Below are 130919 nucleotides of genomic sequence, written 5' to 3'. Positions count from 1 at the left end.
AGGTATTTATTGGTTAAAAGGCCTTGTTCAGAGTGCATTAACATAAATACAACAGTAAGCAGCGCCGTCGAAAAAAAAAGTTGACTTATAGAATAACAATTTTTTTACGCCGCATAATGGTTGTAAACTTATAAGCGTATCTGTTTAAATGTATTTGTTAATCAGACTCTCTTAGTCTAAGAGCAAGTCCAAAGCAGAGGGAGAAAGAGAGTATGTATAAGAATTTATTATAATATATAGGATAGAATAAAGAGAGAGTATGTATAAGAATTTATTATAATATATAGGATAAAATAAAGAGAGGGAGGTGCCTGATAAATAAGGTTTCAAGAGGTTGTCCTAATGATATAAGGCATCACTAGGACATTTTTGGATCAACATTTTTTTTATCAAATGTCCTAAATTATTACTTATGACATGTTATAAGGTATCTCTTGAACTCGCTCTAAGTACTCTAAATTATATTGACATGAATCATTCAGCGGGGGCTGGAACTCTAAATTATATTGACATGAATTATTCAGCGGGGGCTGGAAAAAAATATACACTGTTTTTTCGAGGTTAGGGGGGCTCTACCATCCCCTAGCCCCCTCTGGTTCCGCCACTGTTAGTTGTCCATCTCAAATGGTATGGCAACAAAATGACACTGATTGCAAGCGTAATTAGGATTTTTAAAAAAAATTCATTTGAAAATATTCAATTCAAAATTTTAAAAATGTATAAGAATTTTGAGTTTTTTAATTGAGATTTTAAATTATGCTACAAAATTTGGTAATATTCAATTAGAAATTTAAATTATGTTTAAAAATATGATGGTTGAGATTATTTAAAATCCATTAAAATTTGAAGGAATTCAATGCAGATGGATTTTTTCAGACTTCATGAAATGATGGACTTTATTGGTTTGTTCGATGTATTTTAAGTTTTTTGAAATCCAACCAAAATTCATTTGATTTTTGAAACATTGTTCCCACAAAATCTATATCAACTTTGCGACATTTATCAAAAATCCATATAAAATCAAAATCAGATAGAATCTATTAAAATTCATAGATTACAACAATTTATTAAAATCTCACCTGGATACACCTCCCAATTGAATAGTTTATAGAAATGTGAAATTTGAAAAAAAATATTGAGACAATTTTTTGAGTACTTAGCAATTTTTATTTTTTTTATGTAGAAACCGAACCAGATAAATCGCACTTTAGAAGTCGAACGTGTGATCAAGAAAATACAAGTTCCCTTTTTAACCCGCTGAACCACAACATTTTCAAATTTAAGATATATGAAAAAGATAAATGGTTCCATGTTTTAGTGGTATTTTAAAACGATGGACACCCAATGAATGCTTACACTATTATGCATGTCCTAATCCAGTTTTGTTTATAAAAGAATATTATATTTTCTCTATTTTAATATATCTCTCCTCTCACCTTTTTATTTCGTTTCGATAATAATTTAAATATATTATTATTTCACCAGTAATACACAATTAAAATATATTTTCATAATAAACACATCCAACAAGTTATTCTATATTATTAAAATCCGGTTACTTATTTCTTCCCAAATTTTATCTCCATCTCATTTTAAATAGTTATTAATGATAGTCCCAATCTTATTATATCGCCTTAGAGCAACTCTAATAAGAATGATAATGTTAAAAGGTGTCATGACATTACACTCTTGTTGGCTCTTTATTAACGTGGAAGGAATGCCAAGTAAAATCGTTAATTTTTGGTGTCCTAAAATTGAAAAAAATGAAGATAAATATCAAAGTGGTCATTGAAGTGTAGGTGATGTATCACTTCACTCACTGAGGATCATTTCATTCATTAAAATCGAAATAAATATCAATCAAGTACCTCCAAATTTTAGTTCAAAGAGTAAAAATATTATTTATAGAGTTTGACAAATTATTTTTGAATACTACCATAACCAAGTAAAAGCTTCTACTATTTATGATAATATATTTAGATTTTATAAAATTTATTTATTATTTATTATATAATTATTATTTTTGTTTTAATTAAAAATAAATAGTAAACAAAACTGATATTTTGCATCTTGTATTGGATTTGCTCTAATAATACCAAAACTAAAAATAATTAATTAGGATGAGATTCTCGTTTTATCCCAAATTTCAATTTTTCATTGATTGAATTTATATATCTCGACTGAAGCAAAATATTCTAAATGATTAATTAAAATACATATTTTAAATAAAAAAAATTATGAATGTTTTGGTATATAATCTCATATTTGTAATACCTCAATCACACTTAGTGATTTACTAAAGTTTATTAATATTTTCGAATATTAAATAAATTTATAAAATAATATTATCAATTTTCGAATATTAAATAAATTTATAAAATAATATCTGGGGCTCTGGGCCCTGGGGTCAGATGTGCTTATTTTCAGTCCGAGGAGATTTGACACAACTGTCACAATAATACACTTAGTTAATATTTAAATTACTGAATGATCATCTAGTCAAATTGAAAATGACATTCTTAATTAAATTATGGCTCATACAATATCGCTCCAGTTTGGTCCAATTATCGTTAATTATAAATAATATGGTATTATTTAAATATAGTCCAAATATAGTCGAGTAAGAATTTGAATTATTGGTTTCAGTCTTCAATTGTTGGTTTTAAATGACTTAAAAAAATCACTCACAGGTTTACTGAATTATAATTGTGAATTGTTGTTTTTAATATTTTTCTAAAATCGTACATTGTACGCCCACCAATGACCCAATATACCTCGGCGGAAGACTTCCGTATTATTTTTGACATTTTCAAAAGACCCAACGTCATCATTGACTTGCTGAGTCTGCAAATTCTTCAAACTTGCACATCTCCGCAATATATTTGACGTTTTTTAATATTAAATAGATAAGAGTAATGCTAGGTCCACAGAAACTGATACAGAAATATGCACAGAATGACGTGGATTCCACTATTATTTGTTCTCTGTCATTTTTTGTTTACAGACGTGGATTCCACTATCATCAGGTACTCTGCCATTTTCTTGTTTAGCTTTATAATCCTTGCTTTGTACTCTGATCTTTTTTTTTTTTACTTTATACTCTAGTTGTTTTTAATTTTGTACTCTGCTTGTTTTTTCAACTTTAGTTTTTAGTCTTAAAGTCCACAACTATATTTTTTATACACATAAGTTATATATTTAATCATCTCCCCAACAACCTTTTTATATAAAGAAATATATTTGTATCATATATTTAATATATTTCTTTTTTACTTTTATTATCCAATATATTAATTATATATATAATCTTATCTTTGTAATTTGACATTTTCTTCCTTTTATTACTATACTTTTGTACCCGACTTAGTTATTTTATATTTTAAAATTTTTATACACATACATAATAGTATAGACATATTTTATTCAACATATATTTTTCGTTAAGAATAATATATGAATAACAAAATAAATTTTTGAAATTTTATATATTATGAAATTTGTTTATTTTATATTAAGAATCTTTTTAAACATATGTCTTAGAATCCGAATAACAAATTTGTGGTAAATAAAATATATTTATACTATTAAAATATAAAAATACTAATATTATTTGCTCTGAGATTGTTAACTTATCAATATTTAGGGTAAAACTTGTTTTGGTAAAAAAAGTTAAAAAGTAAAAATATTTAATATCTTAATTTAAAAATAATAAATACTATTGAAAAAGATAATGATAGTATAAAAATATTTCATGTACGACAAATATGTTGTTAAAGTGAAATTATAAATAACAAAATATATACTTAAAATTTTTAAAATATAAAATAACTAAGTCTGGTAAAAGTACATTAAATAAATCATCAATATATATATATAAAGGAGGATGCGGGCGTCTCTAGAATTGTTCGATTCACTCTTCTAATTTTTCTTAAATTTCGGATAGAAAATACAATTATAATTCAAAAAATCAGGTTTAAGAATTCTAAAATTGATACAATTCTTTTCTTATTGAATTCTAAAGATGATACAATTCTTTTCTTATTTAGTAATCCTAAGGAAAATAGGATTATATTTATTCAAACTAAAAATAGTAGATAAAATATATAGTATATGTCGTTGAATTTTATATTATAAAATTTTATTTTCAATAAGATATATAGAAGAATAATCTAATACTAGGTCTGTAATCACAACTGTGTTTAACAGTCTAAATAGTAGACACAAACACAAATAATAAATTAGAGAACACGACATGTTCGAATCATAAAATTTATTAACTTGGCGTGTCTAGAATTATTAAATTTAGTCTTACAATTTTTTTAATTAAATTTAAAATTGAAAATAAAATTATAACCTAAAAATCAGGTTAAAAAAATACAATTCTTATTTTCAAAAGTTATAGAACTTATAGTCTTATTTTATCAAAAATTTCAAAGCATATATCTAACAAAGAATTTTCTTAAAATACCAATTATAGAACAAATATAATCAAAAAATATAATTCTTATTTTCAAAAGTTATAAAATTTATAATTTTATTTTCTTTGTTTTTCCTCAAATTATATATCTAAAAAATACAAACCAACATCTTCCGAAATATCAAATTATCTAAACAGGTTCATAGTGCTAAACTCGCATCGTTCCATAATGATCAAGAAGATAGCATCTCTATCATGAAAACATCTTTAAGATCTTCGCAACCTCATTCAAATAGTGTATGCATGAACTTACAACCAATCAAATAGTGTATGCATGAACTTACAACCAATTTCCATAATAGTTCGATTCAATCATATAATTTTTCTGAATTTCGAATAGGAAATAAAATCATAATTCAAAAAATCAAGTTCGAGGATCTTAAAGATAATACAATTCTTTTTCTATTGGATTCTAAAACTAATAAAATTCTTTTCTTATAATTTTTTTAAATTTCGGATGGAAAATATAATTATAATTTAAAAATCAAGTTCAAGAATTTCAAAAGTTAATACAATCCTTTTCTTTTTGGATTCTAAAGGTAATACATTTTTTTTCTTATTTAGGAATCCTAATAGGAATACGATTATATTTATTTAAACTAACAATCATAGATAAAATACAATTTATACTTAAGATTTGTAAGGTATTACGTACAATTTTTTTTCCGATTTAGTCTTATAATTTTATTAAATTTCGAATAGAAAATAAAGGATTGTATAGATAATCATGAAAAAAACTAATAGCAAAAAAAATTAGAACCATAAAAGAATAATAATTTTTAACTAATAAATAGGAATCATATAAAAATAATTAACAAATAAAATAGGATATTTAAAATAGGAATCATTTATTGATTTTATGATAATGTAAATGATTCTTGATTAATATTGTGTTTGACGGGCACGGGAGGCGGCCCAAAATAATTTTTATTTAAATAATAATAAATTTTCTATTAGTATTATGTTTGACGGAAAAGTGGCTAAAATAATTTTTTATCTTTGTTACAATATATTTTTTTTGTTAAAACGGGATCACGTTTCTAAATAATTTTTATCCAATTATAATCTTTAATTTTATCTCAACTAGAATAATTATTATTTGTATTGTGTTTGACAGTAAGGCGACTCAAACTAATATCTAAATTATAATGTTTTGTTATTGGTAATGTGTTTGACAAGAAAGCGGTTCAAACTAATTTTGATCTAAATTATAATATTTAATTTTATCATAAAAATAATAATTATGGATTAATATTGTCTTTGATGGGAGTGGGGTTCGAACTAATTTTATTATTAGCATTGTGTTTGACAGGTTGACCACTTAAACAAATTTTTATACTAAGTATAATATTTTTTTATTAGTGATATGTTTAACTGGAAGATAACTCAAAATAATTTTTATGTTACTATAATATTAATTCGTATCAAAATTTATAACACCGCCGCGAAGCGCGGCTTTATTCACTAGTTATCTACTAAAAGCAATAAACATGTCAAATTACAACGATAATATTATATATAATTAATATATTGGTTAATAAAAGTAGAAAGAAAAATATTAAAAATATGACATAAATATATTTTTTTATATAAAAAAGTTGTTGAGAAACTGATTAAATATATAACTTATATGTATAAAAAGATAGTTGTAGACTTTAAGACTAAAAACTTAAGAGGAATAAAAACTATCATAGAACAAAGCTACACAAGGAGATTATAAAACTAAATCAAGAAAATGGCATAGCACTGATGAGAGTGGAATCCACGTCTGTAAACAAAAAATGACAGAGCACAGATGATAGTGGAATCCACGTCATTCTGTGCATATTTCTGTATCAGTTTCTGTGTACCTAGCATTACTCAATAGATAATGAAGTTATTCCGAGTTCTCGTTTAGATGTGCATTGATAACAAGTACGCGTCATTTTGCAAGCATTTCGAACTAGGGGTGAACACGGGTTGGGTTGGCCGGGTTAGGGGCAAAAATTCAACCCAACCCAATTTAATCGGGTAATAAAAATTCGAACCCGTTAACCCTCAAAAATATTTCCAACCCAACCCTATTATTCATAAGTCGGGTTGGGTAGGGTCGGGTTTATCGGGTTTTATCCTTTTGTATGTAGCTTAGTAGTTTAAATAGACTACACATTGCAGAAACACATTGCAGCATTTCAAAATTCTTGACTCAATCCCAGTCCCAGAGACATAGATGCACTAGTAATAAATTGCAGCATTTGCTTTTCAACTCCATCACTCTCTGCTATGGTGATTAACAAGTATAAAATAGACAAACAGATTTAAACTACTAAGCTACATACAGATTGTGGTTAAATAGACAAACACCTTGCATTTGCATAATAATCTAAGGATGGTTACGAACAATTATTAATAAATTTATAAATATTTACAGAGAAATTAACATAATAACAAGCTATGAACTAGAAGTATAGAGAAATGATTTAGGTCAGATGCTAATGGGCTAGGCTGCAATACTTTGATGGACTGTTATAATTTTAATAGTGGACTACTGGACTATGTTATTTTAAACGGGTTGGGTTGGGTTGGGTGGGGGTTAAAAAATTAAAAACCCTGACCCAACCCAACCCAATTTATTCGGGTTAATAAAAAACGAACCCAATTACTTCTCGGTTTGGAACGGTTCGGTTTGGTCGGCCGAAATAAGGTGTGGGTTGGGTCGGTTTTGCGGGTTAAACAGTTTTTTGTTCACCCCTATTTCGAACCAATGTATTCATAAAATAATCGATTAGAATATTAATATTGGAGACTGAGGTTTGGTTTCAAAAAAGATTGGAGACTGAGGAGCTTCTTTTAGGCTAATACCTTCTTAATTTATGTTTTAAGTTTCAAAAGATAATCAATATACTTATATAAAGGAGAAGCGAGGGGCGTGTAGGTGGCGCCTCTAACATCGCTCCGTTCTATTTTTCTAATTTTCTGGAATTTTTGGATGAAAAATAGCAAAAATTAGAGGGGCGTGTAGGTGGCGCCTCTAACATCGCTCCGTTCTATTTTTCTAATTTTCTGGAATTTTTGGATGAAAAATAGCAAAAATTAGAACTATCTTTTTTAGTTTCGGATATATTAGAAGCAAGTTTCAGAATCTGATTTTGTTTCAGATTATTTATGGAATATAGTAACTTAAAAGTTTTAATCTAATTTTGTTTCAGATTATTTAATTATGGGAAGGAGTAGCACACAAGTCTCTCTGCACCTATAAATACCCCTATAGGTTGTAGGATTTTGGATCATCTAAACACACCTCCTCTCTCTCTCAACACCACAACCCTACCTCTTTCTGGTGATAGTTCTCTTGCTCAATTTCTAATTTGGTGGTGTCGTTCTTCTACAACGATAAGTGAAGGCTGTTTATACGGTATTTGAAAATAAAGGTTGTTACAAGCAAAGTTAGTTATAGACCGCTATGTAACACGGGAGAAGAATATAGTGTTTGACATGATATTGATGGATGATATCAATAAATTAACTATTAGTGATATATGTTTGTTGGTTATTTTTTTTATAATATTTGTTTTGCTAATCGGACATGTTTGTTGTTGTTAATTTTTATATCATTTACTTTGTATAGAGGAAAATATTATTCATGCATTATCTATTTGCTCTGTTCAAGCAACTTTTAAGTGAAAGCTGTTTATACAATATTAAAAAATAAAGGTTGTTACAAACAAGGGTAGTTATAGACCGCTATCTCACGGATTTAAGTTAGATGTTTTTGTGCACAATCAATCCAAAAAAATTGGAGGAAGGTTACAATGTAAGAACATGATTAAAAAAAACGCAAACAAAAATTAAGATTTGTCGTGTTTTAAATTGTTAATTACGTGTAAAAATTTATTTTCATTTTTTCCACCATGAATTATAGTCCAATTTTGCTAATTTATAATATCAAGATTTTTATAATATAAAATTTATTTTATCCTACAAATATTAATTTTGAATCATTAATATATTTTTAATAGACGGTTATAAAATTATTGCATTCTACAAATATTAATATTAAATTATTAATATAATTTTTATAGACCGCCGCAACACGCGGCTTCTCAACTAGTTTATTATTATAATAGTAATTTTATACCGGTAAAAATAAAAAAAACCTAACACATAAATCAAAAATTATTTTTTTTACTTTATAATTAATTTCTCATGTTTAAAAGATATATACCACTTCTTCTATTTTAAATTAAATGTCCACTTTAAAAAAACACACAGTTTAAGAAAAATGAATGTTTAAAAAAAACACCCACTTTTTTTTGTCAAAAAAAAAATGACCGTTATATGTGGAATGAGATTGATCTAGAAAACACAAATAAAAAATATGTAAAGTGAAATTGACTTTGGAAATATGATTTTGCGTTGAAAGTTGAAGTGAACAACTAATTTGAAATTAATTTTTTTCTTAAAAATGAACATATGTAACTTTTTTTTTTAATTTAATGCAGGCAGTCCATGTATAGTACAACTACCAATTCATATTCAGTTATTCACAAAATTTATGCAAACTAATAACAAAAGTGCATACTATCTAGGTGCAAAGAATGAGACACTATAGCTGTTGATGCTAGAGGATGTATGGTTTGTTGATGAAGAAGTTGTGTCATTAGGCTTTCTTCTCTCCGAGTAAAATCCAGGCTTTTTAGGAATCGACAACGGAATTTTACTACTCAGCATCAGAACTACTGATGACATGTTTGGCCTGTCTTCAGGATATTCTTGCACGCACAATAAACCGATTTCAATGACTCGAAACACTTCATGTTCGTTACTCGACTCCAAGATCACCTTATCAGCTATGTCCGCAAGATTGTTTTCATTGTAGCTTCTCCATGCCTATAAAATTTGTCTGTATTAGTTTCCAGAAATTGCCGAAAAACTTAACTATAGGCATATAAACTTACATGGCCAACGAGATTAAGGTTGTGATCTTGATGATGAAAGCCTCTGTTCTTCTTCCCGCTTATTATCTCTAGTAGTAATACACCGAAGCTGTAGACATCCGATTTAGTTGAGAACAATCCATCAATGGCGTACTCTGGAGGCATGTATCCGCTATATGAAGAGAAGTGGATGAAGAATGTCAATTACTGAACTTATATGATAATTGAAATGCTGAATAGAGACTTACTATGTCCCCACTACCCTTGTTGTGCTGGCTTGAGTTTCACTCCCTCCGAATATTCTTGCCAACCCGAAATCTGATATTTTCGGGTTCATATCATAGTCAAGTAAAATATTACTGGCTTTGAGATCTCTATGAATGATTCTTAGTCTTGAATCCTGGTGCAGATAGAGTAGCCCTCTTGCAATGCCGTTTATAATATTGTAGCGCTTTGGCCAATCAAATGATTTGCATTTTTCTTTGTCTGTCATTTGTCAGTCCAAGTTAAAAATCACGATGCAGAGTCAGTAACACAATAGTTTACACAACCAATAACTTAAAGGAAACGTTTAAATTTCAGTTAGGATCATACCAAAAATGAATGAATCAAGACCTTTGTTAGGCATATATTCATAGATCAACATCCTTTCCCCTTCATCAATGCAGCATGCGATGAGCCTCACAAGATTTCGGTGCTGAAGTTTAGCAATGCATGAAACTTCATTCATGAACTCATTGACTCCTTGTCTTGAGTCCTTTGAGAGCCTCTTTACAGCTACTTCTTGTCCCTCTTCCAACACTCCCTGCAATTCAATGTTTAAGATGACTCCTATATATTTCCTAATCTTATACTGATATTTGTTGGCATTAAATTGAATCAGCTAATAAGATGACTCCTCTTGTCTATAGAGTAGAGCAGACATGCTCTGGTAGCAGTAGCATGCATTCATTCGATTTTCAGACTTAAAGTCTGAGTACTAAAGCTCTAACAGATATGCTGCATCTATATAGCGAAACTAGAAAGAAGAGTTATTATGGTGCTTTGCTGCCTCAATGCAGGTTATCATATCCTACGGAAGTATACATAAGTTGTGTTTTCAGCATAGTCACCTTGTAAACAGCACCAAAACCTCCTTCGCCAAGCTTGTTATTGTAGGAGAAATTATCTGTTGCATTTGCAACTTGCATGAAATCAAGCAAAGGTAAATCGAGATCTGGGCTCTCATCTGTATCCGTAGCAGCAAGATTTATTGAGTTGAGTTGCACTATTCCTGCACAAAAAAGAAGAATATACGACCAGTGAACAATGCGCACACATGCTACGGAAAGTTACCTGCTAGATTCAACAAGAAGAGGCGTAAATGTTGTATGCTTAGAAAGTTACCTGCGCTGTTGATCCTTCTTTTCTTGATTCTATACAACATGAAGAGGCAAAATATTGCAGCTAGTACTAAAAAGACAGAAATTAATATGATCCACACTCGCGTCTTTTGTCCAGAATTTTTGCTCCTCTCTGCAAAGATAACTCATTGTTTATTGAAAGTATACTAGTTTGATAACAAGAGAATACTGGAAAAAACAACTCATCATGGCTTATATCGTCACTTACTAAATTCAGATGCGGGCATTCTTACGAATAGATCTTGTCCATCTTCAGAGTATCCTCGCATATCCTTCAAATCGCCAAACCATAACAAGCATCCACTTCCCCCATTTCGAATATCTGTATTTGAATAAGCCGTGCAATTGCAGTCCTTGAAGCACTTGTCCTCGCATTCCACGAGGCTCATGCTCCTGTTATACCAGGACCATCGCGTGTCTGGCAACTTTACACCAGTAATCTTCGAGAAACCATCTCCATTTCCACATTCCAGTGGAACATTGCGCGAACAACCCTCAGCCCAATCGGCTTCCTCCCAGTCCTCTGGATTTTTGGGACTAAACCCATCCATACATTCACACCTCGGAGACTTGTTGACATTGCAAACGCCATTGGATCCGCAAATTCCATAACGATCACAATCGCTCACTTGTAAAGTCAGATATTGTGACCACTCTTGTTTCTCTCTGTTCCATGTGTAACGAGTCGATACGCCGCCTGGTGTCAATGTCAACCTTGTAATAGGAGATTCGGAACGATTAACAAGATCGAAAACATAATACACTTCCTTGTCATTGATGACAAATTTGGGTGTGTAAATTCCATTAGGCTTGAGAACAGGAATGCCGCTAAATCCTGAGCCAACCCAAGGTCCAGTTCTGTACCAAGGAACTGAATCTTTCCACAAAAGTAGCTGCGGATAACCATTTTTATCCACCCGATGGATATAATTACCGGGAGCGGGATCATCCTCACTTTTCCATGGTAGAAAATACCTGTCTACGCCACTTTCCAGGTCATATCCAAATTTCATTCCTGGCAGAAAATTATCCACGGGATGATCAAAACTTTGCCATGCAAAATTTTGTGGCTCACTTTGATCCCGAAAAACAAGATTCCCTGTATCTAGTAGCTGAGCCACTGGATTCTTCACTGATCTCGAAGAATTGGACGTCCATAAGCTGTCAGTACTCTGATTAACACTTACAACAATTCCCCTGCTACTGACCCTCACAACGCCAGAAGTATTCGAGATTGGAGACTCTCTATTGGCCACCCATATCACTGTTCTATTCGATATCTTGTTGAACCATATGCCGAAATATCGGTTCCGGGGATTTCCTTTGGTGCTGAAAAATCCCATTGCAAACTCTCCGCGAGCCGAAACAATGGTCTGTGCATCAGTGATAAATTCACCTGCAGCTAAGGTGTCTGCTGCAGAGGAGAAAGCAACAACTGAGAGCAAACATAAGAACAAGAAAATGGTGCTACTTTCTTTCATTGATGGTTTGGTAATTCTGTTGTTGCTGTAAAGTTTAAAAAAGTAAATGGTAGCAGTTGAAAATCTTGACTATGTTTTATGCAGAGACACCAGTTTCCAGAGTCGACTTTGTTTGTACAAGTGATTTACATGAGCCGACCTCATGATAGATAGATGGTTTAAATTTGGCAAGTCGCAAGTTTGGTCCCAGAGGTGGGGCAGAGGTTCTGGAATATTAGAGATAAAGGGATCATTTTCTTTTGAATAGTCTGCACAGACGAAAATATTATTTTGATTGCTTCAAGTACAGGGTACTTGTTCGGTTGTTCCCACCCAAGTTGGTCTTAGAAAAGAAGGCTGAGCAGGTTAAATTATACTCCCCTCACCGTCAGGTATTTTTTATACTTTTATAAAATATAATTTTTTTAATTTTTAAAATTATATTTTAAATAAAAATTTAAAAAATCAAATATTTGTTCAGGAAAAAGTTTTAAAAAATAAACCACGTCAAAAAGTAATGTTCATAATTGAACGTGACAGATGGATTATTACATTGATTTGGTTTAGCATTTGATTTCTATGTTCAGTATAAGTTCTGTCAGTACTGTCATGAAATTTTTCCAAAAAATGATCATTTTATTAATAGTTTACCTTCTTAAGAAGAATATTCAGAAATTGACGTCATTTTAATAAGATAACTTTCTTTACAAAATATATTATTTTTTAAAATTAAACGAGGCTGAAAAATATTGCAGAGCTTCCTGATTTTGGGGAAGCTTGTATGCCACTGTAAAATATTTTTCAGAAAAAAATGCTGAAAACAGTTTTCTTAAAACAATTTTCTCAAAAAAAACAACCTTAATATTTGGTATCAAATTTATAAAAACGAATTTTCTATGGTGTGCCCATGGGCACACAATAATCACTAACTCCCATGAAAATACTAACTTTTGATTGGTGGATGGATAATAAATATTGATGGCCCCCTGCATTTAAACCAATTCCACCAATCAAAAAAGCCATTTTCATGAGAGTTCGTGCTTATTGTGTGCCCTTGGGCACACATTAGAAAAACCGTTATAAAAATACGTGAAGTTGAAGGTGGCTGAAACAATTTTGATCATTGGTTATGAAAATCAATGGCGTAAGTCGTCAACCTTGACTTTAACACCCCAATTTTCATGGTGGAGTGGTTCGATCTGTGCAAAATGTAATCTTGTAAAACTTGTAAAATCTTACTACAATTCATATCAATTATATTCATATCTCCCCCTTATGAACCAAGCTGAACTAGAATGAATTATCTTAAACTGAACATCAAATTGTTGGAAAATACTGTGGGTGTTTGGGATCAACTTTTAAGCCGGGCTTCTCGGTTTATAAGTTGGAAGCACTTATTCGTACCGTTTGTGTAAAAAGTCAAGAAACACTTATAAAAAGCTAGGAATGCTAGCTTTTGTTTCACGACTTCTACTTATTTCCCAAACACTTTAATCACTTATAAGTCTTATCTTGCTTCTAACTTCTACTCCACTTATTTATTTTAAGCAAGAAACACTTATTTTAAGCTCACCCAAACGGCCCCACTATCACCTCGTCTAATGCACTAACATATTCGATAGGAGCCCAAACTCAAACGTATGTTTGACTTTGCACCTCAAAGCCCTATTTTCTTTATTTTTTTATTTGATGTTGAGACTTTTATCATGCAATTTTAGATATTTTAATTATTAAAATTAATTATTTGTAATTAATGTTGTGTGACTAAAAATTTTAATTACATAAATGTATCTCGAATAATTCAATTTTTCGATTAAAACACCTAAAATGTGTAAAAATTCAACATCGACGAATTAAAATAACACAGAATAAATACCACAAACAAACAATCGTAATTCGTAGCCCCACGTTGCATTATGCAACTTGCATACAGTATAATAGAAGTATTGAAGCAGTCAAATGAGCAACGCGTGAGAGGTATCGACAAAAATTTCAATGGTCAATGTCAAAGTCAAGGTAAATTATTTGTTAAAGCAAATGCCGCATCAAATCTGATGCGATCGTGATGGAAGTGCAGAATGCAGATACGCACAGTAATTGCCAATATGGATATAGATATCGAATAAACTTGAATAGTTTACATGACTAGTTTGATGAGCGATTATTGTGAGATGGAGAATTATTGGAAAAATCTGCATACGGGTTTGATTAAGAAAATCATAGACCAGACAATTAGACATTGACAAGTCAGTCTCCGCACCCACTCCCGTCTTGGTCAAATATTTCACCCTCCAGAAATAAACCGCTAGAATGTAGATATCTCCAATGTGAATTGGCGACTAGCAATCGTGAAAATCAGGGAGTGTGACAACAGGAGATATTACTAACGGGGGTGTATTCGATTGGGATTTTAATGCATTGTTTTTAGTCTATGGATTTTAATGGATTGTATGAGATTTTGATTTTGTGCGGATTCTTGATGAAATGCCGCAGAGTTGATAAGATTTAGGTACAATGCTTCAAAATCCCATTGAATTTGGTGGGATTTCAAAAAACTTAAAATACACTGAAGAATGCCACAAAATCCATCATTTTATGAAATGAAAAAAAATCCATCAGCATTTGAATACCATCAGATTTTAATGGATTTTAAACAATCCCAATTGAATACCATCGGATTTTAAAGCATAATTTAAAATCCCAATTGAATACCACCAGATTTTGTAGCATAATTTAAAATCTCAATTGAATACCTCAAGATTTTAATGGATTTCAAACAATCCCAATCGAATACCCTCGGATTTCATGAATGCAAAAAAATGCTTTAAAATCCCAATCCAATACACCCCTCTAAGTCTTTTGTTTGTTGGTTACGTGTAGACCTGACATTCGTGTCGTGTACTTTCATGTAGTATAATTTTATGTTTTGTGTATTTGAATGTGAAATTCATATCCGACCTGTATTGGATTCGTGTATTTAATCTCAAACTCACGCTCTCTCGAAACGTGTGGTGTACTTTAAAGTATAAATTTTTATATGATTATAATATAGTTATAATTTATAAATAACGAAAAAGAAATAGAGATTTAATAAGACCGTGAATCTCACAAGGCAAGTAACTTCGAGATTATAAAATATTCTCGAATAGCTTGAGCTTAGCTTCCGAACTCGAGCATGTTACGAACAATTTGACTGGCTCACCAGTTGAAATTGGCTCAGTTTCGACGCTTTTAAAAGTTACAAGTGCCCGGACAGTTATGCAGGGAAAGCTCTCGGCAGGAGTTGATTATAGCTTTTGCTAGAGGAGTTGTGTCTACACTCTACAGAAGTAGCATGAAGATATATGTATTTGCAGTGTGCAGGCGCAGATCATCACAAGCCACTTCATCTATCATTCTATTTATTAAAAGTGATGACTAAAGCACCTAGACACAGAAAAGAATGTCAGTTGGTAGCCATGAACAAATTTATACATCTCTTAGACAACATAGTGCTAAAATCAACTCTTTCCTATCGGGGATCTAGCAGGGTGATGCTCATGTCATTGCATGACAGCGATATGTTTTGGTTTGATGAATTAGTTTCCGATACAAATTTATTTCTTTCTAGGAAAAAACCTGGTTGTTTGGGCTGTGGCAGTACAACCTCACTACCCAACGTCATAACAACATATGACATGCTCGGTCTGTCTTCCGGATCTTGCTGAACGCATAACAGACCTATGTGGATTGATCGTAGCACTTGGGATAGATGGCCTTGGTAGCTTATTGAAGCGTCTATCAGTTCCTCTGTCATGCCTTCTTTAAAGAGGTTCCATGCCTAATTATGGTACAAGTTTTCTGTAATTAGTTGCTTGACATTGATATAAAAGGGGGAGTGAATGAGTGATATTATAATAAGGAAAAAAAGGGGAGTGAAAGCAAGGGAACTTACATGTCCAAGAAGATTGTGATGGTGATCTGCATGAAAGAATCCTCGATTTCTTTTTCCGCTCACAATCTCCAGAACTAAAACACCGTAACTGAACACATCTGATTTTACTGAGAAAAGACCATCTAGTTGATACTCAGGTGACATGTACCCGCTGCAACAACATACAGATCAATATAATGAGGCTGAATTTGTATTTATGATCATATGCGTTTAAGCTGAGAAGCAGATTCTTACTATGTGCCGACCACTCTTCTTGTATTTGCTTGTGTCTCATCTCCTCCAAAAATTCTAGCCATGCCAAAGTCGGATATCTTTGGGTTCAAATCTTTGTCTAACAAAATATTGCTTACCTTAAGATCTCTATGAATAATTCTTAGTCTGGAGTCCTGATGGAGATACAGAAGTCCTCGAGCAATCCCATTGATGATATTGAATCTGGCAGGCCAGTCAAGTGATTTGCTTCGCTTTTCATCTGTCCAGAATTTATTGATATTAAAATAATTACTCATCATCAGGGAACTCCAAAATGTATACATGAAAGAAGCAGTTCCCATGGACTGCTCGCTTTGTGATCAATTAGCATCATGATCAACAAAACTCATACCGAAGATAAAGAAGTCCAACCCTTTGTTTGGAAGATACTCATAGATCAAAATCATCTCTTCTTCTTGAATGCAGCATCCTAAAAGCTTGACAAGATTCCGATGCTGAAGTTTTGCAATGCAGACAACTTCGTTCTTAAATTCATTGGTTCCTTGCCTAGAGGTCTTTGAGAGTCTCTTCACAGCTATCTCTCTTCCATCTTCCATTATTCCCTGGAATTTATCATAGTTCTTAGTTGTTATATTAGACTCATGTGGAAATCCTATAAAGTTGATATTTTTACCTTGTATACAGGACCAAATCCACCCTCTCCAAGAATATTATTCACAGAAAAGTAATTTGTAGCTTTCTCTATTGCAAATAAGTCGATTAGTGGTAGCTCTAGATCTTCCTGCTGGCTTTCCTTGGATTGGAATTGCTCGGTATCAAGGGTGAACCTCCCTGTGAGCAGGAAACACATCCATGAAGAGTAGTAAAATTTTACAGATAAGATACTCAAATAGTTTACGTCTGTTTGGAATAAAGAGATGCTCATATGGAAATACCTTCCTGCCTTTTGCTCTTCTTTTTCTTCAACATGTAAATTGTAATGCTAAGGCCTAGCACAATAGCCCCAATTGAGAATATCAAACTGACTATTATGACTGTCTCCTTCTTCTTTCCCTTAGAACCACCTAGATGGGCACCTATATATATATTTCATGTGTTATTGCCCGTCTAATATTGGTCTAAAGATATGTAATATGAATGATTTTCAAGAGAACACAGAGTTTTCTAACCAGTGCTGTTTTAAACAAGAAATCTGTCAAAACTCAATTCTAATATGTGTATAAAATTTAAGCATATGAACTATGCATTTCAGCAAATTTGAGCAAGTTGTGAATCTAATATTACAAGCAAAAGAATCATATCTGATTACAATATAATAACATACCTAACTCTGAAGCTGCCATTCTTATGTAGATATCTTGACCACCTCCTTGAGGGGCTTTCCTGATGTCGATCAGTTCATCAAACCAAATCAAACAGCCACTTCCCTTATTTATGTCTAAAGTTGTGTAGGCAGTACAAGAGCAGTTCTTTGAGCATAATATTTCACAGTCCTTCAGGTTCATGCTCTCATAACTCCTGCAACTCTCTGTGTCTGGCAATTTAATGTTCGAATACTTGAGAAATCCATCTCCATTTCGACAATCTAATGATTTCTCCCGAACACAACCATCAGAAAAGTCACCCGCGTTCCAATCTTTGGGAGACCTTGGCTTAAATTTATCCAAGCACTCACAAATTGTTGCATTTGCAATGTTACAGCTACCAAATTTACCACACTTTCCATAATTATCACAGATATCTGTTGGTCCGGATAAAAAAACAACCCAATTCTTACTTTTCTCAGCCCATGTCTGTCGCACAGCAACACCATTCTGATTAAGCACCAATCTTGTAAACATAGAACTGTTAACAATATTGTACATATAGTAGACCTCCTTGTAAGTATTTACAAAACTTAGACTAATGTTGCTTACCGGTCTTGGAAATCCACTAAATATGATCCCGTTCCAATTTCCAAGCCTGTAAATCTTTTTAGAACCATCTGTAATTAAAAACTGAGGGAAACCTTGAGGATCACATCGATAAGTATAATCACCTGTACCTGGATCATCATTACTTCTCCAAGACGTCAAATACCTGTCTAATCCGGTAACCTTATCAATTCCAAACCTCATTCCAGCTAATAAAGTATCAGTTGGATAATCAAAACTCTGCCATAAAACATTATTATCCTTCACATCTTTGACAACAAAATTTCCTGTATCAAGAAGTTGTGCAACTGCGTCGATCTTCTTATCTAATGTCGAGGAATTTGAAGACCAAATGACATCACTTGTGAGATTGACAATGATGTTCAGATTTCCTTGAGCAGTGAGTGTTAAAACTCCGGATTTGTTGTTGATAGGATTGTTTCTGCTGGCAACCCAAACCACAGTTCCAGTACTTATCTTCTTGTACCATATTCCAACGTATCGATTTACAGAACTTTCAGGACTAAAGAATCCCAGTTCAAAGTTTCCTCCAGCAGAAACTATAGTTTCACCATCTCTGAGTAGTTGACTTGTTTTTAATGCGTCTTGAGCTACCAGAACTTTGATGTTTCCTAATACAAAGGAACAACAAAATAAAACAAGTATAAATTCTTTCATTAGTGTTTGTTTTTGTGTTTACTGTAAAATATAGTGATGAAGAGAATGTTTAGATCTTTAACATGTTGCTCTTCCACACTGGAGAAGAATATTTCCTGAAAATATGAAAGAAAGTCCAGCGCAGTTTCGTAAAGGCGACTAAAAACAAAGGTCAGCAGTCAGCCTATCTGTAATCACTTTACTCTTTTAGTAAGCTTCCAGGTAACATGTGAACTGACACTGTGGCACAATGCCACTTGATATTCTTCACCTTTTTCTATTTTAATTTAACAAACATCATTCGTAAAGGATAAACATGCTGTACATCTTTTGAAATCTTCCTCAAGTCGGCATACTAATATTTCCGAGTTCACATCTTCTAGTTGATCTCATTCAAATATCGAAGATAAACAAATATTCAAATTCAAATTCCAAATTGATTTCATGCATACTTTGTAAAAAATAATTACCTAGAAAACGAAAAATAAAATATTGAGTGCTGTCCCTTCATGATAATATTTACTACAAATGTCTTTGTTTCACACATGGAGAATATTTTATTTTGAAAGGAAGGAGTTGATAATCTTTTCTATTACAACAACACAGGTTGGAAAGGTCTCAAATTTCATCAATACATCATAAGTTGGTGTCGGATTGAAGAATGCAGTTGACTGGGTGTGTTCATGACCTTAAAAAACCATAATTCTGAAATTTTGGCTTGTAATATTGCTAGATATTGTTCAGAACTTCTTCCTACAAGAAAACATGGATAACAGAACTAAAAGTTTTCACCGATTATTATGTTACACAATATTGTTATCGAGCATCTAGTAGTGTGACAGTGACTTCATTCACGGTATTTGATATGTTCTGGCTTGAAGAGTCGTCAGATACAAACTTGTTTCTTTCTGTGAAAAAACCAGGTTGTGTAGGCTCTGGTAGTATAACATCGCTTCCCAGCATCATAACAACATAGGACATGTTTGGTCTCGCTTCTGGATCTTGTTGTACACACAACAAACCTATGTGAATTGATCGCAAAATTTCAGACTGATAAGGCCTTGAGTAACCTAATTGTGCATCTACCAGCTCCTCCGCCTTGCCTTCTTTATACAGGTTCCAGACCTGAATATGAAAAAATATATATTAGTTTCTGTTTTTGTATTGTAAGAACAGGAGAAAACCAAAAACTTACATGTCCTAGAAGATTGTGATGGTGATCTGGATGAAAGAATCTTCTGTTTCTTTTCCCAGTTACAATTTCAAGCACTAAAACACCGAAGCTAAATACATCTGATTTTACTGAGAAAAGACCGTCCAGTTGATACTCAGGAGACATATAGCCACTGAAGGAGTAGAAACAAGAAATCAAATCTAGATCAAAAGATTATATTACTACACAGGTTATGCTAAATAGCTAGTTCTTACTATGTGCCGACCACTCTTCTGGTGCTTGCTTCTGTCTCATCTCCTCCAAAAATTCTAGCCATGCCAAAGTCAGATATCTTTGGGTTCCAATCTTTGTCTAACAAGATATTGCTTACTTTAAGATCTCTATGGATAATTCGTAGTCTAGAGTCCTGATGGAGATACAGAAGTCCTCGAGCAATCCCATTTATGATATTGAATCTGGCAGGCCAGTCAAGTGATTTGCTTCGCTTTTCATCTGTACATAATTTTGTAATATAATGTAGCAAAATATTAAAAGCATTACTAATCATCAGGTAAGTCCAAAATGTAAACATGAATCAACAAAACTTATGCATACCAAAGATAAAGAAGTCCAAGCCTTTATTTGGAAGATACTCATAGATCAACATCATCTCTTCTTCTTGAATGCAGCATCCTAAAAGCTTGACAAGATTTCGATGCTGAAGTTTTGCAATGCAGACAACTTCGTTCTTAAATTCATTTGTTCCTTGCCTAGAGGTCTTTGAGAGTCTCTTTACAGCTATCTCTCTTCCATCTTCCATTATTCCCTGGAATTCATCATAATTCTTAGTTGTTATATCCAACTCATGTGAAATCCTATGAAGTTGATGTTCTTACCTTGTATACAGGACCAAATCCACCTTCTCCAAGAATATTATTCACAGAAAAGTAATTTGTAGCTTTCTCTATTGCAAATAAGTCGATTAGTGGTAGCTCTAGATCTTCCTGCTGGCTTTCCTTGGATTGGAATTGCTCGGTATCAAGCGTGAACCTCCCTGTGAGCATGGAACACATCGATAAAGAGTAGTACGTTCATGTAGATTAAATCCTCAAAGAGTTTTCATCTCTCTGGAATAAAGAAAAGTTCACATGGAAAATACCTTCCTGCCTTTTGTTCTTCTTTTTCTTAAACATGTATATTATCAAGCTTAGGCCTAGCACAAGGGCGCCGATTGATATCAAACTGACTATTATGACCACCTTCTTTGTCTTTCCCTTTGAGCCACCTAGATGGGAAGATTAAGCAATGTTCCGCAATTCATATATATATATTTCATGTAATATGACTGATTTTCCAGAAAAGATAGAGTACTCTTACCAGTGCTGTTAAAAACTAGAAATTTGTCAAAACTCAACTCTAGTTAAAATTTGTAAGGGAATTTAAGCAGGTGAATTATTCTTTTCAGCATATTTGATCAAGTTGTGAATAAGACATTAAAAGCAAAAGGATCATATTAGATTCCACAATAAAAACATACCTAACTCTGAAGCTGCCATTCTAATATAGATGTCCTGACCACCTCCTCGAGGCGCTTGCCTGATGTCGATTAGCTCATCAAACCAAATCAAACAGCCACTTCCTTTACTTATGTCCAAAGTTGTGTAGGCAGTACAAGAGCAGTTCTTTGAGCATAACATTTCACAATCCTTCAGGTTCATGCTCTCATTACTCCTGCAACTCTCTGTGTCTGGCAATTTAATGTTTGAATACTTGAGAAATCCATCTCCATTTTCACAATCCAATGATGTCTCCCGAACACAACCATCAGAAAAGTCACCCGCATTCCAGTCCTTGGGGGACTTTGGCTTAAATTTATCTAAACACTCACAAATTACAGCATTTGCAATGTTACAGCTACCAAATTGACCACACTTGCCATAATTATCGCAGAGATCTGTTGGTCCGGATAGAAAATCAGCCCAATTCTTACTTTTCTCAGCCCATACCTGTCGCACTGCAACACCATTCTGAGTTAGCACCAATCTTGTAATTATAGAGCTGTGAACAATATTATACATGTAGTAAACCTCCTTGTCATTGTATACAAAACTTAGACTGATGTTGCTGATCTCTCTCGGAAATCCGCTAAATATGAACCCATTCCAGTTTCCAAGCCTGTAAATCTTCTTTTTGGAACCATCTGTAATTAAAAACTGAGGGAAACCTTGAGGATGACATCGATAAGTATAATCACCTGTACCTGGATCATCATTACTTCTCCAAGACGTCAAATACCTATCTAATCCGGTAACCTTATCAATTCCAAACTTCATCCCAGCTAACAAAGTATCCGTTGGATAATCAAAACTCTGCCACAAAACATTATTATCCTTCACATCTTTGACAACAAAATTCCCTGTATCCAGAAGTTGTGCAACTGTGTCAATCTTCTTACCTAATGCCGATGAATTTGAAGACCAAATAACATGACTTGTGAGATTGACAATGATGTTCAAATTTCCTTGAGGAGTGAGGGTTAGAACTCCGGATTTATTGCTTATAGGATTGTTTCTGCTGGCAATCCAAACCACAGTTCCGGTACCTACCTTCTTGTACCATATTCCAACATATCGATTTACAGCACTTTTGGGACTAAAGAATCCAAGTTCAAAGTTTCCTCCAGCAGAAACTATGGTTTCACCATCTTTGAGTTGTTGGCTTGTTTTTATGGTGTCTTGAGCTACCACAACTTTAACGTTTCCTAATACAAACGAGTAACAGAAGAAAACAAGTAATAATTCTTTCATGAGTATTTGGTTTTCGTGTTTATTTGTAAAATACACACAGTATTGATGAGCAGAATGTTAAATCTATAACATGTTGTTCTTGCAAACTGAGGATAATATTTTTGTTTTATAGTACAAGCAACCCCAAACACAAATGTCAGCCTCCCTGTAATTACTTTACTTATTTGTAAGCTTCCAGGCAACGTGCGAACTCACTGTTCTTCACTTTTTTTCATTAAAAAACACTATACCGCAACTTCTTAATTAGAGGATAAACATACTGTACATCATTTGAAATTTCATCAAGTTGACATAATAATACAAGGCATGTTAGACTTTTTCTGTGACACTTTAAAATTTTAAAATAGTTAATATCCTCGTACTCATATGTATAGATATCCAAAAAGTGTTTTTAATTTTCTTTTTTCAAACATAGTTGGCAGCAGCATACGATTGACCCACCCACACTAACATTTGACAAAAAAAACAGTTTGAGAATATAATTTAGGATATGTAACATTACATTACTCTTAAGAATCAAAGTGGAGCATTGGTCATTAGTCTTGATGTTTTCCGATAAGCCAGGTCGTAGAATCTGGAGTTCTGAACATGTCCAGTTCGAGTTGATCTCATTCAAAATTGGAATATAAACAAGTCTTCAAAGTTCAATTTTTCACTTAATTTTAAACCAATTCTACAGAATGCAGATTATTTCATAACAAATATTTCTTTAAGCCAATAAAATTTAAAAATAATTGAGTGCCGTCGCTTCGTGATAATATATATTCGCTACAAATGTTTTTGTTTGAAAAGATGGGAGTTTACAATTTCTTTTGACTGGGTTTGTTGATGACATTTGACTTAAAAGAACACTGCTTCGATTCGTTTTTGGTTTTCAAGATATTTGGTAAACACTACTACCTCCATCCCAAATTAGATGAGCTAGTTGACTTTGGGCACGTAACTTTAGGTGCATTGATTGTCTACTTCCGAAATTTATTTTTTATTTTTTCTTTTGTAAATAAAAATTTTATATTTTAATTTTTATTAGCAAAAATAAAATTTTAAAAATAAGTCATGTAGCTATACGGTCAATGAACCTTAAATTATATGCCCAAAGTCAATGGGGTCATCTAATTTAGGATGGAGGGAGTACTTCCACGTTTGTTAGTTAAAAAGGATTGTATAGACATATTCCTTCCTTCAATTCGGATATGTTGGTCTTCTCAAGTTGGTAGTTCCAACTTCCAAATGTTTGTTTGACTTGCAATAAAATTATGAGCCTTGATAGTGTGAACTGAACTTTAGGTACACAATGCGGGCCTGAGTCCTGACAATGCCTATCTGATTGTGTGTAACTTTGGATTTTAAAGTCGCTGGTCATCGTAACAATGGAAACGAGCGAGTTTTTTAAGTTTCTGGGGAATGACTTCTCAATACTGTAAAGAGATAAGTGCACACAGAGCTCATGTCTTTTTTAATGTGGGATATGAGTTCCAAACTATATTTTCCACTTGTAAGAAATTCATTTTGCAAATTTCTATCTCATTCATCTGTTAGTCATTTTGACTATTCAAAATGCCTCAAAAAAATCTCTGGGAGGAGGAGAACACATTCCAATACTCACTCAAACAATGTGACTTAAAATCGACAAAATGTGGGCAGGGGCGGCTAATGACCTGTGCAAGTGGAGCACTGCACTTGCACCAGGTCTCAAAATTTTTAAGACCCCAAAATTTTATTATATTAATGTAATTTATAGTATTTATTGAATAAAGTTCTATGAAGACCATTTTTATTGGAGACCATGAAAATCACTTATGTTCTGCAATCAAAACACTATAAAATATATTATTTTGTGAAGTATGTTCAACAAATATCATGTATTCATTAAAATTGTTGAAGATCATCTATGTTTCATAAGTATATAATGTATGTTCTGTAAGTTGAACAATGTCCTGCAAACTAAATATATTTCGTAAAATATAACATTTTGTAATGTTGTACATGCGAAACTTATATGATATTCAAGATTTTAAAGTGAAATAATGATTTCGTACAACAAGATGTGCAAAACTCTACGTTTTGCAATATTTCACTTGCAGAACATAAGTGGTCTCCACAGTTTCCAATAAAAGTGGTCTCCATAAACTTTACTCGTATTTATTTGGGTTATTAAATTTTTTATATACTTTTTGTTATTTCATTGTTAAATAAAAAATATTTATATCTAACTAAGATTTCTTATTAATGAAAATTAAAATTTTAAGTTAATTGATTTTCTTTTTAGCCTACAATTAACGTTTATGAAATTTTAAAATAATATAAATAACCACGTATCTAACATTATGTATTTTTAAATGTAGATTTATTTTCATATATATTATTTTTTTAATATTTATATCTGAAATAGATATATTTTTCTTATTTTTCTTATTTTATTATTTGTGAAAAAATATTTATAAATATAATTTAAATTATTACAGAGGCCTATTTTAAGTTTTGAACGGGGCATCACTAAATGATTAGCGGGCCCTGAATGTGAGGCATAAACCCACATTTTTCCAACCAGCAGAACTAGAAGTTTTCACCAAATCGAGCGTCTAGTAGGGTAACAGTGACTTCATTGGTTGTGGTATATATTTTCTGGCTTGATGAAATATCGTCCGATACAAAATTGTTTCTTTCCGTGAAAAAACCAGGTTGTTTAGGCTGAGGTAGTATAATATCACTGCCCAACATCATAACAACATATGACATGTTTGGCATCTCTTCTGGATCTTGTTGGACGCATAGTAAACCTATGTGAATTGATCGCAAATTTCAGACTCATACTGCCTTGATGAGTAACTTGTGCATTTACCAGCTCCTCGGCCTTGCCTAGTTGCTTCTTTATACAGGTTCCAGACCTGGATCCGCAAAAGTACGTATTAGTTTAGGGCCCAAAAAATTTAGGGCTAAAAAATTATATAATATTTGCATTTGTTATTAGTATACATCATTAACTTAAACATTTTATTGAACTTTTCTATTATTTTAACCTCCATGTGTGAGTTGTGTCTATCCTTCTTTACATGACTAGGTCCCTAACTAAACTAGAGGCTATGGTGTGGTTTGTGTGAGTTTAAAGATTGGTTGGGTTGTTCACGAACTGAGCCGAGCCGAGTTTTGATCAAGCCGAGCTGAGTTTTAATATATTTTTTTCTGACGAGCCGAGCTTTTCTGTCGAACGAAAATTGTGTTCGAGCTCATTAACTAACGAGCCAAACACGAGTTTGTTCGCGAACAAAATACGAGTCAAGCCGAGCAGAGCCAAAAAAATTAAGTTTAAACCAATAGTTGACTCTTAAAATAGCTAACCAAATAATTTATTTATTTTTTGAAACTTTGATTATTTCACTAAAATTTATATGTGTTAACATCCATATGGTCGGATCAATGAAAAATATTTTTTAAAATATCAAAACACTAAATTAGGATTAAACACTAACGATACTAGTCAAACCTCTACTTGACTGTTAAAATAGCAAACCAAATAAAAATATTATTTCTAAAAATTTCGGTTACATCACTAAAATCTATAGATATATTATATGTTGAATTCTGAGTTCAATAACATATATATTATAAAAATACCCTGGAAAATGTTGCATTTTCGAGTTTTAACGAGCCAAACTTGAGCCGAACGAGCTCGAGCCATACATACTAAAAGCTCGGCTCGAGCTCGTTTTCTAAACGAACAATTTTTGTGTTCGAACTCAAACTCTTAACGAGCCGAGTTCGAGCTTGTTCGCGAACAATTCGGTTCGTTAAACAGTCATATAAACTAGTAATACTAACTTAATCTCGAGACTTATGCACATGGGCACACATGTAAATATCATCAAGAATCTGTTTAATTTTTTATTTTTTACATCCAATACACACTAACTTACTATCACGTATGCATAAAACACACGTTAAATAAATATATACTCACACTAATATAATATATATTCTTAATATATTCCTAATTTTTTTAAAAAATAGGGCTTATTTTTTCGTTTTGCTATTGAGCCTTCAAAACATATGGAACGGCACCGGCAATATCTAGTTGATCACTTGTGATTTTATTCAGTCGAGTCACACTCATATAGAGAGATGACAGTCACAACATGTATAACATTCATCATTCAAATTAATTTTCTTCCGGAAACGAGCTAAGCTGGCTGAGGAGGCGGCACCACACCGAGCATGCAGCTCAAAATGACTTGGCCGTCTGCTTTACAAATCTTTTGCATTGTATGGGTTTTTCTTCTAGTGATCCACGTCAGTGTCTAGTCATCAGTTGTCCAGGCATTCGAAACTTATTGCTTGAAACAAATATAATATTCTAACCGTATATTACAGGACTAAAAGAAATAAAAATAGTACTACTGTACTGTAACTACATTATACATCATATATGCAGGTTTCTAGATTGAGCCTGCAGAGAAGGGCTGTCCAAATAACGTTTCTGTACTGCATGCCCGTAGTCAGTATATGCGGCCCAATCCAGATTCCAGTCGACATATTAAAACCCGTTTAGGCCGTAGAAAGAGGCGTTGATAAATACACTTCCTTGCCTCTCTCTCAACCTGAAAATTGTAGACAAGAAACTAGCACAATTTCGATCATATTCCATCTATCAGCAAGCAACTGGTGTTCGTTTCTACGTGTTTTACCATACGTACTGGACTCCTAGCGGTTATATATATATAGCTAGTTTCAATTTTCACCTCCTGCTTAATTGGGTGTTTCTCTTCAAATCTAAGCAAGCATCATGTGGCGGAAAGAATGCATGACATTGTCTGTCTGAGATTTTGTCGCTAGTCTACCTATTGCTCCATCCTCATGTTTAATTTTACAGTATAATTATATTCCACACAAAATCCGAGAGGCCATTGACATGTGAACAGGAAATATTGTCGATTTGTCTCGACAGTATGGACATTTCTCTCATCATGATCATCTCGAATCGTATTGCATGTCGGACCCTGTTTAGTAGAAGAAGATTCTTAGATATGTGTACATGGTGCGCACATACTTTCCAAAAAAGGGTGGAACTGTAGCTTGAGGATGAAATAGTGGTCAGATTGGGAATGTGTAGTCCCAACTCCCAAGTTATACAGATAACCCATGCATGCCTTGACCGGAGAATGAGGACAGGAAAACAAAACAAGAGTGATGATTACTTAAGGACACCTCCAGATTATTCTTCACACTGTCAAGCATCATCACAAATTGTCCAAACAAGGCAAATTCCAAGAGGAAGGGTGGCCACAAATATATGCTCATCATTATCTTTCGGGGTTCAGCTCTCTCATTTCTCCATAATAATGCAGCATATTCTCTTTACTATTATTCCCTTGCTCAATTGTTGGCAAGACATGACACACTTAGTTGCACTTGTTTCATTTTCTTCCTTGACAACCTGTTGCTGTTGATGTCTTTTAACACCATCACCATACAATCGTCTATGGCATCCGATTTAATAATTTATTTATTTATTAATGAGAAAACGATAGTTCCTGATTTTTCTAACCAGCATGATATTAGAATAATTTTATAGATTTCAATAATTTCAGCTTTAATTCAAATACCGCATGAGTGTGCTGCCCACTTCCCTTGGTCTCATGTCATCCCAGCCTTTACTTAATTTTGTGTGCACCATTATCATCATCCTCTTCTTCAATGTACATATATATATATAGGTAGCTGCAGGTATTAGAAGTCCACATCCCATATGCCTATGAAGAATAAATATTGGCACATATTTATTTTTCAATGATATATATATATATATATGTAGGTAGCTTGTATTAGAAGGCTACTGAGTGGGTTTTCGCGCGCTTTCAGCGATGGGATACACTCAAGTCTCGACATGAGACGATGGGCTCGAAGATCTCTAGCTAACTACGTCTCGTCCACCAATCATCCTCAAGGTGGAGTCCATCTGGACATAATCGAATTTTCTGTCATTCAAATGCAGGGTTTAGAACGCTCGATCTGAGCCTAATTAATGAATCTGGTTAATAGCGCGCAATAGAAATCTTAAATTCATATGTTGGTATTTATAATAAAAACTATGTTGTCCAGAATGAAATCTTCATTCCCTTCCGACGATAAATCGCTCTTTCCCCATTTCCCACAAATACTCGTAGTTAACCATACTCCTGCTTCCACGCGTTATTCATTGTTAACGACTTTCTTAATTAGTGTACACTTATCATGGTTATTAGCATCAGGAGCTATTCGTCGTTCACAAACTCTTGAATTTGGACTACCTCTCCTTACTTTAATCAGAACAAATACTAATCATGATCCCTAGGTGGCTAGGTTTAATAAAAAATAAAATGAAGCACCCGAGACTAATTAAAATAGTAAAATAGGTAAAATAAGTGATATGTTATTCGAAGATTTTTTATTATAAATACTTGACAGCTGATTGTCGATTATGAGTATAGTGAACACTAAGTTGATGTCTCGTCTCCTTGAAAACGAATATGTGGATTCAGATTAAGAGTTGATAATACATATCTGTGATCGACTTGTGTGAGTGCGTCGAGTTCCTCACATAAAGATAAAAGAAAACATATTGCATGTGGATAAACCTAAAAGATGTATTATTAAATGAAGTGTTTTAGTCTAGATACCGTGCATTACTTTGACAAGGTTGAGTATAATGACGACAATAGCATAATTAGTACTCTACTTGCCAAATAAATTTTGTATCACCACATCATCAGTTTGTATACTTTGTAGTGTCTTGTCTTCTGAATGACAATATTATATGTTTAGTCATTCATTAGGGCCATATGTTCGAAGACTCACGGACAGGGATCGATTTCAGTCACGGACATTATTGCATTATACTCCCTCCGTCCCTATTTATCTGTCCACTTTGGAAGTGAAAATTTGTCCCTATTTATCTGTCCATTTATACTTTCAAAACTAATTTAATGATAGTTTTTCAAATATATCTACATAATTTCAATTTTCAAGGCTTGACTTATTTAAAACTTGGTTGAATTCATGTTTTCAAGACATAAAGTAGGGGTATTCCACCATTTTCAAGATATTAATTAGAGGTATTTAATGAAAAAGTTTATACAATCAAGTATTTCTTGGTATGTGTTTTTTTTTCCAAAATGGACAGATAAAAAGGGACGGAGGGAGTATATGTTAAGGAGGAAAGATATCCACAAATTTGCTCAAACCCGAGTTCACAAACTCAGAAAAACAAAGATGTTCCTGATATCATCATGCGGGGCCTGAGGAAATTGATACAAATATATACATAGACTTTCAATATTCAAAGTCTATGTATATAACTTCGCAATGATCTTGCTTTTACTGATTTGTTTTTAAACATTTTCCAAAATATTTCATACAGATGTATTTTATTTAGGAAAAAATTAAAAAAAATCTAACGATGCAGTTGATACGCTTAAAAATATATATAAGAAAAATCAGACACCCGTTGAAAACAAAGGAAGCATTCCTATTAATTATCAAAGAGTGTATTAAATCAGAGTCTTTAAAGAAAATCACGAAATTTAAATATATTAAATTAAGATCATAAATATATTTTAAAATCTAGAGTATTTATTTTAAAATTTAAATTTTATTCTTAAAAACCTCTTAACATAGAACAGATATTTCACTTTTCCGGCCTTTTTTCGATAATTTTTATCAAAAATTTTGAAATTCATAAATTATTATTAATATATTCAAATCTAAAACACTCTTCTAATTTCTTCCGTATAATTTAAGATGGTATTTTAGTATGACATAATCTTTAGACTAAACATAGCAGTTTCCAGTTTTATTAAAATGCCGAACCAAATTAGTAAACTTTACCTAAACACATACGTACGTATTTTGATAACTTGAGTTTCCCATAATTATTAATTAATTAGGTACTGAATTTTATCAATTTCCACCACGCATCATTACAAATGTAATGTATAACAGACCGATTATCTCAACCATGTTGTAAGTAATTATACGTATCTAATTAATATACTAATATCTTGTTAATTTTACGTGTATACAAGTTACAACACATAACAAAATACGGGCAAAATCCTTAAAAATGAAACGGTGAAAATCTAATTATACGAAACATTATTTAACAAACAAACAAGAATTTATCCGAGGCAAAAAAAAAGTATTACACACATGAATTACGAGTTGAGCACACTACTCACGAGATATTCATCTTTGTACTGATACATATAGAGACGAAAGTACACGCACGTATTGTGAGTCGGAAGTGGCAATGCGGACACACACTGCCTAACATGCAAACTGCATTACCAAAACCTAACAAAAGAAAAATCCCTAAGTGTCAAATTAGGCCTGAATTGTTTATGTTGATTGGAAAGTCGCCATCCATATTGCATGGCAACTGGCAAGTAAATACAGTAAGCTGCAAATTTTCAATTTAACTTAACTTGTTTTCGATACACTACTCATTTAATAATTGTTTGCTTAAGAGTGTGGACCACATTTACTGCAAATTACAAAGCTTATTTCTTCTATTTAAAGCTCTCTCATTTCTTCCCACACTCTTCATTCTCTCCACAATTTCCTTGTGCATTTCTTCTTTCAATTTATATATCTTCTCTCATGTTTATTTTATAAAACATGCCCGAAGCTCCGAAGAAAATGAGAGTAGTGTCAGAGGTAACAAGTGATTCGAATAAAAAGGCACTTGAGTTGATTGAACAAGTGACTTCAAACCCGGATGAGGTTCAGCTGAGAGTCCTCTCAGAAATCCTGACACGCAGCGCCAACGTTGAGTACCTTGAGCGCCATGGTCTGGGCGGGAAGACTGATCGTTCCACATTCAAGAAGATGATCCCTGTCGTCAGATATCAAGACCTTGTGCATGATATCAACCGTATTGCCAATGGTGACAAGTCCCCGATCCTCTGCTCTCATCCCATCTCTGAATTCCTCACCAGGTCATTTCTTCTGTCTATAATATTGTAATCATAATAATAATATGTTTTTATTATTTGTTTGATTTGTGGTCGAAGAGTGTCTGAATTTTACGAATGTGACAGCTCCGGCACATCTGGGGGAGAGAGAAAACTGATGCCAACCATTGAAGAAGAACTCGAAAGGAGATCACTGCTATATAGTTTGTTGATGCCTGTGATGAACCAAGTGGTTCCTGGTCTGGACCAGGGCAAAGGAATGTATTTTTTGTTTGTTAAATCCGAGGCCAAGACCCCTGGTGGCTTGTTAGCTCGTCCGGTTTTGACAAGCTACTACAAAAGTTCGCATTTTCAAAATAGGCCTTATGATCCTTACACAAACTATACTAGCCCAAATGAAGCCATTCTTTGCCCTGATTCCTACCAAAGCATGTATTCTCAGATGCTTTGTGGCCTTTGTTTCAACGACCAAGTTCTCCGAGTGGGGGCTGTTTTTGCCTCCGGTTTTATCAGGGCCATCCGCTTTCTTGAAAACCACTGGTCTCTTCTTTGTCATGATATCCGAACGGGAACACTAAATTCTGAGATCACTGATGTTTCTGTCAGAGAATCAGTAATGAAAATCTTGAAGCCTGACTCTAAACTCGCCGATTTTATTCAAGGGGAATGCAACAAGAAATCATGGCAAGGGATTATAACAAGGATTTGGCCTAATACAAAGTATGTTGATGTTATTGTGACAGGGACAATGTCACAGTACATACCAACTCTTGATTATTATAGCAACGGACAGCCTCTTGTTTGCACCATGTATGCTTCTTCTGAGTGTTACTTCGGGCTCAATCTTAATCCTCTTTGCAAGCCTGAGGAAGTGTCTTATACTCTCATCCCAAGCATGGCCTATTTTGAGTTCATGCCTGTTCGGAGGAACAATGTGACTGGTGACACAAATTCTATTAGCATGTCTGAGTCTCTAAATGAGAATGAACAACAGGAATTGGTTGATCTTGTAGATGTTCAGCTGGGAAAAGAGTACGAACTTGTTGTCACTACCTATGCCGGTGAGTTTAGCTTTTATAGGATTACATTGTAATGGATCGATTTCATTGACTTGGCTTTTTCTAAGTAAAACATTTGGGTAAATCTTGATGTTTATGCTTTGAATGGTACTTTTGTGATTGCAGGCCTTTATAGATATCGAGTTGGGGATTTGCTACGAGTAGCTGGATTCAAGAACAAGGCCCCCCAATTCAACTTCATATGCAGGAAAAATGTGGTGTTGAGCATTGACTCAGACAAAACAGATGAAGTTGAGCTGCAAAATGCTGTCAAGAATGCGATGAACCATTTAATGCCATTCGATACAACTCTACTTGAGTACACAAGTTACGCGGACACGACCACAATTCCAGGTCACTATGTTCTATTCTGGGAGCTTAATACACATGGAACAATTCCAGTTCCTCCGTCTATTTTTGAGGACTGTTGTTTGGCTATTGAAGAATCTTTAAACAGTGTATATCGTCAAGGGCGAGCCTCAGACAAATCAATCGGTCCTTTGGAGATGAAGATTGTTGAATCAGGGACATTTGACAAGCTCATGGACTATGCCATCAGCTTGGGTGCTTCGATTAACCAGTACAAGACCCCACGGTGTGTCACATTTGCACCTCATGTTGAGCTTTTGAACTCAAGGGTCGTGTCCAGGTATTTCAGTCCCAAATGCCCCAAATGGGCTCCTGGACATAAGCAGTGGAACTTGAGCGACCTAGATTCCGCTCACTCCCATTAGATTATTATATATCCAAAATGAGCTAATGTTTTCTCATCATCCCCTTGAAAACTAGATCCGATAATTCATGTCGAGTTTATTATTTTATTGAGACTAAAAATATACTATTTATATTATGTTGGGACTAGAAAAAAATATTAATTTAATAAAGATATTATTTTATCGATTATTACTTAATCGAGGTTCAACTATAATTCTATTTTAATAATAAATTTCAAATATTAGTCATGTCGTGGGTCGTCGGTAACGATCAACATTTGGGCTACATGCATGCACACAAGAGGGTGTCACCTCACACGTGTGTGTTCCAAGCTCGAGATAATCACCTCCCTTTTTTTAAACCAGAAGTTTGACCATTGACTTCTAGTGGGCCTCATCCGCACGTGCATCATATCTTCTTTGTTTCCTTATGGGCCTCGCCTTCATAACAGGCCCGGCTGGCACCATTTCTTGTGCCCCGAATTTTGGCACCAACAGTGGAGGGATGCATGGCTTATTTTCAGCCACCATTTCTTTTGGACACTCAATCGTATTAGCAATATAAGAAAATGAAATTTCATGATATAATTGTATGTTCCTATCAGATAATTTTGTTCCTTTTTATGTCATCCTTCCTCTTCATAATTCCAGTACATTATCTCACTTCAATCTCTCGTTTCCTTCAACCCTCCAACTCACCTGCACAAGCGCATGAAATGTGTATGCATTAGGGGAGAGCATGGGTCGGTTCGGCTCGGTTTTGGGATAAAACCGGAACCGCAACCATATATCTTCGGTTTTTAAAATCGAGAACCGCAACCGCCGGTTCGGATTCGGATTCGGTTTCGGTTTAAAAAACCCCGGTTCGGTTATAATCGGTTCGGTTTCGGTTATAAAACCAACAAATATAAAAATGAAAAATAATATACGGACGAGACAAATTGATGCGCGGAATATAGTCATAATTTTTATATAAGCCAGGGAATATATATTTTTGAAAAAATACAAGGAAAAAAAAGAGACTCTTGGCCAGAGGGGTTATGTTGAAGAGGTTAATGGAACAGTGGGGTTGAAGATTATCTAGAAGAAAAGGGATTTGAGCAGGGAGCATGCAGCCAAGGAACTGGCAGATTAAGAAAATGTGCTACTCAATGACAGTGAGCATGAATATTTACACAAACTTATGTTTTCTTTAAATATTTAAATAGATTTATTGATTTTTAAACATGATATAGATTATAAAAATATTATATATTACATATATTATATATTATTTAATTATAATTTTAATAATCGGTTCGGTTCGGTTTTTATCGGTTCGGTTGGGAGGTATAACCGGAACCCAACCATTTAATTCGGTTCGGTTTTTAAATTTTCGGTTTCGATTTCGGATCGGTTACATTCGGATCGGTTTTTTCCGGTTTTTCCCGGTTTCGGTTTCAAATCGGTTTTTTCTCACCCCTAGTATGCGTCGTTGAGTCTTCATCTTCGTAGATGATTGGTTGCATTCACCTTCTTTGTAATGACTCGCCTTCCGATCGCTTTCTGAATGCCTTTTTAGTGACTTTCATTCCTATTTATGCATGTAGTTATAATTTAATTTTGATTCCAAAATTTTTGTTTCAAATAAGATGAAAATAAACACCTACTTTCAATTACATTCACTAAATACACCGACCTATCATATTTCGTGTCACAATTTTTCTTACAAATATCATGATACAATATCATAGACAATCAGCGGTCAGCTGGGGGTAACTAAGAATGGTAAAGTGAAAAAATCAATCCCTTTCCCTTTTTGTTGTTTGTTTTTTATTCCCTTTTCTTCTTTTTAATTTTTAATTACCCTTTCCACTTTTGTTGTTTGTTTTTTATTCCCTTTTCTTTTTTTTAATTTTTAATCACCGTACATCATCGTAATTCATCCCCGCTCCCTCTCGTCAGGTATTTCATTTGTCTTTTTCTGATTATTATTTTATTTTGGTTTATAATTTTTTTCAAAAATTATTAATATTAAAATTATTATGTAAAATTTTTTGAAAATTAAAAGTAAACTTTAATTTAGTTTTCACATATTAAAAGTAATTTTGATACAGTTTATAAGTCAAGGCATTTAAAAAATTAATGTCATTTTAAAATAATAAAATGTATTAAATATCTTTATTATTTATTGATCATCGTAAAGTGCAAACCTGATTTATCTCTCATTTTTTGTCAGGATTCTTTCTCGTTTATTTATTTATTTTCTCCGGTTCATTTTTCGGTTATAGCATTGTTTGGCAACTAGGTGTTTTTAAAGGAAAATATATAAATCGAGTCACGAATATAAAAAACTTTGGGAATAAAATCGTATATTAGGGAATAGGATTTGTACGCCCGTTGATATTGACTATATATATTTTGGAGAAAAGTGAAGAATAGGATTTGTCCAGTATAATTTATAGACGGAAAGGATAAATGCTGAAAGAAGGTAGGATTGTTGGTGATGTTTATCCGATCCAAATATTGTTGAAATAAAAAAAAAGGATTTGTTAAAATCAGAAAATGAAAGCAGTCATCTATTTGATCATATCGTGACGCACGTGATCCGTGTGAATAAAATCATAACGCTAGCTTTGTTTAATCATTTTACAGAAAACCCTAGCCATCCAGCAGCAACGCCTTTGACGTGATGGGTGGTGGAGCAGCGATGAGGGCCGCCGCTAAAGTGGCGGGGATGAACATGGGGTTGCGTGGGGCGGAGCATCCGTTGGCTCGCAAGGGGGTATCCCACGTCAAGGCTTTGTTTACCAGCAGCACCGATAACATTCAGAGTCGGCCTCACTGGGATGATGATGATGATAGTAATAACAATATTGACGACTGGGAACTTGCCGGCGGCGGCGAGGAGGAACTTATGATGGAAGAGTCTAGGCTTGTGTTTGGTGGTGCACCTACTCCTAAAGAAGCTCAGGATGCAACCTTTCAACTCAAACAAGCCGTCAATAAGTATGTTATTTGCCTTTCATACATCGATTATATGTATGTTTAGTGTGTTTTTCAACGTCTATGTACTATTGTTTTGAGCATAGATCCAAATTTGGATACCAAATGATCCAAATTTAGGACGGAATCCAAATCCTATTACAATCATTTAATCCAAATATAGATCCAAATTCATTCATCTTTACGATATTCATATACTTTGATTTTAAATATTTTAAAAAATGATTAACTAATTTCATCTTTAATTAAAATAATACATTTAACGACTAGACAAAGATAAAAAAATTATAAAATAATTCGAAAAAGATAAAACAGTAGATAAAAATAAATTAAAAGCATTAAAATATTTACATTAAAATACTAATTCTCAAAATTAGTATATTTTTCCCACAAATGCTCAATTAGTGTATTTGGAAGTTCAAAATGGGCATTTTTATCTTTGATTTTTCTGTAGCGATTGATAAATTGATGAAATTTTATGTACTCCCCAAATTTGGATTTTTAGATCACGGTTGGAGATTTCCTAAATTAAAGGTCATGACAATATAAAACGGAGAAAATATATATGTAGAACAATTGTCGTGCCCTATATTTATTTATTGTTATTGTCTTCATGTATCATTGCTAATTAGTACTACCTTTTATGATGTTTTGTTTTGTTTTATTATGAATAATGACGAGGACACTATATGAAGTTTAAAGATCATGACTCGTATCCCATGAGCCCTGCTTTTGGTTGATCGTCAGTGAGTCGTGGTTATGTATAGCTGTTTGATGATATTACTATTACAGGACAGGCATACAGTTTGTGGATGGTAGTCATTATTAAGGTTTACTGAATACTGAGCTTTTATCAACTTCAATGACTATCACAGGGCCTATCTCTTACCTGATGATGAGTCTGTCATTGGGGCACTTGTAAACTCCCAAGAAACCACCTCTCCAACTCTTCCAACACAAGCTATACAAGCATTTAAGTTACTTAACCAAAACACTGCAGCTCAGGTAGTCAGGTTCTTTATATATAATCTCTCTCTCTGTGTTCATCACATTAATTCCGAGTCAATTTACTTGTATTGATTATTTTCAGAACGTTAATTATATGCCAATAAGACAATTGTTAGAGTGGTTCCTCGCCTTCTAGAGGCCTATACATTATCACAATGACGCCTATATGACTTTTGAATTATTATTTTTTGTAGCAAGTTGTGGCTTCTATTGCTTGTGATCCAAAGGTGTGGAATGCTGTACTGCAAAATGAGGCCCTTGTAGTCTTCCTTCAGTCACAAAAGAGCAGTAAGCACACTAGCTGGCTGTGTTCTTTAGGTCTGTTGGGTTTTTGCTATAGATATTTCATTATTGTCTATCGCTTCTCTACAGGCTTAGATATGGATTCAAGTTCTGACAAGTCTGCTGGGCACGGTGAACTTGACTGTTGTAACACGGAGGACAGGAATGTTATTGAAGATATCGTTCTGAACATGAAGGATACTGTAGTGGAGATGATGAACACCTTGTCTGATTATTTTCAGAATCTATTTGGTAGTACAGGGGCTCCTGATGGATCATTCACTAATTCTATAGATAAGGATAAGGCTATGAGTGCATCCTTTATGGGATTAGCAGTTATGGTCATGATGGTGGTGGTTCTTGATCGACAATAAATTAGGTGTTCTCGTCAAGTGAGTAGCTGACTTCTTTTCAAAACTTGTACGACAACTTGTCGTTGGATCTACAGGTGGATTATTTTCTCTTTTAAGTGCTTGTTAGTGAGTGACTTGCTAAAATGTTAATATGTTTGAGGTACATGGAGTTTCTGCTCTCTTGTTTTGCTTCATATTACAAACTACAGGTATTTTTGTTTATGGTTTTCTATGCATTTTTTTTGCCAAGTTTCGGCCTGCTTCCTGTAGTGAATGCAGATAATTTGTTATTGACATAACGCCTTTGGTTCGAATGGATGGATGGGTTATCTTTTTCATAATCAATTTGATTAAAGGGAAACGGTTATAATGGATTGTATCTTGACTACAAATCAACGATCAAACTTTTACATGTTTAACTTTGACAAATATGAGAATCAATTTGATTTAAGGAATCCAACAATTATAATGTGCCGAACTACCTTGTTTTTGAAATACAACACGTTAGAGTTAAGAAGATATACGTTAGTCTATTGTTTATTATATATTTTTTTAAAAATTTCTAAAACAAAATAAAAGAAATGACTAAACATATCTAAGCAATTTTAGTGAATTGTATCTGATTTTGATTTTAACCAAACGATAGCAGCTTAAAGTTAGGGCTTGATCGGCGGGGAGAGTATCTCATCAAAATATGGGGCAAAGGATTGATTACATATTAAATGTCGCAATTGATGCAGAGTCTTTAGAATTTAAGCATAACGACTCAAAAATTCATGGATTTTAGTGAAATTTCAAATATCTTAAAATACATCGAACAATCTCACAAAATCAATTATTTTATGAAGCCTAATTTAAAATCCTAACCGAATACACCAAGATTATGATACATTTTTTTTAAATCTTGAGTTGAATACCTCTGAATTTCACAAATGAAAAAAAAAAAATCCTCATTTATTACACTCTTAGAGTATCTCCTTAGCTAAATGGGATGTGCAATACACTTTGTAAAATTTGTTGAACTTGCAAAATATTTTGTTTTGATGATATTGACTATATTGATTTATAAAATTTTAAAATTGGTATGCTATTATCATTTCAATTTGTTATAAATAGAATATATCGTTTTAATATAAGGTTCAGTTTCTAGCATATGTATGTTAGGACTTGTTAAATAACATACAAGATTTTGACCGTTGGCTTAAACGGCCAGAATTTAAACAAAATTTTAATACATACCGCGCTTTTTAATCGCTGCATGAGAAAAACTTTGTACAGCAGTTAAAAAGCGTTGTATGTAACAAAAATAGCTTTTTAATCATAGGTTGTACAGCCAGTCAGTCCATGATACATGATGCCATCTGAGGGACAGATGTGGATTGCTAGCTTTTGTGTCATTGTTCCTGGGCCATGATTTTTTGCTAGCTTTGCTCTCTGTTTTTTTTATCTGTGATGTGATATTATTTTTTTGGGAAAATAGATTTTTTTACCACCCAACTTATTATTTGTTTAGAAACCTACCACTGAACTATAACTTTTTTCTTTTTTGTCACTAATGTTAGGTTCGGACTTTTTTTTGTCACTAACGTTAGGTTCGGATTTGATTATTAACACTATGTAATTTTTTTAGCATTATTAAAATATAGTGTTAGTCTGCAATATAATGGCGATCTGATATGTGTCTATATTTTTATATGTAGTGTCCTAGGTAGTTTACCTTGGAGGATGAGAGTTGGACACGCATTTTGAGACTCCAAAAGATTTCAAAAATTATTTTATTTTATTTTTTCTGAATAAAATTTAATGTTGGTTTTTTCTCCTTAAAAACGTTATGTTTTGATTTGATTATTAACAATATGTTAGTTTTTTAGCATTATAAAAACATAGTGGTATTCTGCAATATTATGGTGATATGATATGTGTCTATAACATTATATAGAGTCATCTATATGGACCCTAGCTAGTTTACCTTGAAGTACGAGAGTTTAACAGGCATTTTAAGAACCTAAAAAATTTAGTTTTATAAATTATTTTAAAACTCCACAAAAATATAGTATCACTTGACTTTATAGTTCTTTACCACTACTTGTCACGTATTTTAAGGTTCCCACTTTTTATAAATATAGTTCCATAAGTTAATTTTGAGATTTCCTTTCTGAGTAAAAAAATCCGTACTCTCGTCCTACAAGATAAACTACCTAGGACAAGTAGTTAACGGTAAATTTAAATAAAGGTCTGATTTTAATTAAATAAATTTCCTTTCTGCCTATTTTCAGGAGTTTAGATGGTCGGAAAATTTAAATAAAGGTCTGATTTAATTAAATATAATAAATTTCCCAAAATGCCCTTGCAAAAGTTAACGGTAACGGCAGAAGATAACGGAAAAGGTGCAAAGTGTCTACGGGTTAAAAGTAAGGGGCTGCATAATGTTTATTCCAAAACTATTAAGTGCAATGCGCAACATGCTGAAATCAAATGGGTGCCAAATGCAATTAACTCTAAAAAGAATAACATAGTGTCAATAATCAAATCCGAACCTAACGTTAGTGACAAAAAAAAATCCGAACCTAACATTAGTGGCAAAAAAGAAAAAAATTATAGTTCAGTGGTAGGTTTCTAAACAAATAATAAGTTGAGTGGCAAAAAAATCTATTTTCCCTATTTTTTTAAGTTTGGCTAGAGATTGTTGTTCTTTTTATTCAAGGTTCGCTTTGTTTATCTTATCTTTAATTATTTTATGACTTCTTTAATATTTTTTTTGAAGTCAAAAATAATCTTAAAAAATCTACTACGCTTATTACACTTAATAAGATTTTTATAGTATATGAAAATGGTCCTATTAATGTTTATCTTGAAATAATTATTTGGACGATTATAATGATGAATCGAGAGTGTTAATGTTTTTGATGATTTAGATGATAATGATAATATTACTAAGAATCCCCGCACACACAAAATTAGAAAAATATAGGTGTTTGTTTGGATGATTTGAATATTATTTATGATATTTTATAATTATATTGCATTATAATTTTGAATGAATTTGAATTTGGAAGCTTTTAGCTAGTATTGATTTTGATAATTGGCCTTTGTTTTAGGTGATTTTGATTTTATATTCTTTATTGATATTGTTTTAAAATTGTGATTTTGGATTTTAGTATTGAATTTAATTATTGATCTTAATTTAGGTGATTTTGATTTTCATATTTTGTTGGATTGTGATTTTGAATTAGATTTTATTTTAGTATAATGCAACTGTGGTGTGATATTACACAATATCTTGATAGTAATATTAGAAAAAACTAAGTCAAAATGTCAGGGTTGTAACATTTTAAAGATCAAGTTAAACTCATAATTAAAAATAATATCAACAAAAAATGTAACTGAAAAATCACATCTTCATATCACCTATAACAAGATCAAATAGTAAAAATCATCCAAATATGCTTCAAATCAAGATGAATATGATTATTAAAGTCAGTACAAACAACATCCAAATGAGGATTAAAACAACATTGAAATTCAAACTCAAACAAATCAATACACGTATATATAAAATACATGACACACATTTATATCAAGAATGGTGTAAAATGGGTTGGGCAACTCTAAGCTCTAAGTGGTGTCTTAGTCAAATATAAATACTTTCGCTGTTTTATTTTATAGGTGGTTTGAAATTTTCAAACACTTGTAGGTGTAATTTTGAATATATAACAAAAAAATATTATTTTAAAATTTTTTATGAATAAGAATATACAATAATTATATTCATTAAAAAATAAAAAAATAATTATTTTACTATATAATCGTACTTAAGAATGTGTGTTAAAAAGTCTGAGTATATATTAAAATTATAACTTTGTGTTTGCCAAACCCGCGTACTAGCTTTCGGTTGAGATGTCTTTGTTTATATGCCATTTCTGTTAAGGTTTCTGTCCTTTTCTGAGAAGAGAATCTCGAAAAAACTTTTGTATGATATCACAATTGATTTCTATCACGGCCTAATTTCTGTTTGTGTTTGTAAACCAGCTTGCCTGAATCCTTTGGTAATATAGTAGTTGAAACTAGTTAACTTTTGATTTCCAAATAAAGCTTTGTAATTAGCAACACTCACTATTGTGTGCACTGTGCAGTGAAGCAATACATATATATATCGGAGATCTGTAGAGAAGCAAGCTGTCATGGAAGAAAGAGGAGTAAGAAAACAAGGGGAGAAAAGGTATTGTGTTACAGGATCGACAGGATACATAGCTTCATGGCTCGTCAACTCTCTTCTTCGCAGCAATTGCTATGTTCATGCCACTGTTCGAGATCCTGGTCTGTATGCTATTCTTCCCTTGCTTGATTCTTTTGTATTCAGACTCGTTTTCTTTTTTAGGAAATAGGAATATCCAGAGTCATCTAAAGATTGATTTATATCTATCACAAATTACAGATAATTACGCATACTCATAAAGTGATAACTCTATGATTACAAATATTTGTCTAGTCTAGTCATGAACACTTTAATGTTGACAAATTAAAACAGTTAAACAGTAGGAAAAAGAAAATGTAAACACGCCTCATGTTCGCTAAATGTCTCAACAAATACTTTGATCAAGTCGACAGTTATTTGGTGATTTGTGTTTCTGTGATGGAATAAGATCCTTGGAGGAGCAAGTTTAATCAATTGTGTGCTTCTGCAGCTTCTACTTGGCTCCCACAGAAACAGCCTGATTTTAGTTTTGGTGCATGTACGAGTATGAGCTATGGTTAAATGAACAAATATAAATGAACTTTTCGGTATTTTCTATTTGTTTCTTTTAAGGCAATATGTATGTTTTCCAATAACCCTATTATCTGCGCCATTACTTTTTGAATATCATATACGCATTATCAAGTTTCTATTATCAGATTTCAGTAGATAATTGTAAATTTGTGCTACTGAAACAGTACTATGATCAAAAAGGTAACATGTCTGTCTTGTGTTAACATCGAATATAATCCTCAGCAAAATATCTGCATTTATCAAAATTGTGGGGTTCCCACGATCGGTTAAGCATCTTCCAAGCTGATTTGCTGGAAGAAGGGAGCTTTGATGAGGCTGTCAAAGGCTGCATTGGTGTGTTCCATGTTGCAGCACCAATGCAATTCAGTGTTCTGGAAACAGAAAATACAGGTAATACATGTGTTTCTTATTTTTATTTGTAGCTAGTTCAAATCATCTACATAACAATAAGTATTTATTTCTTTTCATTTTGAAATCACTGAAATCCAGACAATTAAAAAAATTGTGTACTGATATCAATTTGACTTCAACTTGTTTGAACTTGAAGACAGTTATGTTCAATCGAAAATTATTGAGCCTGCAGTGAAAGGAACTTTAAATGTTCTTAAAGCTTGCGTGAAATCAAAATCAGTAAAGAAGGTTGTTTTCACATCTTCAATTAGTACCTTAACTGCCAAGGGCACTGATGGGAACTGGAAAGTTGTTGTTGATGAATCTTGCCAGACTCCCATTGATCATGTCTGGAATACTAAAGCAAGGGGCTGGGTAATACTTTTACATCTTCCTCACTTGCATTCTCGGTGATCAAGCTTCTCAGTTACCACTCTCTGTTCAATGCTGCAGGTTTATGCACTTTTAAAACTTTCAACAGAAAATGCAGCATTTCAATTTGCCTATGACAAAGGCATTGATCTTGTCTCAGTAATAACAACCACCGTAGCTGGTCCATTCCTAACTTCAAATATCCCTTCAAGCATTCAAGTTCTCCTATCACCGTTAACAGGTAGTTTGGCTTTATGCATCATCTAGTGCTAATTTATCAAGAACAATGCAGTATCATATTTAAATGAATTTAACTGAATAAAATCTGACTGATTTAGGGGATCCTGATTTCTTTCCAATACTATCTGCTGTAAATTCAAGAATGGGGTCAATTGCTGTAGTCCACATAGAAGATGTATGTAATGCCCATATATTCTTGATGGAGCATAGTAAATCAGAAGGTCGATACATATGCTGCACACAAAGTTGTGAACTGTCAGATTTGGTTCATCGTCTAGCTAAAGTTTATCCTTGCCCTAATATACAAAGGTAATGCATTAGGTCAAAACAGTTTGCTAGTTTTAAGGATATAATCTAATCTTCTTCTGCAATCCAGGCTGATGACGGACGATCAGCAGCCAGCCCCATGTGAGATATCCTCGAAGAAACTGAAAGACTTGGGCTTTAGTTACAAGTTTGATATGCAAGACATAATGCATCAAACTGTCGACCTTTGTGTAGATCATGGGTTTTTACAACCTATTTGCAAGTAAGAAAGGTTCAGTGCTTACTAATAAATGTCATTGTTTACAGAATTGTGTACTTGTTAATCTTTATAAAGTATTTTTCTCTGTGTGCCTGATGGTTAATTTTTCTCTCATCCTACCTTGATGAAATAATCTTTGAACATCGCTAAAACTAGAAACGAAGCAACATTAGTCTATATCCATTTGGAAGCAGGGTATGGGAAGTGTATACATACGCAGACCTTAACCCTGCTCGGCTGCTCTAAGTAGTGATGTTGTCCCCTTGGACTCACTTAAAAACAAAAAAGCAACTAGGTTGAATCTGCTGCTTAAAAAATTGAATATACATTTGGGTTTGGCTTAAAGTAAACAAAAACACAATCTAATACAAACAAGAACTGTCTTTTGCCGTAATTATTTATGATGACACATATTAAGCCTTCGAAAGTGCAATCTGAGCGAATGAGGAGTCCGAATCAAGAACTAATGCCAACTGAACCTAATGCTAGTATTTTCAAGTTCTCCCTCATATATGTAACTCCTAAAAGACAGACTTGGAAAGTGCAACAAGAGATAGCCAATATAAATGAGTTAGCTGTGAGGTTAATGATTCCATACCTTGATTGAACTGTGTGTGTTTTTGAGATCCTCAAACACCAAGTAAATTTACCAGAGATATATTATAGGGTCCCAGACACTATCTTTATTGTTACATGTCCTTGTAACAATGGGATCCATAAATATAATCAGGCGTGACACTTATAATCACATTTATGTTGTTGTTTTACTTGCATGAGTACTAGTCTATTATGCTAACTTAATTTAGTACTGTATAAACAATCAAATCACATAGCTGATTTACAACCAAAATACCTGTATGAGTAAGGTACTTGTTAGATTTGTCATGTTTTCATAAAAAAAATTCATGAGTTTTATTACTCCCTCTATTCCTTAATATTATGTGATGTTCTTGACCAGAACCAGATGATAAATTGAGTGCCTAATGCGTTAAAAAACAATCAGTATCAGTATAGCTACATAACCACAAAACTGGCAAATGACACAAACGAAAAATTTAAGAAAACCTCAGTTGATAAGAATGGAGAAAGGAATAGAAAGTTAAATGCTAATTACTTATATTATCATGAATTAATTAAAAGAAATTCAAGGGGCAGAAAAGAATATGACATGAGAATGATGAAGAGAAAGGATTTGAACGGAAGAAGATAAAGACAGGATGTAAGTTTGTCCTCTGCTTTGGACTAATCTCAGTAAATACTTGGCCATCCAACTAGGACCACCAGCCCTATTTCAATTAAATTGATGCCACTAGTCATACAGGACGTACTAATATACTCTTCATTTGATCCACCTAACATTTTCAAAACATTTAAGATAGATAATATGGGATGGTCCATTAAAATCACATGGCACCTTTAAGTACATAGTTAATACAAGGATTATGACATCAATTGAAGGCCAGTTGTGAGTAGGCTTTGATGTGGAAGTCGGACTAAGATCTTGAGGTGCATTTCTCGTGTTATTCTGTAGAATAAGTAACCCGTGTGCACTTTGCAGAGGACTTGCCAATTTTATGCCAAGCCGGACAAAATAATCTTGCTATGTGCCGCTTGGAAGTTGGGCACTTTTTTTGTGCTCCAGAGGGGACAGATTTTTACATCAAGACCCTTATTGGAATTTTTTTGAATTTTCAGGTTAGAAAGAACCTTCAGGACCTTTTCAAAATAAGGCTGTCGTAAAATTACAAAATGCTGATCAGAAACGATAATGCAGCTCATCAAACGTGTAAGGTCAAGTCTTTTATATTTTAAGCTCATCAGGTTTTACAAATTACCACAAAGCAAGGAAGAAGTGCTCTATGATTGAGCAAATACAGCTCTTCAATATTTGAATAAAGACCAACTTTCCCAGCCAACGAATCGAATCCCGACTGTCCAGCTATTTCTTGTATGTTCTCCAGGGGTCTATGTACCCTTCCTGCTACAACTCTGCAAACTATTAAAGCCTTCCTCAGGGTTAGATCATCTTCATAGACTTCTATAGACTCAAATGCTCTCCCACTAGTGGATGTTGTAAAAACTCCTACACCATCCTTGAGTTCCTTTTTTGTGGAGAAACCAATTCGTATAATTCGACAAACGCAGCATCTGTCAGATATACAAAGACTATTATTTCCATTCATGCCAATTGAGCATGCTATAGTGGTACCAAAAAATCTAAGGAGTTCGTTTCCGTCTGCAATGCAGCGCGGATGTTTCTTTGGGAGTTTGCTGGCCTTGATCTTTACAATCTCCCTGTATTCTTCGAATCGAGCCAAAGTCTTCTGCATATTGTGAACTTTCAAAACCTTCTCAATTCTCCCACAATGAGACTCGGATTTTAGCCAGCTGGAGCGGCAGATTATTTCAACAATCTTTCTAGACGAGTCTCCTTCTACAAGTTCAGTAACTGTGGAATGAAGCATAATATATATTAGCCTCTGGAAAGCTACCATTGTACTAAGGAGAAACAAATTATGTGATACAACTAACAGACAAAATGGACTAGCTTTGAAATTATCTCAACACAAAGGACAACAGAAACCTAAATCAAAAGGCTAGGACTTAAGAAGTAGAACTGTAAAAGGTGTTTCAAGGGGAATCAGGTCAGCACTAGAAAGTCACATTATGATGCCAGTTTTTCCAACCAAATCCTAGTTTTCTCTCCGCCCAGCCCTTCCCCTATATATATACACAAATCTTACCACATAAAACTTTTTGGTCCTTTAAATTCAAGGGTAAGATTGTAAGAAGAACCAAAGTATCTTCAATACAATTAGTCACGAAAAATGAAGTTGAAATAATAGTTGAGGATTGAAATGCAAAAGGACTAGTTTACCAGCATGCTTGGATAGATGATGTGCTTCAAGAACTTGCCACTTTCCAAACTGCTCTCCACACTTGTGGCATGTAACTGCATTAGTTTCTGCCTCAGAAGACACCCTGGGCTTATAATGTGTCATACTATTTTCCCCACCCAAAGTACTGGAACTTGGGATTTCGGACTTGCCCTTTCTTTCTGCTAAAGGAGCAGCCTTCCTTGGAGGAGTTGCTGAACTCCTGTAAGAAGGGTTGAAATATTGCATGGCAGGTTGCCCCCCAGGCCCAGGGGTACCAGGCCTCAGAGTACCCACATATGTGGACTTAATGCCACCAGTGCCGCCGCTGAGGCCTTCTTGAAATCCACCAAAACCAGTGATTTTGAGTTCACAGGTTGAATTGCTCAAAATCACTTCATGGGTGATGGGGTTGAGGAACTCACTGCTCCCAATAGATCTTGGACTACAACTTACAGGCTTTTCTAAATGTCTCTTGCTTCCATGTATCACATCTTTGAGATTTGCTATAGACCTCGAACATCCTGACCTGCCTGCTTTTTTTGTAAGGATTGTGCTCAAATGATTCTTGGTTTTTGGGTCATGAACATCTGATGCCTCTGATTTGCAATGCATAGATTTCTTTAAGGAGAACCATACTGTTGGCATCTTTTCCTCTTTCTTCAACTTTGCAGCAGCTAAGTATGGTCTATATCAGCTTTCATTTCTGCCTCTCATCACATGCGTTTTGAAATTCCTCAAAAGAAAAAACAGGTGGCCATGTGGTGAAGACAAGGCTAAAGATTAAGACAAAGCAAGGGAACACACAGAAAGTAAATGTATAGAGCAAGAGTTGTAGGAAGAATTCAAGAAAATGAGAATCTTGGGTGCTGGAGGATAATGACAAGCAAGCGGATTGTATTTTGGTTCAGTGGCTCTAATAAATGGCAGTAACTGCAGCTAAAATGTTCAGAAACAGACACCGCTAAATTGAATATGACAACACTACTCCATCCAGCAGTAAATTTTAAACAACTTTATTACACCACCTTATTTCAAATTTCCAAACTTTAAAAGCATCACAACTACATGTCCTTACTTGCACATTAAGATCAGGCTGAATTACATTTATATACGCACAACACATTCAGACGGGGTCCGCGTTCCTATCTCACTTTTATAATTTGATATTAAAACTCTCATTTTCAGTTATTTAAAGTAATAAAATTTTTCACACGTCCTAAATGATCTTAAACAATAACTGTAATTATTTTAGCCCGTACTTTTCAGAAATCCTATTTTAACAGTTTATTGTTATAATGTGACTAACTTTTTTACTGAAATCAGTTTATTATTATAATACAACTAGCAATAACACGACTAGCTCAACCTACTGCTTTATTGTTATAATACGATTAACTATAACACGACTAGCTCAACCTGCTGATGTCAGGTAGGGCTGCTCATGGGTTGTCCAACCCGTTAAAACCAACCCAACCCAACCTTGAACTAGGCCGACTAACCCGACCCATTCTAAACCGTGGGTTAATTGGGTTGATTTTTGGTTGAGCCGTTTATAATGGGTTGGGTCGAAATATAACTTTTAAAAAACCTTAAACCAACCCAACCCGGTCAAAATACATCTTTAACACTTTGATAGAATATTTTTGGTTCCTCAAGGAACTATATTTACTTATTTGGTGATGGAATGTGCAGTGAGTGTAGTGCAATGTGCAGAAACAATTAGAAATAAAGCTTTGTAGTTCAAATCAAACGACTCACATTGCTAGTTCTTATGATTATATATCATCGCAGAAACATTATTTTTAATAGTTATTACTTTATTAAGATTCAGCTGTCCACCTTAGTATGGAAAGAATATCTGCACTCTAAAAGCACATGATATTTTGTATCGGTGCAGTGTCCTATGTTATTGCTAATTGTACAAATGAAAATGGTGCAAAACATATTTTGGATTATGCTTATCTTGCAAATTTTTCAACCCGATTAACCCTACCCTAACCAACCCAACCCGTCATACAATTAGTAGGGTTGGGTTTCTAATTCTTTTTATGGTTAATGGGTTAAATTTTTGTAACCCGTACTAAATGGGTTGGGTCGCTTGAATGGTCGAAACCGACCCAACCCAGCCCATGTGCAGCCCTCCTAAATGATTTTAAACAATAACTGTAATTATTTTAGCCCGTACTTTTCAGAAATCCTATTTTTACAGTTTATTGTTATAATGTGACTAACTTTTTTACTGAAATCAGTTTATTATTATAATACAACTAGCAATAACACGACTAGCTCAACCTACTGCTTTATTGTTATAATACGATTAACTATAACACGACTAGCTCAACCTGCTGATGTCAACCTGCTGATGTCAGGACATGCATCACTTGTGCTCTATGCTCTTCAGAAATCCGAGTTTCACTATTTGTTTTTATAATGCAACTAACTCCTCCTGTTGACATCCGCACATGTATGATGCACACTGCATACACTAAGACATCATTTTATTGGTAATTCCGAATCCAGGAGAAGGTCTTTATTTGTTTACGAGATATATATCAAAATCATCTTTCATTTAGTTCAAATATATCCATTTCAAAATTAACACAATATAGACTATTTAGTTATTAATATTAGAATTTGTATTAACTTATTCATTAAAAATTAATATCAATTTAGTCACTGACAATATGATTTGCTTTATACAAAATTTTAATTAATTACTCAATTGAATCATTTTGAAATAAGCAATTAATTTGATATATTTGAATCATGGTATTAATATTTATACGATAGACGTGAAAAAATAGTATACAAAATTTTAGTCCAATAGCTTGGATGTAGCATGCTTTAAAGTAATCTTTTGAAGTAATATACTCACCAGGGAAAAAATTACAAACAATAAAAAAAATTAGTCATTCCCAGTTTCTAGCTACGTCTACCAGTAATTCTATCTTACCAAACACACTATCATGATGACAATTCTCATACTCAGAGATATAAACCTACCCCAACTATTTACGAACTATCTTCATCCGATGAACTAGAACTATTACTCATTCGCCTGTCTCTAATAGCAGGAAAAAGGCGCTCCCGAGGATCAGCAGATGAACCCTGATAGGCTTCTGCAGATGGCGCTACTACTAAGTCTTTCCTTGGTGTCTTGCTCATCTTTTCCCGATCCTTTACCTCTTTGCACGACTTATTCAAAATTAACAGAAAATCCCGGACTATAACAAACAAACGCAAGCCCTCATCTTTTCCTGCATTCCCGTGGAAGTAATCAGCTGTACTTTTCACCAGTGCTGTAATTCTCTTCTCTTCCTCCAGCAACCACATCACATCCACCTCAGCATTCTGCACAAAACTTTTGAGGACTTGATGGAACCTATTCTGTTCATCAATCTTCTTCATATCTGAATTCAGAAAATCCTTCGCTTTAATGAGTCCATGACCAAGCTTGGCGACTGTTCCTGTCAAGTTATCCGCATCTAAACCTGCAGCTTTCTTAACGTTTTCAAGCTCATCAGCCAAGCCTGAGACCACCTGAAGACCAAGACTTCGGTAGTGACTTTCAAGATCATTGGAGGAGGCCTCCAGATCACCAGATTTAATACCCCGACTTTCTCGAGCTACACGAGCAGCTCGAACCCCTTCTGACCGGATAATTTCCTGAACAACAAAATGTAGAAGTGTAGTCTTCCCATCAGTTCCTTTCACATCTGATAGTTTCAGAAGTGTGTCAAGTTTAAATGCTTGTGCACCGCCGCGAAATGTTCCATCGTTCATGCGATTGCCAGTTTTTAAAACAGCTTCCAAGAGCTTTAGAAACAGCCTACTCTTTTTCAACTCTGTGCAAGCAGCCTGCAGAAAGACCTAGTATATATTATCTCATGTATCTCAATTATTAAGCGTTATACCTAACTATGGCTAATAAATCATTCAGAAAGATGATGCTGTTTACGAGTTAATTTGCCTTCAGGTCACATATGTAAAATGCCCTCGAATATAATTTTCAATAAATATATAACATATCTGATTCGGAGGTATTGATAAGCTCATGATTCATGAATGTATCATTGTGGAGCTGCTAGGTTTAATAACTTAAGACTGACCTTGCTAATTGTAAAACTAGTAACTTTATGGAAGGGAGGATAATACGAAACAAAAAGCTACTATATCCTATACATAATTACATAAACCACTTAATGTGATATGGCATGGCGTGGTCAGTCACATGGATCCCATACATCTGAAAAAGAGAAGGATAAATAACTATAATTCAAGGTAAAAATATATTAATAAATAATATCACACACATATATATAGGGTTCTACTCCTCTACAAATATTTCTTAGAATAAAAACTACAAACAGAAATAAAAAAAAAATTGTTAAATCACATCGGAATATAGCATAAGTATGCAAATTGATCGCTGTGAGATGAATAAAATTACTGTAAAGTCGGATTTCAAAACAAAGTTCACCGATTGACGGGAAAATTCAAATTAAAAACGGAGGGAATTATGTGGGATCATGTGTGAAGGGTGTATGTTAATTGTGTGTGATGACTTCTAGGGGGCATTAGATTAAATTCAACCAATGACTCATCTTAATTTGTAGTTTGTATTTTAATCTTTGTTTGTATTTGAATACTTGACTATATATATATAGGCTAGTGCTCAAATACAAAATATCCTTAAAATGAAAACTACAAACTAAATATTTACCAATACACCCACCAGTTCTCTTTCTCTCGCATGTACGTATATATCATCCACATCCCTCTTCTTTCATTATCTCGGTCTCTTTCTCTTTCTCATCTCCACTGCTACTCATCATCACCCGCGACCTCTCATCATAACTTCCCTTCCTTGCCCTAGCCACTACCGTGCATCATCCACCATTGCCACTGCATCATCACCCACCCTTCCCCTCTCCTCCCCAGATATTTGTTTGATGACCTCGCGTCCAATCTTTACATTATCATAACTACCACGACCCTCTTATACTTAATTGCTTTCTTCATATGTCGTTATGTCATAAATTTTCGGGTCATTAGAGCTATGATTGTTATTTCATTTAGTGAATAACTAATCAGCAAAGTTGCTTATTTAATTACATAAATCGGTGGTTACTACTGTATAGATTAGTGATTTTCGCTTTGCAAATTAGTGGTTTGTGTTGCAAAAATTGGTGAAAATCTCCATAAATTAGTGAAACCTTCATAACCGTGTTTGTTATCCATTCTGCTGATAATAATGATGGTGAAGATAGTGGAGGTGGTGGATATGGAAGGGCGGGAGCATGGAGTGGGCGGGGCACGAAAGAGGAGGGGCGGCAGAGGAGGTCGCTTAGATGGCGGAGGAGGGAGACACGGGCGGCAAAGGAGGTGGCTGAGATGGCTGAGGAGGGAGAAAACAGGATGAGGCTGTGGTTTCAGGCGGCGTAGTTTCGCCGGAGTTGCTGAGAACAACTGGGGTTGCAAGTGAAAGGCAGCGGCAGAGGCAGAGTTGGAGGTGGCGGAGATGGAGATGGAGATGGAGATGGAGATGGAGGTGGATGTGGAGGTGTAGATATTAATGATATGTGCTTTGGAATTTAGTGATATTCTCGGGGCCAACAAACCTCCTCATACCTTTAAAAGCATTGGTTCGCTTTTAAGTTTATATTTAGTAGTTTGTATCCAATACAAACTACTAAATACAAACTTAAATGTGAACCAATGCTTTTAAAAGTATGGGGAGGTTTATATATATAGGGTGTGGTTCATTGAGGAACCAATTTTGTTTAGTAACTTAGGAACTTTAATACGAGCCTTGCACGTGTCTATAACACAACTGTAGGCATTTTTTAGCAAAAGAATAGAACTAAGATTATACAATACAGAACATGTTATCCATTACGTTAACAATAAATTTCTTTTAGTATATTTGGTATAATAGAATTTAATTTGTCGAATATATTTCTACTATAGATAACATTATTACTAATAATTTTACGTTAAATACTAAATACTCTAAAACATATAATATTTTCTAATTTTCTATATTATACAATTTCAATTTTTTTTTTTAACTTTTTGTATTCTATCTTTTTTATTCTACGTTCTTTAATTTTCTTTTTGTGTTCAGAATTTTTAATTAGGTTCTGTATTTTTTTAGTGTTTGTTCTTTAATTTTGTATGTTATGTATTTCCTAGTCTTATGTTACTTTTGGTACAGTTTTATTTTTTTTTCTTAGGATTTGCAATTTTCTTTTTGTATTCTTTAATTATTTTATTATCCTAATTTTTTGGTGTTATGTTTCTTCGCTCATTGATATATGTTCTTTAATATTAGATGTATAAAAGAATTTGTTCTTTTCTAATCTATTTCTATTACAAAATAATATTATTATAAATTATTTTGAATTTTATTTTTAGGTTTTTTTATCATACTATTTCATATATTCTTAATCTTTTAATAATCTATAATATTCTTTGCTTTCAATATTTTTCACTGTGTGTTCTATAATTTTTGTGTTCAAAAGATTTCGTGTTCTGTAGTTTTTATTATTTAAATTATTTTATTTATGTTCTGTATATATTTTTTTTGTGTTCTGTATATATTTTATTTTGTGTTCTGTACTTTTTTATTCTTTAAATTTTTTAAGTTACATATTTTATTTGTGTTCTGTATATATTTTATTTGTGTTCCGTATATATTTGGTGATATTTTATGTTGTTCTATAATTTTCTTTTTGTGTTTTTTTTATTTTTTTATGTTCTGTATTTCATATGTTCAGTATTTTGTTTTATAAATCTTTGGTGTACTGCTTTTAGAAAAAAAATATATATATTATAATAATAACATTATTTATAGAATATGAATCATATAAATTTGTTGCATAATCTACATCTAATATTATTTATGATTATGATAGGTATTAAATAAAAAACACAAGTAACTGTTGCTGTGACAGTTTTAAACTCACCGTAGCGTGTTCAGTTTTTTTAAATGGACACGTGCAAAGAATATGGTAAAGTTACTAGGTTCCTCATTTAACAGTTCCTCAAGGAGAATGACCCTATATATATATATATATATATATATATATATATATATATATATATATATATGTGTGTGTGTGTGTGTCTATATATATATAGGCAATTGCTCAAATACAAACCATTAAAATAAAAATTAAAATACAAACCAAGGGAAACTATACCTAAATGACATCACCCACCCGCTATATGTCATCACTCATCACCCACCCATATGTCATCACCCACCTGGGGCCTACCCTCGCCCCAACTCAATCCGCCCGGGGCCCGCTAGGGCCTTGCTAAGGCTCCTCACAGGCCCTGAACATGCTCCAGACAGCCTTAAGAGCCAAAATTTGGCCTCACCATGGTCCCACTAGGCCCTGCCCCGACCCTACTAGGCCCCACTTAGACCCCGTCTAGGCCCATCTCGGGGTCATCCGCGGTCCCAAAACCCTTACCGTTCTATTTAATCGCGTTGGTTTGTGTTTAGTTTGTATTTTGGTAATTTGCATTGGAGTAGGACCCTATATATATATGTGTGTGTATATATATATATGTATATATATATATATAGGTTCAAGTTCTATGATATATGCTAGAACTAATATTTGATTTTACATATACGAATAATGTAAAATATTATATTCAAATTCTAATATAAACTAACATTAAATATACTTTTTCTAGGAAAAACATAAAATTAGATCAAAATACATTTTTTAGAAAAATCTCAAAATTAGATTAAAATATATTTTAAAAACATTATATTTAAGAAAAATACAATTAACAACAATTAGGATCACTACACAGGTCCAAAGCTAGTAAATTAAGTATGTGAAATACAGATTCCAACATAAAGAACCACCAAACCGTGTTGTGGTAGTACCTTTTAGAAAGAATGGAGCAATTAGTAGGAAACAAATTCAAGCAACAAATGCGAGTCAAAGTTCTAACATTACCTCTAAAGTTGTAAATGTTTCTTTGACAATTGTTGCCTCCTCTTGGAGAGTGCACATGAAGAATAGTGACTCTAGCCTCTTGAATGCAAAGGGTATTTCAACTAAGACTTTCAAAAACCGCTCAGCAGTTCCAAGTCGAGAAGGATCCCCGCTGTAAAGCCGCAGCTTCAGTTCTTCTTCAGTTGTGGGTGCCATCTTCATTAAAGTTTCCAAGAGTTCAGAGGGTAGCTCAATTCCTGATTCAACTAACACGGATTAGTACCGCACTATGAAGCAATATATTTAGCATCAAGATATACTCCTCAAGCATTAAATGAAACTAAAATATAACACAAATAAAGGAAAATGGATTATCACAAAAATTTATTATTCTAAAGAAAATTATAATGATCACAACTCACAAATGACACGTCAAAGCATATCTACTCATACTTAATTATTATCATGGGCCTAAATGCCCTATAACATGCTTGATTCTGAAGCTCTTACTTCTTTAGAAAGATCAAGATAATATTTGGCAATAAATAGTAGACCATAATATGTATATACAAGCATGTATAGCGATCTTGTCGGACTGCAATTCAAGCCAAGTCGAGTCGAGTTCAAGCTTTTCACAATCGAGTTCGAGCTTCTTTTCTTTTACGAGTAAAAATAAAGTCTAAGAATAATCGAACCTGAAATGTGTGTTCGAGCTTGGCTGGAGTAGTATAGGAGCCGAGTTCGACCTATCCGCGAATTTTCGAGCTTCAAGTCTTTAACAAGATCTCAAGCTTATCGAGTTTTTAACGAGTTCTCGAGCTCGAACTTCATACTCATAAATTTATGAATTTTTTTTTCTCAACTTCAATCTTAAAAATAATTTCCTTCTATCAGAACTGACAAATAAAATTTTAAAATAACACACTTACGTTATTTGAAGTTACTTCAGTTAATCAAGTATAAGGTGGTTGTACTTGTCACCTAATGTTAATAATTATTAAAAAATTATCACTATTTCATTAGATTACTTTTCAGATCATCTAAATAAGATTTTGATCTTGTACATTTACACTGTTTTTGTGGTTGTACTTTATATTTTCATAAGTTATGTATATCAGATAGTATATCATAGGAACAACCAAATAAGAATCTTATTTTTATTAGCAGGTAATATGATTTTAATTTTTCTGAAATAACTATATACAATAAGCGCCTAACTATTAATAGTTACATAAATTATATTTTGAATTTAATAGCACACACATATTATAATTTATTGTGTTAGTGACATTTATTTGGTGATGTAGTTTATAACAGAGTTGCATAAATTACATAACTCTAAACTTGAGTTAGCTCAATTGATAAGAGCAAGTGACAACTATCATGCAAATCAAGGTTCGACTCTATCAGGAGACGCTTGGCACTTGCTCTTCGAAGTTGAATCCGAATTTACCCGGAGCAGTCCATTACCCGAGGTTAAAATCTCATAGTAACGTGGGAGAGTTTCTTTGATTAAAAAAATAAAAACAATTGGACTAAATTGATTAAGACATTGATTAGGGACTGATCAAAGATAATATTAACCGAAGAAATAAACAAAATATTTGATGTCTATTTTCAATATATTAGCTTTCTCAAAAAAATATATACTATATATGGTCAACCTAATTTTGGATTTTCACATGTAAAATCTATCTAGCCTCATTCTCGTACTTTGGTAATAGATAGTTTATTATATGAAAAAACTAGGCAAATTTATTTAAAAGAAAATAATTAATATTTATTTTAATTAAAAAAAGAGAATGTTTTTTAATTATATATCAAAATCTCATATAAGAATTTGTTTAATTTAATAATTATATAATATAATAACACACATAACACATTATCTCTTAATGAAGAATATATATTAATTAATAGTTAAAATATTTTACAATGATTAATCACTTGAATAAAAAAAATATAACATTACTATACATGATATTATATAACTCATTATTAATCATTCATTTTCTTTTAAAATAATAATGACACTTTTTAGTGAATTAAGAATGCATTATTAAATACTTGAATAAATTATACTGCATATTATCTTCTCATATTAGAAGTTGTTTAGTTTAATAATTTTGATAAATAAAACAGTACACGGAGTATATGAAAATAATATCAAGTTATTAGTTATTAATAAAGCATTAAAAGTATAAATAATATTAATAATATATATATATATATATATATGATAACATATAAAAGACACAAACATTGATTAATAAGTAATCGAGTTCAGGTTTGAGTCGAACTGAGTTCGGACTCCGGCTTATCGAGTTGAATTCGAGTTGAGACGGAAAAAACCCCGCTCGACTGGAGTTTTTAATCAAGCCCAAAAATCAGTTCCAGCTCGAGCTCGATAATGAGTATGAGCCGAGTTGAGCAGAGTTACTCGAGCTGAGTTGAGCGGAGTTGGTCGAGCCGATCTCGACTTGAGCTCAAAGAAGCTCGGCTTTAATTACCCTACGATCTTGAAAAGGAAGGCCCTCATATTAAAATAATTATAACAATTTCATACTAAAAAACTTATAATTATTTTGTATACAATATTTTAAAAAACTCATTTTTTTAATCAAAATATATTTTTAAACAAATTTTATTTAAACTTCATGATCAAACAAACTTTTTAGCCTTTTATCTACTCAGTTTTTATATATTATTTAGTATACAATTTTAAGCCCAATCTTTTAATTAGTATACAAGTACATAAATTTCTATCAAATATATTAACTTCCTCTTCTCATTTTTTTTTTGTCTGTTAATTAGAAGTTGCAAATATATGAACTATGTTTAACAATACACCCAAATTGTCTGTTTGTTTATTTATGTAATCCTTAGTTTTACCTGATCTAGGCCAAAGGAGCAACTTCGGACATGGCCTATAACTACAATGTGTTTAGACTTATACAGAATATGGTTTATCTAGCAATGTGAGAGAAGGGCAAAAATTTCACCTTCTTGAAGTGCATCACAGACTTCCTCGGTTGTCACGTTCAGTGCCTTTAAGAGTATTGATAAATTCTGTGCTTTCTTTGGATCAATGATCTGAACATACTGTGTTGGAGGACCTGAAGGTAAAGCACCTGTTTTCATCTCTTTCTTGTTCTTTCCAGCAGGGGCACCAAACAGCGACTCTATCATCTCTTCATCAAACCTGTTCAGACAAACATTGTTTCTTCTTAGCACCATAGTATATCTAAATTCAGGTTTTCAGAAGAGGAGAAAAAGAAAAAAAAGCAAAGCGGGTAAGCGCTGTTCATCCCGCCTTCATAGCAGGGTTTGTGGAGGTTATTGGAAAATCAGTAAAAAATGAATGCTAAAAAGGGAAACTTACTGGAAAGACCCTGACTTAATTTGATGCCAGACCATTGAATGATCAGGGTTTGCAAGAACCTTATCCCAGAAAAACGGCTTTAACTTAGCTTTAGGTGCACCAGTTTCATCCCCTTCAGACAAAGCAGAAGATGACGGATGATGGGGTCCATGAGTTGAAGGACGAGGCGGTCTCAACCCCAAGTTGGGTGGCCGAGGGGGAGGGATACCGCCAACTGGAGGTGGTGGTGGGCGAGGACCAGTCTTAATTGCAGAAGGTACAGGAGGTGGTGGTCCTCCAGGATAGGGATTATGTGGGATAGAATTAAGTCCCTGTGAGGGCGGCAATACAGGAGGCGGAGGAGGTCCTTTTCCAGGAGGAGGTGGAGGAGCAGGAGCACTTTTCATGGGAGGAGGGGGGGGAGGAGCTCTCTTGTTAGGAGGAAGTTCAGAGTCTGCACTTTCTGGGAGATGCTTTGGAGGCAGTTCTGTAGTTACAAACTTTCCAGGAGGGGGCTTCAATGAAGAGGGGTAATTCTGAGCAGATTCCTCATAATTGGGCTTGAGAATACTGGTAGCTGTTTTTACAGGAGTTCCCAGATTTGTAGTACCATGAACACCAGAGCCAATATAATGGCTCGAGTTATGCAATGAAAGATTACCAGGCCTGTGCTTGTTTATAGAGTTTTCTGAAGCAAAAGACTTGTCTGAAGAATCTGAAAGATCAAACATAATTAAATGTCAGCAATAATAAATCAACCAAAATTAACATTGATCGACTGAGACTATATCTGAGAACATGTACCAATGGAATAATTGCTTAAGCTTATGCGGAGAAGAGGCCCCTCATCATTTTGTCCAGCTCTATGCCGAGTCCCGCAAACTCTGTAATAGCAATAAAATAGCACTGCGACAATTATGAATGTTACTGTTGCAGTTACTGCAACAGCAATAACAACTGTTTTGTGGTTTCTTTTCTTCCTCGACTGATCGTTCATATAAGAATTTGGACTTGGTTCACTAGCTACGGGTTGTGAACTTGAACCATTCAAATCTTTAGGGAAAAAATTACCAGATGCTGAATGACCTTGAAAACTATCCCCTGAAACTGAAGGAGTTGGACTGAATGAAGGTGATTCAACTGCAGGTGATGGCGATAAGGCTGGCGACAAAGCCGGCAATGGAGATGGAGATGGTGCTGAATCCTGAATTAGTTTTCTTCGTCTATGACCACTGGACTTATAAAAGGAGTCAATATACTTCACAAGCCAATTTTTGGAAATTTTCTCTTCTCCCGACTCCAAGATCATAAGATTCATCTTCCTTAAACAATTCATAAGAGTTTGCTTAATCAAAGGATCAAGGACTTGGGGAGCTATATGTCTGTTTGCTTTCTCAGAAAGCATAATGATTGTAATACTGTCACTTGCTTTAGGATATGGTTTAAGATTTTCAATAGCTTCCTTGATATGATTCAACTCCAGCCCACAGTTGATCCATAAAAGCTGAGCCTGTGATTAAAAATTTTCATTGAATCTAATGTAAGGGAGCAGTAATTGCATATGCAAAATACAGGGCTGAGTGAACACAATTTTTTGCATTTTCTATTTTGTGATGTCTCTCTTAAATCTCTAAATTTTTTAAATTTAAAGGTAGTAAGTTTTAATAATTTGAAAAACTAGATGGGCCCACTAGTTCCCTCCATCTTTCTAATCAATTGTACTTTATGTGTTAAATAGTAATTGGTGCTCCGACTTCACGATTTTACCCACTTTTTCCCTTCCATTAATCCCCGCGACAGAAGAGTAATAATATACAGATAAAAGATAAGATTAAGAAGTACACCACTACACAAAATTTGCAACCGCATATTCATATCAGTCAGTTTGCAAACAGTACAAGATTTATAAGCATCAGAGGACTGTGGAGCTTAAGGGAAACAGAATGCGGATGCTGTTTGAAGCAAATGCAGAAAATATTTCAGATTATGGCTGTAATTTTAAGAAGCAAATGTACATATAACTTATCAAGACTTGAAGGAAAAATAAAAAAACGTACAAGCTTTTAAATTGCCCCGTAGATATAGCGACTGTGAATTCAGCAGGTTTTTAGTATGAATACAAGAAGTAAAACAATATTCTAAGAGATTTGAAGCAGGGCAAATTATTAAGAGAAAAATGCTTCAGGAATTAGCAAATAATAGCTTTCTGTTTTTAACCTGCTCCAAGTCTAAAATAAAATATCTGAGTCATAATTGCACATCGATGAAATGGAAAGGGTAAGAAATGTCAGCTGTAGCCTTGAAATGGAAGGGGTGAGAAATTTACTACTTACTAAAACCTTTTCCTGCATTGCTATGCCACTCCTCACCCTAACAACTATTATAATTGATTCCAAGAGACAATGAAAAAGTTAAACATGAGTAAAAAAAATTGACCTATGTTAAGTACAAAGAGGATATGTGGGATTGCTAAAGCTTAAGAACCTAGTGTCCATTATTTGGGAAAAATTGGGTGTGCAAGATAAGACTATGGATCACCCGCTTGATTCTATTGAAAATTGGGTGCGCAAGATGGCATTATGGATCATCTATACTGACAACCTAATACTTAATTCTTTGGTAAACTGACATTATGTATCATCTACTTTCTTCTTTAGTAAAACACATACTCGCATGGCATATTCACAATAGAACATGGGGCATTGTTGAAAAATGACTGTACCATTAGAACTGACTATACCTACGCTGATTTATGTAGCCGCTTATCCAACTTGTTAGAAGATGGAAAATGCTTATACGATCATAATTTGAAAAGAAAATGACTTGACAAAGAAATAGATTTCAAATGAAAAACAAAAATGTCCTAATTCCTAAGCAGAGTACATAAGAAATAATAGAGTTAGAAATACAATTAAAATTACCATATCCTCATCTAACACCGGAGACCTGATCAGATTGTGGAGCGATAGTCTGTGGAGGCCTTGATCACCTCCCGAAGCTAAAGGCAAAAGAGTCAACACAATAAAACAGACAACTCCTCTTACACCCATTTGTTCTTGAATCATCAAATCGAATGCATACTATGTGAATGTCACACAACAATAAGAAATCACTTGTAATTCTCAATTATCCCAGTGACAGAGACTTAGAAGCATCTAAATAGTTAAATAAAAAGATTAATCTTTATGAGTAATCCAACTCAAAGAACCTTAACATAATCCGCTGACCCGAATCAAGACTTGATGCAAGAATTAAACCCAAGTATCAAAACTGGCTTGCCAGTATGTAGAATCAAAACCCAACTAACTATGATAACTCCAAGAGAGAGAAATAAAATTATGTATCCGTATAACGTATGTGTGTGGATGTTTCAGGGAGGTTTGTCTCTTTGTAATAGCAATCAATCAAGTGTTATGGTGAATAAAGACCAGATCCAAGAAAGTGAAAAGAAAGGAAGCAACAGAGTAAACAAACAGGCGGGCGCGTTATGACCAAAAAAGCAAAATAAAAAATAAAACAATATGCGATGACGAGTTCAGTTGACCGAGGAAAAAGTGTCAACACGGATTTAAAGATTTTTGGTAGTTCTTTGTTTCGAGAAGACCCATAATTTTGTACTCCCTCCGTGTTTTTTTTCGAAAGCAACCAAATTTCAATAATGAGATAAATCGGGTTTTATATCAAATTGCCCACCGAACTCAACAAAATATATCAAATAGCTACCCGATCTCCACGACGACTCATTTATACCACTATAATACTCCTATATATCATTCCGTTAACTTTAAAAAAAACTTAACGGCAGAGTTGACAGAAATGCTGATATGGCATAGCAGTGTGTGCTATGACATTGTTCTATCACTGGAGGAAGATATTTGGTTGTATGACATTGTTGGTAACACATGTAGTCTGTAACTTTTTTTTGGTAAGCTGGTTAATATTATATCCTAGAACAAAAGCTAAGAACCAGCAGTAGTGCAAGATCGAGACTGCGCAAGCTTACAAACCAACCTTACCAACTGATGCCCAAAAGAGAACTACTACACAGAGAGATGCAGAAACTAGTCTACATGTTGTCCTTAATCCCCTGCACAGACCTACGTTTGACAGCTGCCCGGGACTGAAAAGCCAAGCCCATTGCTGCCATCACTTCCTCCACATCAAGCAGAATAAATTTCTTTGGAAGAAGCTCTTCCCCCAGTTTTGGTGCTATTCTTGAAAGTATTCAGACTGCCATTAACAGCCTGGTGCAGCACATCGCGAGCCAACAATCCTGTACCAACCTGAGCATCCAAATTGACGTCTTTCTGGTTGAACACAGCAGAGCAGTCCGACACTAGACCTTCATCCAGGTTTAATATTGAAAACAGAATACACAGCTGACTTTTGTATTTATATAGATAAAGCTACGGCTTATTTTATTTACACATACAAGGCTACAGCCTTTTTCTCACAATCCAGGACACAGAGCTTCTGCTCTTGTTCTGTTTCAACTATTTCCCTCAAATGTGTTCTCCCTTGCTTTAAGGATGTTTTAGGACACAGAACTTAACGTTTGCCGTTAGGTTTTTTTTTAAAGTTGACAGAATGATATATAGCAGTATTATAGTGGTATAAATGAGTCGTCGTGGAGATCGGGTAGCTATTTGATATATTTTGTTGAGTTCGGTGGGCAATTTGATATAAAACCCGAGATAAATCATTCAGAACAGTCTTCACCACCAAATGGGTCGGAGAAGATGAAAAAACAATAAAGCAATGAGCTTATTGCACTTTGTAACCTCACACTTTGGCTGATTAGCAAATCAGACATCACACTTTGAAATGTGACAGTTTGTAACCCTAAGTTTCATTTAGTTTTCGGTTTGTAACTCTGGCCCACACATCCGTTAAAAACAGCCGCTAACTTTAACTGTTTGAGAGGTAACTGTCTGTATATTAGTTTTTAACAGCTACTTTACCCCCTGTGATCTCTCAAAATTTATGTATTATATTTTAAAATTATTTCTGAACACACACAATAATATATATTAAATTACAAATAATTTTTAAAATATGTATTTATTTTAAAATTTTAAAATAAGTTACATCGTTTATGTAAAAATAAATAAATTTTCAGATTCTAAATCTAAATACGTATTTTAAAAATTATTTTAAATTGTTTTACATCGTTGTGTGCGTTCAAAAATAATTTCCAAATATGATACATAAATTTTGAGGGGTCACGTTAGAAACTCATATACACACTGTTATCTCTCAAACAGTTAAAGTTAATGGCTGTTTTTAATGGATGTGTGAGCCAGGGTTACAAACCGAAAGCTAAATGAAATTTAGGGTTACAAACCGTCACGTTTCAAAATGCGGGGTCTGATTTGCTAATCAGCTAAAGTGTGGGGTTACAAATTGCAATAAGCTCTAAAGCAATTTAACAAAATGCGGATTTTGTGCTCCCTCTGTATTTTGACAATCACTTCACTTTTTAACACATGCTTCTAAATCTTTGATCATATAGTTAAAATTATTAATTTTAAAAATAAATTTCTGAATTATGATATTAATCATATATTTTTATTCAAAAAAAAATTCCAACAATAATGATTTTAACTATGCGGTTAAAAGACTTAAAGTATTTGTCAAAAAATCAAACGACTTATATTTCAAAACAGAGTGAATAATCATTATGAAGCGTATAATTTTTAATAATTAATATAAATTTTTAAATTAGTAACTTATTTTGATATATCATTAAAATAAAGAGGGAACTCGTCCTTAAAATAGACCCTCAGAACCACTCAGTTCTGCTGCAAAATTCCAAATTTTAAATATATTTTCAAAATCTAAATCTAAATACGTGCATTGATGTGCGTGTGTTCAAAAATTTTTTTTTAATATAATACATAAACATGACAATTTTTGTTAATTTAATTCACATTTAATAAATACTTAACATCACAAAATTATTTTAATCAAAAAAATTTCAAAACATATTTAAATTTGATTGAAAAAATTATTACTTGACTTAACACATACGAGAAAAGACCTAATATAAAACACATTAATAAATATAATCTAATAAAAGTGGCATCACATATGAAACCCTACCATACAAATACATATTAACAAAACATAAAAACATAAAAATACTATAATAAAAAATGATATTACATATAGAACTTTCCATACAAAATACAAATCAAACAAAAATATTATACATGGCAGAATCTTCAACTCCGCTGTAAAACCCAATTTAAAAGCGGTCAAGATCTAGAACATAAATCACTGCACATGTGGCTCACCAACATTTCATCTCATCTCTGTAAAAATAATTATATAAAATTTTGTTAATATCAAAATATAAATATGTTGGAGGAATAAAAAGTAAGAATATGGTTTGATGAAAAATATGTGAAAGATACACAAGAAGATCAAACGACCAAATAACACTCACGAACAATACAACAATGCAACTAAACAAATACCAAGCCAAAAGTCAAAACTGGACAAGTAGTTCTGACTTGCAAAAGGAATCATAATTTATTTTTATCTAAAATTAAAAGTTATGATTTATTACTGATAAATATTTTTTTTCATCATTTTAAATATATGTAACTGAAAACTCAGGCCGAACACTTCCCAAAAAACTCGTTCAAACTTTTCTCTATATTAAGTAGCGTGTAGTTCAATTATATTGAACTTTTGTTAAGCTGAACTTCGAGCTTTAGCTCTTCAAGTCAAACTCGAATAGAATCCCCTTGTGCACAAATCATTATGTACGTAATTAACCTTACTACCATACTACCGGAGTCCAGAGAGGCAGAGAACCTGGTCGGTAACTTCCCCTCTTTTTTCTTCTCAGGCAAAGGAAAATATTTGTTCGAAACCCAAGCTTCCAAAGATAAAAACAAATTAAAAAATAAATTTTATCGACAACATACTTTAAGTTAACAAACATTTACTCTACTCAGATCTTCAATCTTCCACAGGATACTAGCCTGCACTAATAGAAACTAAAAAAACATGACAACATAAATGGTTTGACAACTATGATATATTGCTGGTTATCTTAAGTAATACCAGCAGAGCCTATGAAGTTGCCACTACATCCCAACGCCAAATTGTTCCGTCTTCACAGCAGCTGAGGATTGTGCTGAGTTAAACAAGTACAAACACTTAACATGAGAAAATATGTTAACATGTTAATTACATAGGACTCAGATCTCACTGAGATTTTAAACACAATTCACGTGTAGCTGCATATCACTTACCTTCCATCAAAGGACATTGCAGTCTGCCTAATAGGAGATTTTGACTGTCCATGAGACAACCTAACAAAAACATAAGAAGGGCAATCAGATGCCTAAATTAACTGCCTACTAAAAATGTTACTTAAAAGGATGATTCAATTGAAGAACCACTAAACAACTATAAATAAACCTTGCAATAAGAGCAGGGGGGCTAGACTGCAATTCCCAAACAAAGATCTTCCCCTCTCTATTTCCTGGCAATCAGGTTATTTGGTTAACAAGTCTGATATTCCCGAATTTTAAAGTTGAATTAGAAAACAGAACAGTTCGAAAGTTGTTTTAGTATTTACCTATAGCAGCAGCATTGTAATGGAAATCACATGAAAACTTAATAAACCATATGTCACATTCTGGAACAGGATATTTTTGGAGGATGTCAACAGAACCCTACACCGAAAGCATTTAGAACAGCAAGATTTAATTTAGGAATTATGACTATCAAATGGTTTCATTTATGCTAGAACCAAAAGATATGAAGATTATACACGTCTAACCTCCCCAGGCGACTGATCTTTCATAATTGGCTCCCATAATACAATTTCATTGTCCACACTCTGCAATGTAATAACATTTCAAAAAGCCGTAACCAACACTGCTTGATACTTTCGAACTCGGAGTCATGAAATCATCAATATAAAGTATATGAAGTAGAAATGCACCTTGGACATGATAAAATCACCAAGCCACCTATTGCAATCAACATAGTTTGTATGTATTGAGGCTATAAACACCTGGAACAATAGAATGACCTCAGATTTGTTTTAGTGAACATCTAGATGAGGAATGGGGAAGAAATGAGGAGGACGGAAGAGGAAGCATACCGGAAACTGCACATATTTAGTAGGGAACTTTGATGGAAGGTCAGTCCATGTAAAAGATTTCTCCACATAAGTCCAGAAGTCTACATGAAGACACATTCATTCTTGGTAAGGACTAAAGAACAAACTGGTAATAATATTATTGATCAAAGAACCATAATATGTTAAGATTGTGTTAACTTTTTTAGCATACATAGAATAGGTAAATTTTTCAGGTTTATCTTAATATAGTCCTATGGATGAAAACTCTACTATTTACACAAAATTATAAGAGATGACCACTTCGGATTCATTTGTAATTATATGAAGCATCTTTAAGTGTCATCATCTAGGTTCTGGGCATGCAAGTAAAGATTATGCATGTGCTTAACACCACCAACCTATGTAAGAATCAACCTATGTAAGAATGTAAATTTAGCTATGAATGTAAACATGACGTGGACTTTGAGAATTACCACTAAGATAAGAAACTCAAAATTATAACTGAAATCATTGTAAGGCTGATTTAACCTCCATACAAACAGACGGAAACCACTAAGATAAGAAACTCAAAATTATAACTGAAATCATTGTAAGGCTGATTTAACCTCCATACAAACAGACGGAAAAAATAGTCTGATTCCTAATTTTGTCTAGTTTTCTTATTCAATATACACCCTCATGGCCAAACATTTCTATTTAAAAAACAAAAGAAAAATAGTAAAATTATGAGTCTTATATAAACCAAATCTCTACAGAAATTTTATAAGAATCTTATTCCTAAACAAATCATGGGTTCTCCTCGCTCACTTTCCCATGTGTATATTTTTGCAAGCTTGTCTTGGATACGATTCACCCAAAAATATTTTATATTACCCCTCTGTTCCCTATTTGCCAATTCCGTCTATTTTTCCATAAATGTCCCTTTGGTCTCAAATATAATATTTAATTTCCTTGTTTATTTATGTATAATGTATAATTTCCACTTACACTGGTTCAAAATGACTATGACCATGGGACAATATAAAACAAATGGAACAAGATAATATACCCTTGCCAACGCACGATATTTTTAAAAATATATTTGATTATTATATTATGATATAAAATACATATAAAACAAAAAATGGGTAATATTAGGACTATTCCATTTATTATAATAATTTTATATCATCAAAATATTTATTATTTTTATGAAAACATAATTGAAATGACTAAACAAATTATAATAAGTAATTTTCATTATTGTTTGTGATTTTTGAACATAAAAACAAATAATAATTTAATTGATTATGTGTTAATGTTTTTGGGCTGGACAACTATTTCATTCTCATAGTCAATATATTATAATTCATGTTTTAGATTACATTTAGTTGTAATTTATATTTAGTTTAAAAGAACAAAATTTTCCTCCAATTATTTTATAAATATAGTAAAAGTATGAAAATAATATATAAAATAATTTTCTTTTGTCATTAAAAGGTTACAGATGTTTCATGCAAAAATAATTGTCCACACAAGTTAGTTTGAAACTTTTAACATTAAATTATGATGTTGTACTCTACCACATGCCAAAATATGATTATTATTCGATATTAAAATTTACTTGATATTAAAATTCCGTAAGTAAATAAAGAATATTTGTTAACTAATGACTTATTCGGTTGTAATGAAACTAGTGAAACTAATCACAGATAAGATTGTTAAAAAAAAATCTTTAATATGTTGTGTTTAAGAAAATAAAAGTAATGTAACAAAATTCATCTCAATGCCATTTATATTACGGATTATCTAAAGAAGAATTATTCGTAATTTGATTGTTAGATCATACTAAAGGGTTATTTCGTTGGATGACCTTAACCCTAAATTTTTTATGCCAATGCTAAAGGACTACTCAAAAAATGATACATTCTAGTGTATTTATCATCGAACACTTTTTTTACGCTGTATGCTATTAACATTTAACTGCTCTGGACCAGCCGGCTCGAAAGAAAGAACGATCGAAAATTAATGTCTATAAAAAGTGGAGAAAAAACAAGAATGGGGAAAGACTAATCTAGAATGTAATAGAATGAATAAATGATTTGATGAGAAAATGGGTGAAATGCTTGATAAGGAAAATTAAGAATATAAAGATACGGAAAAAATTGAATATTAAAGAGGAGACAGGGAAGAAAATGAGAGAGACATTGGGAGGGGGGACGGAGATAAAAAAGAATATATAATAGCTAAAACAAAGTCAGATGAGAGACGGAGAATAATAGTTTAATTAAGTGGGAGGAGAAAAAAGAGGGAAATATAGTAATTTTAGTTAAGTAGGAAGATATTATAAAGGGAAATTTAGGTGGGAAACATGAAGAACACTTTATCATAGGGTATATATATTTGACTACTCTTTTAGAGATTGTAACTTCCATTTTCTAATCTGAAGACATTTGCAAGACCTCTAAATTTTCAATTCAAACCTTGACGTAGCTTACAGGGGAGATATAATATTATAGAACCACTTAAATATACTAAAACGAGATAATAAATGAAAAAACCCATCAATCTGGGACAAGAATGCAAAACCATATAATTCTTTCCGGTGAAGGACAAGGAATAATTATATTAATTTATGTTTATTTTACATTATTCAGATCTAAAATTAGTTATAACTTATAATTAATTAAGTATTATAATTATATTAAATATATTTAGGAAGATTCTTAATTGTAGTATTAGTCTGATAGAAGGATTTGCTTCCTTTAATTCATTATGGTAGTAGCTATTCATAGAGTTTTAGTTCTCTTAGGATCTTACTAATCTCCGAGTAATCAATTATCTTTATAGACTCATCATCTTTAACTATTGAATAGAGTTGAGTTTTATAAATTAAAACTATTTACTGAGTGTTCTGCTAGATTCTCTGTGGGATAGGTCCTTATCTCCTCTTTTGCCCTTTTTCCCACCCGTCCGGCACCAAATGGTATCAAGAGTCACTGTTCATCCACCCATACACCAATAAACTCTTATCCAGCAGCCACCACACAGCAGTTCTAAAACAACTGAACGGCCTTGAATCTTCAGATATTTCTGTATTAGGCCAAATAGTCTGTCAAATTATGCAATTATGTCTTCCTAAAGTACTCAAGATCCAAGTTTCACAACTTGATGAATTACTTTGTGCTATAAAAAATGGCTATCAACAATCCTATCCTCGTCATTCTAACTACTGAACAACTAGAACGTGAGCATTTATGATGAAAATGAGAAAATTCTTAAAAATCAAGCAAAGCTCTTTAGAGAATTATGCATCAAATTGCAAAGCCCATAGAATCTTGTATTATGGAGATATCGAATGTGACAACTCCAGGTATTATAATAGATAAGAACACTTATGGAGATGATTTGAATGTACAAGTTGATGAAGAACTTTTCACCTCCTCAGTATAATACACCAATATACATGGCACCAGACCACAAGATGATGATTTTGATGAAGCGAAGATTATGCACGAGGACAATACTGAGTTGAAGCAGCCCTTAAAGATGAATGCTTTCAAACAACTCACATTGTCATTATTCCTCAATAGTTTTATAATAGATAACTCCGGGTATTATAATAGATAAGAACACTTATGGATATGATTTGAATTTACAAGTTGATGAAGAACTTTTCACCTCCTCAGTATAATACACAAATATACACGGAACCAGACCACAAGATGATGATTTTGATGAAGTGAAGATTATGCACGAGGACAATACTGAGTTCAAGCAGCCCTTAAAGATGTCAAAGAATGCTTTCAAACAACTCACATTGTCATTATTCCTCAATGGTTTTACAAAGTCAAAGATGTCAATGATATATCTCGCTTGCTTCCAGAAGTTCATGCTGAAAGTGAGTGGAATCCTATTCGAGGATTATGGTTTCTTCTTTACTATAAAACTTGTGGTCAAGTTTTTTTTCAAAGGAAAAGAGAATGACACGGAACGAGGAATAATCAAATTATTTTGTGCGCATATTACATTATAATTCAGATTCAAAATAAGTTATACTTGGTAGAGTACTAATAATTATTATACTAAGTATGTTTAGGAAACTTCTAGATTAGAGTATTAGTAGTAGCTGTTCATAGAGTTTTAGTTTTTTAAGAAAGTACTTGGCTCCCAAGTAATCAATCATCTATACAAACTCTTGCAATTTTAGTTAAATAGAGTTGAATTATATGAATTAAATATGAGGATTTATTGAGTGTTTTGCCGATTCTCAGCATAGAGGTATTTATCCCCTCTTTTACCCTTTTTCCCACCCCCTTCCAGTGCATTGAATTAATATTGGATCCGATCAATATGGGAACATTGTGCGCCCCAATCATATATCTATCTATACTATACTAAACAGGGGCGAGGCAAAAATATTGGGGGCCCTATGCGAAATGTCAAATTAGGGGCCCTAATTTTCACTTTAATATAATATTAAATAATTGTTTTTAATAATGAACTTTAGAAACACGTTATAAACAAGAAGTATATTCAAAAATTCAAAATTCACTTAAGTATGTTCTTCTTGCATATTTTGTAAAAAAATAATTAACGCTTCAATATGTAAAACTAACTCTTTTTTTCGGTTAAATTTCAATATGTATATATACATGGATTCATAAATTTAGGGGCCCTTTATTTTCGGGGGACCCTGTGCGGTCGCTCGCTCCTAGCTCCCCCCGCGCCACCCCTGCTATTAAAGCCAAAATGAAGATCTTCCATCGTCAGTCGATTTGTAGTCAGTACTTTGGGCTTATGGCCTGCTTAAGAAACGGCTAAGATAAGGGGCTCAAGATATTAATACGAAACTTTAAGAGGAGTCTAGATGCTAGATGATTATAGTTGAATTAAAAACCGATATATTACTATGAATATAATTCCAGAGAGCATATGTGAATTAAAATAAATATAAAATTTTGAATCAGGGTAAAATTTACAGTTGGTTATAAAAATAATTTTTTTATAAACAGCACTTCTGACAGTAAAAAAGAGAATATTTTTAATCATGATTTAGTTATCAATAATTTCAAGTAAAGTCTTGGATTTATTTATTTTTTAATATAAATGGCCGTACCTAGCATGGACTCTTTATGTGCTTGGATGTTATATAATAGAACCTACAGTAAATATGATAATGATAAAATGGGACATGATAAGTTACCTTTCATTGACCAGATTTTGACAGTGTTGTCCATACCACAACTTGCAATGCGATATATATCTGAAGGATGAAAGTCCTGAAATATTAGCACCGAACCATATGTAAATCAAAGCATCATCTCACAAGGCAATATATCAGTTCTATAAAGGATGGCAACGGAAATTTAAATTTATTGATAAATAGAAGTCATTGCAGTTCCCACAATACCACACTCAAGACTTCATTTCGATGTCCTCCAGCTCCAGCAAATATTAGAATGCATATTCCAGTATGGACATTCCACAGCCGAACAGATTCATCCTATTCCATAGTATCGGGCATGACATATTTATGAGCAATATAAAGAAGACGTTAATAAGGTCAGGGAAATAAAAATGATGACAAAAGTCATGATGCTTACTTTGCTAGCAGACAACACGAGTGATGGCTTCAAGATCTGGGTTCTGATTTCATTTATTGAGTCACCGTGACCAACAAAGGACTGCATTTGGGTGAGAATTCACATAATAAACAAGCATGTCAAACAAGGGCAAGTGTCCAGGAAAAGGCACCTTTTATTATCAGATTAAATGATGAGAAGATTACCCATCTCTTCACTCTTCAGGTGGATGTGAAGAAACTATACCAGTTTCACAATTCTACCACCTAATAGACTCCTCTTGACATATTTCCATGTGCCACGAAAATGAGAGTATAAAATACATTTACAGTGTCCAAACATGAGAGCGGAGACTCTCTTCTATGTTTAATACTAGTTCAGTCCCAAAATAAAGTCCCATTTATCTTTTATGATCATATTATGGTTTCATCGCAGGAATGAGGAAAAAGTTCGTCAGGCCTGGTAAGTTGGAACCTTGCCAGCTTATTTTCTTTAAAAATTTCAACTAGGGCTTAGCAATACTGTATCTAGTTTCAAACTTATATTGTTCAAGTCCTTCAGAGAAATTTGGGCAATAATTCCTCCAAATCACTAAAATATTAAACTATAGGTGATGCTGGTTTTCTACGTAAATTGTAACAGCTGTGGGTTTCTTCACACTTTGTAGAACAAAAAAATTAAGAGCGGAAGTCGTCATGTAGAGGTACATACCTTGTGTATCTTCTCATTTCCAACATCGATGACTCGAATTATACCATTTATTCCTCCTGCCACCAATAGTGGTGCCCCATCAAGGGTACATGCCCAGGTCACTGTGTAAAAAGACTCATCCTTCTACTCGACAAAACAAATTAGCTATTCAGTACTTTTGAATTATAATTTAGAACACAATTTATGCATGCACTAAGAACATATAGCTCACAATAACACATATGATACGAACTACAAATCTTTTTTAATTTACATCCATCCCCTTACATCATCGTCAACATACGACTGCAGTACAGCAATAACACCCCCTTCAAGGCACTGGTAAACAGTCACCTGTTAAGAAAAAAAGGTTCAAACAAAAAAGAAGCCAAGAATCTATACTATACTATAAAAAGCCAACATAGGTATAATTTGTAGTCGTACAAAATTTTGGTTCGGTACTCTCCTCTAAAACTAAAAGTCTACAACTAGATATCTATTAAACAGTTTCATATACTAAAAACACTCCTTATATATACTAATATCTTTTTAAATATAATTTATAATAATTAGTTAAAAAAAGGTGAAACTACTGTTAATAACATATATTAATATTAAAAATTACTTATGGATAAACGTATAACTAATTATAAATATACAATTTTGAATATCTTTTGTCTAAAATACATATAAACAATTAAAGACGCAACTTTTTAATTATAACGTATTCTACTCGAAATTTAACACTTACGTATTCTATTTCATTACAAACACGAGCCATTACGTAACATATGAAGATATATGAAATATGAAAAATTTGATTTAAATTGAATAATAAACTGTCACATATTAATATAGAAAAATATTTATAGATAGATAATAAATTGTGAAAGCTAAATTTCCGTTAGAAGATATAACGAGTTGGTTAATATAATTTAACTAAAATCCAATTTATTAATACTAAAATATTAATAAAATGGTGTTAAAAATTAAATTATAATTAATAAATTATGAATCATATATCCACCCGTGCTTTGCACGGGGTTAAAGGCTAGTAAAGTATTATAAAGAAACAAACCCAGAGATTAGATCATTACATTTTTAATCCCCAACCCGACCCTCCAAATAAAGGGAACAAAAAGAAGAGGTATATAACAGTAGAGCTGCAGTACTTAATGATTGGCCTATTGGGACATGCAGTTGACAATTCTTCTGATCTTTTGCAAAAAAGTTGACTTGCTAGATATTACAATTATTGTTTAAAAGGCAAAGCAGGATTTTTTTTGGGGATTAAACCTCAACTCCCCGTAACCAACACAAGATCGATACCCTATAGGCTACAACACTGGACATTAAAACTATGCATGTGAAGTGATACATAATTCGACATCATAATATATACATAAAGAAGTAATCAGGTGTAAGTATTCATGAGTAGAATATCTCTAATGTAAGCTTACAAATGTAACAAGTTTGTTTTGAGAGTTAACAACTTAACATGTCAGATGCATTACAATTTACAGGTCAAGTCAAGTAGTTGAGTCAGAACTCAGAAGTTAAGGTTTTGATTTTATTTGCAGCTAGTCTTTCGGTTGTAACGTTATTATATGTAGAGTAGAACTATGACTCCTATAATGTATTTTTGCAAATTCTCTCTTTTCTTCCCCTCCCCCCTCCCTTCCCTCTCACAATTTCTCTCCATTTTCTTCGCAATTCTCACGGGCTCCCAAATTATGAGCGAAGTCTTTTTATGAGCTTAGCTCTTCAGCAAGCAGAATTAACATAAGTATAATCATCATATAGTGGACATTTTCTAAACCAGTATTTTATGTGAAGACCAACAATAACAAATATATACATATTTGCCTATATATGTGTGTATATACATATATGTACATAGATAAACACACATATATATATGTATATATACACATATACACATATATGTGCATACTACACACACACACACACACATAGACAAATGATCAAATAAATATAACTTAGAAACTAAATAGAAACCAAGAGAAACCACCCTATATGAAATGACCCACCCCCTATAGGTCATCACTCACCTCTAGTATGACATCACCCACCCGGGACCTACCCGCGGCCCCACTAGATCCACCCCAGGCCAACTAAAGCCTCACCAAGCTCCCAACAGGCCACATACAGGCTCCAGACACGCCCAAGAGCAATTAGATATGCGGGACGATTTGAAGAGGCTGTTAATAGTTACTATTACACTTTTGAAACAGAATACGGCATCATGTTTGGGCCTTTGGCATCACCATGACAGCAATTGGTTTCTTCTTCTTTTTATTTATTTTGTTGCTGAAATTGGTGTCTTATTCTTCCTTCCACATTTTATAACATTTTCAGCGAGTTGTCACCGGTCTCAAGTTGTTGCTTCAAATCTCCTTCCTTTTTTTCTCTCTAGGACCACTACTGTTTAGTGTGCTTATCTCCTTTATTTTTTGTGGAGCGCCGGATTCAGGGATTTGAATCATGTGGTCCACAGTGAAGCAGGACTAATGGGATTGTGATCCAGGATGAGAAACCCGGTTTACGCTGGTTTGACTAGCAAATAGTATAACACTCAATGAGACATTTATAGCCGACTGATCTTGCCCAAGTAGGAAAAGGATATGGGGACTCGACGAAGATTTAAAATGTCATAGAGAGGTCTCTCACCATCGCAAAGCCTGTTAATCCCCCTTCTTACATAAAGCTTTCCCACACATCCTCATTTTCCTTTGCCATCTCCCAAAAAAATCATTAACCCTTTTGTTCCATTTCTTTCCTCCATAATGTATGTATTTATTTAAGCACTTAAAATACACATGTTCTCTTTTCTGTTTCTTTTCTTTCTTGAGAAAGAAACAGAGGCCCAAAATTGGCCTCAAACAAAATTCAGATCCCTCTCTTTAGGCAGAAGAAAACAAAAAAGACAAGCAGAACAAGATCAACAAAAACTCCCCATACAAAAAGCAATTCCTCCCTGGAAAGATCTAAAAGTGATAACTCTAGACACCTTTAGTACGACAAACCCAAGCAGCAACCCAAACTTAATTCTTAACCAGACATTATAATTCGAAGCTGACTCATTTTCAAAGATTCTGCTATTCCTCCCCACCTGAATTGCCAAAAAAAATGCTAAAGCAGTAGAAACCAGAGATGGTTTAGGCGCTTCTTCCCTACTAACTTGAATAAAGTTAACTGAACACAAGAATCTGGAATACACTAAATATGCCAAACTCTCCCTAAACTCCGGACCCCAAGACAAGCAAAATCAAATTATAGAATAACAAATGGACTCAGGCCCTCCCTTGCATCACAGGAACATCCAGAGGACAAGCACACAAGTTCTCTTATATGTACAGAAAATCTCCCCCGTCCCCCCCCCCCAACTCTCTCTCTCGCTCCCTCTCCCTCCCTCCCTCTCTCTATCTCTATCTCGCTCTCTCTCCCCGCTCCCGCTCCCTCTCCCTCCCTCCCTCTCTTTCTCTCTCACACATACATCCAATAATTTTGCTTAAACTAAATACATCTTGTTTAAATTTAATGACAAGGATTAGCTCTCCTATGACAAGTAACTTGAGAAAAATATCGAACAAGTCTGATAATTAAAATTTCTTAAAAACAGAAATTTCCAGGAAAGAAAAATAAATTCTCTAACCTGACCACTTCATACCATAATTTCCGATATATAGATACATATAAGCACACAAACACAAAAATGAAAATGCAGCCATACTCATCCCTTCTGTAGCAATGAGAGTCATAATGGGCGTCACCATTTAGTCGGTGTTCTAAAGATTGCAAGGCCGGTCTCAACAGTGAAGGTGCCCTCTAGCAATCAATTGGATGATCAGAACTCGAGGTGCATTATTTGGACTGAGAATTTTCTTATAAAAATTATTTTTTTAGAGTAAATCATATGTTTTAATTAGCCATGTTAGCCGTGATGTTCATTTACACTGAAAAGCACAATATCACACGATCAATATAAAAAATAAGATATAATTAGTGACCGGTGACTCTCATACAGTAATATATTGTAAGAGCATAAGATTTTAGAATAGCCGATTATAATTAACACGTTTTAATGTAACGAATCCGTAATGATCTTCTATTAATAATTAATGGCAAGTCCTGATACCAAAATAAAAAACTCAGAATAACTTTTATTTCATTTCAAAAAAAATTGTTTTTATTAAGAATATAATTAACACCAAATGTACACTTTGGTAATAAATTAACAGTAACTAAAATCAACCAAGTAGGGTCAATAAATAATAGTTGGACTAATCTATTTAAAAAGAAGTAATGGATGATAATGAAATACTCCAGAAGAATACTGTATGTGTAGTCGGCAACTTGAGCATTCATCAGAGCTCTAGGCAGTGGAAATGATGACCTTAACATCAATGGGTACTATATACGAGGAATTTTATGGATGAAGAACGGATTCAGCCCTAGTTGTATATATAATCCTTAAATAAAATCTGGAGTCTAAACTTTGGGTCATAAATCGTGAACAAATATTTAGCCCTATTTAGCCCAACCAGCCTGCAAACCCCTAGGCAGCATTAAATTACTGTTTCTAGTGGCAGCCTATATTAGATAACAAATTCAAATACAAGTACAGGATTGGTTATCGCATGCAGCGGCGAGTCTTACCCGATTGCCGCCGACGGTAGCGAAGAGATTGAAGTAGCGAGAATCAAGGAAGTTGAAAACGACGGCGTATAGAGGTCTCTTGCCCTCCTGGAGCCTGTTGGTAACTCTATAATCCTTCTTCTTTGAAGGCGTCAGGCTTCCTACCACCGCCTCGCATCCTACCGCCACCTTGCTCGACATCTTTCTCCCTCCCTCTTGCTATCAAACAAAACACTGCCGATTCCTCTCTCTTCTATTCACAACTCATATTTATTACCCAATTTTTTAAAAATTTAAATTTAGGTTTTATTTTATGAGATATATTTATTTACTATTTTCAAAATTGAGATTATTTTAGAATAATTTTATTTATTTTTTCAATAATTTAAATATACAGTATAAGTTTAATAATGATATTTCATATTTATTTATATCTTTAAAATTAATATTATAAAAAAATAGGTAATCAAATTATAAATCATATGTGTGTTCAGTTATTATATTTAAGTAAAAATATATTTTTTTATTTTATACATTATCAAAATAATAAATAATTTTAAATACACGATGAATAGTTATTTTTATATTTTCTATCATATACAATTTATTATCATGAAATAGTTTTTTTAAAACAAAGAAAATTATATTACTGCGATAACTCGTTCCTAACCGCCCACGTCGCCGCAATCCGAAGAAGGTGTGTTCAAAGGGCAGGATGTAGTCAACGCAGGTTAATGACTCGTGTTTACCAGAAATTCCTCATTTAAGATCAACAATTGCAATGATCTATCCCTATCACGATGAAATTTCAAAGATTTTCCGGACCTGTTGATCAACACTATAGACTCGTTAAATACATCAGTGTAATGCGCGTGCGGCCCAGAACATTTACGACTATCACAGACCTGTTATTACCTCAAACTTCTGTGGCCTAAAAGGTCATAAGCTGGCCGTGAAGATGTACCTCCACATAGCTAGTTAGCAGGTTGAGATCTTGTTTGTTAACGAAATTAACCAGACAAATCGCTCCACCAACTAAAAACAGCTATGCACCACCACCCATAGAATCAAGAAAGAGCTCGCAGTTTGTTAAGTTTCCCCGAGTTGAGTCAAATTAAACCACAGCCTTCACTCCTAGTGGTGCCCTTCCGTCAATTTCTTTAAGTTTCAGTTTTGCGACCATACTCCCGCCGAATTCAAAATTTTGATTTCTCATAAGGTGTCAGTCGAGTCCTAAAAGCAACATCCCCTGATTCCTGGTCGGCATCGTTTATGGTTGAGACTGGGACGGTATCTGATAGTCTTCGAGCCCCCAGCTTTCGTTCTTGATTAATGAAAACATCCTTGGCAAATGCTTTCGCAGTTGTTCGTCTTTCATAAATTCAATAATTTCACCTCTGACTATGAAATAGGAATGCCCCGACTGTCCCAGTTAATCATTACTCCGATCCCGAAGGCCAACGTAATATGACCGAAATCCTATGATGTTATCCCATGCTAGTGGATCAAAATACTCAACCTGAATCCGAACCAACTACTCATGGGTAATCTGAACACGAACCGACTCATAGTTATATATTAATATATTTTTTCTAATAATAAACAAATAAATATCATTTTCATTCAAATAAAATATTTTCTATTAAATTGAATTTTTTTTATTAAATTTAACTTATAAATAATACAATAAATATATGTATATAAATACGTAAGATATTTATATTATAAATTCGTAATTTCGAGTCAATTTCGGATAATCAGATAATGACACTTTTTTGTGTCGATTTCGGGTGACCCGAATTCAACCCGAACTTAAAAAACTCTAACCTAAATTCGTATTTTCCGGATTGAATTCGTGCAGGTTGTCGGGTTGAATTTAATATTGTCACTCTTATCTACATTTACTTATTTTTTTTAAACCTGTATGAGATAAATTTTTCTATTATTTATATCTTATGTTTTTAATAGTATAAAAGTCAGTTTACTGTTAATTAATTTAGATTAATGTTTAATTTAATACCGATTTAGTTTTTTATATTAGTTTGAATTTCGTAAAATTATATTAGTTTTTTATATTATTATGTATTTATTTTAAAATAAGTTACAGCGTTTATGTAAAAAAAAAAAAATCAGATTCCAAATCTAAATACATATTATAATTTTTTTTTTTACATCATTGTGTGCGTTAAGAATTTATTTAAAAATATAATACATAAAATTTGAGGGGTCACAAAGCGTAAAGCAGCTGTTAGGAACTAATATATACACTGTTACCTCTGAAACAGTTAAAGTTAACGGCTGTTTTTAACGGATGTGTGGGGCAGAGTTACAAACTGAAAGCTAATTGAAACTTAGAGTTGCAAACTATAACGTTTCAAAATGTGGGGTCTAATTTGCTAATGGGCCAAAGTCCGGGATTACAAAGTGCAATAAGCTAAAAAAGAGTAAATTACATATTGTGTACATGAAGTTTGGACAAAATGCAATATGTGTACTTGTAATTTCATTAATACAAAATGTGTACCTCAGGTTTTACATTCGTGTACAACATGTGTACTTTCGTTAAGTTAACGTTAAGTGGGTAATCCTAAAATTAATGAACCACACATTATTCACGTACACTCACATATATATCAGTAAAAAACATGTTAGCGCATTTATTTAATAATTAATATTTGATTATATTTAAGATAGATAACATATTTGATTTATTTATTTATAACTATGTGGCGAATGGATCTTAAATCGTATGTTCAAAGTCAACAAACTCATCTAATTTAGATGTAGGAATATTTTTATTCAAAAATACAATTTTTATACAAAGAATGAGAAAGTATAAAGTGGAAGTTTTTAATAGTAACAATTTTATGTTTAATTAGTTAGTGCTACTTTTTTCCTTTGCCCGTTGGCTCGGTTGGTTAAAAGAGGGATAACTATCCTCCTGGTCACACAGGTTCGAATCCTACGGAAGGAGAATTTATCCTAGACCAGAGCCTAACATGTCGCTTAAGTGTCTTGGTTCACGTGGTTGTTATTGCTTGAGCCCGTGGATTTTACCCGGTGCACACCCGAAATGTAACGGCTGCGGATTCTCTACGATAAAAAAATGTAACAATTTTCAAATTTATTATAATCAATAATCATATTATAGAATAATAAATGATTTTTAAATAATAATATATGAATTAACTGACCTTTAAATTTTTAGTCATATTTTTTTTAATATTTTGACAAAAGAATTAAAATTATTATCTCTAAATTTTTATACATAAATATATAAATTTAATATTTTAACTATCTAGTTAATATTATCGAATATTAATTATTAAAAATAAATGTGCCAGCATGTTGCTTATTGTGCTGCGTGAATAATGTGTGGTCGTGTGAGTTTAGTCTAACGTACTTGACGTCGACTTAACAGGAATACACATATTGTACACGATTGTAAAACCTGGGGTAAACAAATTGTATTAATGAAATTACAGGTACACATATTGCATTTTGTACAAACTTCACATACACAATATGTAATTTACTCGCTAAAAAAATATGATTATATGAGAATAAATCGGGGGAAAAACCGGGTAGCAGCCGGCATTCTCAGTTTTGTGCAAGTCTCTCTGCCGCAGACATCACAATATCAGTGGACATAATAAAAGATTGTTATGGATTCAGAAATCGGAAGCCTGGAGGAGGCGAGATTAGAGTCACTGATAAAAGAGCTGAGGGTTGAATATGGCATTCTTGATAAATTGGTTTACAAAAACAAGAATCAGCATCGCCGCTCCTCTTATTTCCAATATCTTCTCAAGGTTTGGTTGTTGAATTAGTAAACGATCTTGTTACATACCCATTGCTTCTAATTACCAAGTCATTTTAAATGCTTCCTGCAGGTAAGAAGGGATTTGAGGCTTTTGCTTCAATCAGACAACCTGGAAACTACACTGAACTCTTCTTTTCTAGTCGTCCATGGCAAAAGACCCAAGCAAAAAGTGCAACTTCTTGAAAGGTACTTAGTATTTTATCTTTCATTCTTTCCTTTACTTTTCAATTTCTTGTCCTTATATTAACAACTTCTATTATGGATACAACAGTTTAAAGAGAAGAAAATGTGATGGAAAACATACTTTTCTAGATCAACTTTTAGCAAGCGCTCGATTACTATCACAGGTTTGATCATCTTCTATCTCCTATATCGTTTATCCCAAAGCCTTCATAAAATTTACTTCTGTTTTTATTTCAAAATATTTCAGTGATTTAATTTTCTACTAGTAATTTAACGTCATTAATTCATTATCAAACTACTGCCTACTACTTCCATTTTTTTTTTTTTTTTTTTAAATATATGTTTAATATTATAAAGGACTCATCGCATGTACTGCCAATATGAACACTGGAGGTTAGATGTTCTTAGTCTTCTGTTATTTAGTTTAAATATGCTCGAGAGAGTTATGATCGTGCTAAATAATTCTGAGCTGATATAGGCACTTCAAGGACCTTCTAACACCAGTGATATTTGGCTTCTACTAGGTAGACACTAAAACTGGCCTTTTCTTATATTTTTTTTATCTTTGTGATTGCAGCAGACCAAGTATAGTCTCTTTTTGTATCTATAATGTTTAGGAAATTACTGGTTCAAAATAGGTTGCCCTATGGTAACTAGGGCCTATAGTTTATATTAGATCTTGACGAGATTATACAACGGAAAGTCATGCAAGTTTATAAAGCACTCTAGAAAAAAGTATATTTCTTCCCTTACTAAGATCAAATAGTTTAATTATTATATGATACTGTTTCTTTTAAAGAATTAAAGAAACGCGTTAGCAATACCTAACTTAAAAAAAATCATTAGCCAGAGGAGGTAACAAGTTTGTTCTGCATTGATTTTCAATCACTGTAACATGTCTATCTGCTCTGTGCAGATTATTGAGCCGATGGTGAAGGCAGCTATGTATCCTTTATTTAATTATTGATTTTTTTTGGCCTCTAGAATTTTAATAGAAGACAATTAGAATTCTATAGCTTTCTGGAAATCATAAGTGTGGGATGTTATGAATGGTTGAGCTTCTTTTTCTGTTGCTTACAAATTAGAAGTCTACAGCTCCAGTGTATTTCTGAAGGAAAAAGACATACATCTGTGGAGTGTTAGCATACATTCTCAGTCAGTTGTATTGTTTAGAATCTATTGCAACAATGTATGCACCATCATGTTGTTTCCTGATTAACCACTGACAGGGAGATATCTGCTTTGATTGCTCGATCATTTTTCATGGGATTTTCACTAACAGTCATGGCTTTGCTCGCTCGCCTTCGAGTTTTAGTTCAGCAAGTAAGCACGGTGTTGCCTTGAATATGATAAAATAAAAAGTAGTCTGCAAAGTGGTGGCTGAACTTTACATATTGTAGCATTTGGATGGCGGATTTTCAGGACGCAATATGGAGACCATATATTACTCTGGTCTTTCAAAAAGCTGGCTAATTGCCAAAAATAATGGCTGGACTTTGCTTTTACTTTTTGTTGAAGTGTCTGTCAGCCACTTTTTAAAAGATAAAAGCAAAGTTTGGCCACCAAATTAGAAGTTTGAAAATTTAGCCACCAAAATGATATACAAAATAAATTCAGCCACCACTTCGCAATTTACTCTAAAATAAATTCAACCAGGTTCATTGCTTCTTGGCTCTTGCATAGTTTGTCGAACCCTGATATTTTTTAAAACCATTATCAATTATATATAAACTTAATTTATTAAATAAGAAACAAAGAATTATGTAATTGTAAGTATAATAATGGGCATAGGCTTGACCTGTAAGATAAATATTTAGTGATATTAGTTGTTAGTGGACTTTTAGAAAATGTAAACTTTGCATATTATAATCTGACTCATTGGACAATAATAACCAGTTGGTTCACGCCGAGCTTATGGTGGTTAGTGGTATGTGTCTTTCAAGGTTTAGGTCATGATTAATAGGTACAGACACAATTTATGGAATTTATGTCGAGTAATTTGCATGGTTGAGGACCGGTTCCATGATGCAGGAGTTATGTTTTGGGTGCATGTACCTTCTATGGATTTGACTCGGCATACTAAAATTTTGAACAAAGATGAACGTGAGAGAAAGGAAGAAATCAAATTATGTCTTGCACCTAGAATTTAGGCTCATACACAGTAAAACTTGGGGTTTCATATCTAAAAGTATATAGGAAATTGATCTTCTTCAAGTCTACCTTGCGCTACAATGTATACCGCTGTTTGTAAAACTTGTTGCTAGCTTCCAAGCACATTAACCTAAATTTTCCTGTCACCCAGACTGAAATACTGAATCTAAAGAGGCTTCTAATATAATACAATTAATAAACCTTCGACTCTTGACCAGATACATTGAACTTGACTACGGTGAGGAAACTTGAAAAAAGATGTATTAATATGAACATAAAGTGGGATATTCAATACCCAAATTCTGCAAATGTAATAGTCTTGAAACTTCTACCAAATGTTATTTTTGAATGAGAGTCCTGTAATCCTATATTGCATCACTTCACCTTCATCATTCATTTGGAGAAAAAATATATCTAGTTTGTCTGTGAAAGCATTAGTCTTGTATTTACCATAATATGTCATTTCAGTAATCAGCATTTGAAAAAAAAAGTGAGAAATTTTAGTATATTCGCCTCTTCCTCATAGGGTTGCTTCGTCTTATATGTTATACAGAGGAGAAGGCCAATTTTATTTTTGGAAAGTGTGAATGTAAATGACTATGGAGTGTGGTCATTGTTAAGTTTTTTTTTGTGGGTGCTGTATATGTTGGATCAGAGGCCCCCTACATGTTACCTTTCAAAAAATGAACTAGGCACTCTATTTTAATTACATAAAGATGCAGATTGTACACCTTCATAACCGGCAAGTCAGCTGGATATAAGTTTTAGTATAGTTCAATCTCCTCTTTTTTTTTTTGGGTGTGGTGCAACAAGAATTTTGGTTGTCTTTGCTTATCGTTGCCTGTCAGAATAAGTATTGAGCCTGGGTTGCTTCTCCTAATTGAAACTGTTTATTTTCTTTCCAGATATTGCTCGATGTTGTTTCAGTATTTAACGCAGTTTCTTCTCTCTCGAGGAAGGAACAGTCGGTGAAACTAACTCAAGATGGACTTGAGGTATGTCTGCATTATTGCAAATAGATTAAATCTTATGGGTTCAAATTTCTGTTATCTGTTTTTCTTGGTGATCCAAGTGCTTAAACTTTGTACAGGTTTATAGGGATCTTTACCCTGCAATTGAGCAATCTGTTTACTTGGATTGTGTTTGGAAGACAGATAAGTTTGTGTTATTTGAGAGTATCAATGTACCTGTGAACAAAAATCAAGATGCGAACCTGTTAGATGTTTATCCAGGGGAATCTGCAGTTCAGTATCAACGTACTGAGACTTTGCTAGGAGATACAGGTAGCTAAGGTTTAACTTATGCTCTTACAGCTGTATTTCTGCGGTTATTTTAATATTTTCTGAGCCCCTCTTATATGCTCGACGTCCTCGTCGAGTCCACAAACAAACTTATGAGACCCGGGTAATTCCTTTGCACTTTCAGCGGGATAGAGCTCTGATACCATTTATAACATCCCACATCGGTTAGATAGAGAGTATTTGGGCCCTATATAAGCACAAGAAAATAACTAATGTGTACCAATTTGCTAGCACTTTTGGGCCGACCTGGGGTGGGTTGTTGGGTCCGGTATGCATCTAGTTGTGGGCTTGTGATGTTATAAATGGTATTCATAGCCAACTCTCGAAAGCTTGACTCGTCAAGTTGCCGGAGGTGGGACACGAAGGCTGGCTAGAGAGGTACAATATGGACCTATGGGCAATCTGTTTCGGCCTGACGAGGACGTCAGGAATTTAAGTGGGGGGTTTGTCACACACCAATCCCGCATCGAGGAGTGTGGAGACTTTAGTTCGTTTATAAGCATAAGTACTACTACCAATTGCACCAACAAATCATGATCTTTTGGGGGCTTGTGGTGGGCTTGTGTATTACTCAAGTTGTTGCGGTTGCGCTAGTGTGTTTCAGCTTATTTTCAGATTCGGAGTTCGGGACTTGACCCGATTTTTAAAAAGACTCGGGATTTGACCCGGGTTGTCACAATAACCAAACCGAGCATACGTATTATATCTCACTCGGCTGTTTACATGAAAACTCTTGGCTTATGTTAAAATCAAATTGGACAGTATTGAAAATTTTCGAACATAATGAAAAGGTATAAATAAAAAGATCATGAATGTTTTTGGTGAACTGCTAAAAGTTATAAAAAGAAGAATTATTGGCCAAGTAGTGCCTAGTATATATGGCCATAGTCATCTATCAAGCAGAATATTTAGAGATCATTTTGCATGTTTACGTAAATCACAGTGTGTGTAAACTGCCCGCAGCTAGTTTACAGTTTACCAAACTGAACAAAAGATATAAGGACGATAAAGGCACTCACTTGTTGTCTAATTTATGGCATTTTTTTTTTTGGATTGCTAATTATACTCTTTTATGTGGAAGATGAACCGGTAAAAGTTGATCTAAGCTTCACTTGTGAACATGAAACTTCTGACATCAAGGCAAATAGTCTATGTCTTCTGGAAGGTTATACTGATAGGACCTATGAAGGTAAGATAGCTGGGGATGCTACTGAAACACAATGTTCTGTAGGCGCCGCAGAGATGTGTAGCAAAAAACGATTGTCAGACAGTGCCTTTCTTAAAGATAAACCTGAATCAAGGAATAAAGTGGCTTTTGTATCTGTAAAGATGCCTATACCATTGGCACCAGGTGCAGTCGTCCCTGTCGAAGATGTTGAGAGATGTAGAGGTAGCAGAGAAAATTCAACTTTCTGTTTAATTGCTGATAGAAATTTGAAGGGAAGTCTGTTGTAAATTTTGGTTAAATTTACTGGTGAATTAAATGGTCATGTATACCAGATTTGTCACTCTATACCTTGTGTTTAGATTTCCAAGCTTGGAATCTAGATTCTAAGTGTCTTAAAATCATGTTTTTGATTTATTTTTTAAACACTATTGCAACTATGCTTATGCCTATTGCTTGTAGAATGAAAAATTGGTTTATACTCTTTCTGTCCCCCTTAGTTGTATATGCGGCACACACTTTAATACTTCTCTAAAATATAGTTTTATAATTTATTTTTAAGATTTTTTTTCTGAATGAAAATTTAATATATTTTTATTCAGAAAATGAAAATCTTAAAAATAAGTTATAAAATTATATTTTATAAGGATATTAAAGTGCATGCCGAATAATGAATGTATAAAATTTAATGGGAAGGAAGTACTACAATGTGTTGTCTTTTACCTGGACGTGCTGACAAGCAATAGGTAAAATTAGTGAATGATTTCATTAGGCGTGTACGGAGAGACGATGAATGATACTCCCTCTGATTCTTTATACTTTTCTCATTACATGAATGGCACAGGTTTTAATGCTGATTATAGCATGAGTAACTTTGTACTGAGATCATTGACTTCTACTATCAGACATTAATTAGATATGCTAGCAGAGAGGTCAACTTTAGCTAAAACATACGTATAATCCACCACTCTGCTGCCAACCAATGAGAATTCAAGACTAAATTTAAAGCACCAATCAGAGATCAAGATTAGTCATGCACAGATTAGCAGGCAGGGTAGGTGGGGTGATGGTAGGTTTTTTTTTTTTTTTAATAATTGTGTCAAGTTGATGAGATGTGTGTATATATTTAGTGGTCCAAAATAGAAAGGAGAAAAGTATTTTGAATTACCTTAAAAGGAAAGTGAAAAAAGTATTATGGGACGGAGGGAGTATGGTTGTGATAATGCTACTGACTATTCACTTTTGAATTATGACGGGTCAATTTGACAAACCTTTTACAATTTTGAGGGGTGATTTTGAGCGTTTGAGCGATGACTCTGATTTTTCGTATTCTCGGGACCAAAGATTGACTTCAAATCATGTAGGAACTGACATAAACTTATAAACCCAAGTATTTATAAGACGGATCCAAAACTGAAGACTTGTAAATTAGGGGCCATTTGTTAATGACTTGACTGAACAGGACGAGGCGGTTCCTTTGTTCAGATCATTTGGCTCGCTGCTCTTTTGCTGGACGAAATAAAATTAGCTGGACGACTCGATAAAAGTAGCTGGATGACTGAGGTGAAGAAATGGAGGTGGTTTGGTCCAGCAGCCTATTCTATACTCTACTAAACATAGTTACGTTCTTTAATTTTTTTTTAATTTTTGTTGAAATTGATTACTTTGCAAAATTTCACCGTTAAACTTTTTTCCTCTTGTTAACTTTGAAAACTTTGAAATTAAGTAAAATTTATATTTATGATTTATAACTTACATAAATATTGATAATTAAATCTAGATTTGTGTTAAAATAATAAAATATATTTTAATTTGGTAACTATTAATAAATAAATAAATATGTTAACAAAATGATTAAATTATCGATGACAAACCAGATCACAAGTATCAACCGAGTGATCAATAAATTTTTGATTTTTAATAATCTAATAATGATCAGTGACTAGTCGATATCCATATATCAACTCAATAACTATCAAAATTTTAATATCTTGGTACAGATTTTAATAAAACTAGCTTATAACCCGTGCAATGCACGGGCGGTCAACATATTTATTATTTTATCGTATATTTTTTAAATTTACCTAATTTATTGTAAAGTTAAAATTATGATAGAATAATGTGGTTAAATAAATATTTTATTTAACAGTTGGATAAACTCTTCATAATTAAGTCCGTCAAATGGCATATTAAAAATTAGGCCAAACATATATATTAATGAGAATGTAAAATATTTTTTTACATGTTATAGTTTAAGTTGGTTATATAGATAGGCCCGTATTTTAGCTCAAGAATCGACTGATCAAATTTTTAATGTTTCGGCTAAAAGATAATTTATTTTAGTTTAAAAGTATAACTGGTTATATAGATTGGTCCGTACTTCGGCCAAGTACCGACCACCCGACCAATATAATAATACTCCCTCTATTTTTTATTATTTGACGTTTAGTCTTTTGGCACGCATCTTTGGGTATAAATATGTCGTCCATGTCTGTATTAATTGTAAAAGGTTGATTTTTTAGTTAGAAAATTTATAAAAAGATAATATATTTTAATCAAAATAATAATTATCATGTTTCTCAATGTTATTTTAGAAGATTGAGTTTTTTAGTCAGAAGTATAAAAAAGGTAATATATTTCAATTGAAAAGAATGATTGGTTATGGATAGGCTCTGAATAATTGGTTGTATAGATAGGCTCGTACTTTGACCCAAATTAAAAAAAATAATTGGTTATATAGATAGGCCCAGAATAATTGGTTATATAGATAGACCCGTACTTTGACCTAAATTAAAAAGAATAATTGGTTATATAGATAGGCCCGTATTTTGGCCCAAGTACCGACCGACCAAACTTTTTAATGTTTCGGCTTTAATAGTATAGTATAGATAGTATAGATATAGTATATTGAGTGTGATTAAATAATTCAAGTGGTTTTACTCAAAAAAAAAAAATAATTCAAGTGGTTAAGGACAAAATTTGAATTTTCTTATAATGACATGCACAAGTTTATAAGGTATATAAGTCTAATTGTAGAAAAAAAAATTATTGTATTTCTTATGTAATGCTATTATGTAAATAGTATTTTTTTAAAAACAATAATATATCATTAGGTATAAAAAAAAAAAGAAATTTCAAACAAATATTATCATTCAGAAATTTGAAAAATTACATTTGTCAAATGACATCACTCACTCATGGTTCAGATTATCAGTGGTTCAGATATAAATAGTCCAGAAGTTATGGTTAAGACTAAACAAATGACCCCTTAGTTCTGAATTATAGTTTCAGCCACCAGCTATGTGAAACTTTATGATTTATGGAACTTGTTAGGTCATATTTTCCTATATTACTCTCTCCGTCTCAATTTATAGGTCCATTTTGGAAAAAATAATTGTCCCAAAATACTTGTCCCTCTCTTCTTTCAATACAAATTTATCTACATATTAATTGTGATTTTTTTGAAACTCAACATTATTCTCATTTCTCAATGCACTAAATCGCTATATTTATTGTGATTTTTTTGAAACTCAACTATATTCTCACTTATCAATGCACTAATTAATGATAAATAAGATAAGATTCTATCTAACCAACTTTTTTTTTAATATGTGTGTTTATTCCAAAATGGACCTATAAATTGAGATGGAGGGAGTAATTTTTTTTACTTCAGTAGTTATGCCTGAGCTTCATACTCATATGAAGCATTGTATTTCAGTGCGTGATTGGAACTTTAAGAACACTCATGGGGTGTATTAGATTGAGATTTTAAAGTATTTTTTCATTCAGAAAATCTGAGGGTATTTTTGGGATTGTTTGAAATCCATTAAAATCTTGAAGTATTCAATTGGGATTTTAAATTATGCTATAAAATCTGGTGATATTCAATTGAGATTGTTTAAAATTTATTAAAATTTGATGGTATTCGATTGAGATTGTTTAAAATCCAATAAAATTTGATGGTATTCAAACACTGATAGATTTTTTTGAATTTCATGAAATGATGTATTTTGTTAGTATTTTAAATTTTTTGAAATTCTACCAAAATCTATGGGATTTTGAAGCATTGTGCTTAAATCTCATAAAATCTGCGACATTTTATCAAGAATCCGCACAAAATCAAAATCACATGCAATCCATTAAAATCCATACGCTAAAAACGATCCATTAAAATCGAATACACCCATATAATTTTTCACAAAAAAATTTCATTCACTATAAAAAATTGAGTAAACGATTGAGAGAGGTAATAAATGTATTAAATTTTTTAAAATTTAAGTTGTGAAAAAATCAAGATTTTTAATATTAAAAATATTCATTGCTACAAAGAAAACCAATCATCTTAAATAAGTAAACTCATTTCCATTACAGTACACTGTTCATTGTTTATCATATATCATTAACAAATTAAATAAAAAACTGTACCGCCCCTAACATCTCCTTTGTATAGATATATTTTTTTTATATAATTTGAAACTTAGTTCTACTTCTACTATATGCGAAATCATAATCTGCGAAATCATAATCTAAATTTCCTTCCGAAAATTTTGAAATCAGAAAAAGATAATTTGGATTTCTTTTCAAATGTATTCAAAAGTAAAAGGAATAAGTTTATTTTTAATTTAAATTGTTTAAAAAAATTTAAAAAATATAAAACAAAATAATCTGAGGCACCAACAAGTGCAATTAAATTTAGAAAAAAGTAGTTGAAAATATACAATTTTAGAGCATGATAAAAATTTCGTAATTAAAATATGTTCCCAATATTACCGAAAGTTGATCGGGGAAGATAGAGATAGAGCAGGAGTTTGTAGATAAGAAAAGAAGTGGTTATTATAGACTGGGTTTTATAAAACAGAAAGATGGTGATGGGCAGCTGCTCAGTGGGAGGAAATGTTGTACTCCAACTTAATCAACATTCATATGCTAAACGTCAAGTGTTTCGCAGCAGCAGCAGCAGCAGCAGCTTTGTAATTAAATCAAAGTTTGTGGGTACTATTGACAAGAGGTTGGGGTGGTTGAGCCTTTCTAAAATTGGTCTTCTCTCAACTACAAGTGCTTCGGCTTCTGGAGCCACCTGCTGGTTTAAGTTCGGCAAAAATGGTGTTGATGCTGAGCAAGCTGGTATCTACGGTAGCCAATCTCGTAATGATTTCGACCGTGATGACGTTGAACAGGTGCTTCTTTTACACATATTTCCACAATTTCAATAAATGAGTCTTATTTTGTCCTCAATAATCACCTCGCTTAATCCTAAATACTTGTGTTTGTGTTTGGTCGGAGAATGAAATGGAATTAGGAAAAATTAATGAAAATAATAGAGTTAGGAGGGAAGTTTTGGAAAAAAAGCCAAGTGACCGGAAAATTGTTATGATAAAATTTAAGAAGAAATTATATATAGGATGAAATTGAGCATTCTTTGTCAAATTGGGGATGTGATTTTCAATATAAAATGTAGGCAATGGAATAAAGTAGATAATGAAATTTATTAACAATTGCCTTTAATATATTCAAATTTGATTTCATTTCTTCCAAATTTATTCACCCCAACCAAACACAAACACAATATTAGTGAAAATCGCTCTCCAACTGATACACCCTGGCTTTGAATGGAATCAAATTAGTGTTTTTAATGGAATTTTGCATAGAGTAGTTGTGTCACATTTACAAACTCATGTTTAAACTTTCAAAAAGAAATCTTTTAACTATACAATCAAAGCATTTAAAATCGTGTGTCAAAGATCAAAAGGTCATATATAAAATACAGACAACGGGGGAACTAATATGATAAATCGCAATATAAGTAAGAGTACAAACTCCAAACTACCCCATAAAAGCAAGTCGCTTTATTTGACTAATGTTATCCGTAGTTTTTCTGGTCTTTCTAATTAATTGGTTCTTATTTGAGTCGAGCCGCATATATGCCATGATATTCTTTCAAGAGAGTTAAATTTCTTTTATTTTGTATCAGTACTTTAACTACATGGGAATGCTTGCCGTTGAGGGTACATATGATAAGATGGAGGCTCTTCTAAATCAAAAAATCCACCCGGTGGACATTTTGCTGATACTTGCTGCCACAGAAGGTGACAAGCCAAAAATTGAAGAGTTGCTTAGGGCTGGAGCTGATTACACTGTCAAAGATGTTGATGGACGAACTGCTCTAGACAGGGCTTCAACCGATGAAATTAAGGACTTCATACTTGGATATTCAGTTCCAAAGGCATGAGCAGTCTAAAACATTCTAATCTAAGCAGTTGCCCTTCGAAGTTTTTCTTCAATTAACATACTCAGCATATGCTTTGATTACAATTCTTCATCCTTAAAATAGACATTCAGGATCTAAATCTAAATACACGTTTTTTGCATCGTTGTGTGTGTTCAAAAACAATTTCAAAAATGTAATATATAAACAAGATACTATTGTTTACATGTGCAGTTCTGCTGCAGAACCTTAATTATACTAGAAATAAGACTGGGGTTCTCTAAAAGTTCTGAAGATTAAATACCAACCAATCCAATTAAGGAAAATAAAAAGGATTATGAGTATTGAGAACAAACCCTTTTCAGATGGGCTTAGACAAGCCACGGAGGTCTAGTAGGGTCGGGATGGCTCTGAGAGTAGGGTCGGATGGCTCTGAGGGAATGGGGTGTGGCCAAGTGAGTCTAATAAGTCGAGGTGGATTGTGTAGAGAACCATTCCATCTAAAACCTTAAGGTTTTAAAAGAGGCCCCTTTATGGATCTCATGCTTATATTTCAACACTTCCCCTCACTCGAAATCCCATAATTTGGGTTGAAGAGTGGATCACGGGTGCCCATCTTGCCTTCGTGTCCATTTTAAATTATGAGAATATTGGGGTGGCAGGGGCTCGAACCCGAGACCTCCCGCATACCTCGCTCTGATACTATGTAGAGAACCATTCCATCTAAAACCTTAAGGTTAAAACCTTAAGGTTTTAGAGGAGACCCTTTTATGGATCTTATGCTTATATTTGAACGGTTTGAACGGAGGCAGGTATTGAGGTTGAGCAATTGCACCTATATATGTGTGATTAAAAAAGAATATGAGAGGAATGAATATTTCCTTAATTTCATCCATATAAGAAAAAACAGCATTCACGAACTTCATGTGCCCAGGAAGTTTTTTACAACAACGTCGAATTCCTCCCAACTGCGTACAGATATTTATAAATTCTCGGAGTGATTGAGATCTATGTATACATAGAGGGTACATAGCAGAAAACAAAACAATATCTGTATTAACAGAGTATGATGAGGAAGTTAGAATTAATGAGTATGAATTTCCACTTCAGTCCACTCAACATCAGGATCACTCCAGGACCTGGGTCTAACTCCAAGCTTAAAGAACAATATCATTTCCAGTGTTTGAAAGACTTGAAGTTGGTCCAAAATTTGGTTCCAAGCTCCGCTGACAATGCAATAATTGTTGTTGTAGGGCTGGCGGTGGTGAGCAGCATGTTGTGACCGTGATACCAGAACTCCGGCATCCTGCAGTGCCACAACTAGCGGTGGGAGTTTGCTTTTTGTACCATGAGCCCAGGCATGAAATTGCTGGCTGAACATAATACATCCGGAGCATGTTCCAATGAATCCCAGCAAGAAAGGATGCTGACGAAAGACAAGGTCTAAGGGCAAGACAACAAAAGTTACTGCACTAGCCAACGAATGAAGATTGTTAGCAAACTGACGTTCAGTGATGGTCCATGGGAACTTGTGGTGACCTTGAAATGCATCGATTTGAGGACCGAACATTGGAGTAGAGGCATTCCCGTAGTTATCGATGCCCCAGTGGTAGACTCCAGAGGCGAGGTCAGCTATCAGGTAACCTAGAAATGAAGCGAGAAGAGGTTGGAGCCATATATGTGACGTGGCTGCTTCAGAGATACATTCTGCCAGGGAAATGATGACAACGGCGCTTCCACTTGCCACCCATCCGCGGTGTGACCACGTGGATTGTAGACTAGGATCATCAAGTATTACTCTTCTTTTGGGTCTGGCTGGAGGAGAGGCGGCCAATACTGCTGGTTTAGTCTGTGACTTCTCTAAGGCCACCTCTACTGCTGGTTGATCAATATTTAGCTGTTTGGCGTTACGGGGCTTGGTGATAACAGAGCATGATATACTTCTGGAGAGAGCTCGAGGCTGACGAGGAAGATGGTGACCAAGTGATCGGTAATGGAGGACGTTGTATTGAATTAATGCTGACATGTCTCTTACGATCGGAATTTAGCCGGATAAGATGCAATGTATATAAATATAATAAATGTAACTCGAATGCTCGATAAAGAGATCAAATCTGTGGTACAGAGAAAGAGAGATTGCTTTGTTATCAAATGACGACTAACTTGGCCTGGCCTCTGTGGTTATGTGGAGCAAGCTGCAGAAAATGGATGCGTGGGAGAATATAGTTCGCAAGAGCTCTATTAGAAACCTGTGTTGCACGTTTAGCTAAGATTTGTGTGGGTGTCCCAGCTAAACAAGCAGCAGTAATTTTTTTACATTCACTTTAACTGTGAGGACCACAGCTCTACACGATTAAAAGCTATATTATAAATAAAAATAAATATACTGATCAGACCGCGGGCCCTTTCTTTCTTCTCAAGGCTTATTTGATTTAAATACATATTAAATAGTTTCAAAAAAAATAAATATATATTAATGAACCCAATTATCAAGAAATATAACATCTGCATTTTAAAATTAAATATTAAAATTATGCATTATATTATTAACGAAATATTAAAACTCAAGACAAATAAAATCCATCGAATATACGTATATGAATGACTAGAAGTATAATTTATTTTTGAATATCATCGAGCTAAAATTTACTTTATAATATTAATTATTTAACATGACATCTATATTAAAATATAATAATAGAATATATGAGTATGTTGTAGTTTAGGTTTAATTATCATTTGTAATTACAGTCATCAAATTTCAACTTAAATTGATGAAAAATATTTGATACAATATTAAAAAAATTCATTATATAATCTAAGTTTCAATTCTCATCAATAATATAATAATATTTAATTTTATAATATAAATTTATGAGTTACAAATAAATTTAAAATTAATCTCAACAATCATATTATATTTTATTTTTAAATTGTTTTAAACATTTAAACATTATAAAATATATAATAACACCAATTATTCAATAAAATAATATATTTAAAAACAATTCATTCTATAAGCTAGTTATTCAAATAAATTAAAAAAAAAGGATTTGTTCAAAAATCCAATTTAATTAATTACTCTAAGCCTACATGCAATATTATTTATTATCTTAATCATGATTAATCAGATAAAACACGGCTATGAAGGTTTTGTTGTGGATCAAAAGCGAGCTTCATAAACGTAATTCTTGTTCAAAGCCTTGATATGAGGATTAGAGATTGAGCAGAAGTAGGATCTCACATATCAAAAACGTAATTCTAATTCTAAGGATAAAGCCGTGATCTCAGGATTAGAGATGATCAGAAGTAGGATCTAAATGTATATAAAAGGAGTAACACTAGGTGCACAGTATAAAAAAGAAGAAAAAAGAAGAAAAAAATGGAAAAGTAGTGGAAACCCATCGACTATTTTGATAAGTTCAGGAAGGTAAAGAATTGGACGAGACACTCGAAAAAAAACCGTAAAAAAATAATTGGGACAAAGAGAATAATATTTATAATTTCATGTGTAACCAACTATCAAAAATAATAAGTATAATAATTGATACTAAGAGACATAATAATGGAATCGTCTTATAAAGATTATTTTATAAATTTTGTTATAATACTAATGCTAGATTTATAAATTTATTTACTAATATTTGAAAAAGTTGAACACACACAAACACACAAACAATTATAAATAATATATATGTATTTAATATATTTATAGGATTAATTAACAATTAGGCCACTTTCTTCATTTCAATATAACAATTGAACTTTATTTGTTATATTGAAAAACAAAGCAAGTGACCTAATTAATAATTAACCTTGTATTTATATATTATTAAATTATGTTACGGTTTGAACGGTTTTAATTATGTCAAATCGCAGTCCGCACTATTGCCCCGTTGTTTGTTAAAAGTTCAATGTGCGTTAATATTGCCGGTGGAACAAATGTTTATCGAATGTTTACCTCCTAATATACTGCTTCCCCTACGGTCGGGTTGGGGTGTCCCCTAACCGAGGAAAGTGTTTGATAAATAAATGGCTTAATCTCCAGTATCCTTTTCCTTCAGCAATAACTTCTGCTTATCTTTCTTCTTTTTCATTTTCTTAGATTTTTTCCTGGTCTTCTTTGTCACAGTTTCCTCGGCTTTATTTTTCGCTGTAGGCACCTTAGAGCTGGGTGCCCTGCGTCCATAGGCTGTCTGTGATGCATCAATGACACAACAGACATGCGGATCATCTGTCGGTATCTGCCTCAGCATTTTTCTAGCAGATTTACAATCTCCTAAAGCCAAAAGAGCTTGGTACATCCTGTAAAAGCAATCATAAAGATATAAGCTCAACAGAAATGTGGAAAATTAGTATGATGATGCTAAGAAATTAATCTAATTTCTACTTGAAGGTGAGCCGCCTACATAAAATCCAATTTTAAAGGTACTATGTCATACATTACAAAATAATAACACGATTACTTTCTTTTACCTTAAAAAACTTAGGACATTGTATGGAAGGCCTGCCGTCTCATATTCTTGCCATACTGAGTAACAACTTTGTAAATCCTTGGCTTTGGCACAAGCCGTGAGGAGGAAGTCAAGACTTTTTCGTGAAGGACATAATCCAAGTTCTTTTTTGATGGCCTGAAGTAAAGCGAGACCAATTTGCAAATCTACAGGCTCTGCCTCAGCAACTTGGCAAAAAACCTACCCCGTGATCAAGATCATGAAATAATCAGCAAATTACTTGCTATCCCAATTAAGATTATTATAAAACCACAATAATAGCTTGATTGATAATAGAGAGAATAAGAGAAATACCTCATCAAAAAGAACTTCACTTGCCATCTCATCATCTTGAAACTCATCCCTTAGTTTCTTGAGCAAATCAACAGCAGTACTACATGAAAGAATTTGTATATCAATCAAGCAACCATAAACCAAATAATTAGACAATGACACATTCATATATGAAGCCAATCTAAAGCAGAATATCAAAACAAAACAATATAAGGATGTTAACGGTAAACAAAATTTACTTCGAGAACTTGTGCCGAACACAATATGAAACCACTCTAAAGCAGCCATTAACCCAATAATCTGTCTCTTGAAGTTCTTCAAGAAGCTCAATCAATCTGTTTAAATCTCCTTCGTTTTGAAGATGCTCCTGGAGGATCGCATAAACAATTTATATTGGAAGAAGAAAGTCAGAAAGGCACCACAAAATCATCACGACTTACTATAAGGCTTAATACAGCTTTCGGCTCCAGATTGCATTTAGCTTGTTTGAGTTCTTCGTATATTCCAAGAGCATCGTCCACTTTCCCGTTTATTGCTAACGCCGAGACAAGCACACTTTTTATTTCATTCAAGTTCTTGACAGGTACTCCTTTATCAAGGACTACCTGCCCAAATCATTCAGATCATGAAACTTCACGAGATTGTGTGAAAACAGTAGGTGGTAGCTCTTTTCATATAACTTACAAAATCTACGAAAATTTCAATAATGGGAGAAACTATCAACTTCCAAAAGAAAAAATATAGAAAGAATAGATATTATTACAGTACGAAATAGTCAGTCAAAGCTAACCACCATGTATTTCAATCGCGATCTACTTGACCAGTAACCTAATCTTGATTAAGTTGTGTTGGTAATCAGGGCAAACAATTACCAAATGAAACACATAAGAAAACAAATAAATGGCACATAAGCAGATTAAAGGACAAGAATATACACTAAATAAATCCAAACTAAACCCCCCAATATTCTTTAATTGCTTAGAATTAGAACCCTCTGGTAAATATGTCCCTTGATCTAGAGTGGATACACCTTTTAGAAATGCGTGAAAGGAATACCCACATTCAGAATGTGTATTAGAACTCCTAAACCCCATGTTATACTAGATACACATTCCGCAAGTACGTATCGCACAATATGCATTCTACGATGCGTATCCAGTCAGTAGATTTGGCCTCTCTCCTGAAAATTGATAATATCATGAAATTGTTATAAGAAAATGGTAATTATGTCCTTCAGCCTCATTAATTTTCAATTTTTTATTTGAATTATACTGGATTTGCAAATTCAAATCAAATGTAATTATGTCATAGAACCGCAAATTCAATTATGGCTTGTTTGGGAACTTGAATTTCTTTTCAAATACTGGATTTGTACAAATGTCTTGTTTGGATAATCAAGAACATTTGAATTTCATCAAGTTAACTTATTCAAATTCAAGCATAAATCTGATAATTTGAAAATGACAACTCAATTCATGTCATATAATGTAACGACCTACAAGAAAAATAACAAGTCCGTGTACATTTATTGTTATTGACTGAGCCAAACTTTATTTTGCTATATTATAATTATTTAATTTTACATTGCGAATAAAAGATCGAGAATACTAACGGCTTACTATATTAAATATTTATAAATCATTAGCGGTCAACGAATCCGAGTATCATGATTTTTCGTGACGGAATAATTATAAGACTTAAATCCCGACGCTACGCGATTTTCGTTAGAAGTATATAAAAAAAAATATTCAAAGAGAGTAATATTAAATAACTTAGAAGGAATACTAACTTAGTAAAAATGAGATTATTAGGAAATAATAATAATAATAATAAAATAGGCATAAAGAATAATAAATGGACTTTCGTATTTTAAAAATGAGTGAAAAACAAAGGGGTAAGTTTAGTTAATAATAAAAAGGACTTGGACTAACCAATAAAAAAGTCCTTGATAGCAAATACTTAAGAGTTTCTTTATGAAAAGGCTACCCAAAGATATATTAAGTCATAAAATTACAATTTAGAGAGAGAAAGCAAAGAAAATAGAAAGAAGAGATAGAAAGAGAGAGAAGAAGCATAAGGGAGAAGAAGGGGAGACTTAAGAGAAGAAAGAGGATGATAAATTTTACAACTAAGGTATGAATACTTAAATTTATCCTCTTTATTTATCTAATCTAATTCACATGATGTTTTTATTGGGAGTAATATTGATTTAATACAAGTGTACATAAGACCCACTTACACACTTGACTCATACTTGCATGCTATGTAGTATCTTTATAATCAAAGTAGTGAGATGTATTTTTGCAGCATTAATTTCGAATAAATCGGGAGAAAATGGGGCTTTCCCCAATTTAGAAATAAATTAGGGTTTGTGTGTATTTTGAATTTTGTTTAATCAAGTGTTAGGATGCATAAGTAAGCAATTGAATGGGGGAAGGGCAGTGGTGTTGTGAACTGATGGGATCGGAAGCGGAGCACCGCCAGGCGAGCTCGTCGGCAGTGACTCACTGCATGTATTGATTGGGTGAGTGCTTACTGGGAAGAGAGGAAGGACACCCAGCCGCGGTGGCGGAGAAATCGCAAAGGAGAGAGTTACGGCGAAAGAAGAGAAGAGATGTGGGACTGTTGTTGTTGAAGGGTGGGTACAGTGTTATCGAAAGCATTAAGCGCACTGAGGCGCAAAGCTCTCTGGAGCCTAGGCGCAAAGCGCAAAAGCGAGGCGCGCGCTTCTTTGAAGCTAGGCGCATGCTTTACAAATTTTTTTATTTATTATTTAGGATATATGTATATAGGTTTATAACATAATTTATACTTCATAATATATTAAATCACACTTTAAGCCAAAAATAACTTAATTTATCCTTTATAATATATTAAATGATACTTTTAGAGGGAAAAACAATCCTAAAATTAAATATTAAAATTCAAAATTTATGTTTCATAGGCAGAATTCAAGGCTTCCAGCTCCCAACAGGTAGATATTTTATCAATCATCTTCACCAAAATCATCTTCATCGAAGTCTTCATCTTCAAAATCCTGATCTGACTCTTCTTCATGTATTAAAGTGTTCTCTTCAAATTCAAACTCCTGTACTTCTTCTTCTTCTTCGTCCTCATCTATTAAACGTCGAGGCCTCTTACCTTTGCTCTGTTTTGAACTTGAAGGATTGGGGTTATTTTGAACCCTATTAGACTTAGAGGCTGATTTTGATTGCGACCTGGAGTTATATGCAGGCTCTCTAACGCCTGAAGCTTTTTCAACTATTGACCAATTTAGTCCATCATCATCGGAGAAGATGAAAGCTGAGAGCTTGATATAGCCTTTTTATTTGGGCCTAAAATTCTTTTTTTTGTTATGGGTTAGTACTTTTAGGCCTTAAAAGTGTCCCAAAATTCTTTTTTTTTGTTATGGGTTAGTACTTTTGGGCCTTAAAAGTGGCCCAATAACATTAAATATCTTATTATGCGCTTAGCTTCGCTAAAGCGCGCTTTTCTACCGCTTCGTGCTTAAGCGCGCTTTTTGCTTCAAGGCTAAAAGCCTGCGCTTCATTGAAGTTGCTTCGCCTCGACATACATGAGGCGCTAAGGGTGCGCTTTGCTTCGCTTTGCGCCTAGGCGGCAACACTGGGTGGGTAACAGTGTGAAGATGGATGACGGGAGTGGGAGCCGTCGTGGCGTTAGAGATCGCGCAACGCGCAAAGAGAGGGAGAGGGAAGGGGGGAGGAAGCGGCTACAGCTGCTGGAGGAAGTTCGGCTGGCAAAAGAGGTGAGCGGAGGAAGGAGGAAAGAGAGAATATCCAGGGCAAAACAGTAATTTCTTTAACCTAAGTTTAAATAATAATAAAAAAAGAAGTGATATAAAAGGGGATAAATAATTGATAAAACACTAAGACTAAATATTAAAGTTTAAATAAGATAATAAGGAATAAAAAAGGGGGGAGCCCAGAGAACAAAAATAACTAAATGGGTTAGAATTCTTTCAGTAAATAGAAATAAATAAATAAAATTAATGACAATTTCTTTTAGCTTTAAGTAATCAATTCTTCCTAAAGGAAATGAATAAATTAAAATGCAGATGTTGGAAATATTTTAATCAAGTAGCAAAGATAGATTCGAGGTTTAGAATTAAAAGATTAAGCCCAAAATAAATGATAAAAGGATATTAAGAGGATCTAAAATTTTAATTTAGGATGTCATTGGAGATTTTCTTTAGAAAACACTTCATTAATTATTCCGAGACATAAACATAGAACTCAAGAGTCGGAGATTAATGCTAATATATATAATATTAGAAGGAGAAAGAAGAATAAGATAATAAAATAAACTTTTATGGGAATTGCTATCTTAAAAGGAATATTATAAAATGCATTCTATTATTTGGAAATGATAATAATAATAATAATAATAATAATAATAATAATAATAATAATAATAATAATAATAATAATAATAATAATAATAATTAGTTATTATTATGGGAATTTGGAATATTGTTCTGCTTATTAGTTATATTGCAGAACAAAGAGTCCTATGATTTATAAAAGTAATTATTCTACCATTTGATCACAATGTTTATGTTGCAGAACATAATGTGCAGGTTGTCAAATATTTACAAATATTATTGGACAAAAAAAATTGAAATTTAGATGACTAAATTAAATTTTATCAAACTTTGTACTCCAATACTCCAATTTTTTTTGTACTCCATAGAACTTAACTATATTATTATATACAAATAATAGTTAAAAGTGAAAAGACACATGCTTGTAAATATATTTAAGAAAATATATTAAAGTGCTTTAATATATATGTGTAACTAGAGAGAAAAAGGGAAAAGAGAAATAATAGATAAACTAATCCCGATGATTAGAATATTAAAATATGAAGATGAAAAAGATTAAAACTTAAAAGAATAATCAATAAATATTGATAAAAAGAAGGATATTTTTTTTATTTTTTTTTGCCACATAAAAAGAAGGATATTAATGCAAAAGACTGTGAAATTTATATTTGGATAATAATAAGTACAGTTCGTGAATATTTAGAGATTTATCGAAGCGAATGATGAATACTAAATTATTTACTTCAGTTTAATAGAAGCTTTATCTACGGGAAAGCAAGCACGGTTATTTAATATTCGGACAGAGGCTTTGTGTCAAGGACAACCAGGCAAGTTCAATCTTATCCTTATGTTGACGTGCTAAATTCTATGTTTTATTGAATTGATGAATGCGCTCTTGTTTGAATATTTAAATTCCCAAGTTAGAATTCCGACTTCAGATTTATACACTTATTTTTGAAGACTGGAGCAGAGACAAACGCTTTGCAATATTCGTTGTTACTTAAAATTTGACGAAATGATTTTAATTCATATCCAGGTCTACCTATTGTTGGGGTTGACCTTTACTTTTAAAAAGTCATATCTAATTTCTAAATCTAAATTCCCTATAATCGCTAAGTTGTATTCTGATTCTTGATATCTTGTTAAATTAGAAAATCGATTCAGTTGTGTTCGTTCAAATTGTTGACAACTCGTTAAATATTAGAGTCTGATAATGAGATGCATTCTTTCTAAACCTTCTTTCTTTCGAAATCATGATGTTTTGATACTTTTTTCCGAAAGACTTCAACTCATTTTACATTCTGAAGCAGCCAATATTTAGTTCAATATTTCTACTTTTATTTTTGATATTCACTCAAATTATTCGATTCAAGTGTGCTTAAAGAAATCTTTGATTCTAAGATGATGGATGCATTGTTCGCATCTGACGAAAAGAGTAGAGAATTGTTTGAGAAGTAAATTTCTTGTACTCGAGGAAAGATTCCTGTAAACTAGTCAACACGGATAATTTGCATTCGCGGTAGAGAAGAGGATTATTTTTTGTCTATCAAATGGACAGATTAAGGGTTGAAAATGATAACCCTTATGCTAGCAAAAGAAAAGGTGGTGCGCGTGATGCTTTTGTTGGTCGCGATCAAACTGTGAGGATGACACATGGTTGGTATTTGCTTAATGGCTTTGATCGATCCATGTAGTGATACCGCCAGGATGGAAGACCAGTATATTCACTCATTTCTTGGAATACTGTATGTGTTTAATTACAACTTTTTTTTTGAATATGATTTATCTGTTATTCAATTGAAATTTCCTTGTGATATACATTGTGTTCATTTCATATGTTTAAGTGGACTTGCTAAGCATTCAATTGCTCATTATTGCATTTATTATAATTTGTAAACAGTAAAGAGTGAACATGGCGGTTATGCGAAGGACGACTCGGAAGCAAGTGGCAACCAAAGAAAAGAGAAAGGAGAAGGCGTGACACGCAAGCAAGGAGAAGTGTTAGCTGGAGAGTTCCCGTGGCGAGGGTAAATATAGAGATATCTTAGCATTAGTTGTAAATGTTTACTGTATTGTAATAAGGATTGTATGTAGATGATCGACCATGGACTTGTGGGGCGAGAGTTTTTGAATTAACACAGATATGCCAGAGTTGGTGCGACCGCCTGGATCCACTGGATGTGGGTCTATAGGCGCCAGATATAATATCTATAATTTGAAATGAATTCTATGTTCCCAAACACAATCTAATATTATGTACTATGTGATATTTAACTTTAATACTATTGTTATCCATTTATATCTAACATAATCCAAAATTTTTATGGATATATTTAATGCTTCTTTTTTATTTTAATCTATTCATTTTTCAACAGAGAATTAATATTTTTTGTAATTTAAACGAATTAGCTAGTAGTCAGTTACCAGGTGTCAGTGGTATTAGCAAAGTAATGATTTCTTTAACAAGGATACGGAAATGGTAATAATCTATTATGTTATATGAAAAAACGAACCCTAACTTTTTTAGACTAGTTGTTACTCCCTCCGTCCCATAATAAACGTCCTCTTATTTTTTCAAATTTTTTTCACGCATTTTCAAGCTTATAAAAAGCATACTTGTAGACATTATTTTCTTGTATTTTTTATTTTGTATTAAAATTTGAACTTCCTATTTTTATACAAAACAAAAAACACGAAAAAATAATATCTACAAGTATGTTTTTTATAAGCTTGGAAATGCGTGAAAAAAACTTGAAAAAAAGAGGACGTTTATTATGGGACGGAGGGAGTACTTGTTAACCTCGACAAAAGGGACATGGCATAAAATTTTGGTGAAAAAGGATAGTGATAACAAATATATAATGTGAACAAGTGCACAAGGAGATAAACTTTACGTGAAACAATTTCAATTTGTGCAGGTAATCAATCAAGGTTCAAAGTTATCATCTAAAATGCATATAAATTCATTCTGAGGGAAACAAGTTTATTCCAAATCCTAACTGAATAAACCTAACTGTTCACTCCACACATACGGGAGTAATTTTAACTGGGATTAACAAAACAAGTAGGCAAAATCAAGCATAGTTTAAATCATACCAAAGAACTTCTCTCGAAAATCATAATAGATTAAGTTGTAAGCATAAATAGCTAGGAATAAACTTTCAATATTATGTTTTATGGCGACATTTCAAACAGAATCAAAACAGAACTGTAAATACCTGTTTTGCTTTCTCAAGCTGTCCACAAGACGCATATGCATTTATAAGGGCCATAAAGATATGTTTCGTAACTTGAACACCAGAGATTTTTAGTTCTTCATAATACTACAGGAAAGATATCATCAGCTTATAGATGAATATGGAAAAACAAAACAAAAAAGATATTCAGATTTTTTTTAAAAAAAGACTAAAATTAGCTTCACACTCAATCTTACATACACAAAATATATTATAAAACTGAATGCAAAATGACATGCTTATACATAGATATTATCCAAACTTCGGTCCTACTTACTGCCCAAAAGAACTTTGGCCTGTGGAATTTAGCGGGGGAAAAAAAAAGAACTTTGGCCTATGGGGAAGGGTCAATTCATTTCTTTTCTTACTGCTGTCCTACTTCCTAGTGCTCAATTTTTTATTTTGCAGATTTCATTTGGCTTCATCTTTGGTTCATAAAAATTTTGTTGGACTCATTTGTAGCTGATATCTTGCTTTAGAAAAGGATACCTAAAGCCTCTTTTGACATATTTGTAGCTAATACCTAGTTTAGGAAACAAGTTTTTCATATATTTTCCTTTTGAGAAAAATTTCAAGGTCATCATTCGTTTGATTCAAATATATCAAATTAGTCACTCATTTCAAAATCAACTCAATTCGGTCATTAACTTAAAATTTTGGATCAAGTAAACCCATTTGCCAATGACGAAATTGATACAAAGTTTTAACTTTTAACAGACTAAGTTGATGCAAATTTTGACATTGTTAATCAAATTGAGTCAATTTTAAAATAAATGACTAATTTGATATATTTGAACCAAACGAGTGAAGACTTTGATATTTATCCTTTTTACTTTTGAACGAATCCATATAGAGGGGGAGGGGGATTTTTAGACATGAGTAGTATACTGGTTTAATTTAGTGCGACCATTTATAAAATATAAGTACCCCCATAAAAATCTAGAACTAATTCAAAAAAATAATAAAATAATATTAAAGAGGATAGTTTAATAAATCACAGTACAAAATAATATAATCAAATATGATAACATGTTTGTAATTTATTAAATTTAGAAATTACATTTATTTCTGTAATTATGTTCATAACCAATAATGAATATAGACATTCATAAGTTACATATATATTGGGAGTTTACCATATTTTTAAATTTTACACTTGAAATTCAATTGTATCATCTGTAAACAATGTATGCAGGCTAAAACAAGCATTGAATCATTTATAGTAGTTACTACCTTTGTAATGTCTTCTTCCCGGCTGCAATTGCTAATAAGATAGCTGAAAGTTTGAGAATCTGGTAATACTTGTGCGCTTTCCATCTCTTTGAGAACCGACAATGCACCAGAGAAGTTTTTCTGTACAGATTAGTTTAGCAACTGAACAAGTTGAAACTATATGCATAGTAACAAGCTAAAGACGTCGATTCTGTGCAGTTAAATCTATAAGCAAACTGCAAAAAGTACCTCTCGGAAGTGTCCAGACAATATAGCATTATACATGCCAGCTGTAGGAATTAGATTTATTTTTTCCAAATTTCTGATCATGCCATATGCACCATCATACTGCAACAAGCACAGAGATTAAAACATAAAACAGAACTGTAAGAAATCAGATTGCAAACCATTAAGGAACATAAAGTCTAACTTACATCTTTCATTTTGACACTTAAACTTATCATACACCTGAAAATCTCATTGTTTGGCTTCACATTATAGTGGCACATCAATGCATATATACGATGAACCTTCATACATGAAACCCATATTAGTAACATGTAAAACAAAAGGCATCCATGTCCAACATAACAACAATAAATAGCCTAGCTCAACATATACCCAATTTAATGAACTTCTCATAATAATTTAACAATTTAGTTTAGGAAAGGACGAGGTTTCACAGCCACATCACATTTGCTACAGTTTACTAGAGTACATGCACTTATATATACATCTATACCCTACAAAATTTTAATATTCAGATTCGAATTTTAGTCGAACAGGACATTATACGTCGCATATTATCTTTTCATTGTCAAATGTTTAGATAGACTTAAATATATTATTTCTTGAACATACTTTTTTTTATTCAGGCATCACAAAAGGGTGATTTAGAGGGATCTAAAGCCACATGCATGAAGTTGCTAGCTCTGAGATCTGACTAAATTTTCACCCTCATAGATCGCACAAAGGCTACCGCCCGTTATATACAGGACCATAATGGAAGAAAAGTACATAAAAAGGCATATATAATTCCTTTTACACCAAAGAGGCTTCAGACTTGCTATGCTCTGCAGAATCTAAGTATTATAAGCGACAACGTATATCAGAAGGCATGATGGTGATCATCGATATCATTAGATAAAAAGAGCACATGCAAGAAAACATCATACTAGATTATACTCGCAGCTCTCATCACATGAATTTAATATGCAAAGATAAATCTCCACGTTTAAGGGAAGACCCGCTTCCAGTATATGATCTACTATCTCAAGAGCAATGTGAACCTGCATTGAGATTTAGAACGAGATCAAATTTAAGCAAAAATAACCATTGATACCAAAAGAGAAACAATGGTTAAGGATTTGAATCATGGATTTATGGATAACAAATACAAAGGATCATTCAGACCTTGTGAGAATCACAGCACTGTCTAATGAGCTTCTCATATGGTGCAGACGAAGGTGCCACCTCCAGTTCAGTATGCATATTATTGATGTTCAAAACAATATCCCCAATCTGAAACAGAAAGCACATAGAGATTTAAAAAAAAAACAAAGATGGAAGTGCCACCTCCAGTTCCATGTTAAAGTGATATAATAATGCATAGTTCGTATAAAACTAAGAATATTGTCTCAATTTAAGGATTTTAGAAAGAACTTATACCACGGCTAAGCTAAGAGCTTATATGACAAAGCTAAACATCAATAATCACTCTGAAAAATCAGTTTTTATTTAATAATTGAACTCAATATCATCAAGCACCCTACTTTTTTTTTAATCACTAGAAAAAAAATCAAATTTTTATTCAACAAATCCATTTTGTTAACTCAACATCATCAAGAATCCTGTTTTTAATATCAAAATATTTTCTCAGAATTTTCCAAATCATAAATCTCTAAAAACTTTCATTTTTTAATTGTTTCATGATCAATACAAAATTATAACCATCTAATTGTCAATAATACCCAATTCCTTAATCTCACTTCTTTTTTAATCTAAATCACCTCATCTTTTTACTCATCCATTTTAGTCACCTTTTCGGTATTAATTAACTTACTAATTATTTCTTCCTCTTTTATCACCAACTAACAAGCCTGTGTGTGTGAAAGAGTGTATTTATATACCCTCGTCATGTCACATGCCCGAAGAAAAACAATATCAAGGAAATGTTAAATAGGGAACCCAACCTAAGCCAAGGGGAGTTAAAAAAGTATCTTCAGAATATAACTACAGCTCACAAAATGAAGTTTTGACGAGTTATACAAAACTTGTAGTTTTCCGGTTGGCAGGTATTGTCAGGATATTCTCAATTGCACCACCATGGCTTTTCCTAGATGTAACATTTCGTATTTTGACTTACTCATGGTAAACCTAAACTTTGAATTGTTAGTCTTACATCTCTTCAAGCAACAATCAGTTTTGTATATTCGTCATCTGCCATTGTATCTTCGTTATCTTCTCTCTAAATCAGATATTTTTCTCTCCATTTTCCTCTACAGTTGATATGTGACGAGAGTTTTGGAGATCATATATCACTTTTGATTTTACTATCTATAACATATATCTCCATTGATATTGTATTTGTTTCAAAATTTTGACCATAACATCTTAATTGGCTCTCCTATATTTTCTTTCTACGTGGTGACAACCTACTTAAGATTTTATTTCAGTATATTATATATCACAATTGTTGAACTTTAGAATCTTTCCGTATTACAAGGTAACAATATGCTTATAGATCAACTTCGTTTACCGAGTTAACAATATCCTTATTTACTGAATTTTCAATTATACAAGTGATTTATATTTTGCAACCAAAGGGGATAATTAGAGTCGTAAACGTTTCATTTCATACTAGTGACCAATGAAACCCTACTATTAATATATATTTGGGTACAAATTTCACAGACAAAGTATGTCATATGTGTGGACGCAATCCCTCCCAAAGTAATTACTAGACACTAAGTATAACCTCCTACTTCGGTACAAATGACAAAACCTTATAGTACATTTTCACCAGAGCCTTGCCATAAACACTTTGTCCATAATTAGTGTCAACATTGGCAACACTTATTTGCTAAGAAGATGATATTGGAGCATTAAAGATGTCACAACACAGTATCTTATAACTTAAAAGAGCTAAAACCTTAACTAGAATAATGGTATCTACTCCTCCAACCCTCTGCCACAAGTTGAAAGCGCGAACATACCTCAAGCCAAATAGCACAACAAAAATAAATGATTTCAATACAATTCCCTTAGGTTAAGTTACTCTCAAAGTGTTCTACACAAAAAAAAAACAATGCTGAAATACGCAATGTTACATATCCACTTCTTGAGGATATCATGTGAAAATCTGATGAGGCAATGCCTTCCCAATAACAAAAGACTCTCAAGCTTCCTCACATATAGTCACACGCATGCCTTTCTTAAACAATAGACCTATTTTTGTAGAAAACTACAAATAGTCAAAAACAAGCCTATATCAAACTAGCGGGGAGGGCTGGCCAGAATCAGATCACTAACCCCAGAAAACCAACCAGGAACCTCCAACAACAATTAATTATCTCAGCACATGTTCATTGATTAAAATAAACTCTACAAGAGTATCTAGCGACACTGATTATCGTACGACCATAGCTACGGGGATGCCCAATAGTCGATGACCACAAAAAACTTTGTCGCAAAGCTTAAAAAACAACTTCAGTTTTTCTTCTCCACCTCTTCTTTTTCAATGTTTATACACTGACCTCAAAACAATTTAACAATTAGAAACATGTATACTGTGTAACGAACATAACTATATTTCATCAACTAATAAAATTTAGTCAGCTAAGTTCAAATACTATAAATAAATTTGTCCTTGACAAATTACCAATACAAATCATGGGAAGTACCTCACCACTAAATTCGGCATGCTAACTGTGTAGTTATAGATGTAATTTGAAATATTTTCTGCTTCAACGCCTGCAATCAGAAATAACATTATATCGTATCCACTAATGGAATATATCAAACATCAAATCAAAATATCAGATGCACTTACATATAAAACCAGATAAATTTGTCACACATCACTGGGAATATAAACCTTATTACGTTTATCTATTGCCAGCCATATAAATATATAGGCAACTGATCAAATGGAAACAACTTAAATAAAAACTAAATGGAAACCAAGAGAATCCTCCCCCCTATATGACATCGCTCACCCCCTATACGTCATCATCCACCGGGGCCCGCCCCCAGCCCCACTCAAGCCACCCTGTGCCTACTAAGGGGTGGTTTGGTTCGAGGAGTGGTATGAGGTTGGAATGAGGAATTGGGTTAAGCTGGTATTGGTTTGAGGTTTCATATCTGATATCATGTGTTTGGTTGAGTACTGGAATCAATATATATAATATTTCTAAAAATTAAGTTATTAATTCATATTAATTAAAAATATTAATAAAATTAAAAATATTAATAAAATTATTATTATATATTATTGTATCATTGATTTAATTTTGTATCAAACATTAATATTTCATTACTTAAATAGAGAAAAAAAAAAAATCAAAACTGAATGCATCTCATACCCACCTCCCCCCAGTTGCGGTGGACAACTGGGGTTGCAAGTGAAAGGAGGCGGCGGAGGTGGAAGTGGCAGAGATGGAGGTGGAGGTGGTGGTGGCGGGGAAGATGGAGAGGGAGGTGTAGATATAGTGATTTAGAATTTAGTGATATTTTAGTTTGACTATATATATGTATATATATATAATACATACATACATACATACATACATACATATATATAGTCAAGTTCTATGGAGTCCTCAAGTCCACTTTATTTTATAAGTAAAATATCTTGTAAAACGTGTTATCTTGCAAAACATGTTTCACAAATATCATTACTTAAATAAACCACTAGAAGATACATGTGGTGATAATAATTTTAATTTTCACAAAGTCAATAAAGAAAAGGAAGTTAATATACGTATTCAACTTACTAAAATTCAAATTGTAAGCCAAAAAGCCGATATAAGTTAATTAGGACTTAAAAGTTAACTGAACCAAGTCAAAAGCTGAAAAAGGTGGTCATGTCTTCTTAAGGAGCCCTGCAACTTGTATCTATGATTTCACCATGAATTGTGTCACAGCTGTGGCTTAAACTTCCTAGAATGCATATATGCCAAAAGTTTGTTATTTTACAAAGGACAAACGAAATATATTTGTGAAAGCAGACAAAATACTTTATTTTATATGTTAATGCACGGGAGATGTGGAATCAGAATCAGAGGCAAAAATAATACTCCATAACAAAGTAACGTCAAATTTTACCATGAACTTTGAGTGCTTGTAAGAAACTCTTCGCAATAGAATCTAGTGAATGCCTTCCCAATGTTCTAAAGATATTTGTTATGTGGTTCATTGATGAAACGTTGGTGATATCAATTGAATTTAATAGCAGCAGAACTTCATCCTTCCGGTCACTTTCAGATAAGGCCAACAGATAATTTTCTGCAATATCATTTATAAAGTGAGTTTACCAAGATACATATACAGAATGCAAAGAGACCCTTACCTGCAGTACTACTATTGATGACAACCAACTGGATGCAAAAAAAGAAATATTTGTTAAGTTGTTTGATAATAAAGACCTCTTTATATAGCTGCTCAAGATGGAATTTTTATTTTTATTTTTGATAAAAATGCTCAAAAATTCAAAACGGTGGTATATATTAATGCCCAAGAGCTATTATCACAAACCTTGAAGTCTGGACCTGTCTTCACCATCTTTAGTAGCAATGTTATCCAAGAGCTCTTTAATTTTATCCTCATTATTGACTCCGACCCACAATAGCATCTCATAGTAAGATAGTCTTGACAACGAATCAGAATTTTCATCTCTAATCAGGTCGCAGAAGAAATGGAACTCCTCATCTAAACCCATGTCAATTAAATATACAAGGAGTGGACCATATGTAACTTCCTTCACAGGAAACCCCCGTTCTTTCATATTTTCCAAAATTTTGTAAGCTTTAAAGATCTGTCGTAGTACAATTTCATCATCTTCAGTTTTCCTGGCCTTATCAATGCAAAGTCTCATCAATGCATTAAATTCTTTAACACCGGTTTCGCGTCCCAATTTACCGAATACCTGAATCGTATTGTCTGAACCCATTTTGTTTGCACACATGTCAACTAGACGATGAAATCGACTGGTTTGGGTGCCCTTAAACACCCATTTTTGTTTCCTCTCACGAGCTAATTCTTTCCGATACAATGATGTGCAGCCTCGTGACATGCTTGAAAACCATGGTATATTCAATTCCTTATCCAGTCTCTCATAATCCTCTTCTGAATAGAGTTCATCAGTGTCATCAAGCTTGGTAGCCTCTGTGATTAAAATTAATAAAGCAACATATATGTCACCAGTTGGAGAACAGACACAGTCTATAGCCCTATATTCCTCAAGTAAACTACAACAGTAACATGAAGTCTGACATGCAGTCCTGGATGTTACTATGCAACATTGCAACAAGGTTCATGAGAGAAAGCATTTGTAACAAATAACAACTTATTGACAAGAATTTTGATGCAGAGTTGGAAAGAATAACGAGTCATGACATATAAGTAATAAATTAAAAAAAAAGTTGATTATTGATATGGGAAGCCGTGTGCAGACAAAGAACACTCGAGCTCCTTTTCCGCAGAACTAGCCCAAGTTAGTAACCATTAGAATAATTATATAGGACACACGTACCAATCAATATCGTAGATATCTCCTCTGACAACTCCTTGGTAAGTTCCTCTATAATAAAAACAGAAAACAAACAATATATGCAAGTTAAACCAATAATGTACTAGACTAGTTATCTGTTGCCTTTCAGAGAGAGGGGGGGGGGGGGGGAGGGAGGGAGAACGAGAGAGAGGGAGAGGGAGAGGGAGAGAGAGAGAGAGAGAGAGAGAGAGAGAGAGGGAGAGAGAGAGAGAGATAGAGAGAGAGCGAGAGAGACCATAAGTGTAAGCAGCTGCCTTGTCCAATCTCAAATTCTCAGCGGTGAGATCACAGAGAGGATCGATAGAATTAAGATTGAGGGAAGATGAATCAATGGGTAATAGTGTCGAACAGGTGGGGTGCGCGAAGGGAGAAACAGAGAAACTGTCACGCGGTGAGACGCGGCTTGACGCGGCAATGTCCTGGACGTCTAATTTAGTGGGCAAGAGAGTTAGTTTAGTAGTGGCAGCGCAAGCAGACCGAAAAATAGAACTTAGCTTTGTGGCTTTGGAGGCGGACATGGGGTCATTTGCCGCCTTGGCTTTTGCAAGACACTCTCACTACAGTACTCCGTTTTTACGTGCTGCTGATACTGAATTTGGGCGGAAGAAAAATGGTCTTTTCATTCTTTCTATCTAATCATATAATTTGTTTTTGATTTTGTATTCACTTTATATATCAGATTTTTTAAATTTTCAAATATAAACTTACCAATTACCTTCGATTGATTTTGAATTTTATTATTATAGGTTTTGTCTAATATGTGTCAATGGGTACAAACACTAAAATTCATGAATTTGATTGTTTTTCATCGGTGTGGTTGTTGTAAATGCAGAGGATCCCCGTTATTAAAGAGTGTAAGTCAATTAAAACAAAATATATATATATATATATATAGATTTATGGTTATTTCTTATTCACTATATTCAATTTTCGAATCAAGACTTTTTGTTATAAATTAAAACTAATGAAACATTTTTTTCACTCCACAAATTTAGTTTTTGATAAAAAAGATTTTAGGAAATAATTCAATTAGGATTTTGAAAGATATTTTGCATTCATGAAATTCAGGTGTGTATTCAACTTAAATTTTAAATTAGAATTTAAATCATTGTTCCAAAAATCTACACGCAAGCGCACGTGATCACAAGTAATATATTAAGTTCGATCCCACAGAGACTGGTGAATTAAGAATACGCACCTATGCAACAATGTATGATCAATTATCACTGCTAAGACAATTAACAAGGATTGGTTTCTTTTATACTAAAAACTAAAATTACTAATCAAATTCAGAATAGGAAAACACATGGGATTCTAACTTCATTATCGAATTCATCTAGAATTGAAATTACTGATTAACATGCGACTGTTGATCCTAATCAGACAACACGAAAGTAATACATGCCAACTCTCGTTGCACACATATCATACCAATCAAAATCCACAATTAAGATAGAAATCTCATGGACACCAACAAAGCTCAGACCCTATATCTCTATAGCGGTAGTGTAAGCAAAGAGGTTTAATAACAAGTCGTCTATCGTGATTACACAGGGTGATAAAAATAGTTCAAGTCTATCACAAATTATGTTTCATTCACATAATCCTATGTTTACATGGCATAGTTCTAAATTCAATCATCCACTCTCGCTTCAGAAAGAATTAACAAACAACTTAGAAGTTAGCTACGCTCCTAAGAAGAATAAGTACGGCTCATGCAAAGAAATCAACGTATGTCACAAAATCGAGTAATTAATATTCGCTACTAGACTACATCGATAAATCCATTAGAATCCCATGAAAGCGGTTAGTTCATAATCGAACTAATCGACATCATGGGTTCTAATGAAAGCATGATAAAGAAAAGACAAGAATTAAATAGAATAAAAATGCTTGAATTAATAATAATAAAAATCACACGTTACAGATTTGATGTTCACGATCTTGCTCGAAACTGTCACTTCCTCGCAAAGAACGATCGAATACAACTGATAATGTGCTTGAATAAAACTATGATTACGCTATTGTTCTCTACTCTAAACTACGACTATGAGGCTAGGGTTTTACACACGAGAAATAAAAATGCATTGACTAAGTCAACCGGGCCTCGACCGCTGCGAAAATCCATCAGAAAAGCTGTAAAAATCGGCCCGGGGAGTTTCTGCGGGGCGCCACCGCGCTACACTAGCGCGGGCGCGCTAGTGATGCAGACTGTAGCGCGGGCGCGCTACAGGTTAGCGCGGGCGCGCTACTGTCTGTGATGACAGTCCTGATCCTTTGTTTTCAGCCCGTTCTCGCGTGTATGTCCTTCCTCGCTTCTAGTACCACTTCCGTAGGTGATCACGGTTGCATTTAGCATATGCAACAAGCCCTTTAAACCCCTAGATAGCTCTAGTGGACGAGTGTGTTCTCGTGAGGGTTTGTAGAAGATGTACCCACAAAATCCCAAGTCGTGATGAATCCACAATTCTCTATTCTTGCAAATAATGCACCAAAAACAACCTATAATGATAGAAAATCACTTCATCACCTCAACTCGTGACCTGCACAGAAAAACAATAAAAACACATCAAAAGACACTAAACACTTAAGTACAACCAACCAATTTAAGTGGAAATGAAGGCCTATAAGTGTGTATAAATACCACTTATCACACCCCCAAACTTAAACTGATGCTTGTCCTCAAGCGTCAACGACACTATACAATAATACAATGCAATGCATGAATGCAACTACGTGATGAATGAGTGAACTATGAAGTAATTGCCTTGCAAATTTTTAATACCTCAGATTGTGCTAATGTTCTCGACTTTCATCTCTCTCGCTACCAAGTCAATTACCCTTCTATTTACAAGTGTGGAGTGCCAGTGTGTGCAAGCATGCTCTTTTATTGAGACAAGACAAAAACTACTACTCCCACAGAATCCCCATCAAGAATCGTAAAAGTTTAAAACTAACACCCCGTCACTCAAGTCCAACTAAAAGCCAAGGTCCCAAAGAATGTCCACACCCTTCTATTTTATTCACTATATTTTTTTCTTTTTTATTGGTGATTAATTGCTCGGTCTAAGGTCAGAGCGCTTCGCAGTGTAAATGCGTTACGAACACCACAAGACTTCACACACCAATTATTCACTTTATTCTAGTGGTTTATTTAACTGTGCAATGGTTGAGATCCCTAAAGATTTATGCACTAGTACCCATGTAGCGAGCGTTGGGTCAACAATCCCAAACCACGAAGGGCTTTAGGTTGTTAGGCACAAAGTCCCCTCAGACTTAATTACTCGAGTACTAATGAGCTCAACCTAGTTAATTCTACCACTTATTTTTTTAGTGAATTTATTTACTACTATATATTTTTTTCTTTTTTTTTTTCTATATTTTCTTTTTTAGAAAGGCATATCTACCCCTCAGTTCCCCCAAACTTAAGATTTACGGACCTAAGCTGAAGGGTGTTCAATTCAATCCTAGAATTCATGGAATTTCGTCTAAATCCTATCTCAAGAACATATGTGAATTACAATTTCCAACACAAGCAATTTCCAAGTACTAACCTAGCATTGCAATTGAAACTACTAATCAAAAACTACGCACATAACTCATCATAGGCAATTAGCTTGGCTTAACTTCATAATTCATGCAAATGCTCGTGATACTACTACTACAATTATCACTAAACATGTAAAAATAAAGCAAATATGGGAAAATTAGAAAGAAAACGTGAGAATAAATCAAAGCAAAATAAAATAAAATAAAAACGTGAACTACATGAACTAACTAACACATGCAATAATAAAAAAATGCAATAAAAAAAAAATATGCTCTTCCTTAGATTACCACCCCCAAACTTAAAATTTTCAATGTCCCCATTGAAAGCGATAAAAAGGCTAGAGCACCCACATACCTACTCGGAGTCCGAGTCCTCCCCCTCCTCTGCTGGAGGTGAATCAGGTGGAGGATACTGCATCCCTGCTCCGAATACTGGCCACTGAACTGTGACCCCCTGTGCCTGAAAAGCACTACCTAGAGCCTGTGTCATATCAAAAGCAAACCTCTGGTGGATGTCATGCATGGCGTCCATCCGTCTCGCTAATCGGCGAAAGTGGACATCTCCCATCGGTTCGGAGCTCCTCTCCGTCTGAGAAGTACCAGCTCCAGAAGCTCTAGGCTGCTCCCTCCTAACAAACTCTGGACGTCCCCCTGGCATCTCATCATATATGTACCCAAGGCCTCGAGGGTGGGGAACTCCTCCATCCCACTCCGTCATGCGGCTGATCGCCGAATGATCAATCGGTGCTCCTGGCAACTGTAATTGCTCGTTGGATGGCCAACGAACACCGCTCGATCGACAAAGCTTCGTCACAATTGTGCCATATGGAATGGCACCAGTAGTTCCTCCCTGTAAGAACCTCAGAATCCCCTGATGGATAACATGTCCCAGATCAATATACTTGCCCGAGACAATCCCAAAGAGCAGAATAGCTCTTTCCATTGTCACCTCATGCCCATGTGAAGATGGCATGATGTTAGCACATATGAAGGCGTTCCACGCCTTCGCATACCGGTTCAACCCGGCTGCTGGAAAAGAGACATGTGCCTGCAAAGGAGGTTGTGTCATCTTCCAAGCTGTATCCGGCACACACAAATCATACACCAATCGATCAAGATCAACTGGATCATCATCAAACCGGCGTTTAGCACGCCCAATCCTCTCAACCACCCAATCTTCTTCATTACGGCGCCTGGCACGCCCCCCAATAACTCTACGGATCGCATCCGCACTATAATCTACCCGGATTCCCCGTACCACCGTGAATCCATCTCGATTCTCCTTGGCATTAGCATAAAATTCTCGAATGATAGCCAAGGGAACCGCCTCCGGAGCCTCGCAAAAAGACTCCCAACCCCGTTCTTGAATCATGTTCAAGAGCTCACCATCCTCCGCCGTGGGTAAGAATCCCCTCTCCTTAACTAACGACTTATTCATAAGCCGTTGAAACTCGGTTCGCGCACCATCCGAGGTGAACTCAACCTCACCCAACGAGGAAGAATCGCTAGATGCGGGGGCTTGGGTGCTCGTTCCTTGTGATCTTCTTGCTCTTTTGGGTGCCATTGGTAGAGATTAGAGTTGCAAGAGGTGTATGTGTATTGGATTTGAAAGATTGGATGAAGGTTGTGTGTATGGATGTGTATATATGATTAGGGTTTAGAGAATTATAATGGAATTTGGAGATGGGTTTTGTGTTTATATAAGGGTTGGAGAGTTGAGTTAGGGTTTTATGGGATGTATTTCGGGCTAGGCATGCAAAATTAGGATTGTGGGCTTTTTAAAACGAAAAGAAAATAATTTTTGGGAGAAAATTCGCCTGGCTCGGCAGTCAGTAGCGCGGCCGCGCCTGACACTAGCGCGGGCGCGCTGTGCAACTTAGCGCGGTCGCGCTTGACACTAGCGCGGGCGCGCTAGTGTCTGACACCGGAGGCTGAAATTTTTCGATTTTTGTGTTTTTGAGGTTTACAATGGTACAATGTGGTTCCAATGCGTGGGTTGCCTCCCACGAAGCGCTTGTTTAACGTCGTTAGCTCGACGTGAAGTCCAGACTAATCCGATTCTGATTGAAGAATCGTGGTTTGCACCTCACGATTCACATTTCCGCCAAAGTACGGCTTCAACCTTTGACCATTAACCTTAAATGATTCATCCGGTGATTTTGCATATATTTCTACTGCACCGTGGGAAAATACCGTCTTGACTGTAAATGGCCCTGACCAGCGTGACTTGAGTTTCCCTGGAAACAACTTCAACCGAGAGTTATACAATAACACCAATTGACCAACCACAAACGATTTTTGTATCAGTCGCTGATCATGCAATCTTTTCACCTTTTCTTTGTAGAGTTTGTTATTTTCATAAGCACGGAGGCGAAACTCCTCTAACTCATTGAGTTGCATCATTCGTTTCTCTCCAGCTAATTGTAAGTCGAAGTTCAACTTCTTTAGGGCCCAATAAGCTTTATGTTCCAACTCAACTGGTAAGTGACAAGCCTTGCCAAACACTAACTGAAATGGAGAAGTACCCAACGGTGTTTTATAAGCTGTTCGATAAGCCCAAGCAGCCTCATCTAATCGTAAAGACCAGTCTTTCCTAGAAGGATTAACCACCTTCTCTAATATGCGTTTGATCTCTCTGTTAGACACTTCAGCTTGACCATTCGTTTGAGGATGATAAGCAGTAGCAACCCGGTGATTGATATTATACCTAGTCATCAAGGTTGTGAATTTCCGATTACAGAAGTGAGAGCCTTCATCACTGATAATGACCCTAGGGACTCCGAAACGGGTAAAGATTTGTTTTTGAAGAAATTGTAAGACCACCTTAGCATCATTTGTAGGTAAAGCTTTTACCTCCACCCATTTAGACACATAATCCACTGCTAATAGAATATACTGGTTGTTACAAGATGAAACGAACGGTCCCATGAAGTCAATACCCCAAACGTCAAATATTTCGACTTCCAAGAGCATTTTAAGAGGCATTTCATTCCTCCTAGATATATTACCTGTACGTTGACATTGATCGCACCCCAAAACATACTGATGAGCATCTTTAAACAGAGTTGGCCAGTAAAAGCCTGCTTGAAGTACCCTCTTTGCTGTCTTTTCTCCGCTATAATGGCCTCCATAACCAGTGGAATGGCACTCGCGCAAAACTCCCTCAACTTCATTATTGGGGATACACCTTCTGAGAATTTGATCAACTCCTTGTTTAAACAGAAAGGGTTCATCCCAAATATACCATTTCACATCGTGAAGAAATTTCTTGCGTTGAGCATAAGAGAATTCTGGAGGAATGATCTTACTCACCAGATAATTTACAATGTCAGCAAACCATGGCTCTTCTGCATTAACTCCAAACAACTGTTCGTCTGGGAAGAATTCATTGATTAGAGTGTTGTCTGTAGTTTGTTTGCTGTGATCTTCTAGTCGGGACAAATGATCTGCTACCTGATTTCCCGTGCCCTTACGATCTTTAATTTCCACATCAAATTCTTGGAGTAATAAAACCCAGCGAATTAGTCTTGGTTTTGAATCTTTCTTTGATATGAGATACCGAATGGCTGCATGATCTGTATATACCACTACCTTTGTTCCAAGAAGATAAGACCTGAACTTCTCAAAGCTAAAGACAATAGCTAGAAGTTCTTTTTCAGTAGTAGTGTAGTTCAATTGTGCATCATTTAATGTTTTGCTGGCATAATAGATAACATGAAACACATTACTTGTTCGCTGGCCAAGTACAGCCCCTACAGCATAATCACTGGCATCACACATTAATTCGAATGGTTTACTCCAATCGGGTGCAGTGATGATAGGTGCTGATGTCAACTTCTTTTTCAAGATTTCAAATGCTTCCAAGCACTCCTCATCAAATTTGAATGGAATGTCTTTCTCTAACAGATTGCAAAGGGGTTTAGAAATTTTTGAGAAATCCTTGATGAATCTCCGATAGAAACCTGCATGACCAAGGAAGCTTCGGATGCCCTTGACTGAAAGTGGTGGAGGAAGATTTTTTATTGTTTCCACCTTCGCTTTATCAACTTCTAGTCCCTTGGCAGATACCTTATGCCCCAATATGATTCCTTCTTGCACCATGAAATGACATTTTTCCCAATTGAGAATCAGATTAGTTTCCACACATCGCTTAAGAACCATTCTCAGATTTGTGAGGCATTCGTCATAAGATGTTCCGAATACGGAAAAGTCGTCCATGAATACCTCCACATTGATGCCAATCATCTCTGAGAATATTGCCATCATGCATCTTTGAAAAGTGGCTGGTGCACCGCATAAGCCAAAAGGTACTCTTCGGAATGCAAATGTACCATAAGGGCATGTAAAGGTTGTCTTTTCTTGATCCTCCGGAGAGATAGCAATCTGATTATAGCCAGAATACCCATCCAATAGGCAATAGAATTCATGACCAGCCAACCTGTCAAGCATTTGATCAATAAAAGGCAGAGGGAAGTGATCCTTTCTTGTGGCTTTATTCAGCTTTCGGTAGTCCATGCAAATCCTCCAACCAGTGACAGTTCTAGTTGAGATAAGTTCCCCTTTTTCGTTGGCTACTACTGTCATGCCCCCTTTTTTAGGCACACACTGCACTGGACTCACCCATGAGCTATCTGAAATTGGATAAATGATACCTGCATCAAGCCATTTAAGAATCTCTTTCTTTACCACCTCCTTCATGATAGGATTTAGCCTTCTTTGTTGTTCCACTGAAGGTTTGCTTCCTTCTTCAATGAGAATTTTGTGTTGACAAAAGGAGGGACTGATGCCCTTGATATCAGCTATGGTCCAACCAATCGCTGTTTTGAATTCCCTTAGCACCCTCAAAAGTTTTTCCTCTTCCTCACCTGACAAGTTAGATGCAATAATAACAGGAAGAGTAGAACCTTTGCCAAGAAAAGCATACCTTAAGTGATCCGGTAGTGGTTTAAGTTCGAGTTTAGGTGCTTCGATTACTGATGGTTGTAGTGGTTTGTGATCCTCTTTTTGTTCCTCCAAGCCAAGAGATTCGACAGGTGGTTCAAAATTCCTTCGCCAAGGTGATGAGTTAAGATGATGGATTTCTTCCAATTCTTCTTCACTGCCCCATTCCTCATCATTTGTAAGGATCGCTTCCAATGCATCATCCTGTAAAATCCGCTTGCTCTTAGCTTCTGCTGTAGTATCAATTACATCCATACTGAAACAAGATTCCTCATCGGTTGGTAATTTCATTGCATTGAATACATTGAACGTGACCGTCTGATTTTGTATTCTCATAGTAAGTTCCCCTTTTTGGACATCGATCAATGTTTGCCCTGTGGCTAAGAAGGGTCTACCCAAGATGATAGGTATCTTTTTGTCTTCTTCAAAATCAAGGATCACGAAGTCGGCTGGAAATATTAATTGATCAACCTTGACTAACACATCTTCAATTATACCCCTCGGATATGTGATCGAACGATCAGCCAGCTGTAAAGACATGTTTGTCGGCTTGAGCTCTGGCAGGCCAAGTTGTGTGAAGATCGATAGAGGCATCAGATTGATGCTAGCTCCCAAATCGCACAGACACTTATCAAAAGAGAACTTCCCAATAGTGCAAGGGATAGTAAAGCTTCCCGGGTCTTTCAGCTTAGGTGGTAATTTCTGTAGAAGTACAGCACTACATTCCTCTGTTAAAGCCACTGTCTCTAACTCTTCGAGCTTTAGCTTTTTCGAAAGAATACCCTTCATGAATTTGGCGTAGCTAGGCATTTGCTCGAGTGCTTCAGCAAACGGAATGTTGATGTGAAGCTTTTTAAATACTTCTAGGAATTTACCAAATTGTTTATCCAGCTGCTGTTTTTTTAACCTCCGAGGAAATGGAGGTGGTGGATATACTGGTTTTGACATCGGAGTAGCTGCAGGACTAGTCTTATCCTTTTCAACAGTAGTGTTGATGCCAATTGTATTCGAAGGAAGTTCTGCTGGAATTTCTTGCGGTTCATCACCCTGATCTTGTACTAATGTTGAGGTAGGCCCTGTTGTAGTTTTTCCCGATCTCAGCGTAATAGATTGGACTTGCTCTTTAGGGTCCCTCTTACCTGGTACCTCTGTATCACTAGGGAGATTCCCCTGTGGCCTGCTTAGTAAAGCATTAGCCAACTGACCGACTTGTGTCTCCAAGGCTTTTAAAGTTACTGCCTGACTCTTGTACATGAGTCTTAGCTCTTCCATATCAGACCTTTCGTTACTTGGTTGCCCATGACTCTGAAATCCCGGAGGGTGATATGGCTGTTTAGGTGCATACTGTTGTGAAGTCCCAGCCTGACTATACTGTTTAGGTCCCTGTTGAAATCCTTGTTGAGGCTGATTATAACCCTGATTATTACTCCAGCTGAAATTCGGATGATTTCGGTTGTTAGGATGGTAAGTAGCTGGAGCAGGCTGTTGACCTCTCTGAAAGTTGCTCACAAATTGTGCTGATTCACTAGAAATGGCACACTGATCAGTAGCATGAGTACCAGCACATAATTCGCAAATAGAGATTGGCTGTTGAATTCCTTGGTGAGCCAAAGAATCGACTTTCATCGTGAGAGCCTTAAGTTGAGCTGCTATAGCTGTAGACGTATCAAGATCAAGAATTCCGGCTACCTTCCCTTGAGTAAGTCTTTGAGTAGGGTTCTGATATTCATTAGCAGCCATCATTTCAATGAGATCGTAAGCTTCTTCATAACTCTTTGCCCATAGTGCACCTCCAGAAGCAGCATCAAGCATAGGTCTGGATTGAGGTCCAAGACCATTATAGAAACTGTTTATTTGCATCCAATCCGGCATGCCATGATGGGGACACTTCCTTAGCATCTCCTTATATCGCTCCCAGGCTTCACAGAATGTTTCTCCTGATTGTTGAGAGAATTGAGATAGAGCATTTCGTAAAGCAGCAGTCTTTGCCATGGGGAAGAATTTAGTGAGAAATTTCTGAGCTAGATCTTCCCATGTAGTAATCGAACCAGATGGTAAAGAATGTAACCATCCCTTAGCCTTATCTCTCAGTGAAAATGGGAAAAGCCTTAGCTTTACAGCTTCATCAGAGACGTCATTAAATTTGAAAGTGTCACAGATCTCTATAAAATTTCGTATATGCATATTGGGGTCTTCCGTAGGAGAACCCCCATACTGTACCGAGTTCTGGACCATTTGAATGGTTCCTGGTTTGATTTCAAAGGCCTTGGCTGCGATTGCAGGCCTGACAATGCTTGATTGGATATCATCGATCTTTGGCATAGAGAAATCCTTCAATGCCTTACTGTCTGGTTGTGCTTCAGGTTCTGTCATTGTTTCAGAATCAGAAGAAGAAGATGACGATGAATCAATTGCTTTTCTTTTACGGGTTTGAGAACGTGTTTGCATAAACGCGACCCAAGTACCTGAAAGAAAGAAAAGAAGAAAAGTGAGAAGAGAATAGAATCTTAGTCAGTGAATTTTTAACGCACACTGAAGACAAGTACATAAACTAATTAATTAACACCGAGTCCCCGGCAGCGGCGCCAAAAACTTGTTCGCAAAAATCTACACGCAAGCGCACGTGATCACAAGTAATATATTAAGTTCGATCCCACAGAGACTGGTGAATTAAGAATACGCACCTATGCAACAATGTATGATCAATTATCACTGCTAAGACAATTAACAAGGATTGGTTTCTTTTATACTAAAAACTAAAATTACTAATCAAATTCAGAATAGGAAAACACATGGGATTCTAACTTCATTATCGAATTCATCTAGAATTGAAATTACTGATTAACATGCGACTGTTGATCCTAATCAGACAACACGAAAGTAATACATGCCAACTCTCGTTGCACACATATCATACCAATCAAAATCCACAATTAAGATAGAAATCTCATGGACACCAACAAAGCTCAGACCCTATATCTCTATAGCGGTAGTGTAAGCAAAGAGGTTTAATAACAAGTCGTCTATCGTGATTACACAGGGTGATAAAAATAGTTCAAGTCTATCACAAATTATGTTTCATTCACATAATCCTATGTTTACATGGCATAGTTCTAAATTCAATCATCCACTCTCGCTTCAGAAAGAATTAACAAACAACTTAGAAGTTAGCTACGCTCCTAAGAAGAATAAGTACGGCTCATGCAAAGAAATCAACGTATGTCACAAAATCGAGTAATTAATATTCGCTACTAGACTACATCGATAAATCCATTAGAATCCCATGAAAGCGGTTAGTTCATAATCGAACTAATCGACATCATGGGTTCTAATGAAAGCATGATAAAGAAAAGACAAGAATTAAATAGAATAAAAATGCTTGAATTAATAATAATAAAAATCACACGTTACAGATTTGATGTTCACGATCTTGCTCGAAACTGTCACTTCCTCGCAAAGAACGATCGAATACAACTGATAATGTGCTTGAATAAAACTATGATTACGCTATTGTTCTCTACTCTAAACTACGACTATGAGGCTAGGGTTTTACACACGAGAAATAAAAATGCATTGACTAAGTCAACCGGGCCTCGACCGCTGCGAAAATCCATCAGAAAAGCTGTAAAAATCGGCCCGGGGAGTTTCTGCGGGGCGCCACCGCGCTACACTAGCGCGGGCGCGCTAGTGATGCAGACTGTAGCGCGGGCGCGCTACAGGTTAGCGCGGGCGCGCTACTGTCTGTGATGACAGTCCTGATCCTTTGTTTTCAGCCCGTTCTCGCGTGTATGTCCTTCCTCGCTTCTAGTACCACTTCCGTAGGTGATCACGGTTGCATTTAGCATATGCAACAAGCCCTTTAAACCCCTAGATAGCTCTAGTGGACGAGTGTGTTCTCGTGAGGGTTTGTAGAAGATGTACCCACAAAATCCCAAGTCGTGATGAATCCACAATTCTCTATTCTTGCAAATAATGCACCAAAAACAACCTATAATGATAGAAAATCACTTCATCACCTCAACTCGTGACCTGCACAGAAAAACAATAAAAACACATCAAAAGACACTAAACACTTAAGTACAACCAACCAATTTAAGTGGAAATGAAGGCCTATAAGTGTGTATAAATACCACTTATCAATCATCTACAAATTTTGGTGGTATTCAATTAGTATTTTAAATTATACTAATTCAAAACACTTTAATCAATCATAAGTCTGAACTAATTTCTAAATTTTTGAACTCTAACAATGTAAAACATTTAAATCCATGTCATATTCAAGCTGCAACCATTAATATAATATAATATTTAATATACTAATTACTTCTGATGATGGGAAATTTTTTTTGGAGTTTTATGAATCTATTATTAATTCATTATTTTGTGTAGTTGAGATAATAAAAAATATTATCTATTTTTTTTAAAAGGTTTATGAAAGATAAAAAATAGTAATTATTTTATAATTAAAATTTCTCGGCATCGCATAACGTCGACCCCTCTCCTATGTTGAATAACATAACAAGATACATAAAAGTATATTATCAAATTATTTAATAAAAATATGCTTGCTTATCAAATTTTAAAATTAATATTTATCCATAATGATTAAATATCTCCCTCAAAAGTATATTATTTTGAAAAAGTCTAAACTTCATCATCTCATTAAATTCCACATCATTTTGTTTGGATACTTTTGCGCGACTGTTCAATTTAAGACAGAGAAATGCAATATAATTTTTGATTTTTATCAAATTATTTAATAATTCAATTTTATCGTCTAAAATAATTTTTTACTTTATTACTTATACTCCCAATAATCATTACTTAGAAGAAATTAAATATAAGAATTTCAATTTCATTAAAATTACCTAAAATCTTATTTTTTTTCTCGAATAATAATTTCTTAAATTATAAGAAGTCTAATCTCATATTTCGTTTGCATAATATAATTTTAAAATATACAATTAAATCATACTTAAATTAATTAAAAAATGCATTTTATTATAAAAAGAATTAATATTTATAAATATAAAATTGAATTATTATTTATGTGGTTTTGGTAAAAGTCAGTAAAAACGGAAGTCTGGACTTAGTTGCTGAAGGCATCATCTAGGGACTTATCGGATAATGGGGATTTATCCGAATGATTAAGAATGATTAATCGGATCATTAATCAAAATTAATCAAATATAATTTATATATAATTATTATATTCGATATTTTATAAAATAAAAATTGGATAAATTTATATATCACAAAATTATTTTTTTTATCGTATATATAACAAATGTCATCAACAAATTTGGTAAAAAATAAATTAATATATCATCAACAAATAATATATGTTTTTTTTAAGTTTTCACACAAAAATTTAGATCCTTTTTATTTTTTTATTTTAATTAAATTAATTTTAAATTTTCATAATAAATTTATTTTTTAATCCATTTTTATAATTGACCGGCTTTTCGCCGATTTTTGACCGATTATACCGAATTTTGATAAGTAATCCAATTTTTGATAGATTTATTCATAAAACGATTTTTGATCCGACGCTTAATCGAAAGCACATCCGAACATTTGTTTTACGGTGACCTGTTTCTCTTCATATTTATGCGAAGTAATTTTTCTTTGTACACCCATTAAAAGATATTGCCTAATGTATGTTGATCTGTCCATTTATGAACAATTATTATGTATTCTGTATGAACCTGATTTCCTAGCTTATATACAGAATCACTATGTTGAAGTTAATTTAAAACAAAGAATGAATATAATATATATTTTAGACTTTCACACCTGCTTTGTTAGTGTTATAAATTTGATGGGAACTCTTGATACTTTAATTCAGGTAAAATTAGAGGGTGATATCAACCAAGGGGTGGCGTATTACAAGAAAGCTCTGTACTATAACTGGCATTATGCGGATGCTATGTATAATCTGGGGGTTGCATATGGTGAAATGTTAAAGTTCGACATGGTACGTGACAGGAAATGAAGTCTTTGCCTTTTTTTATACTTTTGCAATGTAAAGCCGAATTTAATTCGTTCTTTAATTTCTTCAATATATTCTTGTTTTTTCTCTCAAATTCTTTTTCTGTATCCAGTGAGCTTATTTTGGGTTTTTTCAAGTCAGATGTTACAATTGTTCTTAACTTCACCTCATCTTCTTAGGCGATTGTGTTCTACGAACTTGCTTTCCACTTTAACCCTCACTGTGCAGAGGCATGCAACAATTTAGGTGTCATATATAAAGACTGTGACAATCTTGATAAAGCTGTCAAATGTTATCAGGTAATTCTTATAATTATAAGCACTTTCTGGATTTATCTTTTCTTTTTTATGGATGCAATAATCTGTGTTGTATGGAACTTTTAATTTGTAGCTGGCATTATCAATGAAACCGAATTTTTCTCAGTCATTGGACAATCTTGGGGTAGTTTTTACTGTTCAGGTCAGTGTTGTAGACTCTTTACATGTATCTTGATTTTTGAATGACCATATATTGGAAAAGTTTTTTTTTTTGCTAAATTATATTGGAAAAGTTGATGATAACAATAATGTTGCTCAGGGTAAAATGGATGCTGCTGCGAGCATGATAGAAAAAGCTATAGTTGCGAACCCAACATATGCAGAAGCATATAATAACTTAGGTATTTATCCTTTCCTTCTCCTCATGAGCATCCTGTAAAGTAGCGTATATGTTGCTTTCATCTAGTTTTTAGCAGGTTCTTTTTATTGATGTTGTAATTGGTGGGACTTGATATATTATTCCATCCTTGGCCTAGCTTTATCACTAATGAAGATGTTGGTTGAGGTATTCTTATGACCTGAGAATATAATGGATTTGAGGTTCTGTTTATGATAACTTGATAATATTATTGAATATTGCAACGTGACAGATTAAGTTTAGTCATCAAACAAAAGTAATCAGGGCTCATTGATTGAGGCTGACTAAGCATTGTTCTCCTTTCGGAGTATGTTTCTACTTTCATGAAATACTGTGATGCAAAACTCAGCTAGAATAGATAACGAGTTTAGTAATACGTATAGATATAGTTGTATTCATTCTGCAACTGTCTTCCAAAGTCTATTGGTGACCCTGTCTTTGCAAATTGTCCTATCCAAACTGTTTCTAATTATTGTTGTTTTTTGAAATTAAACGTTAAAGAGGAATTTTTTATCTAACCTATATAAGGACATTTCTATGTTGGAGTTGAGAAGTAAATTGATTTCTTTTTCTTTATTAAATCCAAAAGGTTTCCTTACTTAACCACAGTCTACTTATATGTGTAAAATCTTCCAAAGTGGGTTTTTGTTGCTTTGCAGTAATAGAACAATCACCTTCCAGAAACGGTTACTTGTGAATATATGATACTTATGTCAGCCAATTTTATTTTTTATTTGGCCATTGCAGGGGTTCTGTACAGAGATGCGGGTGATATAACTTTGGCTATCGAAGCTTATGAGCAGTGCCTAAAGATAGATCCCCGACTCTCGTAATGCAGGACAGGTACTGTTATGTGCTAGTTGCTACTTACATCAGATGTATATATGTCCAAGAATAGGTCGTAAACTTCCTCCTAATGTTCTTCGCGCATAAACTTTGTATATATTCTCTGCACTTTGACATTTGTTATCACTTTACTTTATATCCAATTATCTTATAGTAATTAATCAGCATAAGAATCTATGTTTGCAATGGAGTTTTTGTTTGTTTATTGATGTGGGAATAACCTGTTTTTGAGCTTGTTTACATTTAGATTTATTCATCATATAAAACTAGTTTGTTTTCAGTTTTTTGATAAAGTCTTTATTGTGGTAATTTGAAATAATTGCATGATGTTTTATGTATTCTTAATCTTAATTAAGTTTTGTAAATAGGACTGGGCTGGGCAAGTTATTCTGTCTAAAGGGAGCTGTTTCAGATGCTAGCTGCATATAAGTAGGTGACCATGTGGTTACAAAATAAAGAATATTTGGATAAATTTCTGCTGGCAAAGAAAATTGTATGTAATTTTTAGCTAGCAGTGAAAAAGTTCAACCAGAGGCATTCAACCAGAGGCATTTGACCGAAGGACTCCTCGAATTAAACACAAAATTTATAATTTTATTTCCAAGAATTAGCTATTTACTGTGATTGCATGGATTTTGCAGTCTGCCAAACCCTAATTCGGCATGCAGCAGTAAAGTGGGAAACAATTTTATAGAAGAGCCACTTCACTATTTTATAAATTAATATATTGCTGTACTCATTTTTTTGCCCACCCTGAATTGGTTGGATATAAGGTGTTATTTAGCATGCATCCTTGTGAAGTATGTAGTTCTTTTTTTGGTAATAATAATCAAATCTTGAGCTTCTGTAAATTCTTATCTGAGTTTGTGTTCTTGTTGCAGAGATTGGGGCAGGCGTTTCATGAAGTTATATCAGCAGTATACATCTTGGGAGAATCCTAAAGATCCAGAAAGGCCACTTGTTATTGGATATGTATCTCCAGATTATTTTACTCATTCTGTATCATATTTCATTGAGGCGCCCCTTATTTACCATGACTACGCCAACTACAAGGTGGTTGTTTACTGAGCAGTTGTGAAGGTATTACTTTAAAATTGAGATATTTACTTGAACATTTTGGAACTTGTAAAGTACAACATAGTTGTTGAAATTCTCTTCAGTTTTAAGTTTAAGAAGATTATATATATTTATGATTTCATTTTTCTTTGTTTTTTGTTGAACTCTAGTTAAAACTTGAAGTTAGTGCCCCATATTGAAATTATGATGGTACAGGCTGATGCAAAAACTAATAAATTTCGAGACAGAGTCTTGAGAAAGGGAGGAATCTGGAGAGATATCTATGGAATTGACGAGAAGAAGGTCGCAAGCATGGTTAGAGAAGACAAGGTTGATATCTTGGTAGAATTAACTGGTCACACTGCTAATAATAAGTTGGGAATGATGGCTTGCAAACCTGCACCAGTTCAGGTATGCCAAGGATATACTTCTGTTACTTCTCCTTGGTATATTATTCATCAAATACTGTAATGTCTGTAAATTAATTGGTGTAGCTTATTTGTATTATTTAACAGGTCAGACAACTGATAATAATTCAGTAAATCATCACGCCCACACACCCCCAACCCCCCCCCCCCCCCCCCCCCCCCCTCTTCCCCCCAAGAAAAAAACAGAACAAAAAACCAATCAACGTAAAAGATTGTCTCTTGAGAATGTACTGGTGATCATACAACTTGATTTATATTAAGTCTATTAAATGCATATGATTTGTAGGTCAGATTTGTAAATTATATATTTTATTACGCTTCCCTAATCTCTTAGCATCACGGTAATCTACATTTTTGGTCTATACAAGAAAACCGGTGACAGCTGGTATAGTTTGAGCTAGTTACGCATTTTAATTGACGTTGGTATTTCAGGACATGATCTGATAAGTTTATCATTTCTGTTGCAA

The 130919-nt window shown here is 33.7% G+C and overlaps 12 protein-coding genes and 2 pseudogenes across 16 annotated transcripts; 7 read left to right on the top strand and 7 right to left on the bottom strand.

Annotated features, from left to right (window-relative positions):
- Positions 1–8973: 8973 nt before the first annotated feature.
- Positions 8974–12411, bottom strand: LOC108214441 (G-type lectin S-receptor-like serine/threonine-protein kinase At4g27290). Its single transcript, XM_017386434.2, has 7 exons — positions 11005–12411; positions 10780–10908; positions 10506–10666; positions 9988–10198; positions 9642–9879; positions 9415–9565; positions 8974–9346 (listed from the first exon to the last, which is right to left on the bottom strand). Exons 1-7 carry the CDS (start codon positions 12275–12277, stop codon positions 9038–9040), a joined length of 2472 nt encoding a protein of 823 aa, XP_017241923.1. The 5' UTR covers positions 12278–12411; the 3' UTR covers positions 8974–9037.
- Positions 12412–15691: 3280 nt separating this feature from the next.
- Positions 15692–23025, bottom strand: LOC108214440 (uncharacterized). Its single transcript, XM_017386432.2, has 14 exons — positions 21664–23025; positions 21286–21411; positions 21023–21180; positions 20742–20952; positions 20402–20639; positions 20169–20319; positions 19799–20098; positions 17728–19009; positions 17339–17479; positions 17077–17234; positions 16795–17005; positions 16425–16662; positions 16191–16341; positions 15692–16076 (listed from the first exon to the last, which is right to left on the bottom strand). The coding sequence occupies exons 1-14, from the start codon at positions 22931–22933 to the stop codon at positions 15768–15770; spliced, it is 4944 nt and encodes a 1647-aa protein (XP_017241921.2). The 5' UTR covers positions 22934–23025; the 3' UTR covers positions 15692–15767.
- Positions 23026–31498: 8473 nt separating this feature from the next.
- LOC108213324 (indole-3-acetic acid-amido synthetase GH3.6) lies at positions 31499–33709 on the top strand. Its single transcript, XM_017385105.2, has 3 exons — positions 31499–31902; positions 32005–32939; positions 33063–33709. The coding sequence occupies exons 1-3, from the start codon at positions 31583–31585 to the stop codon at positions 33668–33670; spliced, it is 1863 nt and encodes a 620-aa protein (XP_017240594.1). The 5' UTR covers positions 31499–31582; the 3' UTR covers positions 33671–33709.
- Positions 33710–36059: 2350 nt separating this feature from the next.
- LOC108213532 (uncharacterized) lies at positions 36060–38526 on the top strand. The gene is made up of 5 exons (XM_017385333.2): positions 36060–36119; positions 36284–36637; positions 37510–37639; positions 37837–37930; positions 38015–38526. The coding sequence occupies exons 2-5, from the start codon at positions 36321–36323 to the stop codon at positions 38296–38298; spliced, it is 825 nt and encodes a 274-aa protein (XP_017240822.1). The 5' UTR covers positions 36060–36119; positions 36284–36320; the 3' UTR covers positions 38299–38526.
- Positions 38527–42143: 3617 nt separating this feature from the next.
- LOC108215148 (putative anthocyanidin reductase) lies at positions 42144–46713 on the top strand. Of its 3 annotated transcripts, none has more exons than XM_017387512.2 (9): positions 42144–42323; positions 42411–42594; positions 42963–43010; positions 43268–43435; positions 43593–43810; positions 43889–44048; positions 44146–44356; positions 44424–44576; positions 46269–46713. In XM_017387512.2, the coding sequence occupies exons 2-9, from the start codon at positions 42459–42461 to the stop codon at positions 46300–46302; spliced, it is 1128 nt and encodes a 375-aa protein (XP_017243001.1). In that variant the 5' UTR covers positions 42144–42323; positions 42411–42458; the 3' UTR covers positions 46303–46713. The 3 variants fall into 3 exon arrangements, with proteins under 3 accessions (XP_017243001.1, XP_063945229.1, XP_063945230.1); XM_064089159.1 differs by lacking the exon at positions 46269–46713 and adding an exon at positions 46132–46183; XM_064089160.1 differs by lacking the exons at positions 42963–43010; positions 46269–46713 and adding an exon at positions 46132–46183 and having other exon boundaries at positions 42145–42323.
- LOC108215147 (uncharacterized) lies at positions 46352–48569 on the bottom strand. Its single transcript, XM_017387511.2, has 2 exons — positions 47452–48569; positions 46352–47022 (listed from the first exon to the last, which is right to left on the bottom strand). The coding sequence occupies exons 1-2, from the start codon at positions 48095–48097 to the stop codon at positions 46391–46393; spliced, it is 1278 nt and encodes a 425-aa protein (XP_017243000.1). The 5' UTR covers positions 48098–48569; the 3' UTR covers positions 46352–46390.
- A 1723-nt stretch (positions 48570–50292) lies between these two features.
- Positions 50293–62310, bottom strand: LOC108214332 (formin-like protein 5). The gene is made up of 6 exons (XM_017386278.2): positions 61696–62310; positions 59579–60284; positions 58796–59489; positions 58416–58615; positions 55435–55670; positions 50293–51310 (listed from the first exon to the last, which is right to left on the bottom strand). The coding sequence occupies exons 1-6, from the start codon at positions 61837–61839 to the stop codon at positions 50465–50467; spliced, it is 2826 nt and encodes a 941-aa protein (XP_017241767.1). The 5' UTR covers positions 61840–62310; the 3' UTR covers positions 50293–50464.
- Positions 62311–64915: 2605 nt separating this feature from the next.
- On the bottom strand, positions 64916–78054 carry LOC108210684 (polycomb group protein FIE1). Of its 3 annotated transcripts, XM_017382070.2 has the most exons (14): positions 77813–78053; positions 73421–73486; positions 73154–73276; positions 72464–72544; positions 72271–72363; positions 72064–72139; positions 66900–66979; positions 66738–66809; positions 66573–66632; positions 66369–66465; positions 66209–66272; positions 66040–66099; positions 65849–65921; positions 64916–65088 (listed from the first exon to the last, which is right to left on the bottom strand). In XM_017382070.2, exons 1-13 carry the CDS (start codon positions 77990–77992, stop codon positions 65858–65860), a joined length of 1116 nt encoding a protein of 371 aa, XP_017237559.1. In that variant the 5' UTR covers positions 77993–78053; the 3' UTR covers positions 64916–65088; positions 65849–65857. The 3 variants fall into 3 exon arrangements, with proteins under 3 accessions (XP_017237559.1, XP_017237558.1, XP_017237560.1); XM_017382069.2 differs by lacking the exon at positions 64916–65088 and having other exon boundaries at positions 65662–65921; XM_017382071.2 differs by lacking the exons at positions 64916–65088; positions 73421–73486 and having other exon boundaries at positions 65662–65921; positions 77813–78054.
- Positions 78055–81357: 3303 nt separating this feature from the next.
- LOC108210829 (uncharacterized) lies at positions 81358–86898 on the top strand. The gene is made up of 8 exons (XM_017382249.2): positions 81358–81603; positions 81685–81800; positions 81886–81961; positions 82714–82742; positions 83027–83120; positions 84854–84943; positions 85039–85231; positions 86331–86898. The coding sequence occupies exons 1-8, from the start codon at positions 81457–81459 to the stop codon at positions 86702–86704; spliced, it is 1119 nt and encodes a 372-aa protein (XP_017237738.1). The 5' UTR covers positions 81358–81456; the 3' UTR covers positions 86705–86898.
- A 4283-nt stretch (positions 86899–91181) lies between these two features.
- On the top strand, positions 91182–92784 carry LOC108211512 (protein LHCP TRANSLOCATION DEFECT). Its single transcript, XM_017383134.2, has 2 exons — positions 91182–91591; positions 92386–92784. Exons 1-2 carry the CDS (start codon positions 91277–91279, stop codon positions 92641–92643), a joined length of 573 nt encoding a protein of 190 aa, XP_017238623.1. The 5' UTR covers positions 91182–91276; the 3' UTR covers positions 92644–92784.
- A 697-nt stretch (positions 92785–93481) lies between these two features.
- On the bottom strand, positions 93482–94851 carry LOC108211866 (fatty acid desaturase 4, chloroplastic). Its single transcript, XM_017383577.2, has one exon. The coding sequence runs from the start codon at positions 94643–94645 to the stop codon at positions 93704–93706; it is 942 nt and encodes a 313-aa protein (XP_017239066.1). The 5' UTR covers positions 94646–94851; the 3' UTR covers positions 93482–93703.
- Positions 94852–96514: 1663 nt separating this feature from the next.
- On the bottom strand, positions 96515–113597 carry LOC108214937 (pentatricopeptide repeat-containing protein At4g04790, mitochondrial). The gene is made up of 16 exons (XM_017387198.2): positions 113201–113597; positions 112948–112995; positions 111951–112580; positions 111522–111701; positions 110104–110168; positions 107610–107717; positions 107372–107485; positions 106631–106726; positions 106446–106544; positions 106218–106337; positions 104967–105071; positions 97847–98011; positions 97646–97773; positions 97428–97506; positions 97096–97313; positions 96515–96924 (listed from the first exon to the last, which is right to left on the bottom strand). Exons 1-16 carry the CDS (start codon positions 113481–113483, stop codon positions 96657–96659), a joined length of 2706 nt encoding a protein of 901 aa, XP_017242687.1. The 5' UTR covers positions 113484–113597; the 3' UTR covers positions 96515–96656.
- A 9728-nt stretch (positions 113598–123325) lies between these two features.
- Positions 123326–123422, top strand: LOC135151803 (small nucleolar RNA R71; annotated as a pseudogene).
- A 3854-nt stretch (positions 123423–127276) lies between these two features.
- Positions 127277–130919, top strand: part of LOC108211975 (probable UDP-N-acetylglucosamine--peptide N-acetylglucosaminyltransferase SPINDLY) — a 7510-nt pseudogene continuing 3867 nt past the window's right edge.

This window comes from Daucus carota, chromosome 3 (assembly GCF_001625215.2).
Source record: "Daucus carota subsp. sativus chromosome 3, DH1 v3.0, whole genome shotgun sequence".
Classification (NCBI taxonomy): Eukaryota; Viridiplantae; Streptophyta; class Magnoliopsida; order Apiales; family Apiaceae; genus Daucus; species Daucus carota.
Note: the sequence above shows the minus strand (reverse complement) of the source record. Positions and strands in the feature narration are given on the sequence as shown.

Coding starts and splice junctions, on each gene's coding strand:
- LOC108211866 (XM_017383577.2), bottom strand. CDS start 94,645: ATGTCAGCATTAATTCAATACAACGTCCTCCATTACCGATCACTTGGT.
- LOC108210684 (XM_017382070.2), bottom strand. CDS start 77,992: ATGTCGAGCAAGGTGGCGGTAGGATGCGAGGCGGTGGTAGGAAGCCTG. Junction 72,545..73,153: donor GAAATGAGAAGATACACAAG/GTATGTACCTCT, acceptor ACCCAAATGCAG/TCCTTTGTTGGTCACGGTGA. Junction 72,364..72,463: donor TCGTGTTGTCTGCTAGCAAA/GTAAGCATCATG, acceptor ACTATGGAATAG/GATGAATCTGTTCGGCTGTG.
- LOC108214937 (XM_017387198.2), bottom strand. CDS start 113,483: ATGTCCGCCTCCAAAGCCACAAAGCTAAGTTCTATTTTTCGGTCTGCT. Junction 107,718..110,103: donor TTAGCATGCCGAATTTAGTG/GTGAGGTACTTC, acceptor TTTCTGTTTCAG/ATTGGGGATATTGTTTTGAA. Junction 97,507..97,645: donor GTTCGGCACAAGTTCTCGAA/GTAAATTTTGTT, acceptor TCTTTCATGTAG/TACTGCTGTTGATTTGCTCA.
- LOC108210829 (XM_017382249.2), top strand. CDS start 81,457: ATGGATTCAGAAATCGGAAGCCTGGAGGAGGCGAGATTAGAGTCACTG. Junction 81,801..81,885: donor AAAGTGCAACTTCTTGAAAG/GTACTTAGTATT, acceptor TGGATACAACAG/TTTAAAGAGAAGAAAATGTG. Junction 85,232..86,330: donor GACTTTGCTAGGAGATACAG/GTAGCTAAGGTT, acceptor TTTATGTGGAAG/ATGAACCGGTAAAAGTTGAT.
- LOC108214441 (XM_017386434.2), bottom strand. CDS start 12,277: ATGAAAGAAAGTAGCACCATTTTCTTGTTCTTATGTTTGCTCTCAGTT. Junction 10,909..11,004: donor AATGCCCGCATCTGAATTTA/GTAAGTGACGAT, acceptor TTATCTTTGCAG/AGAGGAGCAAAAATTCTGGA. Junction 9,347..9,414: donor ACCTTAATCTCGTTGGCCAT/GTAAGTTTATAT, acceptor CAAATTTTATAG/GCATGGAGAAGCTACAATGA.
- LOC108214440 (XM_017386432.2), bottom strand. CDS start 22,933: ATGAAAGAATTATTACTTGTTTTCTTCTGTTACTCGTTTGTATTAGGA. Junction 20,953..21,022: donor GATTTGGTCCTGTATACAAG/GTAAGAACATCA, acceptor GATGAATTCCAG/GGAATAATGGAAGATGGAAG. Junction 17,235..17,338: donor GAAGAGCAAAAGGCAGGAAG/GTATTTCCATAT, acceptor TCCTGCTCACAG/GGAGGTTCACCCTTGATACC.
- LOC108214332 (XM_017386278.2), bottom strand. CDS start 61,839: ATGATTCAAGAACAAATGGGTGTAAGAGGAGTTGTCTGTTTTATTGTG. Junction 59,490..59,578: donor CTTAAGCAATTATTCCATTG/GTACATGTTCTC, acceptor TTGATCTTTCAG/ATTCTTCAGACAAGTCTTTT. Junction 58,616..58,795: donor ATTAAGTCAGGGTCTTTCCA/GTAAGTTTCCCT, acceptor TTGTCTGAACAG/GTTTGATGAAGAGATGATAG.
- LOC108211512 (XM_017383134.2), top strand. CDS start 91,277: ATGGTGATGGGCAGCTGCTCAGTGGGAGGAAATGTTGTACTCCAACTT. Junction 91,592..92,385: donor ACCGTGATGACGTTGAACAG/GTGCTTCTTTTA, acceptor ATTTTGTATCAG/TACTTTAACTACATGGGAAT.
- LOC108213324 (XM_017385105.2), top strand. CDS start 31,583: ATGCCCGAAGCTCCGAAGAAAATGAGAGTAGTGTCAGAGGTAACAAGT. Junction 31,903..32,004: donor ATCTCTGAATTCCTCACCAG/GTCATTTCTTCT, acceptor CGAATGTGACAG/CTCCGGCACATCTGGGGGAG. Junction 32,940..33,062: donor TGTTGTCACTACCTATGCCG/GTGAGTTTAGCT, acceptor TTGTGATTGCAG/GCCTTTATAGATATCGAGTT.
- LOC108213532 (XM_017385333.2), top strand. CDS start 36,321: ATGGGTGGTGGAGCAGCGATGAGGGCCGCCGCTAAAGTGGCGGGGATG. Junction 37,640..37,836: donor ACCAAAACACTGCAGCTCAG/GTAGTCAGGTTC, acceptor TATTTTTTGTAG/CAAGTTGTGGCTTCTATTGC. Junction 37,931..38,014: donor CCTTCAGTCACAAAAGAGCA/GTAAGCACACTA, acceptor GCTTCTCTACAG/GCTTAGATATGGATTCAAGT.
- LOC108215148 (XM_064089159.1), top strand. CDS start 42,459: ATGGAAGAAAGAGGAGTAAGAAAACAAGGGGAGAAAAGGTATTGTGTT. Junction 43,811..43,888: donor ATACTAAAGCAAGGGGCTGG/GTAATACTTTTA, acceptor TCAATGCTGCAG/GTTTATGCACTTTTAAAACT. Junction 44,577..46,131: donor TTTTTACAACCTATTTGCAA/GTAAGAAAGGTT, acceptor TGCACTTTGCAG/AGGACTTGCCAATTTTATGC.
- LOC108215147 (XM_017387511.2), bottom strand. CDS start 48,097: ATGCCAACAGTATGGTTCTCCTTAAAGAAATCTATGCATTGCAAATCA. Junction 47,023..47,451: donor TCATCTATCCAAGCATGCTG/GTAAACTAGTCC, acceptor TTCATTCCACAG/TTACTGAACTTGTAGAAGGA.